The sequence below is a fragment of the Lipophrys pholis genome (assembly GCF_963383615.2).
Source record: "Lipophrys pholis genome assembly, chromosome: 22".
Lineage (NCBI taxonomy): Eukaryota > Metazoa > Chordata > Actinopteri > Blenniiformes > Blenniidae > Lipophrys > Lipophrys pholis.
The window spans coordinates 5,916,194-6,060,372 of NC_137644.1; the positions used below are offsets into that span (position 1 = coordinate 5,916,194).

The window sequence follows — 144,179 nt, forward strand, 5'->3', positions numbered from 1 at the left end:
CAATTAAAATATGATGAACCAATATTCACCAGTGTGTCTCAAGAAAAAAGGTTTAAAAAAAAAGAAGAAATAATTAAAAAAAGAAAAGTCTTGAAGGGACAGGTACGACTGCAGCTGCACTCACCGGTGCCATTTTGGTTTTAACTTTTATACATATGGTCAAATTTCTTCTTAAAAGGAACAGTGCATGTTTAATAAGCTCATGGCCATTATTTCTATCTTTAAGAGGAGATAAATCACACGGTTCTGTAAATCCTGCACAAAGCAGCACTCCTCTCAGGGTGGAGCAGAACTATTCAATCTTTTAATATCCTAAGCATCTTGCATTTGGAAGAAACGCAGCAGTTTCCAGATATATTCACTGACACGATCGCAAGACGACGGGTATTCATTAATGTTAAGAAAACCTAATACCCAGCGGCTTGGTGTGCTCACTGTCTATTTGGAGAAGTATGCAGATGATCCAAGTCCCTTTCACGTCTTTCTTTGTTGGAATTACCAAAACCTTTATTGGGCCGGGACGGTTTGTGCGGCAGCAGATGTTGGGAGAGCAAAAGATTCACGCTGGGAAACGATTCAAGACGACAACCCGTCTAATCTCATCAGTTCCCGTAATGTGTGGAAGTGTCTATCTGAGAGCTTTGATCGCTGATATAAGTCATATTTTCTGCTGTTGGAAGTGACAACCCACTACTCTTAAGGATTTTTTAAAATAAAATTTCTACTTTTTTTGAATTTTTTTCCAATTTGCTTGATGGTTTGCCTGCATTGGCGCCTCCTGCGGGACGGTTTTTGATCCATGGGCCTTTTGTTTCTAACTCCTGCCTTAACCCTTTATAGCACTCATCTTAAAGTACTTAGAAATCATAATATGTAATCCCAGTACAGCATGTATAGTGGGAGGGATTTCCTCTCTCACGGTTCCTTGAGATGACTGTGTTACAAATAGAATTGAATTGAATTTCAAGATATTAAAAATGAAAAGCGACCTTTCACTGCCATGGGCATGATAAAGCAGCATGTAGAAGAGGTGAGCTCATCGCACAGATGATGATTCCAGTTAATGATTGACCACATGCAAACATGCTGCTGTCGAATCTCTGCTGACAAACAAACTCTCTGTGCACATTGTGGTTTCATTGGTTAATGTGTCACTACAATCAACAGAGGATATCGCAAAGGCGAGGGCGAATCGAGCACAATGTTTCCTGGTGGGATCTTTAACTCCAGTATGACTGGTGATACTGTGAACGTGTTTTATCAATATTTAAAACTAGATATTTTGGAGTGAGGGTGGATTGTCTTTGCCAAATCAACAAGAATATGATCCAAAGTTTGGATGAGAAAGACAACAATAAATAAACAAGGGAAGTGTATGAGAAATAGAAGAGGAATTTGGATTTCAAAAACAAGATTTGTTTTTCAGATATTTACAAATTCGGGATTAGATTATGAAAGAGACGACAATTGATTCTAAAATTGAATTGAATGGCATCATCCAAGTTATAGTGGATGCGTATAATCAGGGTCAATCTCGGGTCATCTCAGCTTTTTATAAAGCTTTCGAGGAGAATAGAGAGAACTCAACACTTTACCTTAAAAATAAATGGGAAGCAGAGTTAAAGATCGACATTTCAGACGACGATTGGTGCAAAATGTGCCCGACACAATGTTCTACCAGCAGCTCTCAGATATGGAGGGAGTTTATAACACCCCAGATTAAGAACAGACAGTTAAAAACCAAATAACCATGCTGGGGACTGCGTGGCGTTCTGAAATAAAACCGTTTTGGAATATTGTAACTACAACTGTTAATATTACAGTATATTGTCCTACGACATACCAAACAACTGTGTGTTCATGTATCTGGGAAAACTTGACGAATCTGTGCGGAAAGAAGACAAATATCTGTTTAAAATTGTACTTATTGCCATTAAAAAGGCCATAACCAGGAACCGGCACAAAGTGGAAACACGCAACACGCAATGGAAAACATGCATACTGGAGATCCCCTATTGTAGTTTTGTTTAGCACTGTGTGTGATTGTTAAAATAATTGTAATTAAATTAAATTAAAAAAAACTAAAACAAGATATCGTTATTGATAGATGACAATGTGATGGGATTCCATAGTGGTAAACCACAAATACAATACAAATCAATACAATACTTTTTATTGTCATGATCGAGAAATTCATCAAAAATCTAAAACACTGCAAAATACCACAACAGAACTTAAACTCGAGTACATTTCAAATAGTGAACATGAAGGTTAAAGTGCAGACAAAATCAAACTAATAAAACAAAGCTACGAAGTCTATATAGAAGAACTATTGCCCACAAAATGCATCTGTCAAACACATGAAAGCTATGACACCAGAGATGGAAAGAACATCTGCTTTAAAATCATTAAACCACACATTTGAAGTGAAACAGGCTTCAGTCTTGAATCAAAACAAAGTATGCGTTTCAAGTAAACTCAGCGTTTTTAAGACATACATCCTCCATACATCAACACACACTCACAGAGACAACCACACACACACACACACACACACACACACACACAATCATTCACAGAGAGAAACAATTAACTGAGACAACAAAAGCAACTTAAATTTAAACTAATCATATTTTATTGTTTCCCTTGAGGAAATCCTTTATATCCCCACATTTACCCATGTGATCCTTGAATTGAACGATGATTAGAGTTATGTCCTCCTCATAGAAGGAGTGATCTCTGTGGTTTGACCCCTGGTTCCCCCCTCATGTCCTAGAAAGACTCCGGACCGTCCCTGGTGATGTGTCGTTCGCTTCACATCAAAACAACCGGATTTTAACAAATTGTTTTTCTTAGCAGAGGAACAGAAAGTGAAGCTGTGTGTTTAAACTCCCCCCACGCTTGGGTAAACTGCGTAGTTTCATTCATAATAGAAGTAACGTTAACTGATACCTCCCTGCAGCAGAGACACCTGACACCGCAGGTGCGCCCCTGGCCCCGCCCCCGCCCCGCTCAGGCCCCGCCCCCTTTATGTCAGGACGCCGCCACCTGGGAGACAACCTGGCGGAGGACAACAAAGCAGGACGGACTCAATCCACCACGAACCCTGTCGGGCTGGTTCAATGAGGCTGACACCTTGCCTGTGGACGCGTTTCGTGCTCGCTGACGATGGACGAGGTGTTTATCAAGTCGGCTCTACCCGCGCACGACTCGTCCGTGCTGGACGACACCAGCCTGGCTCTGCCGGCCCAGTCCGGCCCCGCAGCGTCGGCCAAGCCGTACCCGAGCGACCGGAGCCTGCGCGTCCAGCAGCAGGTCCAGCTCACCCTGGCACGCAAGGCTCGGAAAAGCGTGTCAAACGGTAACCGAGCCTCTCTGGATTAAATTAATGTGGTTATACAAACTAATCCGCCTCGCGTTCTCACCTGAAGGTTCACGGTTCACAATGTAAGGTGTCTCTGGTTTTTCCTACTGTTTAAGCAGGCATTTGAACGCAACATGAGCCCTATTTAACCTTACGAGCGTCTGATGGTGTTTTTTTATTAAACTGAAATATTCACTTATTTTAAGAAAGATCAGTGTTATTGGAGTCCTGGTTCAGCATAAAGTGCCTCAAATGGTCAAGTTTAATTTGATGTGTCCTTGTGTCCTTAGAAAATATCAATTTAGTAATTATTCTGAAGATGTTATTTTTATATAACATATAAATGTATTAAATTCTGTCATCCCTTCCAGGAAATCCACATATTGAACTGTTCCAAGCAGGTACAAATAACAGAACATTAGATGTCAGATGATAATAATAGGATTAGAAAATACCAGATCCACAGCTGCATATTAATACAAAACAGCACTAAGTTACAAGTGGAATAAAGCACAGGAAGGTTGGAAAACTATGGGTAAACTTGTCATTTTGTAGTTTATTTTCTCTGGATTATTGTGTGTTTACACATAAAGACATGCCCTTTTTATTTAAAGGGCAACTCAGCATTAACCCTTTAAAATCCTGCTCAATGTGATGGTTTTTTATTTGATTTTAAGTTTCATTTTGAAGATATTTTTGTGCAGTTTGAAGAGTATTGGCAAAACAAAGCTTACAATTGTTGGAAGTAATTCCAGGTCGGGTTTAGACCGTGTGTGATTTGTTTGAATAATCTGTTTCCACTGTCTGAAGAAACCAGCTAAAGAGTCTGAGTCAGCTCTGAAGAACACGTGTATTTAAAAGAATCAGAGTCCTGGAGAAAGAGGGAGTCGGAGTTCTGCACAAAGAAAGTCAGAGTCCCGGAGAGAGAGAGACAGAGAGAGAGAGAGAGAGAGAGTCATGGTTTGGCCCAGCTGGTTTTGAAGAGTCCTGGAGGCTTTAAAAAAAAAATCCAGGTGGAATATAAAGACTCTACAGTGAAATTTCAAGTGTGAGAGAGTTTAAAAGAGGTGGAGTTTTAATGGGTCTTAAGATGTATGTTTTAAAGAATTTCAGAAATAATTTTGCCTTTGCTGTTTGTGTTCTGAAGCCTGTTGAAGGGTTAATAAGCCGCAGTGAAGCTGTGTATTACACTACTTAATCTATTCTGTGATTTCACCATTCATGCCGTTTCTGACCAGCATTATTCTCACATATCTTATTCTAATCTGCAGTATGTGAAAACATATATGAATTAGGCAAAAACAAACTCTAAATTCACCTAAACTGGTGTATGTTTTGTCAAAGCTGCCAACGTGTGCAGCGCTTTATAAATTCCTATATAAGCTCCTATAGGGTTTAACCTGGAGAAAGTCTGTGGCCTATTAAATAAAGTAATTTTCCTGACAGGAATGCACTCCGCTGCTCTTGTCCAACAGGTTTCTGCAGTTTCACCGTCTTGCGTTTGAGAGGTGACGGCTGACACAATCTGGTTTTATATTTCTGCAGCTGATTGTTCGCGGTTTCTTTCTCTGTTGGGGAAGTGAAGAGCTCGTATCCACGCTCGTCACGAGTTCAGTGTGAGAGTCGCCATAGAATGCAGGAAAAAACAGCAGTTGACCAACACTTTGTGTTTAAAGGAGGTGAAAACAAATGAAATAAGATGATTTATTTAATTTAAAAAAAAACATTTTTTTTAATCATCCAAAACTATTTCACAAAAAAAAAACTGAATAAGCGACAGCAGAAAAAAATAGAATCAGGTTGCATGTCTGAAAAGGAGCGGGAAGAAGTACAACTTTTATAATCCCACACCTTCTCCTAATATGTATACTCTATATACTATCCACCTATTGAATTATCAATTCATATAAACACATTAGAACTATTTTACTCGTACGAATTATCTGTTGAAAAGGTATAAATAAATGTATATATTTAATTTTGTTTTTAATTCATATAATGTATAGTAAAGTATACTCATTATGCAAGGATATTATTTAAAATATGACAAATAAATAAACACAGATACATATATTCTATCACAATAAACTAGATAATTAAATTTTAGTTTTCCATCATGATATACGTAGACCTTGTTGAGTTGTTGATTTTTGGTATTTATATTGTACTATGCAAATGTTTTAAGCAGGCATGAAGATGTTTTCAAGTTAAAACAAAAGTTTGTTCACTTTGAATTTTGGTAATTGATTAAAATAACCTGATCTCGCTTGGCTGAGTGTGTGTATATATATATATCACTTTTATAGAGTAGAAGGAAGGCAGCAAAGTGAATGAGAACTGAGTGAGATCCGCTCTGATGTTTGGTTGTGTGATTTTTTTTTTTTAGGTTTTGAGTGAGTGGAGTCGATCCTCAGGGAAAACATGCAAACTCTAAAATGTTTAGGTGTGTGTGTGTGTGTGTGTGTGTGTGTGTGTGTGTGTGTGTGTGTGTGTGTGTGTGTGTGTGTGTGTGTGTGTGTGTGTGTGTGTGTGTGTGTGTGTGTGTGTGTGTGTGTGTGTGTGTGTGTGTGTGTGTGTGTGTGTGTGTGTGTGTGTGTGTGTGTGTGTGTGTGTGTGTGGTTTCAGGTGGGGTCCACTTACAGAAGAGCGCGGCGAGGAGCTTTGAGGCTGCAGATGGATTCCTACCAAACACGAAGGTATGTCGCTGTTCCTCCCTCACACGGGAACAAACTGACTGACACTGGATGTTTGATCTCGTGTGAAAGGCCTCACTTCTTCTCTTGAGCGTCACAAAACAACGAACCTCGTTCACTCCTGCAATTCAACTCTGCTGCTTTACAATTTGACTGTAGTCAAATGAGGGTTTCTGCGTTCTGCCACTGCCTCCAAACTGATTTTTATTCTCATCTTTCACTTGATGTGGCTCGGTTGGTAGAGCGGCCGTCTCCCAATCGGAAGGTTGTTGGTTCTATTCCCATCTCTGACTGTCTACATGCCGACGTGTCCTTGGGCAAGACGCTGAACCCCAGACTACTCCCATTGGAGTGCATGGCTGTGGCCTCCAATGGTGTGTGAATGGGTGAATGTGAAGCGCTCACGCAGCCGTAAGGCGCTATACAAGTGAAGTCCATTTACCATGATGTCACATATCATTTGAGACTAATTCAACAGGTTTTGCTGCCGATGCATAAAGATCTGAAACTGACAAACTAAAGAGAAGTGTTTGGACTCGACTTGCTATCATATTCAGAAATTAAGTTGTTACAACCTTCGTACAATTCAGAACTTCATGTAAATTCCAACTTTGACTGGAAAACCTGACATCAGAGTTAAATGACTGTTGTTACATTTATTTAATGCATTTATTTATTTTTTTTATCCATTCGTAAATCATTAGGATGCCTCATATTGGAGAGTAAAGTAAATGAAAAATACTCTCCATTTCTTCATATTTATATGACTTTTCACTTATTATTACATTTTATGCCTCACTTATTGACCATCGTGCTTGTTGTACAATGCAAAAGTTAAATAAGATTATATTACTTTATTACTTCATTACTTACACTGTAAACGTCACCAAGCCGGTTTCTGATCCTGGTTCTGATCCTAAATGTGATGTGGTCCCTATATTAAGACCACCTGAAACCCCTGTGAAGTCATTTTTGTGCCAAACAAACACATGAGAGGACAATGGTGAGGGCTGGACCGCGGCGCCGGTTGGCGTGTTTCCATTTTCAGGTACGACGAGCCGACACACCGAATACAGTGGAGGAGCCACCGGAGTCAAGTTGTTAGGAAACGAAACCCCAGGAGGAAATGTTTTAGAGCGGCCAGCAGTGTCTCATGTGATAATCTCAGGGAGCGGCAGAGGAAAAACAAAAGTATTAAATACTCTTCCGGAGGACTCGGGGGTGAAGGCTGCCGGAGCCTTTGAAGTAAAGAGCTTGAAGGTAACCGGTGTGAGGTTGTCAGGGCGGATGGGATGTGCTCACATCTCCTGTGCTGACTCAATCTTTGAATGTGCTTGAACTTGGTATTAATTTAACTTTATAAAAATCATCCCAGTCATTAAGACTCAAACTAAATCACCCGCTTTGAAATCGCATCTCCAGTTTGCACTGGAGCGTTTATAAAATCTGCTTTATGTTCGTCATCATCCGTGTGCTTGTTGGTGAACATTTTTAAAAGCCTTGTTTTTTTTAATGTTTTATTCTAGTCCATCGCTATTAAAGTAATCGTAATAAAATGTTAAAAACTCAAATACAGATAAATAACTAGTCCGAGCCTCAAAGCCATGCTGTCAGGGTGAGTTTGTAAAAAACCCCCATCATGTAATTACTATGTGTTTTGGACATTTCACTTTATTTTTCAACACACAGTTTCATTAAAATTGCCTTTATGTTGAGATCGTAGTCATTTTTTTTATATATAAATGTTTGGTTTTGCAAAAATATAGACATTTTCATCCTGTATACTCTGCAACGAAGAAAACATTCCATTTAAAGCTTATTGTGGCACTATTTTTCCGCTGCGGCCCACTCAAGATGACATTTGTGGCCCTATAGTTAATAGACGCTGATCACTGTAGGATTCTTGAAAATGGAGCGTTGTGGGGGTGTAGTGGTTGGCACTTCTGCCTCACATTTGCAATATTCCCTGATCCAGTCTGGACTCCAGATCCTTTCTGTGCAGAGCTGGCCTGCTCACGGCTCCTCTCCATTTACTCTGTGACGCTACATCGCCTGCAAATATGTGATTGTGTGTATGAAGGTGGAGCTGTGCTTCTTCTCTCCTCCTCAGGTTAATGGATTGAATTACGCTCATCGCTCGCTCTCCAGTAACTACATGCAAAGACCTTCCAGAAGAGTGGAGTTGTCGCCACCGCCGAGCCCGGTGTTACCTCGCAGCCGCTTTAACTACAGTACGCACCGTCAGGGGATGCACACCGTCCCCGGCCCCGGCCCCGGCCCCGCCCACACTCACGCCGTGGGAACTCTACAGTACAACCTGCCGGGGTCTGAATCGTCATTTCAGCGCTACGCCTTCTCGGAGGCTCCTCACACCGTCCGGATAAATCCGTCGACGTCGGTGCGTAGGACCGTCCGGCAGAGGTCCTTCAGACAGGCCGCCGGGTCACAGTCCGTGTTCACAAACGCGGCGTTCCAGCAGAGCGGCGAGTACGGCTCGCGGATGAGTCAGAAACAAAGTTTCGGGGCAGTCAGCGGCGACGTGAGGCTCGGCTCCGCCCAGGGCGACGACGGCTTGGCCTGGCTGGCGCAGTTCCGGCGGTCCGGGCAGAGATCCATGAGACTGAAGTCGTACCCGCCGTCCGGCAGCAGCGTGGAGGTCAAACTGGAGCCAGATGTCTCCGTCCAGCAGATTCAAACGCAGAACATCACGACGCTGTAAGACAAGACGGGCTTACACTCTCGCTGGCGTGTTGTGCTCGTGTTTGGAATCACGTGTGTGTTTCCACACAGGAAATCGGCGAACAAGCCTCCAGAGATGACACTGGAGAGGGCGGTGAGCCTTCTGAGCCAGGACAACGAGGAGACGCTGAGCAATGCTGCGAGCTACATACGAAATCAATGTTTCCTCAGGGCGGATGCGAAAAAGATGGTACGTTCAACCGTCTGCTGTGTGGGCTTGGTTTGCGTTTGCTTTTCTCAAGCAGTGGGTTACTTTTTTCTTGGCGCTGACTTTTCCAGGAGCCAATCGGTGGCCCCGATCGATTCTTTGGTTGTTGTTTTCAGATGTACTACCTCCGAGGGATCGGGAAGCTGCTCCAGCTCCTGAACAACGACAGCGAGGAGGTGCAGCGCGTCGCCTCCGGCGCGCTGCGCAACGTCGTTTTCCAGAGCAGCGAGAATAAAATGGAAGTGAAGGAAAACGACGGGGTGGAGATCATCTTGCACGCGCTGGGCAGCAGTCACGACATGGAGACCAGGCGCCAGCTGACTGGTCAGTTTTGTTCTTGATTTAGTTTAGTGACGTGTGAGGAGTTCCCTTTACCCTCTTCGAGATGAGAGACCACGTTTCTCTCGCTTCCAGGAGTGCTGTGGAACCTCTCGTCTCACGACGTCCTGAAGGAACTTCTCTCCAGACAGACCTTGTCCGTCCTCACCCGTTCAGTCCTCGTTCCCAGTTCGGGCATCTACGAGGGCGAGAATCCGAAACACGAGCTCCTGGCCGACGCGGACGCCTTCTACAACGCCACCGGCTGCCTGCGGTAAGCCTCACTGCTCAGTCGGATTTCAGTCCGCAGGCCGCTCCAGAGGACGTTAAAGATGATCCAAACGGGAAAATAGTCCTAATGACGGTGGTCACACAATGCAATTTTTTTTTTTACAATTACTTGATTTAACAGTGACTTGAATTTAGAAGAAGGTCTGTGACTGAAGTGTTGTGCACCCTGCTTGTATTTCCTCCATTCTGCCATTCAGCCACAGTTTATCTGCTGTGGTTAGAGATAGTGCATCATCGTGTTGCTTTCACCTCATCACCCCCCCACCCCCTGTTTACAAAGCAGGAGATATCAGACGCACCGCTCCCCTGGCAACTATAGCCAGATGAAAAGAGTGAAAGGCTGAATTATTCATGTGGCCCTCTTTTCTCCCCGCTCTGCCGAGCTGAAATCATTCAGTCCTGGTCTCGCTCGGTCTTATCAAGTTCTTCTTATCATGTTCTGAAGCCTTTTGAGCCCCTGCTGGATGAACAAAACTGACGTGTTCCTCCACCGCTTCTTTTTCATCACGGCACAAAGAGCTCACGCTCCCAACTTCTAAATGTTAATTGTTGCGTTTCTATTCCTGGTGAGGTCGGATCATGTGATATAAATGGATTTATTCGTCTGCTGAAAGCCGCGGGGTACAAAACGGAGCACGGCGTAGCGAAACGATCCACGTTCACGTTTGAGTTTTTCCTCACATGCGTCAAAATGCAGCTGAAATCTGCTTATCTGATTGAAACGCGTGCGCTCCTGTTTGTTTTGACTGTTTCCAGAAATCTGAGCTCGGCTGGCCCCGACGTCAGGAGAGCCATGAGAGAGTGCGAGAACCTTATTGACTCGCTGGTCTACTACACCCGGGGAACCGTCGCCAACCGTGACACCGATGACAAGGTGACGGCAAAGTCCTGCTCCAGGCCAGAATTAAGTCCCATCGTTCAGAAGTAAACACTCCTACTTTGCAGGAAAAGGGTTCAAATCTGACATGTTGACTTTAGTTTTACCCTCCTTCTGTCACTCGTTTCCTCTGCTGTTTATTTTGTGGCAGTTTTGACTCACTTTAGCTTCAGTCGGGAGGTTGCAGGTTCAATTCCCCAAAGATCAGCATCGACTGCTCATTGAGAAGCGACAGCTTTGTAGCTCGGTTATAATATTTTAACTTCCTTCTTGAGTACAAAAGTTTTTCCAAACAGATCTTCTCATGATCATCATTAAACAGAACAACTGGACTTGAGCTCTCGTTGTACTTTAGCATCAACACTCGTAATGTTTATACTATATCAAGGTTTCATACTATATTACTGTGAACTTTTTATATTATCGATTATGATTTTTTTTCTCAGTTCCTATACTCTTTATTGTCTGTGTTATTTGATATCTTTTTTTATGTTGAATCATTTCCGGATTTTGCTCTGTCTCGTGTGTAAGCATGACAATAAAATGTCGCTAAATCCTATAAAAGAAGAAAAGGTTAATGGAAAGATGACCAAATATAACAAATGAAGGTTTACATTTCCATTGCCAAAGGCTCAGACAGTGAAAAGAAAACGTAAAAAGACAACAGAAAAATGCTTTTTCTTGTTAAAACTTCGGTAAATATCATAGTTTTAGTAACTAAAACTGCTCAAATGTCAGAAAAGTTCAAATTGTAGATCTTTAAGCGCGTTGCAACTCCAAACAAGTATTACACATGAAGCAAATCTGACTGTGTTGTAGTTTGTCCACGTGTCCTAATGTATGCCCGTCTGCTGTGCAGTCCACAGAGAACTGTACCTGTATCCTGCACAACCTGTCCTATCAGATCGAGTCCGAGCTCCCGCAGCATTACACACAAGACCTCCGAGCGTCTCGGCACAACCTGGCGCCCGAGCCCAAGGCCGTGGGCTGTTTCTCGTATCGCAGTGCCCAAATCACACAGGTAAATGAACCGGAATGTATTCAGCGCTCTGCTCCGTGTGTACGTTTACATGTTAGTCTGCGTCCAACTGCCGAGTCGTAGAAATCATAAAGACACGATAACAGGAGGCCATTTGTGCTCCTTCATCTTCTCAGCGTTGATTCCAGTTACAGATTCCAACTGTACTCAAGAGTGAGCTAGAAAGTTGGCAAACCAGAGTGACGACTACAGAAAAAGCTGCAAATTTGCACATAACCTCCTTTCTGTCTATTCCACTTCTTTTTCAGCCCTTTTTTATACATAAAACCTTATTCGGCTGGTCTGTATACATGCTTCGGTCGTGTTCAGTCAAGCAGACATGTTAAAATGCACATTTAAGACCCAGTTTTAGTCCGACTGAAGCAATACTTGTTTTTCCACTAAATAAACCAAAGTTTATCAACTTAATCAGCTTCAGAGAGCCGTTCTTCTTCTCAAATCAGTGTCTTCTAGTTCCATATACATCTGTATATAAAGCATGTATGGGGATTAGTGAGTGTCTTTTCAAACCACAGACGTTAATATGCAGCTGTGACGGCCTGTAATCTCAGTTTTTGTCATCTTATGAAGCCTTATTGACATCCAGAACGTGAGTTTCATGTTCATTCTAATCCCAATGATGTTTGTTCTGGTGGATCTCGTGTTTCTGTGTCGACCTGCCAAAGTCTTACACTCAAAATATGAAAAGCGTATTCACATCACGTCGGAATCTCAATTGATGCATCTCCTCCAGCCAACGGGATTAAAAACAAGACATTCACTGCAATTTTTCAGTTTAAAGTTGATTGCAGTGAAAAATAAAAAATGACATGAGCCTCTAATGCGTACTGTGAGAATTGGTGAAAATGTTCCGGCTGCAAAAATTCTGATCGCTGAAGAAAAGTTTGGGTGCAGAAACAAGGAAAACAAAGATCCTATCTGATTTCAGTGTTTTTAAAGAAAATACAAGTTGTTTATGATGTTTTCTAAATAATGCACTAATAGTTCTTATTTTAACTTGGTGTTAGTTTTACTTTTGGGGGAATTGGGGAATATTATGCTGTGACTTTTGCTCACGATTCAACAAACCGTTAACACAAGAAATGCGTATCACTCCTGTTGTGTGTGTTTGTGTGTGTTGTCATTTTAAAAGTTAAGTGAAGTCTCTACCTTAAAGTTTGGCGAGAGTTTGTGGTGTTAAAGAGGGATGATTTATCTTTCACCAAAATCATCTTGAATGACAAATTTACTGTGGCTTTTTGCCTGGTGCTTTATTGATACTTTTTAACTATTACTGGTACTTTATTAGTACATTTGTGGTATTACTGGTGCTTTATTGATACCTTTTAACTTTTACTGTTATTACACATACATATGTGTAGTATCTAGTATCCATACTGACATACTGTTCAGCAGCACACAGAATTTAATGTGAAACGTTCCAGTTGTGATGCTGCTCAGCTGAACCCAGTGAACCTCCTGACTCTGCTCTTCTCAGCACCTGGAGAGACAGCGCCCCCTGCTGGAGGAGAAGGCGAACCCCCATGGCATCGAGTGGCTGTGGAGCCCCATCACGGTGCGCATGTACCTGTCCCTGGTGGCCTGCAGCACGCGGCACTGCACCCAGGAAGCCGCCATCGGAGCTCTGCAGAACATCACGGCCGGAAACAGATCGGTGAGGAGGGACCGAGTTCAGATCCGGTTCTGTTCTGCTGCTCACATTCACTTCAATAAACTATAAATAAAGGAAAACAATTATTTTTCTTCCTATTATTTTAATTCAATAAAGAAGTTAAATCTGTACGTTTCATGGGCTATTTCTGGAAAGGAAAGTAAAACAACATTGATTCCTAGATATCTTTGTTTATTGATAAATTAACTTATGTGCATCAATCGTTCCTGTTTTCTGCAGTTAAAGAAGATGAATCAAATCTGTTGAACGAGCTGTAAATAGCATAAAACAGGCTTGACCTGGACAGTTGGTTGTTTGTTGGACTCTGGTCGAATTTGATAACTCATTTTGTTAAATGGTCAAAAATGTCAAACTATGGTCTTTGTTTTTGTCATTTTCTTTTTAAATCTATTTGAAGTGATATCCTGATGACAAGCAGACATTTCTAACAATTGCTTGTCTTTACAGTCGTGAATAAACACTGGAGCCACTTGTTGGAGGTTTTTGATACCAATTTTGAGATTTCTTTAAATGAAAAGTGCATTTTAGATAAAATGTATTCTAATTATTATGAAATGTCCCTTTTGTGGGACAAATAAAGGATTATGTCTTGTGGTGTCTTGTGTCGGCCTTGTAACATCTATTTTAATACTGTACTGTCTGTGTGTTCTGACAGATGACTGAAGCCATCGCCTTCACCATCGTTCAGCGAGAAAATGGCCTGCAGCACATTAAGAAGGTTTTAGAGGAGGGAGAGAGCGAGGTGAAGAGATCAGCCGTGTTCCTGATACGGAATCTCTCTCGCTACCAGGAGCTCCTGCCTGACATCGGTAATCTTCCACCCAGACAACGAGCCACAGCATTAAACACGCGGCACGCAGTGAAAACACACCTGTTCTCTGGCCGCTCCCCCCCCCCAAAGCCAACCAGGTGCTGCCGGAGGTGGTGAGGATGCTGCCGAGCGACTTGAGCGAGGTCACGACCTCCCTGTGTCAGACCCTGACCAACCTGAGCCAGACCGACATGAAGCACGTCAAAGCCATCATCAACCACGGAGCGCTGCCCAAGGTCATGAACGTCGCCAACACGGACAACGGGTAAGTGAAATCGCGCGGCTCGTCGGATGAAGGTGCTGCTTCGCTGTCTGATTAACCCGTCTGCTTCCTTGAAGCCGGGCAGGTCACGCCGCGTGCGTCCTCCTGCACGCCATGTGGAAACACCGCGATCTCCACGGAGCGCTGAAGAAGGTCAGCACACATCACGCGCTCATGTTCTTCAAGGACGGTCACGTTTCCTCCGTTGGAGGGAATTTTCTGAGCGCGCAGTCGGCTTCAGAGAAGTGTTTTGATATGCTGGGAGCCGCCGTGCTTCTGAATCTCTGTGATGTTCGTCTTTTAGATGACTTGTGAGGCCTGCATTTCAAGCTTTAATCAAAACCTCTAGTTTGTGCATTAAATGATGGAAAGCTCTGATCAGATGATTTATTTAATGTAGAAAGGGTTGAATTAACTTCTTCTTTTGATTCTCGGCTCCGTTTGAAGGAGTCGGTTACTTGTTTACGCTTTTTGCACAAAGTGGACATAAAATGACGAGGGAAAAAAAAGAAAACTGAGATAAGATGGCGAGGTTTACCTCGTATGTCCCGTAAGTTCACTGATGGCGGTTCCCAATCTGTGGCCCGGGACCCCGTCAGGGTGGGTCAGAGGCTCCGTTTCCATGACGAGCGGTCGTCTGTCCACCAGCATGTCTGTGTTCTCCCATTGTTAATGTTTAAAGCATGTTGTTCACTGCTACGTGTGGTTTCATTAAAAGAAAAGAACACGACAGCACCCACTAGTGGCCCAACATGAAAACATCATTTACAGTGTTTTTGTTATTTCAGACTGTCAGAAATGTTAACATGAGTTTATAGTGAGGGAGTTCAAAGTCTGAATAAAAACGGGTTGTTTGTGAGCAGACTGCTTCTCTAATTACAATTACAAGTTATTTAATTCATTGACTTATGAGACCCTGGTGTTCGACGTTAATCGGACCCACTGGGGGGCTCCAAAGATTCAAATTAAATTCTGATAATGCATCATAAAGGCGAAGGTCAGGCTAATTAACACTGTTTTCTCTCAACAGGGTGGATTCAAGAAGTCCGATTTCATCAATACAAGGACGACAAAGGTTGTGAACTCTCGATGAGACCAAATGATCGAACCCGAGCCACGTTCTTTTTCCTTTTTCAACCGTTTTAAACCACCGATTGCACTGTTCCTCCGTACGAACTATTCTTTAGAAAGTTAAACTTTCTCAACGTGTTTCTCCTTCTGCTCTTCCTGTCGTTCGTGTTAAGTTAGGTTCCCATGCTGTGTTGATGACGTGACAGGAGTGAGACGTTGTGTTGAAGTAGAGGTAATTGTCATGTTAGAGCCGCAAACGGTCACATCTCATTAATCTGCCGCAAAGTGAGAGAAACTGACAGTTGAATGTAGAAAGGTGAGCACGTTTTAAGTATTCCCTCTTGTTTGTGTAGTTTATATCTACTGTGTAGTGGCAGCTTGACAGTTGAAGGTGCTCTGCTTGTGCTTTAACAGAGAACCACAATTAAAAAAAAAAAAAAAAAAAAAGCATATCCACAATTCAAGTCATTTTAAAGTGAGCTGGTACATACATGTAACCAAAGTATTTTAACACGTCAAACAAGCTGAGTTTACTTTTTTTCCTGCACTCGTGTTAAACAAATAAACATTTTGGAATTAACTTAATCCATTAACGTGTCCATTCGCCTCAGCTTTTCTCATTTATTCTGCTTTGAGAATCCCCGACGTCACCCGATGTGAAATTATTTCCATCGGCTGTTGGGATCCACAGAGAATGAGAATCATGCCCCATCTCTTACTAGTTCGGCAGTTTTAACTAGTAATATCCTCATATATCGTCTGTGATTGTTGTGTATATATATATAATGTGTCAGAATAATTTTTTATCGTTATCTATGACACTACCAGTAAATTCAGTTGTCATGTGTGTTCATAGAATAGTCGTAATTCAGATTTTTCTCGAATGATAATAAAATTATCCCTGAAACTTTTAGGCTTTTCTTGCCCCTCCACCGAGACGAGCCCTGATCCGGAGTAAACGAATAAACAGCTTCCTCTCTTAAATCTGCTTTTTCCTCAGTAACGATGTCTGGATTTGTTAAAAAGGTCAGTTTTGTCTTCGCTTTATAAAATGACAAATGACTACAGAGTCTAATGTGTGTACGTCCCCGCTGCTGTAAATGAATGTGTTAACCCAGAAAAGGTTGAGTCATTCATCAAAGTAATAAGTAAAAAGTGTCACAGATGGAAGTTTTATCCTAATCTGTGAACTTTCTCTTTGACGGGCCGGAGTTAGAAGCAGAGGGAAGGATTTCCAGAAATAGTTTGTAACTTCTTTAGTTTGGTTTTAATTGAGAATTAACAGTTGATGGTGATTCTGCTGAGAGAGTGGAAACATTTAGATATTCTCTCTTTTTTAATTTTTTTATTCACATGTAATGAAAGTATCCTTGTTTTTGGAGGATGGGAGGAAGAAAGACGAGAGGAAAAAAAAAACACTGAACATAGAGGACAAGGGTGTCAAACGTTCCAGAATCCGGACTGCAATGTGTTAACTTGACCACCAGAGGCGCCCTTTCGTCTGAAGTGTTGAGTCAGTTCAGATGATCATTATTAGATTTTGAACTGTGTCAAGATTAATGGTATTTTTTTTTTCATTTCACATGTTATTCTGATCATAATATGAACTACACTACTACATTAGAGTTCCAGCTACATGTAAACAAATATTTTCTGTCTTGGAAGATGTCGATAGTATAAAAACCCACTGTGATCTGAAATTTGAAAAAAACAAACAAAAAAACCCAGCAATTTCATCAATGTCATGCCTCAGTTCACCACTTACATGTTTGTCATGGGTTGTAAAAGGTTAACTTAATGGGAAATTGTTAATATATTTGCACTAAAACAAAGACCTAGATTTAGAGTTGAAGTTATTCATAGATTATAATCCTATTATTTACTGGTCTGGCCTGATTGAGATTAAATTGCGTTGAACTAAAGTGAGTCTGACACCCCTGGTAGTCTTGTCCCTGGACATGTATACATGTATCCACACAGTGCTTATATAATCCTAATTAATTAATTTCACCAGTGTCACAGAAACAAATCTTTTTGAAATGTACATGTTGCCTTCTCTATCTTTATAAGCCATTTCTTATGAGAGTCAACAAAATATTTAATATTTGCCTCTTTTTGGCCATTCTTCATTTATGAGTCCCAAAAAAAAAAGACTTTCCAGAGACTTCTGAACATTTGTTGCCGTGTGTTTTCCTCCCACAGGGTTTTAATAGCCTGACATTTCCAGAATACACACTAATGGTTTTCTTTGGTTACTTCTGGGAGGGTGTAGGAAAATATCTGACCAAGCTTTTCCAGCCAAACTCGCTGTCCACCAACACTCCGATATATTTATTCTTCGTCCCGTTTCCCCATTTCATTTCGATTTATATTCACACGGTTGAGTGATCTCATGCTTTCTTGATTCTGCTTCATCGAAGAGAAACCATGTACCACGTTCACGCTCAGATATGTTTCTTTATTTTTTTTAATTCAAACATCCGAATTCCCCCCGAGATCCTCTTCGTCTAATGAGGCTGATCTCATCGGGGAAATCTGTAAAGACCTCCGCCTGATTTCAGGCGGTGGTTAAATAATCTAAATCAAATTAACAGTGTCCCATGAAGCAATTACAGATCGGGCCCAGTGACTCTTAATGTAGACACACACACACACACACACACACACACACACACACACACACACACACACACACACACACACACACACACAGCCTCTGCATGAGACTCTAATGTAGCGTGGCAGTACAGTAAATTGCTTTTCAGAGCTCGTGTAAGTTACTTTTTCTCTGTTTACTTGCAGTAAATGCGTCTCAAAAAGCAGAAGGTTCATTTCAAACGACTGCGTTAATGTGGATTACAGCAGAGAACTGCAACGTAATTCAGGCAGCAAGCTGAATAATTCAATGAAAACACTTTTCAGATGTAAACATGCTGCTTTTTTAAATATGCACACCTCCTCGGGGTCATAAATAAGACATGTTGGTCTGTTGGATTTCCTGCAGAGGGCAGTAGTGCAGCAGAGAGCGGAAAGACAGTCTCTTCTCCAAGCAAGCTTTGTCCTCCAGGAAGAGTTTTCATAAAAATCTTCTAAGTGGTTCAGCTCTCAGATTAAACCTTGAGCCTTTCTATTTGAGGAGCTAAACTCTGTGCTGCTCTTTTTTTTTTTTTTCCCCTTAATAATCTCTGATTCGGCCACTATGTGAACTATTTTGGATCCAAATCCTTGTAACAAAGGCCGACTTGTGAATAGTTCCCGTTTCTTCGTCCTCAAGAGGAGCTTCGTCGTGTCAAGTACATAATGGGACCTGCTCACAAGACGTTCAAGCAATTGAATCCTCACTTGTGCGACGTCCTCTCAGAATTAGGACGGGTTTGTTTTCCGAGTCGGCGTGAGCAGCAAGCCAGAAGGCAGGGCGCTATTTAAAATAGCACATGGTAACAGGTGTGGAGAAACACGAGCGCGGCCGTGAACATGTCTAACACACAGAGAGGATCCGTTCACAGATCTGCAGCCTGTTTGGACTTTACACTGAGGCCATTGTCGGCGTGGGGGGGGGGCTTGAACATTCCTGTCCACTGACAGGATCACTCAGGAGCATGAGTAATCTAAACTCCAGTAATTAATCATGGAGGAACAAGAAAAAAAAAAAAAGTAATGATGGTTTCCTGGGCAGACGAGTGTCGTCAGTCAGATCTTTTAATAAAAAGTGGAATGATGGACCGCCCGCTATTGTTGCACAGACGGGGAGGACACCAGACATGACGGGTCTTTTAAGTAAAAAGTTTGAGCACGATGAGACTGGAGAGGAAAAAACAACTTTAATCATGAGATGAATTTCATCCGTGGGGTCAAATATTGACTGAGGTCTTCTACTCTTCTTTTGTTGTTGTTGTTATTAATAAAATACCAAACCAGGTAACAGCCAATATAGAAAAATGCTCTTTTGCCATCCTGTCCCTCTTCTTGCTCCCTCTAACTAACTCATCCATAAAACGCCTTTAAAACCAGATGGTCCACATTCAAATAGTGAATTCTGCATCATAAACCTTTTCTTATAATCGTTTTAGATGCAAAATGTATAAAAAGACATGACCTCTAGAGCGGCGATTCCCAACTTAAAGGGAAAGAAAAAGTCAGTGAATAACATTTACATACATTTGTAATCCCCAATTTGCTCCAAAATCAAATTTAATTCAATCTAGATTTGAGCTGTTGGATTAAAAATAAAAACGTAGGTTAAAGAGCTCGACAGCTGATCATTTTGTGCTTTTCCCATATTGGTGTTTGGTCTGGAGCCGCTTCACCTTCAAGTTTGCTTGTTTTTCAGCTGTAAAGATGCACTGAGCTCTGATCCGGTCCCTTGCTTCTATATACTCCATATATTCTCTGTAACTCTCCCGATACACTCTCATCTTTTTAAACCGATTCGTCTTTCTTTAGTCTGGCGTGTCGCCCGTTTTCTCCCACATCTACACTTTTAATACAAACCGTTTGTAGTTTTGTGACGTGAATTAATTTATGAGTCATCTGTTTTTAAAAGATTTTAAAATCTATGGTGAAAACATTGCTCCAGTTTTGGAAGAATCTTCGTTATTGTCATTGTTAAAAACAACAAACCTTTGAGCGAAGTGCGTACATCATCAAAATTTGACTATATTTAAAGCTCATATGGACACAGGAATAAGAATCGCTTCATTATGAGGAGAATACCTCATATTTAAACCCTTCTAGCTCCGTCCTGACAGGATCTGGCATGCAAACTTCCCATAACCATAAATCTTGGACAACTTATGACGGCTAGAAAGATTTGAAAACGAGCTGGAAGCAATAAAAAAACTAGAGCCGCGTGCACAAGCTTTTGGTATCGTGCAGTACACCATCCAATCACACACAAGATTGAACCGTGTTCAGTGACGGCTATCTCATATAACGAGGCAGTTATTGCACATTTTGGAACAAATCCATCGATAAATCCAAACATCCGAGTCGTTAAAGTGTTAAATCATGCTTGTTTTCAGAGAGTGTTCATATGATTTGAGGCAGAGACGATCTTGTTTCAGCAGGTTTGGAGACGGTTGAAAGTTGGATTGAGGTCAGGAGCAATGCTGGATTCATCCAGAATTCCCAAAATGCAAAAGAGGAAACCTGAGATATTAAATAAGACGAAGAAAAGTAGAAAGAAAAAGTTTCTCCTCCAGTGTCGGATTGTTGATTTTTGTTTTTCTCCAGCAGTGACAGTTGCACACATTTACCTTGTCTGAAGGAGTGACAATCAAACGAGCGCGGAAACACACACACACACACACACACACACACACACACACACACACACACACACACACACACACACACACACACACACACACACACACACACACACACACACACACACACACACACACACACACACACACACACACACACACACACACACACACACAGTGAAGACTGCCTGAGCCTGTGGGTAAAACTCCACAACAGTATTATAAATGTGACAGGAAAATACGGACTGTGACACTTTTATGTCCCCCAGATAACAAGCCAAGTGAGGAGAGGAACTGTCAGGTTTTGGTTTTCTCCAATATAAACTTCTTTTTACGGCTGACAGAAATACATTACCTCGACATCGGACTCCAGCTTTACAATAATATCTGCTCCCGAAGCAGCAGCAGTGTAATTCTTCCAAACTTAATGTCATGTACTCAATATTGAAGCAACAGGTGTGTGGAAGAAAAGGTTTTCATTTAATAGGACTTTGTTTTAACCTCTGTTGTTTTCATATTTAAATCACACGCGGGCGTCATGAGGCCTGCTTGACAAGCCGTCAGGACATCCTGAGGGCCGGGCTATTATTTTTTAGCTTTATTACATCTAAAATGGGGAACTCTTTCACGTTATTGGTCGTGTTTAGCATCTCACCAAACGGATCTCGCAACTGTTACCGCGCAATATCAGTGTTTTTTAGGCAGAAATGAAGCCAGTTGAAAAAATACAGTTTTTAATTACTAAACTCGAAATTTTGACAAATTCACTCATGATTTCCAGACAAAGACAGAGGCCCTGTTGACACTAGAACAAGTGAGAATGTAAAACCTTCGTAGCATTTTTTTTTTGGGGGGGGGGTTTACATGACAATGGTGGTGGGGAAAAAACTGAAAATGCAACATTTTGAAAACTGCTCCCGAGGTGGAACATTTTGAAATCACTCACTCTGTCGTCAGGTAAACAAGGGGAAAACACAGGTTTTTGAAACGCTTCAGTCTCTGTGTAATCCGCGAAAACACTGCCGCTGCGCGACACGGCTGTAGTAGCTCGTAGTTCTGCACATGCTCAGCAGACGAACAATCAGAACAACGTTTCCTCCGTCGTGACTCCCAGTCCGTGTTCTCCTGGGACAGTGTAGTTTTATTTTGACAGTCTCCGTAATAACAATCCAACTTGATCGTCTGTCCACTAGAATGACCTTGTCTTTGTTATTGTTTATAGCGTGTTGTTCTCTGCATGTATGCAACCAACGGCACACACTAGTGGCCTGACATGAAAAACGGCATTGTTTTCCGTGTTTCTGCCGTTGCCGTGGAAACGAACATCATTTTCAGAACACTGCAAACGTGAAACTTTTCTGAATCGAAAACGCGAAAACGATTCACTTTCGCGTGAAACGAGGCCTGAGAGCGACAGCTCGTAAAAATCACGTTAACAAAACGGCTTTTTGCAAAAGAGGAAATTCTTATTGAGCAAACCTCAAGCCGCCTCATGCGTGAGCGGCGTCAAGGCTGTGCGGCGCACACGAGGGATTCCCGCAGTCAGCCGTCGAGGAGGAGACTCGCTCCGATCCGGAGGCCCTCGGTCGGACTCACCGGCGGCTGGCTGCGCCGAACACGACGGCGAGGTGGTGAAGGACGAGGGGCGTGAAAAGAGAAGCGGCGCGTGGAGAGCTTTTGAAATTCAGCTTGCTTGACTCGTGACTGATTGGGGTCGAGGAGGTCGCGCTGCGGAGAAAAGGTGGTTTGAGGAGGAAAGCTTGGAGGCTTTGAGAAAAAGAGATGGGTTTCTTTGGAGTGTTGGAGTCCTGACAACAGAAGGTTTTGGGAGCTGGCTTCTTGACCTGATTGCAAACAAGCGAGCGGCTCCGCCGACATCAGCAGGGATAGAGGGTCGGCGGCGGCGGTGGCGGTCTGAGAGAGAGGAGGAACCACCACAATCTGCCAGCCGCACATTTCAAGAATCTACCAGGGTGGTGTGGAAGAAAAGACTGCAGCTTAAAGTTCTCGAAATTAGAAGAAATTACAGCGACGTATGAATGTTTCACGACCCGAGAGGAAGAAAACATGTAAATGTCAGAACAGATGTTGATTCTCAGTTTTAGCAGTTGGAGGCTTCTTCGGCTCAAATATGTAAACAGGAAGATGCTGCGGTATGAATACTGCAAGAAAAACAACCGACACTAAGTAGGACGAAGCCATCATTTCATCTCATCTCATCTCATTTGATTTGCGTGACCTAGTTTATGGGCGGGATCTTTGTAAGAAGGCGTCGGAGATCACACGTGGCTAAAAATAGATTCTCACATGTTCACACGACAACGTTTTCAAGTGAAAACGCAAAACTTTCGTCGTGGTTTTGGCGTCCGTTTCCTCAATAACAATCCGACTTCGTCTGTCTGTACAAATTTCCGTGTGCTCCCATTGCTCGTGTTTATATCGAACTGTTCTCTGCGCACGTCTGTGGTTTCATTTCAGAATCAAACAACAGCACCCTCTTGTGGACCAACATGAAAACTGCATCGGTGGTCACGGTTTTTACTGCGTCAACGCAAAACTTTTCTGAAACGAAAACGCAATAACGTGGCAGAACTAAAATAATAAAATAAATTTTACAAATAAACACTATACATATTAATTCTCTAATTTGATCCTGTTACAAAAATAGAGTTTCAAGCAAGAATCAGATTTTTGTGTTTTTGGAAGTGCAGCGACCACAAAAATGTAAACAATCTCACATCAGAAAGTTTTAATTCATTTAAAAGCTCAAAAATCTGTTTAACAATTCGGCTTCTAAATTGTACAGAGAAAAACAGTTGAGCCCTGATTGAAGCACGTTCTCTTTATCTCCGCCACAAAAGATAAAATTCATGTTGGTACATGCATCACCGCTCTGTTTACATCGGCACTGGAAAAGGAGAGGATTAAACAAGTTTCACTTCCTTTTCAGAGATTATATAATGTGCAGAGGGAGCATGTGTCTGAACACATGCACACTCACACACGGAGGCAAGTTGAAGAGATTTATATGTATTCCAACATAAGAATAAAAACTAAGAGGGATTAAAAACAAACACTTTATCATTTTTAAAAGTCTGTAACACTCCTCCACACGCTGTACGGTTACATTAAGAAAGTTGAAGGAGCCTAATAACACACAATATTGATAAGCTTTTGGGGTTTCCACGCCGTCTCGGGGTATTTGGCGATCTGGCGCCACTCCAGCTTGAAGATTCAAACTTTTAACTCTCCAGTTTTTCGCCTCAAAACATTTGAACTGAGTAATTTTGTGAGAAATGGCTTAAATGCAGACTGGTGTATTTGTAAGACACACAAATTAAAAGTTGTACCCTTCAAAACGGGGATGTCAAACACATTTTAGTTCAGAGGCGAATGACGGTCCAATTTCTTTTTCTAATTAATTCAGTTCAGACGTGAAAACATGAGTGCAATCACATTGATGCTCCTATAGCCATATACTCCATATATAAACCCCCTTGATGTTAATATAATTATTTAAATTGATGTCTTATGAAACTATATTTAGACAAATTACCAGGCCTGAAAAGGATCTAATTCTACACCCTTCTCCAATATTCAATGGTCATATTCTATAATTATCCTTCAACTTGATCCTATGTAATAAAAATATATAGTTTTATATATATAAATATATACAGTAAGAATGTCATCTAATATAGAAGACATACTGTATTCTTGCATTCATACCCGGATACATGGTGAATCAGACTCCCTGATATCCAAACATATTCATCTTGAGAGATAAAATGGCGCCATAATAACCTTTGAATTTAAACTTTTTCTTGGTGTGGCGCAGAGTATATGTGATGAAAATGTCTACGTTTTTGCAAAAAGCAAACATGTACTACAGAAAATGACGACAATCTCATCAAAAAGTACATTTTAATGAAACCTTCAGGAGCAAAACGCAGTGAAATGTCCAGGAAACTTCTATAGCTGTTGCATTGTGGGTGTTTTCACGCCCTGACAGCTTGGCTGTGGTTCTGATGCTGAGGTTGGGAATCACAAAACACACTGTAGCATATACATATAATCTGTAATCCATAGAAAATACTATATGCACTATTTCTATCTTTGAATATTTTTCCTGATTTAGATGTTTGAAAGACAAAAAAAAAAAAAAAGTGCTTCAAACCACCGAGAATCCACCGTCTGTGGCGTCACGCAGAACATTTGGCGATAAATCCTGACGCGTGTGTCAGATCTGTCGGCCTGTGAGAAGACATCCATCACCGCGGCCTGATCGTCGCTACGGGCTCGGCCATATGTCGAGGATCAAGCGCAGTAGTTTCGCTGTACATGAATCCACACGGCAACGCGCCAACACACGACTGCCGTTACACACCCAATCTGCAGCCACACTGCAAGTTCTCTTTCATTTCACATGCCGGCAGTGGGAATTTATAAGAGGAGCAAAGGAGGGATCAGATCTAACAAGCAGCAAACTGTTGTCTGCAAATGTTAAGACTTAATCTGGACAAGAATGTCTTGTTGTAACTGCGGCGCTGTAATATCAGTAGAGGAAGAGGAAGCTGAAGGTCATCTGCAAGTCTGCCTGATCAGCACAACATGCAGCCGTCATGATTAATGCTGTGAGACATGAAGACGACGGAGCTGACTGGAATCAGAAATGAGGAGAAACGGAGGATCTCAGAGTGAAAATGCTGCTTGAAACGGAACCGGTTGCTTCGCTTGGTACCAGTTGCAGGTTTTACACGTCCAATTAGGAGCTCCGGCATGGCTGTGCGCGAGCGCCGCATCTGAATACCACTGACGCTCCTCAGTGCGTCCGTCTCACTTCCCGGTGTGCAGAGGAGCATTACCCGAAGCCGCAGCAGTGGATTTAAATTGTAGTGGAGAGCCCAAAAGTTTCCAAAAATACCAATTATGTCAGGCTGTATTTTGGGAGCATGTGTGAGAAATGGTCGCTCCAGACATGTGGAATAATTGATGGTATAGTTCAGCAGCAGCTTTCTACTTTTAGGTAGGCCAGTCGTACATTTTCATGTGACATTACGCTCCGAAAAAGACTTCAATTCATAACATTAATCAGTCATTTCTGAGAGATCTTTCAATTCATCATAACGTCTTTTTACATTTTGGAAGATAAACAATTTCTTCTGTTTGTAAGTTAAAGTTCTGTGCAGTTTTTTTTTTTTTTTACATTTAATACAATTCAGTCAAAAATCAAAAAGTTTAAGTGGTTTAGAGAAATCATAACTAATATTGATTATCATAAAACTACGTATTTCTGATTATTTGGCTCACACACGCACTGTGGTGGAGGCAGCATCATGCTGTGAGGCTCCTCCTGCTCAGAGTTGATGGAAGATGGACGGTATTGCAATAATACTGAAAGTGTGATATATTGTGTATGTTTTTAAAATGGAACACATTACTTTTGCACATTTGAACCATTTCCATTGTGTTTTATTGAGTTTATTGTGCGTCTCTGCTCGTCTTTCCCGTTTCACTTACGTATTGATTTCAAGAATTTTTGTTGTGTATTTTGAATAACATGTGCAGTGGAGCTGTATGATACTGAGTACTGAGATGATTTGTTATCAATTTAAACGTATGCAGATGATGTTTATATTTTGAGTTTCTTTTTTTTTTTTTTTTAACAGTGCTCTTTCTCTTGCCCCTGACTGACTTGGCCCTGTGTTGTTGTTGTTTCCCCCTATTTTCCATCACATTTACATCTACAGTTGAAAACAGCAGCGTGTCAGTCGAGGAGCACTTTGATGAATTAGTTCTTTTTGCTCTAACATTTGAATGTGAAAGCACATATTATATACACATTATATATGGATTGGACAGATTATGTAGAATAACCTGCGCAGCAGCAGTTTAGATCAACTTTGAGGTGAAATCTCTGGATTAAAAGTCTCTGAGTTGTGAAACAGCGACGTTAGACTGAGACCACGTGTATCCTCTTTTTTTTTTATTCACATCCAAACATGCCAGGGTGCGTGGCCGTGGCTCGCGCTCCGCGCGCGTGCACCACGCGGTACGTTGCAGCTTTAACGGGTCCATGATGCCTTGCGGTGTCCCACTTCTTCTGCTCCGACGTTAATTTACAAGTGTGCGTGGTGCAGACCGGCAGCGGGAGCAGCAGCGGGCGGGCAGGCGGAGCAGCAGATGTTCAAACCCCTCCCGGTGGGTCGGATGTCCGGTGACCGGACCGACGCGTGTTTACATCGGTGCGCGCAGGCGGGGGCGTGCGCGCCCGTGCGTCATCTGATGCGGATCGGACCTCAGTGAGACGCAGACCGGGCCGCAGCCGATGAACTGGGAAGTACCGGATTTTATTCTGGGGAGAAATACCGAGAGCACAGACCGGCAGGAGAGTGAAACGATCCGACACACCGGAGGAAACAGGTACGTTGACATGTCGCGTGCAGGATCTGCAACTTGTGTGCGTCAGGCTAAAGATTGAACCTCTGATATCAACTGTCGTATAATTTGATATATACGTGTATAAAAACCCAACAATTTGATACGTCTGTTGTATAACTTTTAGAGGGGGATGGATGTTCTTATCATGCTCCTTTTTTAAAAAGAAAATAACATTCCAATGTGTCACGCACTGTGCGCGTTTCTCCATGAGCCAGCAGGAAGTGAGCGACTGGTCAGTGTGTGAGTGGATCTGCAATGATGGATCTCTTAATGGACTTCTAAGTGCTCAGTCAGCAGTGGTTTTAATCAGGAGTTCCTTCAACTGAGTCATATAGCTGTAGCACACACTGCTAAAAGTGTGTGTGTGTGTGTGTGTGTGTGTGTGTGTGTGTGTGTGTGTGTGTGTGTGTGTGTGTGTGTGTGTGTGTGTGTGTGTGTGTGTGTGTCTGTGTGTGTGTGTGTGTGTGTGTGTGTGTGAGTGAGAGATGGACACAAGGACAAAGCCATTAAAAGTCAGCCACTGCTGGAAAAGTTTTTTTGTGTGAAGCTCAAATTAAAACCTGCTAATAAACTCCTGCCGTTGTGATGTTGTAGAGCTGAAGGCCAACATTAGTAGACATTACACACGTCCTCCTCTCTGAGAGTTGAATTCACCTCGCACATTGTTCCAAGATTTAACATTAGAAATCCAGTCCAGTTTATCTTTCTGCCCCCCCACCCCTCCACCCCCTCCTCACACCCTGTGGTCAGCTAAGCCCCGGTCTTACAGTGTTAAAGGCTTATTGTCTCCAGCAGGCAGATTAGTTCTAACTTTTGAGACGACACGGCGGCGGTTTGGTCTCTTCAATTCCTTCTGGCTCATGTGATGAACAAAAACAACAACCGTGGACTTCGTTCAGAAAAACGGTCACCTACGCCTCGTCCACAGCCCTTCTCGAGGCTTCCCGCACTTTGATTTCCTGTAACTCCTCCTCTCAAGCTTTTCACTGGGCTTATTTAAGCTTTTGATAAACCTGCAGACAAATCGCCGTCTCCAGCTGACGGTGGAAGACGTCACAGGATAGGTGAATCTCGTGGGAGGCTGGGAAGTCGAGGCTTAGCCCTGAGGTTGCACAACGTTTTCTCACGAAATCCAACAGCATTAATAAACATTGGCGTGACAATAGGACAACGAGACTGGGATACTTGAGTCAATTCGAGGGGCTGCATGCCAAGTCCAAAGCACCAAGTCGGGACTGTATTACTATACACATGCAGGGGCCCGTAGGACTCTCCATCAAGCGTCCCAGAGGACATCTTGTCTCAGGACAAAGGTCGACATCTAATTCAATTTGCTTCTTGCATTGAAATACTTGCTGACGTTGCCATTTGAAGGGATTGTTTTAGCCACAGTAGCAGTTTGACTCATGTCAATGTCAGTCTGGCTGCAGCGCCTCACTCACACCTTTCAGGTTTTTATTGAGATTGCAGCCACTTCATTAGGTTCACCTGCACACGGGTCCAGTACGACACATTTGATGTGATCGCCGAAGGTGTTTCAGTTCCTGACGTTGGATGACGAACCTACACGAGACCAGCGTCCCTCATGCCAGTTGTGAGCGAGCGCGCGACAGGCCTTGTTTACTCAACGACTCAAGCAGAAGAGTTCTGCTTTTACACGACAACATTGGGAAAACGATGTCCGTTTCCACGAAAATGGCAGAATCACTGAAAACGATGTTTACATGTACGGCCTCTAGTGGGTGCTGTTGTTTGTTTTTGTAATTAATACACACACACACACACACACACGCAGCAGAGAACGATTCACTCTAAACATTAACAATGGGAGAACACGGACAGACGACCAGTGTTGCCACCGTTACCCAAAAAGTATTCTGATTACTAGTTACTCCTTTAAAAAGTAACTTTGTTATTTTACTGATTACTTGTTTTTAAAAGTACATTACAAGTGACTTTTGTAGTTACATTCAGCGGCTGCCGACAACACTCCCCATCGTCTCAACATGCAAATGAGAAAACTGCTGATCCCTGTCTGGCCTCCTGCACCATGTTTATACATATTTTAATCTTTGACCTTCGTTCTCTGTTGTATTACCATTACTGGTATTTATTTACCCCGTGATGTAGTTGTTGTCTGTTGTTGCACTATTTATGTATTTATTTATTCGCACTCCCTGCTCTAAGCTACTATTTAATTGCCCCCCGGGGACAAATTAAGTCTTTCATTGATTGTTTGATTGAGAAAAGGCGGGGGGCTTCCTGCCAATATATCTTTTTATTCAGGAAAATGACAAAAATAGTGTAATATCTCTGCAGTTGTGTTCTTTTTGCAATGTTAAGGTTTATTGAATATGTTTGTTAGTTCCGATTCTTTTGTGTCACCTGAACGCACCGTTAGAGCGAGCTGGCCTGTGATTGGCTGAGAGTGGAGAAGGGGGCAGGTCAGATGTGCTTGCGGTCCGGAAAGTAAGTGTGTGTGTGTGTGTGTGTGTGTGTGTGTGTGTGTGTGTGTGTGTGTGTGTGTGTGTGTGTGTGTGTGTGTGTGTGTGTGTGTGTGTGTGTGTGTGTGTGTGTGTGTGTGTGTGTGTGTGTGTGTGTGTGTGTGTGTGTGTGTGTCCGTCCGTCTCCTCGCCTTGCGTCAGCTGCGTAAGGCTCCTGGCCCCACAACCCCATCCCAGATAAGTTGGATGTAGTGAAGAGGTGGATGAAGGTAAAAAGTGAAGGAGGTTATTAAAACTGTAGGACCGCTTCACAGAGTGGCACTACAGGATACGTCTGGCAACGGGTGAAATATTTCTATATTAACAGACGTCCAGGAAAGAAAATGTAAAAGTCCAAAATAAATATTTGTGTGGATTTTTTAAAGAAACTATCCATATAGACCAGGGGTGTCAAACATAAGGTCCGTGGGTCAAAACCGGCCTGCAAGAGGCTCCAACTCGGCTAAACAACAAGAAAACAGTAAAAAAAAAAAAAAGTAAACATATTTGTTGTTGTTTTTTAAACAAATGTCTTCAGAGTAGCGACACAACACACCACTGAGACGTGAGCGGAGACGTCAGTGATGCTGCCATGAACTCGAGCAAACTGGCGTCAGCCTCAAAGCCGTCCTGTCAGGGGGAGTTTGTCAGAACGTCCATGCAACAGGCAGCAAAATGAAACAGTCTTGGATGTCTTTTGGATATTTCATTGTATTCTGCACCGTTAAAACTGCCTTTATGTTGAGATTGCGGTAATTTTTGGCACCACTTGTTCAAATGTGGAAAAACATAGACGAATTTGCATGTCGCTGAGTTTGACACCTCTGATACAGACGGAAAAAGAGTTTCAGTTTTATAGTTTATATATGATGCAGATGTTGGGAGTTTCAAAATAAACTCCGCCGTGAGACGTTCCCCAGTTGGTGAGTTTGCTGAAACCTCCCGGTTTTTCCTCTCGGCACCACATTCAGAGGAGACAAAGAGGAAGTGACAGGAAAGCACGGCTTGCTCCTTAATTGTCGCAGATTGTTTGGTCCACTTTCCCAGAAGCTGCCCTCCAATCAATCCAGTCATCTGTGTGGCGCTCGGACAAAGCCGGAGCCGCGTCGCCGTGGCGACGGATTGTTTGCGTCCAGTCATGCTGGTCGCCATGTGAGACACACACACACACACATTCGCACACACTGCGGTGTGCTCTTTTGTTTGTGTGTAGCACTTGTTTCCCCCTTCAACCTGCTCGTTACCGCGTCGCCGTGCGTTCCCCTCGTCCCCTCAGCTCCCCGGGACTGACTTTCCAAGAGTTACACTCCAACATAGCGATCGGATTTGACATCACAACAACACATTGGGAGGTTTGATTCGCCGCGCAGCCAGACGAAAGAGCAGAAGCTGCAAGTTGGGGCAGAGCTAAAGTATCTGGGTGTGTGGATTTAATCCAGTCTGTCTTTTCAAACCCGTGTGAAGGATAAATGCCAATTTGTTGAGTAAATCCCATTGAACTTCGAAATATGCAATCATTTAAATCTGGGAGGGGCTATTCTTTAATCCATGAGTCAGCAGAATTGCTCACATTCTTTACTTAATTTGGGATGTTTGTGTAAAAATAATTTAGTATTGGTCATAAAAAAAAGTAGGGACACACCGATCCCAATATCAGTATTGGCATCAGTATTACGTGACGTCATCCGACGGGCACAAGAAATGTCAGTGGAGAATTTATTTATTTATTCATTTATTAATTAGTTTGTTTCCGACCATGTACAAAAACAAAGAGACACAAACAAAAAAAAAAAAGATAAACATCCAAATGAGTAATCCAGAGTTCATGCGACCACACTTACATTTTATGATATGTGGGTTACATGTTCGAAAAATAGGTAGGAAGACGTATAACAGCATTTTCTAATATTCATGAGAATGAGAAAAGTAAGACAGACTATAAATTATGTTCTGCCCAAATATCAAAATGAGGTGAATGATAGTTCGCACGAGCAACTTAATCACCAGAGACATTTGGCGTTCGCCCGATGTCACTCAGTCATTTCACTGCTCAGCACATGACTCCGAGCGGTGCTACATGCTACATGCTAAAGAGTTTCAGGGCCTCACACACCAGTGATGCTACATGCTAAAGAGTTTCAGGGCCTCACACCCCAGCGATGCAACATGCTACATGCTAAAGAGTTTCAGGGCCTCACACACCAGTGATGCTACATGCTAAAGAGTTTCAGGGCCTCACACACCAGTGATGCTACATGCTAAAGAGTTTCAGGGCCTCACACACCAGTGATGCAACATGCTACATGCTAAAGAGTTTCAGGGCCTCACACCCCAGTGATGCTACATGCTAAAGAGTTTCAGGGCCTCACACCCCAGCGATGCTACATGCTAAAGAGTTTCAGGGCCTCACACACCAGTGATGCTACATGCTAAAGAGTTTCAGGGCCTCACACCCCAGCGATGCAACATGCTACATGCTAAAGAGTTTCAGGGCCTCACACCCCAGCGATGCAACATGCTACATGCTAAAGAGTTTCAGGGCCTCACACACCAGTGATGCTACATGCTAAAGAGTTTCAGGGCCTCACACACCAGTGATGCTACATGCTAAAGAGTTTCAGGGCCTCACACACCAGTGATGCAACATGCTACATGCTAAAGAGTTTCAGGGCCTCACACCCCAGTGATGCTACATGCTAAAGAGTTTCAGGGCCTCACACCCCAGCGATGCTACATGCTAAAGAGTTTCAGGGCCTCACACACCAGTGATGCTAAATGCTAAAGAGTTTCAGGGCCTCACACACCAGTGATGCTACATGCTAAAGAGTTTCAGGGCCTCACACACCAGTGATGCAACATGCTACATGCTAAAGAGTTTCAGGGCCTCACACACCAGTGATGCAACATGCTACATGCTAAAGAGTTTCAGGGCCTCACACCCCAGTGATGCTACATGCTAAATGCTAAAGAGTTTCAGGGCCTCACACACCAGTGATGCTACATGCTAAAGAGTTTCGGGGCCTCACAAATCAATGATGCTCCATGCTCAATGCTAAAGAGTTTCAGGGCCTCACACACCAGTGATGCTACATGCTACACGCTAAAGCACTTCGGAGCTCACACACTAGTGACACTACATGCTCAAGAGTTTCAGGGCCTCACACACCAGCGATGCTACATGCTACATGCTAAAGCATTTCAGGGCCTCACACACCAGTGATGCTACATGCTAAAGAGTTTCAGGGCCTCACACACCAGTGATGCTACATGCTAAAGAGTTTCAGGGCCTCACACACCAGTGATGCTACATGCTACATGTTAAGAGTTTCAGGGCCTCACACACCAGTGATGCTACATGCTAAATGCTAAAGAGTTTCAGGGCCTCACACACCTGTGATGCTACATGCTAAAGAGTTTCAGGGCCTCACACACCAGTGATGCTACATGCTAAATGCTAAAGAGTTTCAGGGCCTCACACACCTGTGATTAAACACGATTAAAGTCATACTGATACACTCCATTAACAGCAAGTTTAAGTACGCATAGCGCAGTGACTAGATGGACGGTATGAATTACGTATTAATTCGGCTTCATGGGATTTAATCAGTACTTGCATTGTTACTCTGTATCGGCAATTAGCTAAAGGTTATTTGTACTTGTCCTTAAAAAAAGTGGTATTAGTGTGTCCTTATAACAAAGTACACATTTTCAAATGTATTCAAGTACAAAAGGAAAAATGAATGCTGCTTATTTTTTAGAGAGGTTAGAATTTGTTATATATTTTCCATTTAAACACACTTTCACCATTTAAAGTTGATTTTCATGACATGAGAGGAGCTTTCGGTTCTATAATCGTCAGAAACCCAGATTACTTGTCCCCTCCCCAGCTCGGCCTTCCTGTGGCATCCTGGGAATGAAACTTCAGGAGAGGCGGACTGAAGTCACTACTAAGTTTAGCTCAGTGCTCCACAGCCCAGACGATGCAGTACTCCTCGTGTCAGGAACCAAATGGCTGCGGGACAGCCGCCTGACAGCCGGGAGTTGTACTGATGGCAGCAACCTTTTGTGCCCACGGCAGAGTCATTTATAGAGTCAGCAAGTTTGTCCCATTACGACCCAAAACATTTATTAATTCAAATATCTCATCTTTAGAAACAATATGGCAAGGAGAACTCCACAAGTCTTTTTTTTTTTTTTAATGTATTTATTATGTGGGAAATCATGGTAAATGTTCTCCAAATATTCTGCCAGCTGGAGGTTAGCGGCCCAGAATGAGATCCGTTTGGTTGTCCACGATGATCCAGCTCCCACTTGTATATCTGCAGCTGTGAGATGGTGTTTCACATCCACAGTATCAGATTAAAGGTCAGATCCGGACCAGTAAAACCAAAGCCCAGCTCTCCAGACCACTCACAAAATCCTCCGACTGTCACAGATTCATCTGGCTTTAGACCCCTAAGATGGTTGAGTTCAGAGCAGCCACATTCGGTCGGATCCTTGATGTGAGAATTCAAGTTAGAAATCGCTGTTATCTGATATTATTCTGAGGGAAGATGTGTTGTTTTGGTGCGTGTATACGTTTCTCCTCTTGGAAGTGGCCTCCAACAGGACATATCCTCTACCTGTAACTGGATAAAACAAAGAAATTATGAATGATGATGCTTTTTAAAGTCTATTACTGAGTTTTGGTCGTTGTCACTCATCTTCTTTAACTTCCTTGTTGAACTCGGGGGTCACAAGAAGTAGGGTCAGCACTATTCACATTGATATCAATGCAAAGACACAATCGGCCTCTTATGTGACTGATGGAGTAAACGAGAGTACCAAGGAGAACATGTAAACTCCTTCCCACTCCATCAACATGAAGGGCGGCCATTGTTCCCGTCGTGCCGTCACAAACAAATCCAGTTCAGAGACGGGAGGTGTTTGAGAACATTTTAAAATCACCGTCTGCAGGAGCTTCGAGTTAAAAAAAAACAACCCAACTCCCTACTGAAGCTGGAGTGTATTCGATTCCAGTCGTTTATCAAACTGTGACTAATAGAAAAAGAAATTCCAGCACTTTCCCCACATATTCTCAGCGAGTGTGGAGCCGCACAGGTCGCTGATTGCTTCTAAATAGGTTAGTGCACATTTACAGTGAAGCAGAACCAAAATAGAAAAGCCACACTGCACCGCACTAATTTGTGTACGCTGGCCTGTATGATTTATTTATTCGCACGCTGGCGGTGGGATCATTAAATCAGCTGTAATTTAGATTAAAGGGAAGATGCAGAGATGAACATTCAAAACACTGGATACACAGAGAAAGAGAGAGAGAGAGAGAGAGAAACCCATTCAAGTGTTGGAACTAACCAGCAGGGTGGAGAAAAATCGAAGCTCATTTCCAGAAGGAAACGGTGCTCGGTGGTGGTGTTGGTGCTGGAGCGGCCGGACAGAGAATTCAATTAGTGTCGCATTGATGGGAGTGTCGGCGCCGTGGCGCTGTGTCCTGACCTCCAGGCTTGCAGGTCACAGCTTCTTTAACCTGTACTCTTAAGCTGCAAGATTGTGATTCCCTGCAGGAAACGTCCAGGATAAGAACTGATGGAAATGCTCACTTTCGTTCAAACACGTGGTCCTGCACAGCTGCCGCTCTGACGGCGCCATCGGCCACTTTATAGAGCAAACGTCTGTTAACGTATGTTTGTGTGGAGGGAGCTTCTCGTGTCCTGTTTCCTTGTTTTGGGTCACGTTGGACACTTTGTTGGACTCCAGCTTTCATTCATATCTGCAGCCATGAAGTTTATGAATCATCTGTTAATGAAACGCAACTTATGAGCTCGGCGGAAAGGACGACTTAGGCCCCGTTTACACGACGATGATTTCAAAAGAAAACGCAAAGCTTTCGTTGCATTTCGGGCGTTCGCAGCTTTCATGAAACGTTTCAAAACATTGCTGTGTAAACGTAAAACAGTGTGTATTCGCTTGAAACGTTGTGCCTCACTCAGTCATTCATGTTGATTCATGCAGACTATTAACAGTTCTGTTAATTCTGTGCCTTCACTTCTTCATACCGGCTCCCAAGGCTGAACTTTTCCTTCGCGCCCGTGTTTATAGCCGGCGTTTTCCCTTGAAATGTTGCTGTGTAAATGCAAAGCTTTTCTGAAACTTGTTTTCACTTGAAACGCTGTCGTGTAAACGGGGCCGTACACTTCTGCACCTGCCAGGCTTCTGTCTCCACTGAACATCCATCATTTTCCACTTTTATAAAAGTGAATCCAGGTTCCCCAGGGTGGCGTCTCCTCTAAATTCACAGAAGGGAAGCTTCTCACAGTTTAATGTCCATCTTCCTCAGGTTTAGTTATTGAACATTTGCATAGAAAAGACTCTCAGGATTGATTTGGACTTGAGTTTGAGTGGCTTCACAGTCAGGAGTCAATAAATTAAGTCTGACTTTACACTTCAGTGTGCCTGCGTGTGTGTTTAGAAAAGATCGCATTGACAACGACGTGTCACCTGGCTTTGTCCTGTGAGGTAAAGCCTGAGTGCGAGTTGGATATCACTCAACGTAATAAGCGTTCAGTTAACACATTTCAACCACGGCTGTGAAAATAGAACGCGTTTCATAAAGGCTTCCAGTCGCCGACGCTGTCAGAGCCGTTATTAAAAATATGAACGCACGCGTCACAATTTCACATAACCGCTTACAAAAAAATGCAATTACTATTTTTCATTACCCCCCGTGCAAGGTGATGTGTTTTGTTGTCATTTTTCATCACTTTGCAGCGCTGCAGACGCGCCCTCAGCAGCTGGAAATAAACATGAAATATCACTCATCAACAACAATCACTCTTCTAAAGCTCGGTTCGTCTTACGTAAGACAAAGAGTTACTTCTTACAAACTTTATGAGTAATTAGAGCTGCACGGTTCGCCCTCGGTGGTACAATATGTTGAATTTGTGTAAATTTAGAAGGAACGTTAAATATTAACAAGCAGAATTGGACATAATAGTCCTGATGCTTTCTCAAACACAGTTTTTATCTAACTGATTGTTAGTGCAATACAAGTTTTCACCACATGATGGTGTATTGAGTTATTCAAAGGAGTAGCTGGAACAGTTAACGCCACGATGGCTGAAGAAGTTTCCACTGTGGTGAGCAGATATTTATCTTATCCGTTCTTTATTTCTGCAAAGACCAAACGGAAAAGCCAAAACTCTGAAAGCCAAGTAACAAACACGCTGCTCAGCACTGCCACCTAATGTGCATCGCATGCATGATGCAAATTTTACAAAGTGCACCTTTAATGACAATCAATTTTCATTTATGTGAAGATGTTCATTGAAAAATGATTTACCATGTTAGGAAATGTATATGTAGTTTATGCAACAATGTTTTCAACCACTTGGTCGTCTGTCCATAAAACCGTGTGTTCTGTTGTGACGCCCAGAGAAAAACCAGGAGTTGAGTAGAAACCGTCCGGAGTCGTTCATTTCTAAAGATTGTGTCTTTCAGCTTTAGTTCTGAGTTTTCGAGCTCTGCGCTGTGTTTCCACATCCCGGTCAGATCCGGATCTTGGCCGTCCTCCGTCTGTCACAATCCTGTGAGGAGATTCTCATGTCTCCACCCACATGTCAGCTGTAACCACTCTGCTATGTTTGGTTTGGGTTTTTTTTTGACACCAAGTCTTGAAAATGTGAGTCTGATTAACTGAGGATGTAGATATTTCACGGTACTCTCAGTTACTATTGTGATTACTGATCTCGATGAGATGTGTCTCTATTAGCTGTATTTCTGATGAGAGCACACGTCCTGATTTCTCCACGTGAATCATCAAACTAGTCAGAGAATGAGTCGCCCTCTCTGAGTTACCGTCCTCCTTTATGCCTCATTCATCTTGCAAGTGTTTGTGCTCCTTTTTTTTTTTTTTTCAACCTCTTTGCTTTGTTCTGTTCATCCATCTGTTCCTCTTTCACCTTCATTTTCGCATCATTGTCTCTTCTCTTTATTTCCCAACCCGCTGAGCTCTTTCCATGGGAATAGTCTCATTTGCTGGACTGTAACAGGCCCATGAATTCAGAAGCATCCAGCGCTATCTGTCTCCAGTAACAAATCATTGCCGCTCGCCGCCAAATGCAGGTCCTGCCCTTAACAAACGCCATCAGTGCAGAGGAGTGTGCAGCATAATGCGGTCTCGGTGGAGAAGGGCCTCGGGGGTGGGGGGGCTGGGGTTAGATTGCAGCAGGGAGGGGAGTCCCATTCCAGCTGTGATGAAGATGAAAGGTGCCTAAATTGTTCGGGGAGGCTTCAAGCGGTACGGAAGTCAAGGATCAGAGCTGAGCTGATGGTCCGGGCAGGAGAGCGGCAGCGACCGGCGGCCCGGGGAGGGTTCGGGAAGCGAGCATTAGGCACCTGCTCCGGCTCTGCTCCGGCGCTCTGGAGCGCCGCGGTGGCCTTGCCAGGTTTGTAATGACTGCCTCGCTGCCGAGGTGCTTGTGTCAGCACTTTGAAATGGCTCTCGCTCAGCGTACAAGCTCTCCTGCACTCCAATGAAAAATATATTGGAGGAGGTCTGTTGTGTGGTCACGATGGCTGCATTACGTGTGGGTTGTCGAGGCGATTTATCAGCAGAATGACACCAAACCGCTTCCGGGGAACACATGTATGTTTGTTCAGGAGTCATTTAGCAAATAACTAAATAAAACATGATAAAGTCTTGGAATTAATAAGTCAAACTTTGGTAATCCAATTAAAAATGTGTGTTTTTTGTGGGGGGCGTTTGAGACACAGGCTATGTGGAGGTAATTTTGACTGACTCTGCCTGTAATTTCCAGATGGACTTTTTCAGGAAACTGCTGCAGGAAGTTGCTGCTCTTAAATTATGAATCCATCCAGCAGCTTATTTATACATCAGAAGCAGATGTGGAGCAACATCAGTGCTAATTCTGACTCTACATGAGGGGTTCATGCGATAACTCTGGGAGATATTTGGCTTTTGAGTTGATAAACCCGCCACTAGACTCAACGCAGTGGGCGAGCTGAGGTTTATGCACTAAACAAGTCTGATTAGTATGAAAACATGGATCCTTGTCGGAGACAAAACGGAAGATTAAACTAAAACGGCCTACTAAGAAACAAACGGATACGTGTGACGCTTTTCAGTTTTCATCCTCCTATCTTCACAGACTTGTATACTAAATTGTTTTGCTGCAATGCAGAGGCTAAATAAACATAATTTAAACCGACTCTGTAAGTTCTCGGTGTATTTTTCAGGAAACTGCTGCAGGAGGAGGCTGCTGTTAAATTATGAATCTCGCCAGCTTGTTTATACATGGAGCAGATGTGGAAACATTAGTGCTAATTCTGAGTCCACCTGGGGAGTTTAGGTGGTGCCCGTTGATCTATTCTGGAGGCATGCGGCTAAAACGTAGTGGAACATGCATTCGTGGGCCTAAAACGAGGATTGTGGGAAAGACAAAGTGGACATTTAAATGTCACTGCGAATCATGTTGACGTTTACTTATGTAATATGTTTATTTTGCTTTTCAGGAATGAGTCATTTCTGTGATGTATGACTCGCTTCGTGGTGTTGACTATCGCCTTATTTTGTCCTTTTTCCAGGATGACAAATCAATAATTGGCGCCCCCTTGTGGTGTGGAGGAATGAGGGCGTTTGGATGAAGGCCATGGAGCTGAAAGTTTGGGTGGACGGAGTGCAGCGCATCGTGTGCGGCGTCACGGAGTTCACCACATGCCAGGAGGTCGTCATCGCTTTGGCACAGGCCATCGGTGAGCTCACGTGTGTGTGTGTGTGTGTGTGTGTGTGTGTGTGTGTGTGTGTGTGTGTGTGTGTGTGTGTGTGTGTGTGTGTGTGTGTGTGTGTGTGTGTGTGTGTGTGTGTGTGTGTGTGTGTGTGTGTGTGTGTGTGTGTGTGTGTGTGTGTGTGTGTGTGTGTGTGTGTGTGTGTGTGTGTGTGTGTGTGTGTGTGTGTGTGTGTTACTATACAAGCTGATTGCTTCTTGTTGTAACCCCTGAATAATTCATGTAAATGACATACCATCCTACATAAACCTGACGTAAAGGGATATCATGTGATGTTGGTTGTGTTGAATATTGGGCCAGTGGAGATGTCAGACGCTCCCAGGATGATATATGGCATGAAAATGAAAAGTGACTCGAGGCCACGAAGAGATTTTCGCCGTAAACGGACCGCACAAATCAAGATGAGTCACACTGCGGTCTCGGCTTTATTGACATGTGCCGTACATTCGAGGGGAGACAAATCCATACACTGCCTCTGTTAGTTTGAATTAAGTTCTACACGAAACGAACATTCAAAGCGTCTGCGTGTGTTTGTGTGTGTCTCACAGGAGTTATGACTCTCGCTGTCCTTTGTGTTCACTCTGCCTTTTGTCCCTGTTGGGGCACTTTGATGTGAATAGCTGCAGTCATGAATGCACCTCCTATTTTACAGGGACCCTAACTGTGCGTGAAGGCGGCCGGGGGGGGGCGATGTGTTTTGCTCTTATCTGCATGTACACAGAAGTCCCCACACACACACAGACACTCACACACACAAAGCTGTGAACCATTGAACCTGCCCCTTTTGAACGGACACAATCGCTGCTTGTTGAGTGGAACTTTCCCACTGTAAAGCTCTTTCACCAAACTCACTGCTAAAGTTCCTTGAATTTGCCGTCGGTGCACGAGCGTGGGAGCGCTGTGAAAGAATTCAATGGATTGTTTTTGTTCTTTTACTCTGCGTTTAATGTGTTTTTATCTGTGAAAGACACTGAAGTCTATTGTAGTCTTTTTTTTCAGAAGCTGCATTAGACATTTTGCTGGATTCTAAATGTAGTGGGGAAAAAAACCACAAGCTACATTAGAAAGGAATAAATCAGTATTATGTATCCAAGTGAAATCCCTCCACACACACACACACACACACACACACACACACACACACACACACACACACACACACACACACACACACACACACACACACACACACACACACACACACTCATCAACCACTAGGGTGACGTTAGAGACCCCAATTCACTGGATATCCATGACTTTGGACTGTGGATGGAAACTAGACTTCAACTGAGAGTCATACTCATACTGGTGATTTTGAGATTGTCACTTTATGACATCATGTGGGGGAAGTAACCATTCCCCGTACCAGTGGGTACTCACTTTGACCCTCCCACAGGTAGACGAATACTTACAAATGTCCTACACTTCTCCAGGCGCTTCTCCTTCTGGGTCAGAGTGTCGTTGAAACGGGTGCGGTTGCCATAGCGATATATCAACCGCGAACATTTGCGCATGGTAATGGAAAGCTGCATCTTCTCCAGGGTTGCCAGATCTGACTCACTGTTTCCAGCCCAAATCTCAACCTCTGTAAAAACTCACGTGTAATAAAAAACGGGTCACGAGCACACAACTGCACGAAATAAACACAAACCGGCTCGCCAAGTGTTGTGATTATTTATCGATTATGATGTTATTATTTACTGGTCCGGCCAACTTGAGATCAGATTGCATTGAGGTAAAATGAGTTTGACTCTTCTGAATTTCTGCTGAGACTCCAGAGTTGACGATCAACAGCATCATCCGGTTGATCAGTAGGAGACACACAAAATTTAACAACTTTAAAAACTGTTGGTTTTTTTTAGTGTCTGGAATATGATGAAACCTGTATAAAAGCAGCAGCAGGAGAACCGGTGGGGAAAAAAATGTGAATTCTTCAGAAATTGGCGGTGGTACAGAATCAAAAGGACTGAGCCGGATTTAGAGTTCCTCTTAAGTGCGCCTACAAACAGATTGTAAATGATAGTGTGCGGTAAAACGTCGAGACTCCGGATAGACGTGTGGAGCACGAGAAGTGAAGTACAGCTCTTTTGCTTTATCCCGTTAGTATTAAATATTTATGTAGAGATGAGTTAGCGCAACATGTTTTCTATTATTTATGAGGAGTTTGGGATTTGGCTAATCTGTTAGATAATGGGTCTTCGGGAATGGTTGGATCACATTTGCTTGGCATGACTGAGAAACAACCCAACATCTGTGCGTCCCCACAGTTTTACACAAATCTGATCCGTGCGTGTCAACTTTTCCCAGCTGCGATGCAGAGAGAAGTGCTCACAGTGGAAATAAAAGGCTTTTCGATCTCTATAATGTCATGTGTGTTCCCAGGACGCACCGGCAGGTACACGCTGATTGAGAAATGGCGCGAGACGGAGCGTCACCTGGCTCCGCATGAGAACCCGGTGGTGTCCCTCAACAAGTGGGGTCAGTACGCCAGCGACGTGCAGCTCATCCTCCAGCGCACCGGCCCGTCCGTCAGCGAGCGGCCGACCTCCGACGGCCTGGCTCGCGTCCCGGAGCGCGGCCTCTACCGCCAGAGTCTGCCGCCTTTGGCCAAACTCCGACCGTCAGGAGCCGACCGCTCGCTCAAACGGAGGGAGCCCAAACGCAAGTCTCTGACCTTCACTGGAGGCGCCAAAGGTTTGCGGGACATATTTGGAAAGAGCAGAGACGCAGAAGGTGGGTGTACCTCTCCAGTGTACTTCCCTGTGTCATTGGCAGTTTTTACTTGTTACGACCTCTATTTTCTTTTCCCCCCCATGCAGCCAAACAGCCCCAGCAGCGCGGCGTCAATCTGAACCTGAGCAAAGTCGGAGGATGTGGAACAGCGTCTGTAGCTGGGAGTCCGGCCAGAGAGCTGAGCCGCCTGGTGCAGCTGCAGAGAGACAAGCTCCAGGCCCTGGAGAGCCGTCTGCTGGGCTGCGAGGTGGAGCTGCAGGACTGGGAGGAAGCGACGGGCGAAGCCAGTGAAGTGAGGGAAACCACAGCTGTCACTCCTGTTGCTTGGAAGATGAAAACAAAAGAGCATACGTAGAGATCCTCAGATCATCGGCACTCTAAACCCCACCGTGCCTTTAAATCCATCAATTTGCACACCGCTTCATCATCTTTTAATCCAGTTATTTTTCACTCTGCAGGAGGCGAACTTGGAGGATGAGCTGCTGCTTTTGGAGCAGCAGGTGAGGAGGAACGAAGCGGAGATTGAGGAGGAGGAATTCTGGCATAACGAGCTGCAGATCGAGCAGGAGAGCGAGCGGCAGCTGCGGCAACAGCTCGCCGAGCTGCAGGCCCGCGTACGTGACTGCGAGGCCAAGCTTTCCGAGTATTTAACGCGCATACAGGTGAGCTTGGCAACACCGAGAACCTGATTCCACCTGATGCTAAAAGCAGTTCAAACGCTTTTGTCTGCCGGAACTTCACTCCCAAGTGGTGAAGCCCGTGAAAGCAGTGAGGCAAAGAGACGATTCTCATTATTTCATCATCAAAACTGTCGTGTGTTTTGTGTTGCACAGAGCATGGAGAGCGGCCTGGAGCAGGAGCGGAGGCAGCAGGAGGCCGAGCTCAACCAGAGGGTCAATGAGGAGGAGGTGCAACTCGCTCTCCAAAACACACACACACACACACACACACACACACACACACACACACACACACACACACACACACACACACACGCACACATACACACAGGAATGTGTTGTGTTGAACCGCTGAAGCCTCTGCAGCACAAGCATCCTCGCTGTCGAGCAAGATCTAAAGTTAAGCTTGACGTTGTTGTGCTTTATTATAGAACAAATCATGAAAATTACACTCTGCTCCAAGTCCAAAACCCAGCAGAAGATCCAGCCACCGCTCTACAACTCCTACTAGGAGCTTCTTCTTTAACAATATTGTGAAGTTATTTCAAAAACTGTGGCGCTTTCGCAGCACAATGGGGACATTTAAGATGATTAGAGCATAATTCTTCAAAGCAGAGGATTTGAAATAGACGTTTTAAACACATTAAAGCATGAGAGGATCCTCCCACTCCTTTCTTTCATTTGCCCGTCTCTGAAAGTTGTGGTGAGCCTTTTCTCTCTCTCTCTCGCTCTCTCGCTCTCTCTCTCGGCTTGCATGTGGGATTTCAGGTGCAGGCCCAGCTGGAGAAAGTGAGGGCAGAGTTGGAGATGCAGAGCCAACAAACGACGCGGCTGGAGAGCAGCTGCAGGGCGTTGGAACGAACACTCGGCCAGTCAGGGAAGAGATTACAGGTCAGCTCACAGTCGACTGTCTGCTATTGTTTTCAACAGTGGAGCCTCGGGAGTGTTTGGAATTTCAAGCAATCTCCACATTTTGCTGTATAGATGGTGCTCCCTGGACATTGGGAAGTTTGATTTCAGAAAACAGGCTATTAAAAGTGTGCATGTGTGAAAACTCCGCACACAGGTGGAACCATAGAAATCTAAGCTCATTAAGTGGTGGGCAGTGAAGCAGAGTTTTATCTCGAGCTTGCAGGGATGTGCAGTGGATCCTCGCCTGCGTGCATCCCGGTCGGAGCTGAAGCGCTCCGTGCACAGGCGAGGTCCAGCAGGGTGTGGGAAGCATGAGGTAATGAGCAGAGGGAGGGAGGGAGGGTATTAACAGCATTCTTTGCCTGATTAAAGAGAGGCCTGAGTAAGTACACAATCCCCTACTTGCGGTTGCGTAACCATCTGGGCGCTGACTCTTTCCCTTCGCTCTCTCGGCCGGGGTTGTGACTTGTCTGAGCGGCGCATGATCCCCCGCCACACTTTCTCCTTTTAAAATGAGTGTTGTGGAATAATAATGCAGCGACTGAAAGTGTTGCAACACTCAGTGCAATTACATGCAAAAGTCACATCGTAATCTTGCATAACCCTTAGTGCGGCACGCAAATTCAGTATTTCAACTTTCAAAGAGGAAATCAGCTGGGAGGTGACAAAAATCACACGTATTTCCTCATTTCGCTCTTGAAAGAAACTCATCAGATGTGTTCACTGCAGTTCCATACTATTACAATATATTGGATTATTTGCAGAAAAATACCGGATGCTGGATGCATGTATGAAAATAGAACCACACACAGTGCGTAGCCTCGAACTCAGTGGTGTCAAACATGAGGCCTGCGGACCAAAGCCGGCCTGCAAAAGGCTCCAATCTGGACCTGGAAAAGACAAAGCAGACACTTTTTTCGACTTTAACACACTTTTCTCAAGAGCAGTGCACACAACACAACACAACACTGAGACTCAGACCTCATTTGCACAACAACGTTTCAAGTGAAAAAGCGTTGTTTTCATGTTTTTGTTGCATTTAAACAGCAATGTTTAAATGCCGTCTACACTGAAATGATGTAGTTCTCATGTAGAGCCACTAGTGGGCACTGTTTTTGTAATGAAACTACACACACATGCAGCAGAGAACAATCCGCTACAAACAGTAACGATGGGAGAACACAGACATTCTAGTAGACGGACGACCAAGTTGGATTGTTATTACGGTAACTATGAAACTACAAAGTCCCAGGAGAATAATGGACTGAGAGTCATGACACGACAGAGGAAACGTTCTGATTGTCCATCTACTGAGCATGTGCAGAACCACTGTTTATACTATGGCCAAGGTGCACAAGACCAGTAGCAGTGTTTACAAAGAGATGGAGTGGAAGCATTTTGAAAAAACCTCCACCTTGGGAGCCATTTTCAAAAAGTTTTCAGTGGCTCTGAGCACCACGAAAGTATTGCGTTTTCACTTGAAGTCATGTAAACGGGGCCTCGAGCTGAGATCGCTGCCTGCTATCAAACGAGCCACAAAGCCATGCTGTCAGGGTAAGATTAAAAAACACCCATCATGCAACAGCTATAGGAGACATTTTTTGGACATTTCAATGTCTTTAGCACCAGAAGGTTTCATTTTAACTGGCTTCATGTTGAGATCGTCCTCGTTTTCCATACGAATTGCGAACATTTTGCAAAATTCACAGTTTTTTTAAAACTTACACTCGGTGCCACAACAAGGAAAAACTTTATATTCAAATTTTAAAGATTTTTATGGCACTGCTTGACCAGTCTGGCCCACTCAACATGATATTTGCTTGTTTGAACTGAAATGAGTTTAACAATCCTGCTCTAACGGCCTTTAGAAATATTGGCTTTCAGTCCGTCTTGTAATGTGAAAAACATGGGAAATCAGAGTCGGGGGATCTCGGTGATGCAATATGATTCATCCTCCCACATTTTGAGAACCCCTGGGTTTGCACAAGTATTTAATGATTCATGCTCTGGTGGCTCTCCACTGATCATTGTTGCATTTTTTTTGCCAGAAACATGGGTGTTTCCCAATATGGCCCCTCGGCCTCATGAAGGGATAAAGTCCTTGGAAAGGTTGTGAGTGTATTTCTCAGTCTATCAGGTGATCTCAGTGGCTTTTTTTTTTCTCTTTCTCTCTCTCTCTCTCTCTCTTTTCCACCAGCAGGAGAAGGAGCAGGAGCTGGAGCTGCTGACAAAAGAGCTCCGACAGGTCAACCTGCAGCAGTTCATCCAGCAGACAGGTACCAAGGTCACGGTGCTGCCCGCTCAGCCAACGGCAGAAAACTGCAACGGTACACAGCCGAGCTGAAAACTCTGCACTCACATGCACACCACACATACTGACCCATTAGTTTGGTTAAAATGCTCATTTTCAGCCATGGAACATACATACAGACGCTTGCTATATATATGTGGACACAGTGCCACCCTGTGGCCACTTTGGGAACATGTTAAATTCCAGTTTGAGTCTTTAATCTCATATATTGGGACCAAATATCGAGCAGTTCACATGAAGTCTGCTGGAAAATCACTAATTAAAAAAAAAAAAGGTCTTGAACGTTTATGGGTGTTAAAACTCTTGAAATGAATTTACTTCGAATTTAAAAGGAAAACGATCTACATCTCATGTCTAACCATGACGTTTTCCTCCTGCAGAGGCGGAGTGTGGCTCTCTGAAGCGCCTGGGCTCGGCTCGCCTCTTACCCAGCGACCTCCGCGCCCTCCAGAGCGCCGTCTCCTCCGGCCTCAACCCCGAAGGCATCTACGTCTGACAGCCAAACTGCCCAGCAGACATTATCTGTTGCGACGGAATGGATTTTGAAAGCTGGATGGCTCAAGAAATGACTCCACAAACTGCTTTAAAAAAAAAAAAAAAAAAAAAGGCGCCAGAGTGGCACCTTAATTTGGAGCGCTTCTGAGAAGAAAAACTTTGGCAACTTTCCTGCACTGCCTTCTCAACCTTCTCGCCAGGAACGGGATTAAAACTGATGTCAATAGACATTTGCATACTAATACTGACTGCGCTGTGAGAAATCGGAGCTCAGCTTTTCTGCCCGAGAGACAAAAAGTGCAGATGACCTTTATCTCCAATCATGAGGACATTTAAACACCTAGAATAAGATAATGACTGCATGAGCATGCACAAGCATCCACACCACACCTGTGCTATACCCATAGCCATATCTGATTGCCTTACTCTGGTACTAGGAGTCACTAAATGTAATGTTAAGAAGACCGAACTGAGCTAATGAACTCTCTGCGCCATATGAATTTGATGACACGCGTAGCATCATTCAGGTGACTCGTCGTCGTGGTAACTGATGTCAGAACAACTCAGTCTTTTTGTATTGATTTCAGCTAATTGTTAAGTCTTCTAGAGAGCAGAGGGGAAACCTTTAACACTAAATAAATATTATGAGAGGCAGGGGAACGAGCCCATGAAGTGCCATCTTTAGATATTTAACTTTTGTTTTTTGTGTATCGCTGATTTTGGATTCAGTATGTTTTTTTTGGTTTTTTTTCCAAGCCTTTTGAGTCTGTATTAAGACATACTGTGGCCACTGGGTGGCGCCAGAACATGTATTATTCAGTGTTTGACGCTCAATCTGTATTCATTCAGTTGTGTGTGTTTGACATGATTCACTGTGTTTGTTGAGCAGGGGCGGACACACCCGCCAAACGTTTCTCTCATCAGGTTTTCCAACATTTTCACCGACTGAAGATGTCCCATTTGAACCAAAGCTCGTGTAATAATAGTTAGACGAATGTACTTTTTTAAACGTGTGTTGCATGTCCACAGAGTCTATTTTTCTTGGTCTGTTGTCGTGATGTGCCGGAGGGGGCGAGAGTTTGACGGCCTCAGAGGGAAGGCGAATATCCGACAGTTGGTTCAGGATGGATTTAATTTCATCAGGTGTGCGTGTGTGTGCGTGTGACTTTGCACCATGATGCTGGGATTCAAACCTGCACACTCAAGGCAGAGACTGTGGAAGGGGACTAGTGAGGATAGTGAAAATATAGTGAATGAGTGTGTGACGAAAGACTCCTGAATTTGAAGCAGGGATGGGAAACTTCTGATTATCGGTGTGAAGTTCTCAGTATCTTCACAGGGCACGGTGGTGCAGTGGTTAGCTGTCTGGCCTCACAGTGAGAGCAGCCACGGTCAGATCTTGAGTTCAGAGGCCTTTCTGTGTGGAGGTTCCATGTTCTCCCTGAGTGTGCGGGGGTTTTCTCTCTGTGGTTTCCTCCCACACTATAAAAGGGCGTCTCGTGTTCAATTGGCGACTCTGAATTGTGAACGTGACGGTTGGATAGACTTTAAAGTGGCTCCAGACCCCTGGTACCCCTCGTGGATGTGGAAAATGGGTGGATTTCCAGCCAAAAGACAGATGCCAAGTTTCCCCACTTGCAGATTAAGTGTGTGTGACTTCTTTGAATCAGCATTCACAAGAAGCAGCTCTCTTGTTTCGGGGCTGATTGAATTTGTGCAACTTCAAATCCTTTCTGCTCATTCACAGGCTTGAATTTCTCAATTTTTTCCCCCCTTATTGTTTTTCCCACGTGACCCACAACTACGTGCTTCTGCAATTTGCTTCATTTCACTGAAGCTGGAAACCCGTATCGACCTACTATTGGAGCCTTTCTGAATAAGAAAGAAAAAAGCAGCGAGGGTATTTGTGCAGTTGAGTCGACGATAACAAAAGCGGTTCCTCCCTCCAGATCGAGGAGTCTGGCTGAGGTAACCAGGCAAAACTCAACTTTTCTCCTCTCAAACTCCTCTGTGACGGTTACTGAGGATTGCAGCGTTATCGCCATGGCAACAACCGAAGACTGTATCCCTGCTAACAAAGAAATCACAGCCCTGGTTGACTGGAGGGTTTGAATAATGGCATTTCTTACTGGAAAACAACCGTCACATCAGTCTGGAGGTTTTTAATTTAAAATTTATTTAATTTTTTTTTTAAATGGACTGAAGTCTGATGTAAAAACTTCAATGGGCAGCGTGCGCATGCAATGATGTGGAAGTTGTTTATTCAGACTCATCTGATTCTCCTTCTGTTCCGTTTTGTTCACTTCTCCAGTGATGAATCAGCTCAGCCATTATTTTCACATTTTTTTTTTTTTTCATGTAATCTTGGCCGAAACATTTACAAATGTAAAAGATTCATTGAAACTCGCAGTGCGTTTTTCATTTGCTGCTTCTTTTTTTCCCTCCCCTTCCTCTTGATACATGTTTAGAGCCTTGGCCAATAATTGGCTTCTGTTGTGCCATCAATGGCTTTTCAATAAAAGTGCATATACAAATGAGATAATGGAGCCATTATGGAAACAGCCATGGAGTGGTTTTTGAAAGCGACGTGGCTCAGGGATATTTCACGACATTTGGAATTACCCGGACAGAAATGGACAGAAAGTAATTTCAGATAAATGCTGTCCAGGGCGTCTCGAGCCTTTCTGACAAGATAAACCGTGTGTTTGCTCTCGAGATGGCGGCGGCGGCGGCGGAGGTGGGGCTTTAACAGCTGTTTGACAAGTCCAGCATGAAACTCGGCTGGAGTAATGACGTGGACGGAGACGGAGCTCAACACCGAGAGTTTCTGCCGGATGACGACTCACGTGGACTCTGGCCGCCATGCGGTTCACACCTCACGTGTCAGCGGATGAACACGAGAGGCCCGGACTGAAGCCACTGAAGTGTTTACATGAACTGTGCTCGCCTGGCATCACGTTATTGTATATTCCAAATGTGATTATAATTTTGTACATTGTTTTGCCTACAAAGTCACCGTATTTTTTATCCGTCCTCGTTTGGTCATCTTTCAGTTGCGACCTGTAAAAGAACTGAAGAATAATGTAAAACTATATGAAATAAAATCAATATGATGAAAACATCAATAAACCGCTATCCAGTGCTGAAAACTGTGCCTGCCTTTTGTTTAGCTTCTTTTATACTGACAGCCCATTAATGAAACTAGACCTGGTGAAAAGGTATTTCTTTACAAAATCCCCTCACAAATGACCGAAATCCTCATTTGTGTGCCAAAATAACAGCTTTTGCTTGAAGATGTTATTAATGGGGCTGCCATGAGAGGCTTAGAGTCATTATTTTAATCTGTTTTCAGGAGGAAAATGAGGTTTGATAAGATTGTTTATTGAAGAGCAGCTTTTAGTTTTCTGTTTCAACCCTTTTGATGCGTCGCTGCCGTTAAATTCATTTATAATATTCGGCACAGACATGTCACGTTTCACAACTTTGGGAATCAATGCATCGTGTTTCAAAGTCAGGTTGATGAATATATTTGAGTGTATACAGTATTTTTGTGGCTGTAGCTCTTCTTAACTAGATATTTTTTCACAATGTATGCACCATAAAATACACGTTTTAGGACAGTGGGAGGAAACCAGAAGAAAGGCTTCCACCAATGCACAGGAAGAACATGCAAACTCCATAACAGGAGTGCAGGGAACCTCTACTCTGTGCATTTAATGTGAAAATCCTGATTAAATGTGGCATCTGTCTATCATTGGAACCGCCAGTGTGATTCTTAAACATTCAGCTCAAATCCAGTTTGGTGTGGCGTAAAGAAAGATTCGTTTCATCCTTGACTAAATAACAGATTTGTTTTATTCCCAGGATTTCTCCGCAGGAGTGATGCATGCTGGGAATTCTGAAAATGTTTGTGCCTCTCGGGATGGAAACGCCGCGGATCGGTGACAGAACTTATCTTTGATTTTAGTGGATTTGCAGAGGAAACATCTGTAATGTGGACTTGTGATTGTGAGTGAGTGAATTTTTTTTTTTCGCTTTATATTTTTACTGCCATGTGACTTAAATGACGGAAAACGCGTCTGTTCAGTGCGTCTTTATCTGTACTTCTACTACTACTATAATATTAATACTGTGGCAATCTGCAAATGATTTTAAGTCTCTCTCTGTGCTGTTCGCATTAAATGCACATGTAATTGAACATGTCTCATCTCAATTTACAACGCTGGTAATTCAATGCTTCCCTGCAAACAAGTCTTATTTTGTAAGGACCTTGCAGTTGAAGTCACAATTTATTCCTTACCCACATAAGCTTACACCATACCTGGTTGTGGCAAACACTCAAAAAACACTGGTTGTGATTTTGGTTTTTGAAAGCTTAGAATAAATGAAACGGCACAGAAATCCCCCTCTGTAAATGAAGACGCAGCATGCTCCAGAGCATGTTGATAAACCCTGACAGGCCTGCGGTGCCTCTGGTCATGACTGGGGTTCAATTTAGCCTCCAGTCAATTACAGTGACACCGCCTCGCAGACCCTGCAGGCCTCATGGGGAAGCTGGCCGGAGTGGCGATCCACCGCTGGACGACTGGAGACGATGATAAGCAGGCGTCTGGCTGTGTCCTCCAGAATGGAACCAGTATTTTAAACCCTGGTTATAGTCGCCCAGAAGGAGGAAATGTTGTGAAGAACTCGCATGAAGGATTAATGAGGCTTCTTGAAAATCACAAAATGGGCTTTTTGCATGGGAAGAGGAGGAAGTTCTTCCTCTCGCGGTGCCATGTGCCAGAGCAGAACTGCCTAATTGTGGGAGGGTCAAAGGGGGAGGACCTATCTTGATTGTGATTGGCTAAACCCCTGATGACACTGTTTAGGGTTTGATTTCTGAGTCGCTCATTGGTGCAACACACAAAGTTGTTTTTTGTTGTGCAGAGTAAAAATGTCTATATTTTCCCAAACAAAACAATTTCTAGAGAAAATGACTCCAATGCGCTTGCTGGTTTGGCTGGATTAGAGCCAGTTTTGACCTACGGGTCTTATGTTGGACTGATTTAATATGTTTGTGCTTTGACATTTGCTCTTGCCCCTAATTTTGTTACATTAATCACACAATTTCTGTGAGATAACCGAGAAAAACTGCACTGCCATTTTGAATTTGCAGAGCATGAATGCGTCATGTGTGGAAACCCTAATTCACCTCTGTTCAGTCGGTGTTTTGTGAGATGTACATCACCTAGAATTGCGCTATATTTTGCCGCCGTCGGTGAAGACGCCTTAATTCTCAGCACGTTTCAGGATTGCATGTAGCAGAGCTGCAGACACCCTTTATTTCCAGCACTTCTGGAGTAACTGTCAGTCGCTCCGAGCTCTCTGACCACTCGCCTTTTCTTTTTGAGATGTCAAACTAGAATTTAAAGAAAAAAAAAGTTTCTCCACACTTTTCTGATTTATTTTCAGCTTCGCAGGAACACTTGCGGTAGTTTGAGAACTTTCGTTACCCCCCCCCCCCCCCCGGTATTTTAGGAGAAGTCATTTGTCCCCAGGTTTCTCCCCGGTGTATTCCCGCTCTAATACTGTAAATGGAGCTCAGCAGCCGGGTCAGGGGGGCTCTGATTACATCGCTGACCCTCTCACACCAACACATAGTTGGAGATTTTCCAGTCTTAAATGCTGGTAACTTCATCCAATCTTTTTTTTATTTTCACTCCAGTTATCTTCTGTTGTTTAACTCGTGTCATCATTAGATTCATGGCTTTTGTTCTGTATGATATCGTGTCTCGCATTAGGGAGTGAAACCTCTAAATGAGTGACGGCAGCTCTCTGCAGCAGGTATTTAAAATAATTTTGATTTATAACCTGGAAATTGTGGCGTGAACAGTTAAATAGCGACGCTGTAAACAATAATGTTAATCAGGTGGTGGAGGAGCAACAAACCTCCAAATAACAAAACACTAACAGGAATCTGGCGAGACACTGAGGTCAGATCATCTTTACTTTCTTTATTATTATTCATTGCTTGGTTGATTCAGACGTTTTATCCAGGAGAGGCGTCGTAATTTTATTGTTATATAACAGTTAATATAAAATCTTTTCCCTTTTTTTTCCTTATATCGATTGAGTTTTTGCATAAACAGTAAAACCTCTGATGTCGGGACATCCCCTGAAGACAGTGTCTATTCTTATATTGAATGTACCAAACACCAAATATGTTATGGAAGAAAAATACTTTTGTTTAAAAGCATATAACTGGACCATAACTGGATGAAATAAATACGAAATAAAATATGTCCATAATGAAGGTAATGAAAAATATTTAAAACTATTTAAATATTTATATACACATGAAAACAACAGAATATTATCCAACAGTAAATCTGGAAAAGAAAACACATTCAAACAGTTGTCTAATAACATAACGGTACAATATTGTGCAAATGTGAGCATGAAAAGAAACATGCAACTCAGTAACCTGTAAAAAAACCAAAGCATGTGGACTACAAAGGGAACCATCGTCATAGATAATATAACATAGGGAAATCATCACATTCAACATAATCCCAGAACTTATTTCCATTGCGATTTTTTTCTTCAGTGACAGATATGACATGGAGTTCACCTGAAACAAGCACTAATATTTATCCTGACACCATGGTGCACCAAGAAGATACGTGTGCACGCTGCCGTGGGACCGTGTTGCTGCACCGCTGAACTCCTGGCCTGCTCGAGACGGCGTCGCCACATTCAGCACGCATTCGGCGATCTTCGTCTTTCCAAGATGGCGGACATCGGGAAGACGAACATTGGAACTTGTCGTTCTTTTGCCGTTTTAGAAGCTGCTTGGTTTGATCATGTCCGTTGTCCACCTTTGGGGTGTTAAACGTTGATTCGTCCGCTCACTACAGGGTGTCCGCTCCGATGAGTTAACGACACAGTACACTAAATTAAATGGTGAGTTCGCTCGCTGTCAAGGCAGCATCTCTGATATCTCGGCTCGGGTCTCAGTGTTGTGCTGTGTCCGCTCCTCTTAAGAAATTTGTTAAAAACATACGTTGTCTTTGAAATTCTGTACAATGTGCTTGGTTTTGGGCCGCGGGCCTTATGTTTGACACTCCTGTTCTAAACCACCACAGAACTGAAAGTTAGATTTCCATGTATTTCCATGCGTGCGCTTTGAGATGTTCACCTGCCAAATAACAAACACTAGTTTCAACCCGTTTTAATTTGTTAGACTGAACCCTGCAACACCAGGCTCTCACACAGGAAGCAATGATTTCTTCTTATGTACCACGTCTGGCTGTATAAAGTGTTTGTGTGTGTGTGCGTTTAGTGGGTTTTGGAGTTTGAATGACGGCAATTTAGTCACAAGGAGCTCAGTTTTTTTTCTACCGTATATTCAGAATTTTATATCTTTCGATGACATGAATCTTGAAGTGCCCCTGCATTATTTAACATTCTGTAAAATAGTGCAACTGCAGGAGCTTATCACCGACATGAAGAATGCTTTTTAGTGGCTGTTTCACCAGTGAAATGTTTTGGAAGGGGGACATTTCATCCCAGATTCATACAACAGCCCCCCCCCCCCCCCCATATCAGCTCCTGTCTCTTTCCTGAGCTCTGCTGATTCAATCACGGAGCCGTCGCGGGGCTCGCCGCCACATCAAAGCAGTTTTGATTTTTATCACAAGGAAATCTGCACGACGTGCCGGAGCGCGGCGAGGCTTTGTGCGAGAAGCCGTCTGGACGGAGATGAGAGATTCTCTGCCAGTCGTTGGTTGTGTGAGGGTCTCCTGCAGGCGATGAGTAATAGTCGCACACTTACGAAGCCTAATTGGTTAACCTCAGTTTGTAAATTACCATGCAGATATTGCACCTCGGATGGATTAAACAATAGGATGACTTATAGTTCAGACCGGGAGATTGATGAGGCTGCGTGCGCGCGTGTGTGTGTGTGTTTGTGTGTGTGTGTGTGCGTATGTGGATATTTGCACAAGCCATGGCTGACGCTGTCATTAAATAGCCCCTTGGCCCTTCTGCTGAATTTGTTTATTCTGCACTGGGCATGCGAGTAGGTGGCAAACAGATGGGCATCCATGAATTATGGAAATTGCAGGCTTTGATTAACCACCACACACCCTGCTGGATAAAAGTAACTCCGGGGTTGCCAAGTTATGTGGTGCAGTGGGCTGCGCCGTCAGTCGGTCGGCGGCGTGATGGACCTGACGCCTGATTGATGTTGTTTATGGCTCGGTCTTTTGAAAAAGAAAAGCAGGAGTTTTGAAACGTCCTCGCTGTGAAAACGTTCCCCCGGGTTCCTCGTGGCTCCCTTTGCTTTGGTTTCCCTCGCTGGGAAAAGTGCAGCGACGCATGTTCGATGGGAAGTTTGACGGCCATTCGTCAAATTAGTCGATTTTACGATGGTTTTGACAGTGTACCCTGGGTGTCCTCTAGGGGGCGAGAGAAACGGGAACGGCAGGAAAAAGTCTCGGGGTCACGTGGACGCCTTTTCATGGCCTGACTGCCTTTTGAGTTTTTCAATAAGGAGAATTAAGTGGAAATAAAACAGGCTGTTATGGTGAGTTTGTAAAACACCCAGAATGTAGGAGACGAGGAGACGGTTTCTTGACATTTCACTGTGTTTGGCACCAGGAGGTTTCATTAAAAGGCTCCGTCTCCATGTCGACGGCAGAACCGCTGCTCCTGGTCATGCACACCACGGCCGTGTTAACTAGTTGTTCTGCACATGCTCAGTTGCTGGACAATCAGAACATTGCTTCCTCCAGATTCTCCAGGGAATTGGTAGTTTTATAGTTGACAGTCACTATAATAACAATCCAACTTGGTTGTCTGTCCACGAGAATGTCCATGGACTCGTGGCTTTGCTTGCCAACTACTATCATTTTCAGTGTTTCTGCCGTTTCCATGGAAACGAACATTGTCTTCTAACTTTTCTGAAACAAAAATGCAGTAATGATGCGTTTTCATTTGAAACGTCGTCGTGTCAATGGGACCTCACCCTCATCCATTCCTGTTGATTTATGCAGATTATTAACAGTTCTGTAAATTCTGTACTGGAAATACACAATTATTTGGCTTCCTGCGTCACTTTGACACTAAAATTCACTCTAAGACTTGAAGTCTGGGACGTGTTCACTCGGCGGCATGCTGGCGGATAATTAATCATGCAGCCTTTGTAATAATCATTTAATTCTTGAGTTATTTCCATCAAATAAAGTCAGATTTGTAGTGTTTAATCAAAGATCCCTTTAAAAACTATTTGATTTGTTTGAAACGGCGAGCAATTATTTCAGCCTTCCCTTGCACCGCTGCAACATCCCCCCAGCTTTAGCATCTGATACCCGCAGCCCCTCACCCACTGCCACACACACACACACACACACACACACGCACACGCACACTGTCCCCATCTCTCCACTTTCATTAATGAAGAGAGACAGCCTTATCCCGGAACCAACACGGAAAAGCAATTAAAAAGGAATTAAGGGTGTGCAGGGAGAAATTGGATATGATATCCAGCTCCTATTGTAAATGTCACCGTTATTACTGTGTTGTTGTTTCCCATTCCTTTGGCCGCCTCGGCCGTTTTCAGGAGTGACAGTCCGTAGTCTGGCGGGCTTAATGAAGCCGTCTCTGCAGCCAGGGTCTCGGTATGTAAGGTGAAGAGTGCTGCTTATCCCCCTCCTGCATGCGGCGCTCATTAGCATCCGCTTCCAGCGCCGAATGCAGCCGCCTTCTCCTCCTCAAGCAAATGTCTCTTAAACTTATTTAACACCGGTGAACCAGCGTTAGGTGAGTGGTTACAGCGGTGTAGGCTTATCTAATTGTGCTTTCAGTTGTCAGGGACGGGCTGATCGTCTTAGCAGTGTGAGGGAAAAAAAGAGAAAACTGCATTAGTACACCTTTTAAATAACATTTTACATGGTCAGTTTTGCACGGGCCTCAGCTCTCCTTGTATGAAACAAGGTTTTCATGTCTTCATGTTGTCTGTCACTTTGACCGACGGGCTAAAAAATTCATTGTTTTAGGGTGACGGTTTAGAGAAGCACAGAAACATTTTTCAAGCAGTAATATGTTCTCACATTCTGTCACATGATAAAAGTTTATAGTGCCATACTGTGCAAAATGTCACGTCACATGAAAAAAACACCATGACACTTGTTCACGTGGCTTTACAGAACTTTGGGGTTTTACCACTTGGGGAAAGTCCCTAATCCCAGTTTACAGCGTTCACATGACAACAAGGAGAAACATGGCCGCCTCCAGCGGTCGGGAAGGAGATGAGCTCGTCATCACACGATCTATGCATGATAAGGCCCCGTTTACAGGACAATGGCGGTCGGAGTCAGTGAAAAAGCAACTTTTTTAGTGCTTTAACACAAAAACATAAGTGTAGCAGCCGTTGCTGATTATATATTAAAAGCTACCAGATTCCGAGCAGAAGATTTATGCTTTTTATTGAGGAAAGAGGGTTTGTGAGACATGCGATATCAGGGGAGTTAAACTTATTTCACTTCAATTTGATCTCAAGTTTCTCAACATTATAATCGATAAATAACAACAACTTTGAATCTGTTTTTGTTTTAGTGCAACAAAGTATTAAGAATAAGTTTACTTTACTGAAGTATTCTTTTATAACACGTGACAAATCTGAAATTTGAACAAGAGAACTGCAGTTCTATCAATATCATGCCTGAGTTCACCATGTGCTTTCCGTCTCACAGATCTCAGTGGGGTTTTATTACAATATTTACATCTTCAAAGGCAGAACGCATTTGTTCACGTGTAGCTGGAACTCAAAAATATAACGGGTGAGTTCATATTATGATCAGAATAACTCACCTGAGCTGACTGAAGTGCGCCCCCTGGTGGTCAGATATATCCATTGTCTTTAATGTTGTAATTTCCCACACATGTAAAATGTCATCTGGCGGGCCGGTTCTGGCCTGCGGGCCGTACGTTTGACACCCTGTCCCATACGATGAGTCGGGTTGACACGTTGGAGTCAGACCAACATGAATACTTCACCTTCTTAACAGAAGGAAATGACTGAATTAAAGCTACGACCAACCTCGGAGCCCGTATGTTCTCTGTCTCTTACTTTTGATCATTTGTACATTTGGATCATCAATCTGCGCCAGTGAATCACATCAGCGCAACAACTCGCCATACAATTCTTATTTTTGTGTGTTTCCTGGTGAATAAAAATGTCATTTACTCGTAAAACGGAATCTGAAGAGATTGCAAAGCAATTTGAGTTTGCGGTCCACGTTGACTGCTGTCAGAGCTGAAAAAGTGATTGTGATTGCAGCGAGAGAGAGAAGAGAGGAATTACAGTGTGATCCTGGATATCCAAGGTGAACACAGCAGGCTGTATTACTGTAAAATGCCAATGTCCTGTTTTATCGGGCTTTAATTTCCCTGAGGGACTTTTATTTTACACCTTGTAGCCTTGGCTTGAATGAATTGCCAGTCCCCTTGGGCAATGTATAAAGTATAAAATTGAGATTTTTCTTTAAAGATTCCTGGGAGGAGGTTCTTTTTTTGTTTTTTGGGGGGGGTTTTCTGGCTGCGTTTTCATCCCCAAGCCTCAAATCCATGCAGAGTTTGACTCAGTGCAGCCACAGCCGCCTGCCGGCTACTGAGCAGCTCCACTGGAGCGATTTGGGGGTTTAAGTGGCTTCCTCAAGGGCGCCGCCGCGGCGTTTTGTTGATGGAGCCAAGAGTGTTGCTCATTCATTTTCCACACCTAGACGTCCACCAGATTATCTGTCCTGAAATCTCACAGCGCAGGTTCAGGCAAAAAGAATAATTCCTCCAACCTGACCCTGTGTGTGTGTGTGTGTGTGTGTGTGTGTGTGTGTGTGTGTGTGTGTGTGTGTGTGTGTGTGTGTGTGTGTGTGTGTGTGTGTGTGTGTGTGTGTGTGTGTGTGTGTGTGTGTGTGTGTGTGTGTGTGTGTGTGTGTGTGTGTGTGTGTGTGTGTGTGTGTGTGTGTGTGTGTGTGTGTGTGTGTGTGTGTGTGTGTGTGTGTGTGTGTGTGTGTGTGTGTGTGTGTGTGTGTGTGTGTGTGTGTGTGTGTGTGTGTGTGTGTGTGTGTGTGTGTGTGTGTGTGTGTGTGTGTGTGTGTTGGCTCCCTTTGTTCTCGCTCTCCTGTCTTCCAGTCTGTCTTGTGTGTCCCACTTCATCCTGCCGTATAATGGAAGTGGATGACAGCCACATCTGAAGTCGGGAGATGAAAGACATCATTTACAAGTTGGTGTCTGCTCTCCCTGTGCACGCACACACACACACACACACACAGACTACCACTTCAATGATATAACAAATAAGGCGCCGATGAAAGCGTTTCATTCTGTCATGTATTGAATGACGTTTTGTTATTGAGTCCTCTTTAAACTGACGGGGATATACTTCATACTAAACCTCGCCTCATTTGCTTCAGTAGACATCTGCCCATTTTATTTATTTATTTTTTCCAAACACCCACTGACCACTTTATTAGGTACACCTGTTAAACTCCTGCAGCTGACCAGCCAATCACGTGACAGTAAGTCTGTGTATTTAGCAGGCATGCTGAAGCTCAAAACAAGCTTGAGAAAGGGGAAGTCGAGGTGATTAAAGTGGTTTTGAACGTGGCATGGTTGGCGGTGAAAATATCCATTGAGCAGCAGTTTTCTGGGACAAAATGCTTCGTTGATGATTTGGTTGAATAAGGCCAGATGTTAGATTTGTTGATTTCTCTGTTTTTGCTTGCTCTTCTTCTCCATTTTTGGTGTATTTCTGTGGCAGCGTCACATCATTTTGACTAGTCGTCATGGCGTGGTGTGGACGGGAAACGAAGGGGAGGAAAAACATTGTTGTGGACGGGGCCTGAGGCCCCGCTTACGCAATGCTTTCAAGGGAAAATGCAAAACTTCCATCTCGTTTTAGTGTTTGTTTACACGACAATGGTGCTCGGAGCCTGTGAAAATGCAACTTTTTGAGAACGATTCCCAAGGTGGAACTTTTTGAAAATGCTCCGACTCCAAGGAAATGGGTGAAATGCAACTTTTTGAAAATGCGCCAACTGCATCTCTGTGTGGACGACAGAAACACTGCTACTGTGCACCATGGCTAGGGTAACTAGTAGTTGTGCACATGATCAACAGAGGGACAATAAGAACAAAGCTTCCTCCGTCGTGTCATGACTCCCAGTCCATATTCTCCTGAGACTTGGTGGTTTTAGTTTGGCAGTCACTGTAATAACAATATAATTTGGTCGTCTTTTGATACGGATGTCTGTGTTCTCCCATTGTTAATGTTTATAGCATATTGTTCTCTGAATCAACAGCAACAACTAGTGGCCCAACATGAGAACTACATTGCTTTCGCTGTTTCTGTTATTTCCTTGGTTTCAAAACATTGCTGTATAAAGGCAAAACTTTTCTGAAACGGAAACTTTTAATTGATGTGTTTTCACCTGAAACGTTATATAAACGGGGTCTGAGGATGAAGTTCACACAGGAACACCAGAACTGGATCTACAAAACTGGAAAATTGTTGCCTGGGTTGACGAGTTTCTCTTTGTGTCGCCACATTCAGATTGATTTGTCAAAATTGATCATAAACAGGATGAAAATGTGGATCCATCCCACCTAGTATGAACGATTCTGGTGTTTTTCTGCTGAGGAGGAGAGTTTCTTTGTGGATTTTCGTCCCCTTGGTCTTAATTGAGCATTATCTAAAAACCACAGCCTCCCCGAGGACTGTAGCTCCGGGATGTGGTGGAAAAAGACATGAGCACCCTCTTCTCTCATGCACTCAACATATCTGGGTGTACCTAATAACAAGGCCGGCGTGCGATCCAAGTGCCACGAGGGTGAACATTTAACACAACATAAGACAACCCATGCTCCCATTAAATCAGAGCTGCAGATATATTGAGCACAACTTTTCATTTCTAAATTTATCCCGCTCAGCTGCGACCTTTGGCCAGAGCTGGAGTTCAGTTTCGAGATGACATTTAACTTTTTAACTCCCAGCGAAAGGTCCCGGTAAATTGGAAGGCGGCGTACTATCTTATAAAACAAAGCACTACCTCCGTGCGTTATAGATTGGTAAATACTGGGTCAGCCATCTCTCTATGTTCTGTTATTTATTTCTTCTTCAAACGACCATATGTTCGGTCTCCTGGTTGTTTAATTGACTCTTAAATATTTCCGGAATTTTCAGTCACTGCGGAGCGTGACTGTCGAACCTGGCTTTATTTTTGCATCTTCAAAATCGATCTCCTCTGACCGCACACATTAAAGTGTGTTTATGGGTGTCGGGGAGCTCCAGTGCGTTTACCTAAAGCTTTTAGCAGCTCCTCAGGAGCGCCACAAAAATAATAGCTAAATAACATAACCAGCAAAACGTGAACAAAAGTGACATTGTGAGTCATTCAAGCCCCAGATGTAAAATAAATGACTAAAACCTCTAAATCTCATCCGTATTTCTGGAGACTATTGAGTTTTCTGTTTGGGAACAAAGACATTGTAATGACAAGCCAAACAAAAAGCAGATCTTTGTCAAGCTGCTGGCAAAACAACACGAGCACGAAGAATCCTCTTTAAATAACGCCGATTAATGAGGGCATTTGCTACACATTTGCCGATAAAATATTATGTCATCAACACATGAAGTATTTGATCCACTGTGTGATTATACTCCATTAAAGGTTCTACTCTCCAGCTGATGTTATGGTGGAACGGCACTGTAGCTTTGCTCACTTTCACGTCAAAGTGAAGATATTAAAAAGCAGCAATGTTACACTGCACAGAGTAAAAAACAGTCACTGAATGATTTTGCTCGTATAGAGCAGAGGTGGGACTCATCGTTCCCGAGAGGGCCTGCAGTGCTGCATGTTTCCAGCCTAAACACACTCGACTGTGATCAATGTGTCAGGAGGAAGCTCTGCAGAAGTCCTGATAACAGGCCGCACTTTACGATCAGGTGTATTGGAGCAAGGACTAGTCAATAAGTTGCAGCGCTGTTGATCACTGGTGTCAAAGACGTTTTAGTTCAGGAGTCACGTACACAACAATTTCCCCGGGAGTGAACCAGACCGGTAAAAATAGTGCCACAATATCCTGGAAATGTAACCTTTAGAGTTATTCTTCTGTTGTGAGTCGAAGTATACGTGATGTAAATGTCGATATTTCTGCAAGAACCAAACAATTACTACCTAAAATGTCTATAATCTCAACATAAAGCCAATTTTAATGAAGCCTTTTGGTGCAAGAAACCTCTCCTATAGCTGTTGCGTTATGGGTGTGTTCACACATTCACAGGACTGGATTTCTGAGTTGAGGTGCAGCAGGACTTCATTGCCAAAAACACTGTAAGAGTGTAAATGAACAGGAGCAACGTGTCTCACAGTTCATTGTCTTCGATCTCCGGCCAGTGTCCATAACGTCGACTGCAGTTGCTTTGTTTTCTGCTTCTGGTCCCTTTTGAACAGCTGAGAACATAAATCATCACTTTGTTTTGTGCTCTGGCGAAAGATTACAGCAGAAAGCAACAGAATGATGCAAGTGGAGAAGAATTCATTTAAATATTAAACAGTCACCGCTTAATATATTTTAATTATCGTAGTAGGAGAAAGTTAAAGGACGTTGAGGCATTCATCTCTTTCTAACAGGAGTTCTATTTAATATTACAAGGAAAGAAGTAGGGATTTACATGTAGAGCCTTATTGTTTCATTGAAAACACAAGATGCTCTTTGTTTCCTGGGTAATTCGACCTGTTTCCACTGGTTATTGACGCGGAACAGCTCGCGGGCTGCCGATGGGGAAGGAAGGCTGATATTTTTAAAACGTCCCCACTCTAACCAACAATGACACCAGCTTGTCATTCACCTCTTCCCTCTGCCTTTGTTTCCACAGCTTGAGAGTGAAACCTTGAAACAGTCTTTTCCTTCCAATTACAAGAGACATAACCTGCCAGGTCTCGTCGTGTTACCGTAATATCTGCCGCTCCTTCCCTCTGCATCCTACTGTACCCTCTGGCGTGCACAAGCGCCATTAGGGGTTAGAGTACAACCTGCGCCGGCGTCAACCCCCTGCACCTTGTCTTGATGCCCTTGAGCGGTAATTGGTTGAATCCCCCCAGAATCTGACTTGAGGGCACAGAAATCCACAGCTCCCCAATCAGCCGGCTGTCAATCATCCTGCCAACTAAACTAAAGCCGCGGATAACTAACAGGCTGAGATTGGAATTTAGAGTTAGAGAGACATAAATCTTTCCGACAAGTTTGTGCTTGGCCAGGTAGTGCTCTCATAGGCAGGCCCATCACCAAATTGGATGATGGGTGTGTTGCCAGCCTGGTGGTTAGAGGGAAGTCCAACATCTAATTTGTCTTTCACAGTCGGAGAGGATGTGCAATCTTCCCGTTCCAAAACTGAAACGGTGACAACGGCCAGACAGCTCTAATAAAAACACTGAATGAATGTTTAGCTCGGATTCACAGACAAATGTAAACATATTGGATTCAGACGGAAACCTCGGCATCTCATTACTGTATCTGCGCCACGCGTCGCACACAGACCCCTGCTATATTTAACCCCCCCCGCCAGCCTCTCAGCTGATATGGAGCATATTTAGAGTTGTGATATCTCAGTTGCACTTAATCTGACGGAGCCATCTGGAGCGCTCGGTTGAAGTATTTTAGGTGCAAATAAAAATCCCCAGGGTGCACGGAGGTTTCCAGAAATCCTAATGTGGCTCCTTTCCAGGACGTTAATGGCAGAAAAGACACTCTTGGCATGTGTCCTGTCAAATTTTTAAAAGCTTCTTTTTTTAGAACGACGATATGAATCAATCCAGCCCAAAAACTATCATTTATATGACGTTTAGTGCTGTAAAGATCCGGGTTCAACAGCAACAAATGGCTGCTAATATGTCAAATAATGTATTGTAAGAGTTTTATGATTCAAAGATAATACAAAGTGAAAGCAGGGGGATATTTCAAGTATTGTGGATGCATTTAAACCAACATATGGCTCACGGGCCAAAATCCAGCTTGTCAGAAGGTCCAATCCAGCCTTTCAGATGATCTGACTTAGTGTAGAAAATACAGAGAATTCCCTTATTTTCTAATTAAATTAATGTGACTACTGTTCATCTTTTTCCCACCAGGGTACGAAATAAAACAACACTCGGATCCAGAACGGCAGATGGCATCAAAAAGTAAGTTAACCGACCTTATCGCTTCCTTAATAGCATGAAAGCTGCTCTGTGAGAGTTTGTGGATGAACGTGGCGACGGATTCCTCCGTCTGTGCAAAACTTTTGTTGCGTTTTGGGTGTTTGTTTACACGACGGCGGTGCTCGTAGCCACTGAAAATGCAACTTTTTGAAAATGTTCCAACTCTGTGGAAACGGGGGAAATTGCAGCTCCGTCTTGTGCAACCACGCCTGTGGTCAATAGTTCTTCTGCACGTGCTCAGTAGATGGACAATAAGAACAATGTTTCTTCCGTCGTGTCATGACTCTCAGTCCAGATTCTCCTGGACTTGGTAGTTTTATTTTGACAGTCACTGTAATATCAATCCAACTTGGTCGTCTGTCCACTAGAATGTCCGTGTTCTCCCGTTGTTGATGTTTAGAGCGGATTGTTCCCTGTTGCACGTGTCTGTGGTTTCATTACAAAAACAGCACCCTCTAGTGGTGCAAAAAGAAATCTACGTAGTTTTCAGAGTTTTTGCCATTTTCGTGGAAACGGACATCAGTTTGAAAATACCGCCGTGCCAATGTGAAATATTTCCGAAAAGTTAAAAACTAGTCAGAAGAGAATAGTCAGATAATTTATGAAAGGAAATTGCTAAGAAAGTGGTTAAAATTTCATATCATATATAATAATAATAATATTATATGAAGTATTTAAACAAAGTCCCTGAAATCTTTTCTGTTTTCAGAGCTCTTTGAAAACTTTTACTCACAATCCTAAATGATGCTGAGATATGAGTCACTTGATGCGGTGCAGCACTCTGGAGGTCAGGACTGAGCATCCTGACATGGTGAATTCACTTTCTTTTAACATCCCGAAGCCTTTACATTCAACATGTTATTATTATGGCTTATTTATTGCATGGATCCCTTTTTTGAAAGACTGAAGCACCCATCAGATATGATTTTATGTAACACTGATGTTTCCTCTAAACTTCATATTGTCCATGTCAGGTTTTGTTAAAAAAAAAGTTGAGAAAATGTAAACGTCTCCTCAATATTGTAACTTACCATGATTTTGCTGGTCTGGCTGCTTTAAATTCAAACTGAATGTTGAGCACATTAATATTTCTTTTATGAATTTTGAAACTACTGGTCATACTCGACCAAGACAGAGTGTCGATAAGAGGATTTGGAAGCCTTTATCCTTTTTTAAAAAAAAATAAAAATCCTTGAATTCAGTAACTCCTCCAATACTGTGAGTTCAAAACAAGCGACCTTCAGTTTCACAAATAAGAGACACGAGTCAGAAAAATTCAATTAATGGAGCTTTTCCTCGTCAAGTGAGATTTAAAAAAAACCCAGCAAAAATTGTTTTTCCCCCCCTCGACTAAATGAGAAACATTAGTGAGTATACAGGACGGTCTGCACAGGAACAGCCTCACAAGTTAGTAAATACTGCGAGTACTCAAACCAAAATCTGTCAAACGCAACTCTGCTAAATTTAATCAAGCGCCACAAACGCTGCCTCCATTATAATCGGAGCAGGACTGGGTGGAGGCGTCGCGGAACGTGCCAAATTGTGCATCCTCCTCGAAATGGCTGCATGCTTGTGTTTAGATAGCAGACAAAGGCCGGTCCCCGTGCGGGGACCTCCAGCTGCAGACCTCCTCCTTTCTGGCCAACGTGTCTTTCGCTACGGCCTAATGTTTAGCAATTATTTTATGTGTACAAAATATTGTTTCTCCCCGTCACGCGGTGCTCCTCTGCATAAAAGGAGGTGTATAATTTGAAAAAAATATGCATATGATTAAGAGGAAAATTGCACTTTTGCTAAAGGCTTATAAAAATAATTTAAAAGATGAGCGGAGGGAGGGAAAAAACAAACGTATTTCCATTCACCGCTTTATTCTGGTGCAGACTATTAAAGAATATATTCTCCAAAGTGGCAGCTTAATAACCAGCTCTGCTTTTCAAAGCAGTAATAAAGAGTAATTTATTTTCTCTTGGTGTTGCAATTGTGAGTTTTCCTCGAGGGCAACAACAGCAGAGGGGCCTCGTGGTAAGAAAAGACATCCAGTAAGCCGTAAAGTCTCACACTGGATCCCCATAACCCTCAGCATCCTCCCTGCAGAAGTGTCCTTTTAATCACGACTCTAAATCTGTAGCGGGTCCACGAGCCACTGACCCCTCTCGCTGACCTCCCCCGGTGTGGGGGGGGGGGGGGGGGGGGGGGGGGGGTGGATGCAGGCGGCTCGCACACGGCGGTCCGAGGATCGATAGGGAATGAGAAGATTCACTGGCCGCAGTTCCCGCCGCTCGTTGCTCACACAGGAAGGACGGCAGCCGACGGTCGCCCCGTTCAATTGTGATTAATGCTGCGAAATGATGATGTGCACCAGCACAGTCACTCTTATCCCTCGTGGGAATGCCTCCCGCAATTTCTATTGTCAACACTTGTAAATAGAGCGCAAATCGAACTTTATCTGTTCAAATTTATTGAGATTTTATCGTTCAGGCTCATGTTCCTGCAGCAAGCTCCACCACAGGGGAGACGGTGGGTCCAGGGAGCCGTTTTACTCAAGAATTATGAGCATAGTTGGATAGTTTTGTGACTTAATAATGTGATATTTGGTGTGTATGTGGTGCTGGATGGAAATCTTGCACGATGGCTGTCACACAGTTAATGAAAAGCCATCCAACGGTTGCCCAGAAACATCAACACAGTGGCAACAAACACATTTGGCATTGCCTTTTCGGCAAACTGAACCAAAATTAGGTTGTCCAAATCTGTTCATCATCATCATCATCATGAAAACGGAAATAAATGCAATGTTGATTTTGTGTCACGTTCAGTTAGGTTAAGTGACTTTAAAAACAGTATGTGTATGTTTCTTTTCCCAGCATGTGACAGGTTCTGTAGGTTTTTGGAAAATATGACGAAAATGGTATAACAGGAGTTTAAAACTGATTTCTGTTCAATTAAAATGTAATGCAAGCATATTTTAAATTCTAAATTAGGATGTAGTGACAATTGCATTTCAACCCATTCTTGTGCATTCTTGTGATTCCTTGATGAATTCAGACAACATGACTTTTCAGAGGAAAGTGATTCGGAGTTGATTCAGGAAGCTTTGCTTTACTTGGATTTGTTGTTGTAGCTTTAATCACTGTAAGAGGGAGAAAGATTTCATGCGATGAAAATAATTGATAAGAAGTGTGGACCAGAGAGGGTCTGTGCCTTCCTGGCTAATCCCCCCCGAGGTTATTTGAAGTCTTTCACCAAACAGACGACAACGTTTACTGTGTTTTGATTGACATGACCTTCATCTCCTCTCGTTGGAACGGGGAAACCAAACAGGTTCAGGAAGACGAAATTCCTTAAATAATAAGACGTTTAAACCAACCATCCACCTATTTTTCATTCAAACTGAACTTTCAACAACATGTCCAGGAGAAAACACATTTGCGTCGGCTATTGGGGGGCCGTTGACACGACAGCTGCGCTCGAAGCCGCAGAAAACATTTTAAAAACGACTCCCGAGGTGAAACTTCTACTCCCATGTGTCCTCGTGGTTGTTAAGCAACACATTCCGTTGAGCAAGATCAAAGATCAAAGATCATAGCAATTGTTTTTCTATCTGTCCCGACGTCAAGGTGAGGTAATGTTGTAATAGGTATGTGTGTAAATATTCGGTCTTTACTCGGAAGATAAGACACTTCAGTTTCAAGTTACATTATCTTGTTTGTTCCTTTAGCATGAGCTCTTCTGCACAACACTGCCCCCCACAGGTCATCAGTGGTATTACCTCCAGTTGCTAGGTATTCCTGGACAGAAGGCTCAGCCTGCGTCGGCAAAACCCGAGTCGACCTCTGGGTCTCCTCCCAGTTGGTTGTTCCAGTTTTCACCAACTGATGAGCATCCTCGAGAATGTTTGAACCACCTCTACTGGCTTGTAATAACGACTCTGACTCCCTCCTGGACGGTTTCGCTCTTCGCTCCTTCATGTCAAGTGAGGAAACTCACTTCAGCCGCTTGCGTCGGTTTTAGTTGAGGGTGAGGATGAAGCTTCACAGCTCGGGCCTCCTCTTCATCGCCTCAGTCTTCCCTGCCAAACCTTCAGCAGATTCCTTGATTCATTCGAGTTTGGCGTGATCAGCGAGAAAAGCCACCACATTTGATGACGTCTGTGTTTCATTCAGCGGAATGAAGCTGAATGAAAATAGACCATGTTTCTAATAAGTGACATCTTGAGCAAATGAAACATTTCACGGTGGGAAAGTGGTATTTATTAGTGTGGAGTCACAGTCTTGCAGAGAAATTCTAAGGAAAATGAGTCCAATTCAGAGAATCTGCAAAATAATATAGTTTAGACAATTAAATCAGATATTTAGAGTTTTTCTCGGCTTTAGGGCAAAGGCATCCAAAAATAAGACACTTATACCACGACAGGCTCATTTCCAGGCCACAAAATAAAGAAAATATCTATTTAAAAAAAAATAAAATTACTTAACTTACAAGTCGACACTGAGGCTCGAGCTGAGGTATCGGTGATGCTGCCATGAAAGATCTCAAACTAGCATTAGCCTCAAAGTAAAAACACCTCGGTTGTTATGGTTCTATTTTACCGGTCCGGTCCACTAGAGAGATGAAATTAAACTAAAATGTGTTTGACACAAATGTCTTCAGTTATCTGTTGTTTACACTTTTGCTGCAGATCGGGCTAAAGAACCGGGCGTTAGTAACAAGGGGAGTAGTTGGTAAACCAAAGTTGATCAGATTCGTCATCACGGGAACACGGGGGATGTCTGTCTATAAAATCTGGGTTGGATATCCATCAAAAGGACTGCTGGGCTAACAGACAGACAGATCGACCCATGCTGCCTGTGTGGCGAAAGCGCGGCAGCAGAATCGCTTATAAATGCCACATTTGGTCTGAATGTTGTACATAATTTCATTCCGGCATTCGAGGAGGTTTACAGCATCGCCGCCTGGCATCGCGCAGCACAAACCCATGCTGAGCACCACTTGCATTAAAATTCAGATTGATCAACTCTCCTTCTCCCATAATTCATTTCTGCTCTGGTGGGAGCATTGTCACAAAACACAAGTGGCCGTCTAGTTGTTTGATGGGCACGATAATTATTTTAGCCATATGCCAAGGCTTTCCGGAGCGCCCCGTCTGAACCCGGTGTCAGGAGGAGACGGATGCGAGCCGGACACACCGTCTCTATTGACACTCCCTTTATTCATTATTTGCTCCTATATCTCTCACTTGTTTGCCCGCTTTTTAAAAAAGAAAAAAAAAAAATGTCATTCACATCTTGGCCATTCCTTCAGCACCCACCCTCCTCCACCCCTGGCAGTTTACGCACTCTCTCCATCGTTCTCTCTCTCTCTCTCTCTCTCACCCCCAACCCCCCACCTTCATCCTGTTCACTTGATTATGTTGAGCCAGAGTCGGGGAAAGTGTCACTATGGAAACAGGGGCAGAGGCAGAAGCTGTCTATGGGAGAGAGAAAGCGAGAAAGAGGGGTAAAGAGAGAGAGAGAGAGAGAGACACTGAGAGCTGGCCGGTGCTGAGGAATCCACCGAATGCAGATCCGATTCAGAAAAGAGCAGGAGACAAATTCATTTTATCCACCGGTGAGTGGAAACTAGAACCGCACAGCTGGGTGGTACTTTCTTATCCCGAGCGCCTCGCTGGGCTGTAACAGCCTCTGTTTTTATTCATGTGTCCACCCTCCGAGCTGTTCATTTTCAGCACTTCTGAATAAAAGAAATCCTCCCTTCACCCCTTTTTCATTTTAGAAAATGAATGCAGATTCTCCCACTCGGAGAAGAACAAGCATCTTTCGAGTTTCTGTTGAGCCGAACTAATGAACCAATGAACCAATGAGTCGACTGATTGGAAATCAATTCATAATCAGTTTTGTCTCTTGTTGAGCTATTTTAAAAACCTTGGTTTTTTTAGGACTTAAAAAAAAAAAGGCAATCGTCACCATTTTGTGGCTTTTTACCAACATACTTATTCCTGATATGACTTTTCAAAGGATAAAATAATCGAAACTTGAAGCCCTACAAGCATGAATTATTATATAATGATCATATTGTATTATATAGTTTGTGTTTTCAAAACTACAGCGTGAAGAGACATCCCCTTGAAGACGAGTTTTTGATGGATTCTTGTTGGCAGCACTGTGGAAAATGCCTAAAGTGACGTTGGAAGCCTGATGTTCCTTTGTCGCTCTCCAGCTTGAGGAGTCGGGTCGGCGTAGGAGAAAAGAAAGACGGGAGGGAGCAGGTTAGGAAAGGGGAGGAGTAGAAAGAGGAGGGGAAAAAGAAAGCGGGGAGGGAGGGAGGGGGGCGGGGAGGGAGGTATGATAGTGAGAGGGGGGCTGAGACGGTCGCAGAGCGATCCAGAGGCGGCGAGGAGGAGGATGAGGAGGAGGAGGAGGCAGCGGCGGCGGCGGAGGAGCAGCAGCTCTCCATCCTGAAGACGGAGGCAGAAGACTGAGCCGAGCCTCCGGAGCGTCTCCGGCCCGGCAACTTTAAACGATGTCCAATGTGAGGTAGGTTGACCTCTTTTATCCGTCCTCGTCTTCATGACTGTGAAGCAGCAGCAGCAGCAGTAGGCGCTAGGTGTTAAGTTGTGTGTGTGTTTCTGTGTGTCTGTGTGTCTGTGTGTGTGCAAAGATCCTGCAAAGTCCAGAGCTCTTCCTTTGCTTCCACCAGCAGGTTGCTCACTTTGTGTGTGTGCATGTGGGACAAGACGGAGCAAAATGGGGTCCGATTTATCAAAATGTCAGGAGCGATTTTGCCGCGATGTCGTTTCTTTGACATTTGAAGCCTGATAACATTTCCTGCAATCAGAGTCGCTCCCCGCTCGGTGGGACCTGACGTTACAAAGCCACCACAGTTGGTCAGTTTAGAAACTCGGCACTGCTTTGCTTTTTTTTCCTACAACTTCTCTTAGGCTTAATGGGTCTTTTGTTGGACGTTAAGATTAAAAAAAAAACCCCAAAAACAGCCAATCTGCTCATTTGTTCCACTTATCCGTCAGAAAAACAAAACCCTTTTTGGACCTTGTCCTCCTCCAGTGTGATGGAGTGTCTGCCCAGCTAACAGACTGTTTCTCCGACCTCCCAGAGTATCTGTCAGCCGCTCTCTTCATTAGTGCCATTAAGGGCGGCCTAATGTTATCAGACACGTTGGCCGTATCGATCGGCTGACCTGTTCCCAGCGGAGCCGTCCCCTCAGACGGTGTCCTGCTCTTGTTTTTTCAAACTGCAGATGGGAGAGGCTTACCTCTCCCATCAAGATATCTTGATGTAAGTGGACCGTTGTGGCTGTTCAGGAGGGAAATATGCGCCAACGGGATGGTAGAAGTGGTGATAATGTGAAGATTCCCTGTGTTGTCGGCCTCTTTGTGGGGGGAAGAAAAAAAAAAAGCGTGCACTATTGTTTGTGCGCGAGCTTTGCTATGATGTCATGTGAAATTGGCTGCTTGAACTAATTTAAAAGCAGATTTCTGCTGGTGATTCATGGCGGATTATCCTCCAAAAGCTGAATTCTCTTGTCTGTTGACAAAGTATTTCTGGTTCAAAAAACAAAACAAAACAGAAAGAAAAAAAAAAAAGCCCTAATTATCCTAATTTCCACACTGAGGCTTTCTTCAAAGCTTTCTGCCACTTTGTTGTATAATTCAGTGTCTTGACGATCGAGAAAAGCGCCTCATTATTGTTTTCCAGCGAGCATCCTGAAGTGTAGAATTAAGGGAATGAGTATCTGTTGATACCTGTTGACACGGGATTATCCGATTATATATTCTAATTTTAATTACTGGGATGATTGCGTTTTTGAGCAAAAAGGAGAAAATGAAGACGTCGTGATGAAATCTATCTCAGGCCGTCATCTCACCACCTGAACTTTAATTGTTAATCAGATTTCGGCGGTATTCCTGATTAGTTTCCTCTCTGTGCGGTGGTGCGGCAGTGTTGGGGCCAGACTGCACCGAGCGCCGTCCGACAGTAGATGCATGTATTCATGTGCCCGTGGGCAGCATCTGTGTGCGTGTGGATGGCAGAGAAAGTGTATGGAGATCAATGCGAGCAGCTGTTCCCTCTGCACTTCAAACGGCGCTCTGTTGTTGGCGCCGCAACGCTCCGACAGGCCTCGCGCGAGGGGATCAAAGGCTAATGAGACAGCCATCGCACAAACGCACCCGGCAGACCCATGAATATTGATACGGCTCAGGAGACGGAGTGAGATAGAGGCAGGGTGTCTTCGCTCGCTCAACAGCAGCCAGATGAATTAAAGAGGGGGGTTGGGCGGCGGGGGGGGGGGGAGGTGGCAGGGCTGTACATTGGAAGGACTTCGTGGTTCGAACCGTGCAGGGATGTGTGGTCAAGCTCCAAACCGGCTGATGACGGGTCTCACTTCGAGCCGCTGTAAGAGCAACATCTCCACCGGCTCACGGTGCAAAGTGCAACATTCTAATATGTTCTGACCTCCTACAGTAACTCCCACACTGCCAACAAGCAAGCCCAGGAAAAAAGATTATGCATCGCTAGAGTAATCGATATTAATTTGAATTTAGTTTCTAACTTTCTGCCCCCCCCCCCCCCCCCTAAAACAAAGAGCTATTTTTAGTCTGTGGAAAGTGATGCATTCATTCCACACAGTCCACTCCGTACAGGAAACAGCACTGCAGTGGTTCTGTAACCATTAGGTTGGAAACGATGGCCTCCCTCCTGCGACGCCACTCGGAGTGTTTCCTGTGGTGTCGGATCATCCCAGGGTGACGTGTTCCCCTCAGAACGGCGCGTCGCTTCTCGCCGCAGCCCGGTGTGGCGCCGCGCGGCACAGTTAACCTCCTGAGTGCCAGTTTCTCCTGCTGATGGATGGAAATGAGCTGCTCCTCCAAAACACGGACCGAAAAAAGTTAGAAAAATGGAAACAAGCAATAGGTGACATTTAGGATTTCACCGTCCACCAGAGAAATGTATTTCTGGGTGGTGTGTCATTTCAGCCCATTCCCGCTGTCAGCAGACAGACGGGGGGGGGGGGGGGGGGGGGGGGGGTGAGCGGCGAGGCCGGCAGGCAGGCAGGCGGGGAGCTGGAGACTGATGTTGCAGGAAGACCGTCTCCAGCATGTGGGCGACTGTGCTTCCATCTCGACTCGGGGTCGTAAATCAAGCCTCCCCTGCGGGGCCTATCTCCCATTCTCAGACCTTCACAACAGCTTGTTCTCCGGCCTGTGACGAGAGGGGCTGTTGTCACAGCGGCCATCGATCGTGTGGGATGAGTTTGTCAGACCCGAGGGGGGGGGGGGGGGATCTCGCCCATCCGAGCGTGGCCACTGAAGTGTCCCGTCTCGTCTCGGTGTGTCTGGCTCCGGGCGGCGCCGCTTCCGGCAGCCCGCCGACCACGTTTCACACGGTTTCAGTTGGAACGCGAGGCCGCTGCCATTTGGAAAACAAGTGGGCGAGTGAGCAAGTGTGGAAGATTGAGTGTTTCAAGCAGGGGTGTCAAACGTGAGGCCCGGGGGCCAAAATTGGCCGCAAAGGGCTCTGATCCGGCCGAACCACCAAGCAAATGGTCAAAATCTCAAAGAAGACATTGATTGTTTATTTTTTGAGACCGGAGCTGAAATATCAGTGATGCTGCCATGAAATCTTGCAAAGCAGCGTTTGACCCAAAGTCATGCATGATGCAACAGTTCTAGAAGATTTCTTGACATTTCACTGGATTTTGAACCAGAACGTTCCATTAAAATTGGCTTTACGTTGAGATTGTAGTCATTCTTGTTACACAAGCACACTTTCTGGTTTCAGTGGGGAGATCCTTTAGTGCTCATAACCTGCTTGTGTTTCGCATGAAGTAGCCAGAAGGTAAATATATTCTTGAAGCAACATTGTGATCAAACAAAAGTAGAAATCCTCCTCAAACACTTGTTTGTTGCGTCGTGGTGAAAAAAAACCAAGTTGAGTCTGCGACAACTGCCCCCAAAGCTGCCGGGGATATTTACAAGAAGTTTTAGAGGTACCAGTTGCAGTTTGATGTGAGAAAAGTCTGGTCTTATGCTGAACGTGTTTTCAGGAAGTAACTAACTGACAACATTTCTGGATTGGTTTTTTCAAAGTTTGATCAATTTCGGAAGTTTTTAAGGAATAAATTCTAATTGAACCGTAAATGAAGTTATGAGTTCTGAGAAAAGCCAAAAGATTCTGGAGGAACTGAATATTTTCTGCAAAACAACTCAAAACAGTAAAGGTGAACAACCTCAAGGAAATTTATTCCAATTCTCTGATGTTTAATGTATAAGTTTTTTGTCCCGTTTTTTTTTCTTTTTTTTACTTTTCCTTTTTAAAAATTTCGTCTTCCCTTTTTCTTTTTTCTGTTTCCCCTTCTTTATCAATTTTTCCTTTTTTTTTTTAACTTATTTTTCTTTTCTTTTTCAGTTTTTCTCTTTCTTTTTCATTTTTTTTTCTTTTTTCATCCATTATTTCTGGCTTTCGTAGTATTAGTGATTTTCTTTCTTTTTTTCTTTACAGTTTCTTTTTCGTTCTTTCTTTCTTTTGCTTTTTCTCTCTCCTGTCTTCTTTTCTCTTGTCAGTTATAATCAGTGATGGTAATCTTACCTTAATTAATTAGCATTTTCAGTACTTAAAAAAAAAAATGCAATTATGAAATATCAAATATCCACTGGGAAAAGTAACTAATAAGGAGTACTATTATGTTACCGACAGCTATTATGCGATGTAACTCAAGTTGTACTTACTCCTCAATACTCCTGCTTCTTCTTGTCTTTAGTTCAATTAAAAGTTCTGCTTTGTGTTTAATTTGTTCTACAAACTTCATACACGATTGAAGCATTTGTCCGTGCAATGAAAAGTTCCTGTTTCAAACACAATCCAGTGAATATTTCTCCAAATGCCAATAAAAATAAATTAAAAAAAACAACAAACTAAGAAAATGAGCGAACACTGAGCACACCTCGAATGTGATTGTGTCAGCAGACTCATGAAACAGATGAAATTATTCATTTCAAAGCTATTTGTTGTTGTTTCTCTGCGGATCTGCTGTTTGCGATGCTACGCTGCATATGCTAATGCCTTTTAGATGATGTTCAAACAACAGTGGATGTGTTTACACAGCAGGCTAAACAGAGTATATCAAAATAATCACATTGTAGAATTTACATTTTTTTTTAATTTCATCTGTTTGAAACAAGCAAACTGAGGAGAGAGAAAAAAAAGCGGATTAAACCGAGGGGACTGTTTCTCTTTGGCTTCATCGCGACGTCATCCTCCACTTTAAGAAAACCCCGGTGGAACCAGACATGACTTGACTGACAATATGTGTAAATGAGCACCGGGGCGAAAATCCGCATTTAAATCAAATCAAATGCAAATTTAATTTCTGAATAAAAAGAAAGAGAAGAAGAAAAAAAAAAGTTTAACCCTGCACGGTAATGGATTTCCAATCGCATTCTCACCAGTGTCGAACTACTTTAAAACCAAGCAGTTAATTTATTCGCCGTCACTCATTTCGCTCCTTAAAAGCCAATTAGGTGAAGGTTTCGGGGAAAATCAGGGACGGTGTTTGATCTCCCGACGTCGTTTTTGAATTCAAGAGGAAATAAATTACACACGTTTGACGGCTCCAAAATTAAAGGCCCCATCCCACCGACACTTCTGTCAGGTGAATACTTAACAAGCCGCAGTCGGCTCCTGTGGGCTTTTCGTCTCACTTATCTGCATTCTTTGAGTCACACACACACACACACACACACACACACACACACACACACACACACACACACACACTAACTAATCAATTGAGCCATCAATCAACCTCACTCCTCTGTTTCTTGGTCGCACAGGTAGAACATGCAAACTCCAAACAGGAACCTGGACTCAAACGCCGAGTGTGAGAACAATAACCTCGACACTACTGTGTGTGAATAAACTTAAGGTTTAAATATGCAACAAACAATGTTTGACAGAGCAACCTGGAGCCCCTTCACCCACAGTGACGCACTGGGAAAAAAAAAGAAAAAAAAAGAAAATGAAATTCATCTCTCCAGTCTCAGAAGTGGCATTTAAATGAAAATGTATTGAAATTGATAATAGCGGTAATATTGCGCCACCGTGTCACCAGCAGTGCCTCCACTCTCTCTTTGTCCTCCGGCAGTTTCAGAGCGTTTCTTCATCTTGTTTCCCTCGCCCTGAAAGCCTAGTTTGTGAAACTCCGCCGGCGCCGCACACAGGAGCACACCCACTCAACCTCCCAGCCTGCTGAGAGCACTTGAAAGCAATTTTCTTTTAATCAAGTTCAGTATAAAGGCCCCTCTGATGCCAACCTCAGCAACACAACCATTTCGAGTTTTGTTTCCCCCCCCCCCCCTCACTTCCATCTCTCTACATTATATTGATTTCTTTATGAGCGCGATGAAATACTGTTTACTGACAGAATGAGAATTCACCGAGTTTATTGCCGTTTCAAGACAGACGACACTCTTTAAAGATGAGGCCGTATTTTAGAAATATTGGGCTCGCAGCAAACAGGTATCGTTTAATTAATGGTCAGATGATCTGATCTCGTCTTTGTTAACGTAAAGTTTCAGTTAGTCTACAGTGAAAATAGGCAATTAGAGTCTGCATGGCGACGTTCAATCAGCTGTTTCAGCAACCTGTTAACCAGTTCAGTTAGTGTGCGGGGAATTACACTGCAAGAAAGGTTTACCCAAATAGAAGCAATTAACCCTAAATTTGAGAAGAGAATTACTTAGAACTAGTAAAATTACATCTCCATGCAGCAAGTGAACTCTACTTGATAGGAAATCTTGAAACAAGGTTTATAAATCTCAATTTAAGATTAAACTGTAAAATCAAAAATAAGTAAATAACTTTTAAAACCACCTAAATTATCTATCATGTCAGAAAATAAGATGTTAAACTCGGCAGGTGCGTAAACTGATGTGTGTTCTGAAGACCCAGGTTTGACTATAAATTCTCAAAATAGTTGCCTTGCTGCAGAGTTTTTACAGTTTGTACCAGGTTGAAATGATTTAAAAGGAAGACAGTAGTATTTATTACCGTATTTTCCAGACTGTTAAGTTTCACTTTGACAAAATGCAAATCTGTCAAAAAAAAATACACAATGAAGAAGAAAATAAAACTTATAAGTGTTGGACTTGTGTATGAGACGGATTATTTTACAAGAGTACATGAAAAAAATCTTTTTTAAATCCTCCGTGAAGACTCATGTTAAACACCAACTTAAAAAATAGAGGTTAAGCTTTTTGACTTAAAGAGGCCCCGTTGACACGATCACTAAGTGAAAACGAAAAACTTCTGGTGCTCGGAGTCACTGAAAATGCAACTTTTTGAAAACGCTCCGTCTCCATGGAAACGGGTGATGGAAAAAAACACTTTTACACTTTTCAACACATTTCAAGTGAAAATGCTATTGCGCAAGGAGTTTTATAGTACCAGTCTCCGTAAAAAGAATTTAGTTCTTTAGAGTTTGAGTATTGTTCTCTGCGCGTGTGTGTGTGTGTGTGTGTGTGTGTGTGTGTGTGTGTGTGTGTGTGTGTGTGTGTGTGTGTGTGTGTGTGTGTGTGTGTGTGTGTGTGTGTGTGTGTGTGTGTGTGTGTGTGTGTGTGTGTGTGTGTGTGTGTGTGTGTGTGTGTGTGTGTGTGTGTGTGTGTGTGTGTGTGTGTGTGTGTAGTTTCAGTTCAAAAACAACAGCACCCACTAGTGGCCGTATAGGAAAACGACACAGTTTTCAGTGTTTCTGCTCTTTTGAGGAAAAACATGTCCGTTTCAAAACATTGTGGCGTAAACATGAAACTTTTCTGAAACAAAAACGCAAAACTATGCAGTTTTCATATAAACAGGGTTTCAGTTTCATTGACCATATATGGAAATACAACACAGTCGATGCTAAAATTAAAATTCAATTAAAAATACTCACTCAGAAGCTCAAAGAAAAAGATTTGTGGTCACGTCAAAGCTCATAATTGTAAAACTCCTTGACAAATGTCTCCAGGTAAGTTTTGTCCGTCACGTCTTAAAGGGACTCGCCGTCTCTGACATTCAATTGTCTTTCTAAACATGATTTGTGTCCCCGAGGCAACGGCTCAGTACAATTATCAGAATTGTTGTGGACTAATTTTCCGTTGCTTGTGCAATCGAGAACTGATTGCAGCTTTCGCTGGAACCCAATGTGACTCTTTCACTGTAATTTCCTCCATTTCCTTTCAGCCATGCTTTATTTTTGAGACACCTATTGTCTTTGCCTGCTGCTTTTCGTCTCTCTCTCTCTCTCTCTCTCTCTCTCTCTCTCTCTCTCTCTCTCTCTCTCTCTCTCTCTCTCTCTCTGGAGATCGCCTGCTTCACCCTGATACGTTTCGCCTGCGTCTGCTTGGTTTCCCTCCCCTGGTGCATTTATTCTGCTTCTCCAGCCGTGTGTCACTTTGTCTCTTGTGTACCATCGGCACTCCCTCCCATGTTACTTCCTCTTTCATTTTCTTCCCATGATGCCACTTGCTTTTTCGATTGCAGCGCTCCCATTTTTTTTTTGACGTTGGCCTGAAAATCCTCCTGCTTCATGGTCTGTTGCTTTTGGCCATTCTGCTTTTTGTTGTCGGCTGCGTCTGCTCTCCAAATCTCCGATGAATAGTGACAATTACAGAGGATGCGACACTTTAGCAGAACAGGAAACAATACGTTGAGACCTAAAAATGTGCTCTTTTTTTCATTCTCAATACCGCTGAGATAAAAATATAGACTCCTATTCACAAAATTGTACTCGAATACAATCAATGACATGTTATAGGGAAGTCACAGGTACCTTGAGCCGTTCCTCCGCCTCCTGAATCCTCCGGGAACAAAGTTTTCACTCTATCTATTAGCAAAGAGCTTTTTTTTTTTTTTTTTAAAGCTACTTAATAGTCCGTGACCTTGGCAGTGAAGTGGTTGTGAATGATGCCCCCGGTGGATTGTTCATTCAAATGGAGCAGATTGTCTGACACAGTGCAGATGTACCCCGGTGTGCTTCGGTCAGGGAGTGAATGACAAAACAAGAGCGCGTCAGTGCAGAAAACGCCACAAAGTTTGCATTCAGCGTCATGATTTTCACTCTTTGTTAATTCACGGACCCTTGAGAGGACAAACTGAATCTGTTTGTGAAGGTTTTTAATTGCTTTGTCCTCGCAGAGTACCGCTGTAGAATATGAATGAACGTGTTCTCCATACCATGATATTGCACCGATCTCAGAAAGAGGGACAATCATTCCGTTTACGTGACGTTTTAAAGCGAGAATGGAAAACTTTTAGCACGTTTTTGGGCATCCGCTCACACACAACTGTGCTCGGAGCCACTGAAAACACAAGTTTTCGAAAACGCTCCTAGTCCGTCTCCGTGGAAACAGGGAAAACTTTCAGGGTCCGTCTCCATGTTGAAAAGCTGCTTCCGTGCATTCGCACCGCGACCCAATCAAAGGAAAACGTCAAGGTTATTTTTTTTTTTTTTTTTAAACATTCCGTATCTGGATAAAAAGGGAAAAAAACACACATTTCTAAAATGCTTCAAATCCGTCTCCATGGAAACGGGGTAAAACGTTACTTTCATGAAATGCTGCTATTGCGCATGTGCACCACATCTGTAGTAAATAGTTCTGCACATGCTCAGTAGGTCACTCCCAGTCCATATCCTCCTGGGACTTGGTAGTTTTATAGTTGACAGTCACCGTAATAACACTCGTCTGTCCACTAGAATGTCCGTGTTCTCCCATTGTTAATGTTTATAGCGGGTTGTCCTCTGCACACGAGTGTGTGGTTTCATTACAAAAATGAACAGCAGCACCCACTAGTGGCCCAACATGCTACCTTACATGTGCAGTGTTTCTGTTCTTGCTGTGTAAATGGACATCATTTTCAAATCGTTTCTGACTCGAGATTTTCTCTCTGTGAGGCGAGAGTGTGAACCACTACACCACCGTACCACCCTGATGACTCACAAACGGCACAAATTCCTTCAATCTTTAGTTGGATTCCTGTTTGTTGCACAGAGTTTGTTGCGCTGTGTCCACCGACTGTTTGTTTGGATGTTGCAAAGCAGATATAACTCCTTCATAAGCCGCAGTAGATCTGGGTACAAATAAAACCTGACGGGTTTGTTCAAACATCGAACTGAAATGTTGCACAAAAAAAAAGTAAAACCATTTGTAGAGGGAACTCCGTGTGGCTGAATCTCCTCCAAATCTGTTGCAGGTCAGCAGAACGTGATGTACCGGGAGAGTCGGCTGTCGACGGACATGAAGACACCGGCCGTCCTGAACACTCAGGTGAGTCTGTCTGTTCCTGCGGACGCGCGGAGCAACAACAGAGATCCTTGAAATGATGGATGACCGCTCCAGGTTAAGATCAGACCTCATGGAGTGTGAATAATGCCCAATACGTTAGGATGACAAGTCACGTGATCCCGCAGTCTATTTATAGCCTTCATAGCAGGATGGCGCGTGACTTCGTCTGCACTCACCTGTACATTTCTACTGGGGGAGAAACTGTAATGACGCTCTCTCCATTCGTACGGGGAGCATGAGCCCAAAGTAGTTTCAGCCAAGTGAAAAATAAGAGTCTGGAAGATCGATACTCTAAAAGTGTAATCCTCTTCCAGTCTGTTGGCTGGACTCTTCTTTCTATGAATTTTTAAGCGGTACACATGTAACGATGAGAGGAGCTGCTGCTGTTCATTCCCCTGCTGCTGCTTCTGCTGCTGCTGCTGCTGCTGCTGCGTTCATTCCCCAGAGAAAAACCTGTTTTTGGCCCTGGAGTACTAAAGCCACTCAGCCACAGTTGTAGACCGAAGAGGCTCAGCCAAGCAGGAGTAAAAATGAGACACTGGAAAAGCACAAACCTGCATTCTGGCCAATAATATATACAGCTTTTCAAATTAAAAAAAAAAAAACCAACAACATAAGAATAAGAAAGCAAAATGTTATGGAATTATTCAAATACTGCAAAATCCAAACCCAGGGGTATCAAACATAAAGCCTATGGGCCAAAACCAACTTGCAAGAGGCTTCAATCAATAAACCAAGCAAAATTGTACAAATTCCAAAGAAAACATGGACTTTGAATTAATTTTCTTCAGAGTAGAGGAAACAACACAGCATATGCTTTTTGGATGTTCCACTGTATTTTGCACCAGAGACTTTCATTAAAATAGTTTTTATGTTGAAATTGTAGCAGTTTTCAGTCCTAATCATTTGGTTTTATGAAAACATGGACTGTTTTTAAACTCGTACTCGGCACCGAGCCACTGAAAATGCAGTTCTTTGAAAACGCTCCAGCTCTGTCGTCGCAAAGACGGGCAAGAATGACACTGTCTGGAAACGCTTGAGCGGAAGTACCACGACTGCACATACGTACCACAGCTGTGGTAAATGTTCTGCACATGCTCAGTAGATAGATGATAACAACAACGTTTGCCTCCAGAGTGTCATGACTCCCAGTCCATTTTCTCCCGGATGTCTGTGTTAATGTTTGTAGTGTTTATTTGTTCTCTGCAGGCATGTGTGTGGTTTCATTACAAAAACAATCAACAGCACCCACTGGTGGCCCGACATGAAAAGGACATCATTTTCAGAACATTGTCGTGTCAAATCTGAACTTTTCTCAAACAAAACTGCAAAAAACAATTCATTTGCACTGGAAACATTGTAAACTGGGCCTTCATTTCAAGGTTAACTATTTTATCGGTCCGGTTCGCTCAAGGTGAAATTGGGCTGAATGTGGCCCCTGAACTAAAATGCGTTTGACACTTCTGAACTAAACCAACAATGAAAATTTGATTATCCACTGTGTACATTGTATTTATTGAATATATTACTAAGAAAACATGGGTCAAACTGCCTTTTGCAACCGAGACACACACAAGTAAGTAGAACTGATATCTCATAAATCAGGTATGAAAATGTCCTCCCACACAACTGCCTTAATACTTGTAATGAAACTCTTAAGAGAACCACTTATAATTGTGAAAGGCGCGCTCGCAGCTCAACCCAGGAGTGAATAAAGCCCTACATCTTCATACGGGTTATTAAAGCGCTCTGCCGGTACGGCGGAACAAAAGTTCATACGCTAATGGGCCCGTTTCCTTAACTTTTCCCTATTTTCAGCTCTTATCTTCATTTCAATTTCCCATTTTTTGCGCCCCAGTTTTTCTGAAGGGAAACTGCATCAGTGCAGAACACCCCCCACCCCCCCACCCCCCACCCCCCCACCCCGAGGGATTTACTTCCTCTTTCTGTTTGTACCTTCCAATAATGATGATGATTTTCTGAGCTTGAGCAGTGCATCGATCGTGCAAAGATTCTGCAGAGTTCACCTTCCAGTGTGTGTTAATGAGATGACTCCTGCGTCCACATGTCTAATTTATGAAAACCCGCACGTACCAAGAATTTAAATGAAACCGCCGTGTGCACGGGGGCAGTGTGATGGATATTGGCCGTGAACGTCTGGCTGTGCTCAGGCCACATCCTCCCTCAGGTAGTTATACAGAGAAGGCTGACGCGAGCGCGGCGAAATGTCTGCATCACATTACGGACGAGGACCTTAAAGCGAGCGTTTTGTCACCGTTTTAATGATGGCGCCCTCGCTCAGTCCAGGCATCGGCTCTGACCCTCGCGGGGCGAACTCCGCTGACACCTTCCAGTCCGTGTTAATGAGATGACTCCTCTCTGTCTACGGGTCGCGCTGATATTTACAGAAAGCGATGTAGCAGCAGAGATCCACGCCTCCCCGTGGCGCGGCATCGCCTCATTTGCATAGCTTTCAGACTTCCCTTCCTCGCTCTCCCCGTTCGGGCGCTCGCGCCGTGATCGACAGGCTCCTTCACACTTCTCTTCAGTTTGTGTCGCACATGTTAATTAAAGCTTCTAATTAGCTTTCCCCACTAAAAGGCCGCATTAAATCAGAGTTGGAATGGCAAATGATTCCTGGCATTAGCATAATTGTGTTTTTGAAGTGTAAAGTGCATTAGGGATGCTCGCGCGCGTTTTTGTCTCAGTGATTTGTTGTGTTTGTGGCTCGGGGCCCGTGGGGCCACTGGAGGTTGGCTGGGTTGGTTTCGGGGCCCCGGGACCCGACGGGGGCCACACGCTAATGAGCCCTGCTCCCCTCTGATGGAGCAGATACAAGAAAAACAAACCTGCAATGTGGTACCCTCAGGTGGTCCGAGAGTCCGCCGGAGCGGAACGGGACATTTCCGGGGTGTGCGTGTGCGTGTGCGTGTGCGTGTGCGTGTGTGTGTGTGTGCGTCACACAGAAAAAGGAGACAAAACCTGGTAAGTCTTTGCTTTTTTTAAATCGTTGCACCATGTTTGTGGTTCATCTGCACTTCAGTCTTCCTACCAGCTGAACTGAACAATATACGATTCAAATCAAAACCAGCCAATAAAGACCCTCTACATAAGTTGTCTCCCAATTACTCGTCAGATTTCAATAATTTTGCTTAAAACTATTGCACCAATATGAGAAATCTGGTAGATACCGATAACCGGTATTCATATTGCTGGTATGACCGATAACTGATATTTTATGATATCGATATATCTAATAGTTTTCCTAAAAACTTGTAATGCACAGATACCAATACAGATCACAGATATTCATATTAATGGAATGGCCGAGAACCAATATTTACTTATATCCGTCTTGCACTTTTAAAAAATCATCTCCCATTGTCAACTTTTCTTGACTGAAAACTAGTCACAAGTTGTGAGTTTGAACAAAGGTTCTGTTTATTTCAGTGCAAAATGTGTCTTTTGTAGAATTTACATCTATGAAATATGTAAATTGAGCTTTTTCTTGACGCCATTCATGTCTCATCCATCACCAGTGTGTTGAGCCTAAAGAAAGCACACACACACACACACACACACACACACACACACACACACACACACACACACACACACACACACACACACACACACACACACACACACACACACACACACACACACGCGTGCCACACTGACTATTCATGTTGACTCTTTTTTTATTTATCGGACAGAAACCTTTTTTCTTTTCTTTTTTTTTAAATGACTGAAGTTGGCCAATTTTGATTTGACATTGATGTCTCATGCGTCCCTATTTGGAACCATAGATTCTTTTCAGCAACATAATTAATATGTACTTTACCCAATAAATGAATTGGGAAATGCACTAGATATGCAACGTTTTCTATTTAACCCTTCATAAGTAGCTTCCCCAAATAATATGTGTGAATTGATAATGTCAAGGTTAATTCTCGAGTTCAAGACTTTAACGCCGGTAAAGAAACAATATCAGATGACAACTATACAATGGGATGTCTTGCCAAGTGGTACGCAATGAAGCAAAATCACACAAATTGCACCATAATTCTCCACTCCAAGTATTAAATATTACTTTTACAGTTACTGGTGATGTGTTTAAGAAGATCAGGGGTGTCAAACATAAGGTCCGTGGGCCAAAAGCGGCCCACAAGAGGCTCCAATCCGGCCAAACCACCAAGGAAACGGTGAAAAAAATAAAAGAAAACACTTTTTCTTAAGAGTAGCAGGCACAAAGCAGCACTGAGACGCGAGCTGGGATATTTCAAATGTAACGACCTCGTTTCTATCAAACGAGGCTCAAAGCCATGCTGTCAGGGTTTGTGCAAACATGCAACAGCTGTAGAAGATTTATGGACAGTTCACTGCATTTTTTCACCATCAAAATTGGCTTTTTGTTGAGATTGTAGTAATTTTCAGTCGTAATTGTTTTCATTACGTATACTTTGCACAACAACAAAGAAAATGTAATATTTAATATTCTGGCGCCATTTTACCGGTCCAGACCACTCAAGATGCCATATGTGGCCCCTGAACTAAAAGGTTTAGAAGAAAACAAAGGGATGCAAAATCTACCAGTTTCACACTGAGGAGTAAAGCAGATTGGAGTTCGCCCGGTGGCGTCATTATGCAGCGTTATGGCACGCTTAGAGTTTTAATTCAACTTTGCAGTTTGTTTTGAGTGGGTAAATCACAATTATGAACACTGTCACAAAGTGAACTGTCAGAAGATCAAAAGGCAAACAGCAGAACTTTGATGTCTTTTCACAGCGATGTGAATCCGGCTGTTTATCCAAGAGTATCAATCATTCCCATCTCCAACATGTTCAGCTAATTGCCGTTTATTTTCTCTGGCAGTATAAAAATAGAATTCATCAGCACTGGTCTCAGTGGAGTTGTGGTATTAAGAAGCCACATCTAATGTCTCTTTTTAGTTTGTTTTACTGCACAATAAATACTTTTCCTGGACCACAAACAATTTCCACCATCTGTAGTTAAGGTCTGTCAATTTGGGCTTTCGATTGTTCTGATGGTGTCAAAAAGTCTCCCAGCAGGCAGAACCAGACGCTTTTCCATCTCCTCCCATTGTTTATGTTTATTGCATATTGTCCTGTGTATGGTTTCATGACAAAAACAAACAGCAGCACCCACTACTGGTCCAACATGCTAACTACATCACTTTCAGCGCTTTTGTTGTTTCTGTGAAAATAGATACCGTTTTCAAAACGTTACAGTTGAAACACGGGAAAAAATGCTCCTCTCAAAAGAAGAAAAACATTTCATAAGGTACTTAAAAAAAAAAAAAATAGAACATATGACAACGGTCTAGGTAAATAAGACATGGTTTAGAAAATTGAGATCTTAAAATTAGCAGGGAAAAGCTTGTTTCTTCCAGAATACGAGTTAAAGTTTCTCGACCAGAAAAACATCTTTGAAACTTACTTTCCATAAAAGATCGTACTTCTGCACAGAGAATGAAACAAAACACGAAAACAAAACCATCACCACACATTTCCACAAATCTCTGACCCGCAGTTGCCTAAATCGATCACACCGACGTCGATATGTTTACAAGCAAACCGGAATTTGTCGCCATCAAACTTTCTGGGATATCAAAGATGGCGTCACTGCAGCTCCAGCGAAAATATCCACGCTTGACCGATTCAGCCCCCAAAAAAAGGCAGACGTTCTCAAAGAAAAGGTTTCCAAATAGTCTTTAAATGTTGTGAAACTGACCATTGGTCGTTTTTCCAGTGCAAATTCAGATCTCGCAAGATCGTGGGTACAAACGGGATCTTGTGACACAATGTCAACAAACCGGGAGATGTTCCACCAAATTTAAATGCTGAATAAACGTGTTTGTATGAGTGTGATAAGGAAGTCCTTTCAACACAAATGGGCTCCTTTATTTTTAATTTTTGTGGATTCTGGTGGAGTCATTTTGAAATAAGTGACTAACCAAGATATTTAAGACGCATCGTCCTTCTCTCTTGCTGAAATATTACTTGTTATATAAATTTATCTTAAATCAAGTGGGATGAGACGTTTCCAGATAAAGTGAAGTTTGTATGTTGTTTATACGGCAGGTGCAGGGCGGATGTCAGCTCTTGTGATTAGTGCTGGTGAACACGGAGTCCTCCAACCCGAGGTTGTGTCTTTCATTGCAGTGTCACATACCCGGATTTACCAGTGATTAGTTGTTTTTTTTCTTTTTGCACATCCTCAACTATCAGACATGACTGAAGCTGTCACCTCCCCATGAATGGAGCCTCGGGGTAGACGCCGTGTACTTTTCAGGAGTTTCCTCTGGGCGAACTCGCTCGCCTGCTTCCCGCTGTGGTGAAAATATTCATGCTGAACTTGTCTAACCACAGCAGAGCAGCGGTGGCAGTTTGGGGGTTGAGTGATAGCTGAAATTGTTGTCACATGAATTATTATTGAAGCAGCCAGATATACAATGCAGCAGATTCCCACTCCGGCCTGGAATCCGCTTCAGGCATGAAAACCCATTAAGATGCGTAGCAGGAAGCTGGGGAAAGTTGAAGACATGATGTAAGGAGGAGGAGGAATCTGCAGAGAGAATAATCATCGCTTCTCCATGAAGCCGCTTTAAAATTTTCATTAATTCCAATTAAATCATTTTTTTTGTGTCAGTAGTCAATTTCGTGTCTTTAAAAAGACGGCAGCTGATTGCGCGAGGACGTGCTTGTGTTCCCGAGGTGGCAGATTAAATTCTGTTTTAATTGCGCGAAAAGCGTCTGTGCGGTATTAAGTTTGTGAATTTGACTCGACGGGCACGAAAACTTATGAAAATGCAAAAACCAAACAGGGCAGGAGGAAGCGGTGGAAAATGCAGAGCGCAAGCTGTGCCAGACTGCAGTTGGAAGTTTGACATTCATTACGTCTGTTTCTCCGAGAGCTCAGTAGGAGATCACAGCCAGCCAGCGCAGAAACCAAGGGCACTGCCAGAGGCTTGATTTACACAACAAAAAGACTTCTCACCCCGCCTGACCCGGACAACACTTTCTCCCATGTTTCCCAAAGTTTTGCCAAGTTGGTGGAGCTGCGGCTGCCAAAAAGGAAATACTCCCATCGTGGCTGTGAATGTTGGCTGCTGTGCTCCCTGCTCGTCCTGCTCGTCCTGCTACGCCGCGCCGCTCTGCTCCCCCGGCTCGTGTCAGCAGGTATAAAGGTTGAACTCTACTGGAGACGAGTTCTCCCGTTCGGAGGAGAGGCGAGAGGCGAGACCCGGCATCTTGCAAAGCAGAAAAATCCCTTTAACGGAGTTACTGCAGTTTGGTAAGAAAGACAGAGCAGCAGCGAGCAGCAGCGAGCAGCAGCGAGCAGCAGCGAGCAGCAGCGAGCAGCAGCGAGCAGCAGCGAGCAGCAGCGAGCAGCAGCGAGCAGCAGCGAGCAGCAGCGAGCAGCAGCGAGCAGCAGCGAGCAGCAGCGAGCAGCAGCGAGCAGCAGCGAGCAGCAGCGAGCAGCAGCGAGCAGCAGCGAGCAGCAGCGAGCAGCAGCGAGCAGCAGCGAGCAGCCCGACTGCGGAAAAAAAAAAAACAACTATAATTTTATTATGTTTGGTTTGAATTGAAGCTTCCGCAGTCATTCCAACACTCCACTTAAACATATTTATTTTCCCTCAATCGATATTGGAAAACAGTTTAGCCAACAGAGTGAACGAAATGTGAAATAAAATATGTTTGAGGAAAAATAACAGCATAATATGAAATATGATTAAACATAAATTTAATTCCCAGTTATTTATTAGAATCTATTACTAAAGAGGAAACTCATCCAACAAACTAATTATAAGATATATGATTAAAATATTACCGTTATATGAATAGTACCTTTATAAAACTATCAAATATGCATGACATCTATGTTTTTTTTTAAGCTCTGAGAGGAAGATTGCATCGAAATACTGATAATCTGCCTTTTTCAAGTGAAAATATAAAATTTCTCTTGCATTGTTGATGTCCATTTACACAACAACGGTGCTCAGAACCACTGAAAGTGCAATTTCTTGACAACACTTGGACTCCATCTCCGTGTTGACGGTGGAAACGCTGCTACTGCTCATGCACACGACGGCCGTGGTAAATAGTTCTTCTGCACATGCTCAGTAGATGGACAATCAGAACCATATTTCCTCCAGAGTGTCATGACTCCCAGTCCATTTTCTCCTGGGACTTGGTAGTTTTATTTTGACAGTCACCGTAATAACAATCCAACTTGGTCGTCTGTCCACTAGAATGTTTATGTCCTCCCATTGTTAATGTTTAGAGCGTTGTGTTCTCTGCTGCGTGTGTGTGGTTTCATTACAAAATCAACCAACAGCACCCACTAGTGGCCCAGCATGAACATTGTTTTCAGTGTTTCTGTAGTTTCCTTGTGAAGGAACATCGTTTTAAAAACGTCGCTGTGCAAATGCAAAAATTTCCTGTATCGATGTGTTTTCACTTGAAACGTTGCCGTGGAAACAGGGTCAAAATTATGGCCACGGAATGTATAAGTCTGAGTCTAAAACGCACAAGACATTGACCTGAGACGTCTCGTATCCTCTGACAGACGGGTAGAGGTTAAAGCGCCGGTGTTACATCGGTCACTGTTGCGTGTTTCCACATTAGATCGTTAGATTTGAAACGAACCGTGGTGTACTTACAGGTGTGTGTTTATCAAGCGTTTTACTGCAGCTGCGACAGTGACTCTACTAACCAGAACAGACACGACGCAGTCTGTTCAGTCACTGCAGGACCAAAGAGGCTCATTCCTAACTTCGGGCAACACAGATTTGAGACATCTGGAGGAACTGCGTTTATTTATCAGAGTCTTTAAAGGAATTGTCTTGTATTTACATTTATTTTACGGTTATGTGCGTCGTTACCTTGAAATCCATCAGTCACAAGTCCATCCATCAAGATTAAAGGAGCCAAAGTAAACAAGTTTTCTTTCTTAAAAATAATCTTGTAGCGCTCCATTTAGGCTCCAAATATCAGTATAGAAGTATTGCAGGTAAACACATGCACACACACACACACACACACACACACTCTCCGCAGCCCTGATTGAGTGTAAGTGTCTGCGTCGGCGGTCAAGGTCAGCTGATAATGGGAGAGATTGAGGACAGGGTGAGGCGGCGGGGGGAGCGAGGGGGGTCGGCAGCAGTCTCAGGTAATGAGATTTACGACCCTGAGCTCTCACTGCACCCCCCCCACCCCCCCGCACCCCAATGCACCCGCCCCACCCTTCAGCTAACATGATTTATAGATCTAATAGACGTCGGCTCTCCTGCCTGAGATTGAGGCTTCACATTATCACGGAGAGAAAGTCGTTGGTTCGACGGGGCGCCGGCACAGAGACAACTCTACCGAGACGTGCACGTGTGAGCATGAGGCAGAACTACGGGGCGTGCGCACGTGATACTTCCAAAGACGAACCAAATAATGAGAATGATTTCACACAAAGTGGCGAGCCAGCTCGCCACACACCAGTTGGAGTTGTGATAACACTTTGCGTTACTCGTCCATGTTTTTGTATGAACAACATGATTACAGGTGAGCGGAGACACTCGTACATAATTATTACCCAAGTTGTCTTCATCCACTCCAGAGCATTTTAGTATCTTTCACTCTTTCTGTTGATCTTCTGGCTCTGCACTGGTTTTCTGTCCAAATAGATTTCTTCCCAAGCTAAATCCAACATATTCCAAATCATCATCAGCAAACACTTTATTGGCTCGATGTCTTCATCAGTTGTGTGGAAATATTTGCCTTTAGGATCGGTGGCAAGAGAAACAAAGAGAAAAGAAAGCAAATCTTGGGCGAAGAAGCACTGAGCTGCTAAAAAATGAGAGGGCACTGCGTTCTCGAGTGAAAATGGAAAACTTTCATTGCTTTGACAACGGCGCTCGGAGCCTGAAAACAGCTCCCAAGGTGGAACTTTTCAAAAATACAGAGTTTTGAAATGCCGTTTCTCTCTGGCTGTGGTGCAAACATAAAAGCATAATAAATTAATAAAAATTAAATCATAAAAACAGCAAACAGACAGAAAAACAGGTCCCTGACTTAATTCCCTATCCAAACAGGGAAAAAATAACATTTTTGAAAGTGCCCGAACTCCATCTCCTTGGAATCGGAGGAAAACACAACTATTCTGCTGCTGCACATGCGCACCACGGACGTAGTAAACAGTTTTTCTGCACATGCTCAGTAGCTGGACAATAAGAACAATGTTTCCTAAGTGTGTGTCATGACTCCCAGTCCCTATTCTCCTGGACTTGGTAGTTTTATAATTGACAGTCATCGTATTAACGATCTATCTTGGTCGTCTGTCCACTAGAATGTCTGTGTTCTCCCATTGTTCATGTTAATAACGTCTCTGCTGCATGTGTGTGTGGTTTCATAACAAAAACAACCAACAGCACCCACCAGTGGCTCAATATGAAAACTACAATGTTTCCGAAACACTGTGTAAACATGAAACTTGCTTTTAAAATGAAAAGCGAAAACATTGCTTGAAATGTTGTCCTGTAAAAGAGGCCGATGAATACGTGTTAAATGAGCTTTCTGTTTGCAATATGTTGAGGAAATTGTTTCAATAGAAAGATTTCTTGAAGCCCCCAGGTGTCCAGCATAGTAGCGTCAATAGAAATAATAGAAATCAAATGCAAACACATTGGAATGGATCGTTTTTTAGATATCGGCTATATTTGAGTGGTATATCTTGACATCATCATAGAATTGTGGTGTAAAGTTTCAGCGTTCAACCAGCTATGAACCTTAAGAGAGAAATTGATTCTGTGTACTTATGTAGCGTGGCGTGAGCAACAATGTGCAATGAAGTCAAGCTAAATGATATTTCTGGAAATAGCATTATATTTATATGGCACAAAAAACTCCAGATACTGATTGGTTTCCAAAACATAATGCAGACCCAAATGAAAATAGACTGCGAGAAGGAAAAAAAAAAGAAATGGAACCAGTGATGGTATTGCCCTGACGCTTCGCCCCGCACAATGACATTGGAGTGAAACGACACGCGAGCGACGCTGTTGTTCCGCGACGCTGCACAACCCAGCCGAGGACGGAAGCCATCGAACCTGCTGCTCATTACCAGTACAACCTCTCCTGGAGCAGCGAAAACAACAGCGGCAAACCACGTTCAGTGTCTGTTCAGCTCTGTTTACTGACTCTTAACAAAAAAAAAAAAAAAAAAGACCCTCAACAATATGGTGACAGCCAGATTGCCTCCCAGTAGATGCAGCGCTAATATTTGCACTAGGCCTGCTGTACGTGTTCAAAACTGTGCTGGATTGGATTTGGAGCACTCCCTTACACACATAAACACCCGCTTCAGTTGTTTGTTCTCATGCAGCCCCCCCACCCCACCCCAACTTGGTGTATTTTCAGAATTAAACCAATAAGCCCCCCTGCTAAGCCCAGCCTAGTCAGTTATTGATGTGCAGCCTTTTTATTGTCTGGAGTTTATTCTGTTCATTTTCACTGTGTCTGCCTTTGTGCCAAGAAGCAGTTACTTTCAACAGACTGACACCAGAGGCTCTGAGACACACAAGCAGCTGAATCTCCAGTCAGAAATATGTTGTGGAGATCACACTAATGTTTTGGTATCTGCTTGGCTTCAGTATCTTTTGAAAAACCTTTTTTTTTTTTTTTTTTTTTTTTTAATTCCTGCACGTAGTTTGTAAAAAAAGTTTGAAGCAAAATACAAGATTGGAGGTCATTTTTGAGTGTCTTAAACACCAACACAAAATCCGCCGTTGGCATCCCAAAAAATTTCGTGATAAATCCCTCACACTTCCATTTCCCTTCAGAATACAAATTTTTATTTAGAGTTTATTTTGGTAAAAAGATGCCAGCGCAGATAAATGATCACCAGAGCAGAGAATGTAATTTCAAACTCAATCGGCTTGCACTATGTGTAATTTACACTGTATTACTTTTAGTCTGACTCCGAGTCACATTTTAGGGATCGAAATCCAGAATATTTGTGATTAACTGTGATTCTGAGACGCCTCCTCGTTTTTTATTTTCTGCCTCAGTGTGCTACTTCATTTAACTCGGCGGCGCACAGGCAAACAATACGGGTGTTTTTACAAAAATCTTCTGAGTACCAAAGCGACACATACTTGTAGATCTGTCTACACACTACATTGCATCACATTTCAGTGCAAACTACAAGATTATTGAGTCGTATTATTGTGGATTTTCACCTGTCGGGAGGTCGTTTGTTGATTTGAAACCAGACGCAATTGATTTTGTCCAGAGACACGTCTGTTACTGGTTTTTGGGGTAGATACACACACATATATGTATATATGTATGTATCTATATATGTGTGTAACAAATGTTCACATGTGGAATAATCAGCCTTTTGATTATTGTTAAATTTTTCAGACTTTCTTCTGCAGTCATGCGAATGTCATAATATGTGAATCGCGAGGTGCCCCAAAGGAAAGCACCAAGCAATTCTGGGGAAAAAAAACAAAACAAACTTCCTTCCGAGACAAAAAAACCCCCAAACTTAGTTTTTTTTGTTGTTACTTCTAAGTCTTTGTATTGAAGCACATCCCAGAGCTGACTCACCTGCAGCTGCCCGCCCCTGCACGCCTCTGAAATCACACGGTAGCGTTTTATCTCATCACAGCGAGCGTCTCCGGGTGGGCGTACGTCGACACTCGGGGGAAGTTTGTCACTTTGATAACAGGTGGGATGAGAAGTGTAGCCGGGCAAAACAAACGGGTTTAGTTTAAACTGTAGAGAGAAAAAAGGGAAAAGTTCCAGTTCTTTGGAGATTTCAATAAAAGTGTCATTTTAAACAGGCAGAGAGCGAGAGAGAGAGAGAGAGAAAGGGCTCGGAAGCTCTTATTAATTTTGTTTATTTGTTTGTCGGCCACTCGGCTCTTTCACCTGCGGTAACGCGCTCGGCTCTGCGAGCACAATAAATAGCGCTGCTCAAGCGCCGCCGCAATTTTCAGCTCAATACAGAAAATGCACTGTTGATTTCTCAGTGGTGTCTCAGCTGCTTTATTAGTGCACAACTAAAAGCACTTTTTCTTCTTTTTTTTTTTCCTCCCCCCCCGCTTGTTTATTTCTGTTGTTGTGGATGAAAACTGCCTCCTGGGCTCCGTGCACTGAACAGACGTAATCAACATGCCACTGGAAGAATAGAAGTTTGAGGTGATGTAGAGGACAGGGTTCATGTGGTGGGCGGATAACGGAGCGTAGCAATGTTAATGTGAGTCTCTCTCGCGTTAACTCATCTCAAGATGTAGAGTTCCACATTTCGATGAAACGTGTCTGGATCGTTCAGCGCTCCTCGCCCGTGTTTCCGCCGTGGCCTTGAGACCTGCGAGTTTTATTCCAGGAAAAGCAATGAATATAAATTCACTATAGACCTTAATCCCAGAAGGGAATAAAAATCAGATTTAAGTCATAAAGCGGCAGCGTTATATAAGGGAAAGAGGCAGGCATCCTGTTTGATGAACTGGAAGTATAGAGGAGGTTAAATTTGTGCTGTTTTTGATTGTCTCTTTTATCCACATGCAATAAAGCACGATCGTTGAAAGATGGATCCAGAAATGCTCAGATCTTCCTTTTGATCAAAGCACAACGGCCACAAGCGGAGGAAAACTGAAGAGTTTATTTGAATAATGTAGGTGAAATCTGACACTGCTCATAGTCATCTAACCAGATATAATCACATCTGTAATAAGTTATAACTTTTCAATTTAAGGTGTAAAAAGAGTTACTACAACTAAAGGTCAGTCTATTCCATGCGAGCCAAAAAGTTTCCCGTCTGAAACATCTGCATGAAAACTACTCAAAACGATGTAGTACATATGCCAGGCCTATAGGTGGCACTGTGACTCTGCTAAAGAAATACATAAAATAAAAAAATGGAGAAGACACGGAGCATAAAAAAATGGACAAATCGACAAATCAAGCATCTTGCCTCACGAAACTGACGAGCATCAATAGCTTCTGTAGCTCGGTCTGGAGCAGGTAGTCCGCCATTGTTATTGTTGTTTGGTGACGTCACAGGGTTGTTGGATCGAGAGGTGGGGCGATGACATCATCGTTTTCAGCTCATGTGCGTCTTGTCTGTCAACGCTGAAATTGCTCTACTCTGGAACCCATTTTACAAATATAGCCGTTTTCTGTTTCCTAAAACGCCGCGCCGTGCGGGTGATCGGCCAGAAACGATACGGTTTCATGAAACGGCGTTAATTATTCAGGAAGAAAGAACGGCATTCACGTGAGGCGTGTGTACGACATTAACGAGGGACTAAGAAGACGCCGACTGAGGAAATAGACGAGTAGAGTTGCAACAAAAAACGTGCCCAACGCAGAAACGCCAAGTTCATATGCACCTTGATGCACGCGAGCAATCGGAATAACCAACACATACAAACCGCAGACGGCCAATTTGAGCATTCAAACAAGTACAGTAGGAAAAACGCTTTTATTCAAAAACACTCCGGCTTTGTCTTCACACGGAGGAGGGCGAGTGCTGCCAGGGAGAGAGCTTAAAATGGCTGCTGAAAGTCAGAATGCTGGAGCTGAACCAAGCCCAGCAGACGGTGGACAGGCTTGCAGTTGGATGGCTGGGTTCGAAGGCAGCAGCTTGTTAGGATGGAAATGGATTAGCGAGAGGCACAATGGGAGTCTTAGGCGTGTCTGTGGTGTTGTGTTAAAGCCCTGCCTACGTTGCCTGGGCTGCTAGACTCATTTATGCCCAGCGGTGCATGCAGCAGCCAACACACACACACACACACACACACACACACACATACACACACAGGGCTTTTCTAATTGCCGTGGTTTCTTCTGTGCTTGCAGCGACAGGCTCGATTCAGCATCCGTCAAAGCCGCGACTTAACCTGCGGCGCTGCACAATTTGTCGCATGCAGCTGGAGATGGAATTACTCCTCTAACGTTGTGGCATTACATCGCTGGAGACACCGTGAGGAGTCTTACACCGGGACGGGCAGGCTTCCCTCACTTGCAAATCCAAAATAACTGCAACACTCACTTCCCCCCGGTTGGGTGAAACTCTCATTCATGACTTCCTGCAGCTTTCGAGACACTCACCGAGCACTGCACGTTTCTTCTCATCCGTAGTTTTCCTCCTCCTTATTCTGGATGTTTGATGCACTTGTCATTTTTCACTGGGGAATATGTGTATGCTCTGTATGTTGACCTAGAAATCCTATAATTCACATAGCACATCTGAAGTGTTGCACTGCAGGATTTCTGTGATTAAATTGAGAGATTTGGATATGATGGCCTTTTAAAGTATTTTAGGATAGATAGATAGATAGATAGACATGTTTTCACTGTTTTCTTCACCAGATATTAGCCTACGTTTTCATACATTTCTCTCTTATCCTGCTGCGGCTCACAGGGTTTTGTCTGCACACTTTTCATAACCATAAGTCTCAGATGGTTTTTAAGATCATCAAAATTCAAGAACCACAAGAAAGCAGAGCAAAGAGGCTTTGCGCCCGTATAGTATGTACGATATTCTACACGGGCAAGACTCACCATCGTGTCACACATTTGTAACGTGAGCTTCTCAATACAATCAAAGACACCATTTACACGACGTTTCCAATGAAAATGCTTCATTTTCGCATTTCAGTGGCAATTTTTCTCAAAACGTTGAAACGGAAACTGCAAAAACGCTATAAATGATGTAGTTTTCATGTCGGGCCACTAGTGGGTGCGTTTTGTTTTTGTAATGAAAGCACACATGCACATAGAGAACAAATGACACTATAAACAATAGCAATGCATGCGCAGAAGCAGTGCTGCCGCAGACGATTCGGAGCGCTTCTCAAAAAGTTGTGTTTCCAGAGGCTCTGTAAACGGACACCCAGAACGCAAAGAAAGTTTCTCTTTTTCCACTTGAAAACTTTGTCGCGTAAACAGACAATAGAATTGTTCAGTAACTTAATAAAGCAGCAGCCACTCACAGGACTGTCACATGTACACAGGTTTCAGGAGACAGTTCTCACTTTCGACATTTAAACGTGTCACCGGAGGAGCAGTGCAGATGTAAATAATGAATTAGTTCTATCGCTTCAGTTTGAGGGACTTTTTATTGCACGTTCCCTCTTCCTGTCACTGCTCGCCGGGATAATTAAAATGAATGAAACCGTCCTTAATATTATTAGAAACACCTGTGTTTATCCCCCTGTTGGGCAGAAGAAAAGCCTATTCACACTCCCGGGACTTTCAAGTGTCCAATTAACCACAAACCTGCCAGTCTTTGTGCTGCGGGGAGGAAAGTGGAGCACCTGAAGGGATCCCACTTAGAAACAAGGAGGGCTGCTTACTGTCCACAGAAAAGTCCTCAAAATAACAGGGAAGTGGAGGGACCGTGTGAGTGACGGGTACGGACCGGATCCCAGCGCCGCAACAAAGAAACCCACAACATGTTGCTACGCTAACTCAGCCAGCCGTCTCCAGTTAGTGTCACAAATGATCTTTGTGATATTCTCTCCCTGGAAACCGTCCATAGACTCGTTCCTACTTCACACATTGAATTATAGGATTGTATTTCTATTACTGAGCACAGGAAAGTGTCATCTCTTCAAGTTTAGACTCATGGTGTTACTTTTTACGAGCACAAAACCAGTGGTGTCAAACATAAGGACTGTGGACCCAAAACCGGCCTGCAAGAAGCTCTAATCCGGCCAAACCACACACAAATTGTAAAAATTAAACAAAAAAATGTATATATATATATATTTTTTTTTTTTTAACGAAATTTCTTAAGAGTAGCGACAGAACACAACACTGAGACCAGGTGAGATATCGGTGATGCTGCCATGAAAGATGGCAAATCAGCATCGGCGTCAAAGCCGCGCTCTCAGGGTCAGTTTGTAAAAACACCCAGAATGCAACAGCTATAGAAGTTTTTATTGCATCAAGGTTGGCTTCATGTTGAAATTGTAGTCATTTTCAGTAGTAGTTATTTAGTTTTGTGAAACTATAGACATTTTCATCAAGTATAACCAGTAAAGAAAAAGTTTAAGGTTTAAATTTAAAGGTTATTCTGACACTATTTTACCGGTTTGACACCCCTGATCGAACATTTGGAGATGCTTTCTCTGTCATCTGCCGAAATTAGATTTAAAGAAGGGTGCGTGTAGCTGTATGAATACATGTCTTTGAACTTCAATAGTCAATGTGTTCGGTGGAATCTTTTCAAAGACTGCGTTTAACTTGCCATTATTATTATGAGACGTGGGATGACCTTGAGTTTGAGTTGGTTAATCGATCACATGACTGTGCTCGCCACACTCAACCAGTTTGATATTGTTTTTACTGAAATCCTGAAGACTGAGAAGATATCACAGCCCTTTAAAACAAACACACACCTGACAACAGCTGCTTCCTCCGGAGTTTGATGGAAGCTTCAGGAAGTTAATGGAAGATGTTAATGTTAAGTCGACGGCACATTCAAGTCGATTTTTTCTTCCCTAGAAATATTGACATCATTTTTGAAGGAAAAAAAAAAAGATAATTGAAAGTTTATTCAACAACTGTGATTATCAATGTTGAGATAATGCATGTCCGTTAATGAGGAATCCATTATAAATTATCAGTTTAGACAAAGCTTTTTTACTTGAATTTACTCAGACACAAATTGAACTTAATCAGGGTGGTTGTACTTATAAGCTTATTTTCACAGTGTTGGAGGGAAACTAATGTGTCATGAAAAAAAAATAACATGATTGGCTTTAATGGAATTAGTTGGCATTAAGAGGAACATGAAATGTCATCAGTTTCAGCCTTTCAATAAACAAGATGTGGTGGAAGAAATAACTTGATTTAAAGTATTTTTAAGGAATGTGACGTACAAGTGTGTCTCTAAGTTAAAATCGGCGATGCCAGATGTGTTTGCGGTCATGGCTCGTGGATTGTGGAAGTGCGGCCGGGGTAAATGAGGACTGACGGGCCCCTTAATGCCCTCTGCAGCGAATAAATGGATAATCGAGAATCCTGTTGTGACGCCCCCCGTCCGGCGTCTGAGATGAGACGCCGAGCCATCTGAGCACTCCAGTGACACGGCCGCAGATTGATTTCTGCTCACGTGTGTGTGTGTGTGTGTGTGTGTGTGTGTGTGTGTGTGTGTGTGTGTGTGTGTGTGTGTGTGTGTGTGTGTGTGTGTGTGTGTGTGTGTGTGTGTGTGTGTGTGTGTGTGTGTGTGTGTGTGTGTGTCAGGATCACAGAAAGATGAATTTATTCACTGAGTTTCATAGTATCAGTCACACTATTTACATATCCATTTCTCGTATTATATTGCAGTGACAGTGATGTTATTCTGCTGCTTCCTCCACGGTGTCGGCTTTGCATTTGCCCGTGGACCGCTGCAGAAAACGCCTGTGACGCATGTCATGAGGTTTGAATCCCGCTCAGAGCCTTCACCCCACTATCTCTGAGCTTCTGAGAAATAAACTGACAACACAAAAGGAGCAAGAATGAATGGACCTGCAGCTAATGGTTATTAACTGCCGTCATTGGCCTTGTGAAGGGAAAAAAAGTGGAAATTTGTGCATCTTTAGTCTAAATGTACTGTATGTGCTGACGGAGATTATGTGACGAGAGCAGCTACTTAATAGACTATATAGAGGTACAGTTGCTTTAAAACTTAATTCATTACATTACTAAAGGGAAAATGAAGAATGCAGCAAATTAGATTCTTGTACCAATCAGATATTCAGTTTAATATGCGATGCAAAAGGAGAAGTTTAAAATGTCCTGTATTTTGTCTTAAAATGGATCACAATGAATGTCTCTATTATTTTTTTACATTTTAGAATTAGTATAAGAAGAACATGCACATATAAAAGGAAGAAATGCCACCAACAGAGATCTTACCCATAAGAACTACATTACTCTTAAATAAACACAGTAAACACAATCACTTTGACCAGTTTTGCCCAAACCAATCCCGCGGTGCATCGGTCCATAAACCACCTCGAAATCCTCCCAGTCCAAAAGATTTTGTAAAATAGGAAAGCTTCAAATGGAATAAAACTTGATATATTGGGAGCAGACGTTTGTGCGGAAAAGGGCTTTTTCTGTAATCCGCAGTTTCAATATGGGCTTTCAGGTATCAGGCAACAGAATATACAATAAATCAAGGTGTGAAGTCATTGTTAATGCATAGAGCTGTTTGATTCAGAAGTTTTTTTGCAACAGATTCAGCGTGTGAAGGCACGGAAATACGGATAAAATGAAGAGTATAATATAATCAAGTAAGAATTGAGACTATCAAGTGTAATAAAGTGTGCAAGAAGTACATAGAAATTGCAGTTGACATATGCGTCTCTATGGACGTAGCGTCCATCACTTTAAGTTTTCCATCATGGAACTCCAAGAAAACTCTGACACTAGTTGAACTGCTTCCATTGTAAGAGACAAAGCTGCAATATAGAGATTTAGTGATTTGCATTCGCCGGATAACAAACTGGTTCTTGCGATCCAAAATCAAACTGTGTCAAAATCCAGAAAGGGAGCTTTCTGTGATGGAGGAGTGTAATGAAATAAAAGCCAGGCAGAGGAGAGAGACTGCTGGGCAGGTCACGTCCGTCTGCAATGCACTTATCAGGTGGGGATTTTCTGGAAGTGTCAGTCGGTATAGGAAGCCTTCAAGGGGGATGCGGCGGTAGTGACAGGGCTATCTGCCTCTGACAGCCCAAAGACCTAAAACCGGATGGCTGGGAGAGATAAGGCTCTGTCAGTACTGCACACACACACACACACACACACACACACACACACACACACACACACACACACACACACACACACACACACACACACACACACACACACACACACACACACACACACACACACACACACACACACACACACACACACACACAGGATGCAGACATACCAGCCTCCACACACAGCCTCAACGCAGCCATTCACTTTGCATGAACAAATTCCATTTTGCCTGACCACTCACTCATTCATTCACTCATGTGCATTGACACACACACACACACACACACACACACACACACACACACACACACACACATGCAGGCTCCCTGTCTGCTAGCCAGCGAGGCTTCCCATTAGCCGTGGTGCAGTGTGCCGGGTGAGGAGCGCTGGGGCGAGAGACATCAATTTGCTTCCTCTAATGCGCTCGCTGCCCCCACAAGACATATTGATTATTTCTTCCCCGCAAAGCGACAAATAGCAATTTCGGGGGCATAATGGAGATAGATGGTTGGTTTATAAGAAGCCCCCAAAGAAAAGTTGTAAGGGGGTGGAGGGCTGGGAGGGGGTGGGGGTGGGGGTGGGGGAGGCGTGAGGCTGGGAGAGGCTCTTCCTCCTCCTTTTCCTCACTCCTCTTCCTCCTTGTCCTTCCATGCGTCTCTTTCCTTTTCCTTTTTCCTTCTTTTTTGGTTTGGAAAAATGCAGTTTGAATCAAAATCAAAGGAAAGAAGAAGCGGGAAATGTTTTTGTTAATAATGTAGTCAGAGGTGTGTGTGTGTGTGTGTGTGTGTGTGCAGGAAGGTGGAGGTATGGCGGGGCTTTGGGGTGCACAGATGTCGAGGCACGCCGCTGATGCACATTCATTACGCGCCTCCTCCTCGGAGCGTCGCCTCCTCCCGTCTTAATGGCCGTACTGCAGAGAGCAGCTGCTGCCGCAGTGTTTGCCGAGCCTCACCCTCCGTCTGTTGGATCCACTTCATATCCCCCTTGTTAGCGTCCGTGCGACTGATCCATAGGTTGTTCTTATGGCCAGATAATGAATATTTCATTCCGGGCGCACCGCAGGTTGACTCTGCAAAAGTTTGAAGTTCATTCCAAGTTTTTTGGGGATGAGTTTCTGTTTCAGGCGCAGACAGCCGGACGGTTATTGACATTTATAGTTAGACGTGTTCACGAATGTCCTCGGCTCATCGCTTCGACTCCCTCATTTTTATTCTATTCAAAGCCGACAAGAAGGCAACCGCTCCGAAATCCTTCAAGAGCAATAGAGCCACCGGTAGATTACGAGTCTAATCTCACTAATCTCCAGGTTGTTATTCAATCCAGACTGGAGTTATGTTTCCATTTCAGCTCAAACTACATTTCCAGAAATGTTCCTAAACTTTATCTGATTGCTGCTCTTCAGACACCCACTGCAGCCCTGAATATTTCCTCTTCTCCAGGCAGCTAATCGCACTCACATTGTTATATAACGTGCTGATAACCGCGAGCTGTAGAAGTCGATGGCGCCGCTCTGGATGCACGTGTGCTGCAAAAACTTTTTCTCTCCCGAGCAGATGATGTCTGCTCTTGATACCCGCTGAAAGAGGCGTGAGCGTGACTGCTGAAAGCAGTTTTTTTTTTTTTTTTTTGCCTGCGTAGGCCGACGGCTGGCAGAAGCTGTCGATCTGACACGTGACTTTTGATTGTGACACAAGGAATTGACACGTCGAGCTGCTTTCAGTGTGAACAGATGGTTCTGAATTCAGCCTCAAACACAGAAGTGAGTAAATATTTCACAAATGGCACCCAGAGTGAAAATCTCAGCTTGTTTTTTTACACAGATTCATGCGTAGGTGGAATGTCGGTCAAGTAATAGTGAATTCATTTCCCGCGCAATAATGTAATCGATCATTTATATGCGTGTCCCAGGGAGCTCTGCTAAAGAAAGAATGAGCCTGGTGAACTGGTTTAAGCAGCAAAAATGCCCACAAGTGGTCAAGTTGATAAAATATTAACATGCCGGTGTTAATATCAGGGACTTATGGAGGTTCACTGACCAAAATTACAAGTGTATTAATTTACAAAAGCATTTTTATGAGTCTTTTGAGAGTAATTGCTGGTGCAAAGGCTCATTTGATAGCAACCTGCAGAAATATCCCAAAACCTGTGAGGAAATGAGCTTCGAGACACTTTTAAGTGTAGTTCTGCTCCAATAAAGACAATATTGAGAATCTAATTCAGCAAAAACTAAAATATAGTGTAAATTGCAGCTGAGAGTACTGAAAGCTTGTACCACTACTGTACAAGCAAAGTACTTCTTTTTAATGGTATTCATGTAAAAGTACTAAGTATTCGCCTTAAGAATTACTTAAAATATACAACTAGAAAACACAATGTTAGATGAATTTACAGTTGAGTCATTTGACTTCAGCCTTCTTTTGTATTGTGACGCCAAATGTTGAAGTAAATATTAAACTTTTTATATTTGTTTTTAAGTTTGAGCTCATTGCCCAATTATTTCCATATATTCTCATTTTTATCAACTACATGCAGCTAATTCAGACAAAGAAACGTCGATGGGTTATAGATCAGCTGGTGGAGAGATTAACTGCCACAATTAGATGTTGGAGACCTAAAATTGATCGACTAAAGTCCCGACATTCATCACTTACACAGAAAAATATCTTGTTGATATGATGGATGGAAGTGACAAGTGGTGTAAAAAACTAAAGCGAAGATATTAAGATGAAGTAGAACATTTTCCTGCTTTTGTAAGCCGGTTTTCCAGGGTTTTCCAGGCTTTGTCCAAAGAAACCACCATGTTTTCATGTTGAAATAGCAGAAGGGAACTTTTAAACTTCTGCTAATCGAATCAATTCTACAGCAACTTTGTTAAAAGTGCTGAAAGATAAAACGCTGATGTCGGCTCAGACTCTTCAAACGGCGAGAGAGAAGCTGAAGAGTCTTGACAGTAATTGCATAACTGAGTGTGTTAATAATCAATACTCCAGCCACATAATTATTACAAAGCAAAGGTTATTAATAATGCAAGACAGACATTTACTTTCAGGTTTGATAACATTTGCTTACATGTCACTTTTTTTTTTGTTCTTATTCATTGATTCTTTATTATGAGCAGAATAATACACCAACACAACCTTGTGTTGGTGAGCAGGGATTTTGGATTCAGACCAGAGGAATATTTTGGACCCTGAGAGTGTGAAGTATTGTAGGGGGAGGTTTCGGGGTCTTTGATCTGCGATTTTTCTCAGAGAGCTGTCCTCCTCCTCCGACAGCTCAGCCTCACTCCATCACCGCCGCCTTGAATATTTCATGCATCTTCTCTCTTTTGAACCCCCCCCCCACCCACCCGTCGTCTTTGTTTAGTCACCAGAATATCTTGCAAATCACAACTCGTGTCCTTGTTTAAAGCTTAATTATCAATTATTCAGTGTTTTGTGGGAGTAAGTGGTATGACTGACTGGGAACAGTGGCGCCGTTGCTCCCCTGCTGTGACTGAGGCGTGAGGCGAACACTTTTATGTTTTGTGTTACTTTATAATGTATATACGATACTGCTGCCGCCTTTAAAACACACTTGCTTGTGGTTTAAGTAGCATGAACGCACTTTGTGTGTATGAATTAGATGTATCTCCCCCTCAGTTTACAGATTATATTGCACCAACAGGGTGGTGGGTTCAAGTGTTTCTCCACCTCATGAATATGAATGAAGCCAGCATGACAGGCTATTTTTGTTGTTTTTTAGCAATAATGGATCACGGCTTTAATTGCATGCAACAAGCCCCGCCGAGGGTCATTAACCACAATAAATAATTTCCCAAACTAGTTTGAAGAATTGCAAAAACTTTCACCTTTCCAGATTTGTTGCCCCTCCACTGGCAGCCATTATCAATTTGCAATGTTAAATGAAAAGTAATGTTCAAAGTGTGACAGTTTTTTGTTTTTTTTTCCTCCTGCGTGTGTAAACCGCTAACGAAATGGAATTTTTAAACACCCCAGACAATCCCCAGCAGGCTAATAACACCTCCCTCCCCAGAGATGCTGCAGGACCTAAATTATAGGAAGCAGCCCAGACAGACAAAAGTGACACGGGAACGCATGCGGAATGAGCTTATTATCCGTGTTACTGTCAACGCCGCGCGGCCCGGCTGTCAGCCGTCACAACACGCAGGTTACAGACGGCGGTGGCGTTACAGGCGCCCTCGCCCGATAGGAGGAGTGATCCACAGCGGAGATGGAAATGGACAGGTTAGATGGAGAGGGAAGAGGGAGGGAATGATGCAAAGGTATCGCAGGCGAGAGAGACGAGCGAGCGGATGAAGAAAAGACGTCTGGATGGAGGGAATGAGAGGAGGAGAGATGAAGTAATGAAAGGGATGGAGGGGTGAGGGCGCTTGCTATTATCCTGCATCGATTTACCCCGGTCAGGGATGGCTGGGTGCGTAATGAAGTGTGGGATCTCGGGGTTGTCACGTGCGCTCGTCGGCGCCTCACAGCTCCTCGGACATATTGTGGGCTGATGTGTCACCTGTGTGTGTCTCATGCAGATGGCGACGTCTCATCTGCTGCGTTTAAACACCGAATAAGATCTTTGTCTCGCGTACGATCGAACGACTCGCTGGCGGATTGAAACATGATCCTCTTGTTAGGTTGATTCCATGGTTTTGTAAACCTCAGACTTTTTTTTTTTTAGATATAGTTTGAGCGATGCATATGGAGGTAAAAAAAAAAAAAGCCTGACACCTTCTTTTAAATTCAGATTGAAAACTCTGCCATGTTGCAAAAAAATAAAAAGAAATGAATCCCTCATCTGAAAGTCAGGCTCCACATTAAAAGGAATTCCTGAACATCGGTCGTTATCTGTCTGCACACAACTGCGTTACATCAGTTTTCAGGCGCATCTGTTGAGGGAAAGAGCTGAATAAGCTCAAGTTTATAGATTTGCAGCTTTGCAGTAGCTGGAATAGGTAATGAACTTATCTGCATTTGCATAGCTGTCGATCATTTTTGATCATTAAATCCCAGAACTTGACTACACGTGCAGTGAAAAACATCTTTTTGTGTTCCAGGTAATAAACTCAACAGCACTCACAGCAGCTAACAAAATAAAAAGAAGTCACTTTCACTCAGTTCACATGAATTGCAAATGTTTCTGTACCAGAAGGAAAGAGATTTAGTTCAATCAGTGGAGGTATTACATCATGTAAATGAAGCAAGTGGGACAGCAGAGGGAGAAATGGACATTGCAGCTGTAAGAGATAGAGTTGTCCTTTCCATTCGTTCTCCGGTTAATGTTTTCATCCCTCATGGTGTCCTCTATTCCTGCATCCGTCCTTTTCCTTGATTTCCCTCCTCCCTGAAGCCCGGCACTTCTTCTTCCAGCCTAATCTGCTGCTCGACATGCTCCCCCTTTGTTCTGGCGACCCTGACAAGTTGTCTGGTTCCACCGCGCTCGGAGGACAGCCCCGCTATGCTCCGGATAATGGAATGCAATGCAGGAGTGATAAACCCCCGAGGATGCTGGGAGAAAACACAGAAGTGTGTCAACCGGGGTGATAACACTTCATTCTCTGGCGCGCCTGCCGGTGCGGCGGGGATTAGGGTTTTACTGGCCGATTTGCAGGCTGGGATGTTTACACCGGCAGGTATCGCGGGTGTCACCGGGCAGCAGAGGACGACTCTCGCCGCCGTCTCGCTTAAAGGTCTTCATTAGTTTTTAGCTCTGCTTCACATTGAGCAGTCATATCGTGGTGGACAGGTAATTTCAAGTCATCCCATCAAAGCGAGCTGCGCTCCCAAGATATTATAAATCCCGGAGAAATGCATAGTTAAAGTTAGTTTTGTCCAGTTCTCTCAGGGGTGCTGCCAGGAAATGCTGCAGCTCTGATGTAAAAACTCCAGCATTATTGTTGCTGTGGCATTTAAAGCCTGGTGATATTCTGCATTTATTTTATTATTCATGAATTCTACCAAAAATAAGGAATCCAACTAATTATGAGACGCCACAATCTGATATACAAATCAATTCTCCTCATCATTTGTTACCCAAATAGTAATAAAATCACATGACTGAGCCATTTCATTCCACTAGTGGAAGTGTTGCTTAATTAGATTTATTTAACTTTGTTTAGCTTGCTTGTTTGTACAAAATCGCACAGCTTTAAGTGGAGGGTGGGATGTGTGATACCAACCGAAGAGGGCATGTTTTCAAGGACGGAGGCGCTTTAAATGAAGACAAAAGGACAATCAGTGGAGGGTAAAACCGTTAAAATGACTCTTTACAACTTAAAGTTTGAGTAAAATGTAGTTAAGTTTTGCAGATGATGAATCAGGGTGTCAAACACGAGGCATGTGGGCCAAAAAAGAGACTCCAATCAGATATCAAAAGATATATATTTTTCTTAACAAATTTCTTAAGCCTAGCAGAACAATACTGAGACCTGAGCTGAGATATCAGCATGACAGCGCCCTTCCTCATTGCTCAAAGGCACGTGAGGCACGTGAGTTTGTAAAAACATGCAGAATGCAACAGATCTAAGTATTGGGACATTTTTTTGGTGGTAGTTGTTTGGTTTTCCTCACATATTCTCTGCGCCACAACAAAGAAAACACTAAAGTTTAAATTCAAAGGTTATTATTGCACTATTCTACCACAATGAATCCTCCAGGTACATTGGTTTAAGAGACTTTCAACTAGCAATCATCAACCATTTTACACTGAATTTAGTACGAGTTTGTCAGGCAGATGGTTTGCGGCGTGAGTTTGAGGTTAGTATATCACGGACGTCACACTTTTAGTTTGTAAGAAGTGTCAATTCTTTGTCATTTTGACTTTAAAATACTTACATTTAAAATATTTTATTGCTCTGTTGAAGTAAGACTTAATTAGGCCGAAGGAGGGACACATATATGCTCCACAAGTTTGTATTAATCTGCTGCAGGAAATAGTCCTACAAAAGTCATATTGACATTATTTTTGAGATTTGCTTCCAATTTTCTGATTTTAATTCTCTTCTGACCCTCATTCTGAAATATTTTTCTGACATTTAATGTAAAAAGGTTTTATAGACACAATGTGAACCTTGTGATTGGTTTTCAGAAGCTCAGGAGTTCAGTGAAAAACATAAAAATAAAGCTGGATTTCTTTTTAATCATCAATGTAAACTTCCAGTCTAAACAGGAAATGAACTACAGGTACTGAGCCCTCTGCTTTTTGTCATGTTTGCCCATTCAAGCGCCGCACAAAGTGCTCGTACAGCCTGCGAGGCGAGCTGGGGTGAGGCGGGGAATCGTAACGACAGCATATGGATTGAAGATGACCTCCTCTGTCAGCTGAACCACAGGCCTCCTCCAGATCTATAGATGTCACTCTTTACAATCGTTGAATATTTTCATGCCTGAGCCGCCGTCTACCACCGGGGGCCGCCTGTCCGTCTCCGTGCTGATAATCCTGACAGTAATTGGCAGAGAAGAGGTGCAGAGTTTAGTGTCTCTCCAAGCCCAGATTGAAATTAAGTCTATTTCACATTTCAGGCTCCAGAATACTGAAACCTCTCTGCTCTCCGGTCCACTTGACCCGTCCTTTACCAGACATGAAATAGGATTCAGAGGATTCCCATGATGCTCGGCGCTTTGTCTGCGGGACTTTTGCCGCAGTGAGACGACGACATCAGGAATCAATAAAAACTGATTGGTGAGCCTGATGTGTGGCTGTGAAACAATTACAGGAGTTGGGGGGGGTGGGGGTGCTGGGGGGGGGGGGGGGGGGGGGGGGGTTCTTGGTGAAGTTCAGGAGATGAGACTTGCGTCTTGTGCTATTACGCCGCCGTCCACCTCCTCCTGACCGCGATGTCCCACGCAGCCACACAAGCGGAGGTGGACACGTACCTCCGCGCCGCACTTTGACTCAACCTCGGTCCGTTTGACAGTCGTACGTCGTTCAGCCCGACCTTGACCATGAAGAAAAGGCGTGAAGGAAAAAAAAAAACTGTGTAGATGGGGAACCGCGTAAGAAAACCTCCCACCCTAAAAATAGAAAAGGTGGCAATTAAATGCCAATCTCATCATCCCTCTGGTAAACGAGCCCTGAAGAGTCCGCCCTCATATCCCCAAGGCTTTTTTTTTTTCTCTCTCTCTTCACACTACTTCCTCATCATCGCCGGCTATCGGCTTAATTACGCCCCCACCATCCCCAGATAAGAGAGTGATAGCCTTATCACCACGGCTCATTTCCAAATCCATGAAATTAATAAAGTCTACCTCCCCGTCTCAGTGCTTGGGCCAAACTTATATTAGCTGTCACGTATGAGAACTCGGTGAAGTAGTACTTTGCCAGTTCATGCAGCTGGCAGAGAAAAGTTACAGGAAATCGTCCTTCAGCAGATTAAAGACGTGGATGGGGGGGGGGCGTCCTTGTGTTTTAGGCAAAATGATATCGGAGCTGCAGTTTTTTGGGTTTTTTTTTTTTTACACTGATGAGATTTGTGTCTGTGGTTTAGTTTTATGATTCCTGCGGCTTCATTTATTGTGAGCGCAGTAGTTTGATTGTCCATTTGCTTTAGTTAACTGCATAATTTTCCTTAATCTCCACCTTGGGAACGCAGCTAAATTGCACAGTTTTGTTTCCAAGTGGAGTGGACTTTGCAGTCATTACTTGTGTGTGAAATAACAATTAGTAGGACTGTGTTGGAGTGCCGCCTGCAGACGGCTTCACAGCTTGTTATAACTGATAGCTTCTTTATCAGTAGATCATCAATAAACCTCTAATCAAATAAAGAGGGGCTGGAGATGCTTTCCAGCCGGATCCACCTCCAGCCTGCGACTTCTCCGGCTCTCCGCGTTGGCTGCTGTAATCAGCGGGGAGACAGCTGGCTTCACCACGCCGTTCCACCTGCCCGCTCCCCTGAGTACCGGGCTGTGCTTCGCCGACCAAATCCACTCCAAGTCTCTCCCCGGCACACGCCGGCGTGACTGGCAGGGGTCTCACACATCGATTTCAGGGAGAAGGGAAGGTTGGGCGGACCCGTCACCGCGCTGGCAGTGGAATGAGACGGGCTCCCACCAGGTTTAGGCCTGTCATTTATTTCTAAACGACGGCAGATGGTGAGTTTGGCGCTTGCACCATCCTCTCGATCTCCCAAGGTGCACTTCTGTGATGGATGTGGCGAATGGGAGCGCCGCGGAGAAGGCTGAGGCACATCTGTGCCGGACGATAACGGGGGGGGGGGGGGCAGAGTATGTCTGGGCTCTCTAGCCGTCGACTCGCTCTCGCATATTACTCATTCCCTCACAGACCTCTGGAGGACTCACATCTTTCTGGGTTTATTTGCCTCTCACTTTTCATGGCTTTGCTTTTCGCTGCTCTTATCAGCAGGGCACCTTTCTGTTCACTGTGCAGGTGGACTTTCAAGTTTGACGTTGCTACCGGGCTGAAAAATCTACACAAAACTTTCTTTTTGGTTTGAAACGGTTATGATCGTCAGTCGCCATAAAATCACATCAAATTTAGAGATTTTGAAGACTTTCGGTTACTTTGAAGGAGGTCACTTTTCATAATTAGGCTTCAATGCTTTGGTTTCCATGTTTTCACGTGACTCTACCTCATGGAATCTCAAGGTCATCACATCCAAGATAAATGAATGGCAGCGTCTATTTAAAGCCTGAGGAAGTGACCAGTGATTATTACTGCTGTGTAACAAACACGCGTACGGTCTTTAAAGGTCACCATTGAGCCTGGGACTGTGGTAGTGAGTTGAGTGCTTCAATATCTATCACAGCTATTTAACTTCAGTATGAGATTTAAAAAAACAACAAAAGAAAACGATCAGAAATTAAGCAGCTGAGAAAAAACAAGAAAACGTACATAGTTAAACACATCAGTCAACAGGATTTCAGTGTATGAAGAAAGAAACAAAACTAAATTAGATTTTCCATGTATGTTGTTAAGGACAATAACCAGGATGGCTGGGAGAACACAGATGAGACCGGTTAGAGGCAAAAAGGAACCAAACATGATCCTTTAACCAGGGATTCCATTGGTTTGTTCAATTGACCGAAATACTTGTAAACTGTTAACTGATCGGACAGAAATAGCACTTTGGGTCTGTAACGATACCTGAGTCACACATTCTGGCTCTCCGCCTGCCCCGGTTTCTTTCAAAGATCCGGTGACTTCAGCCTCTATTGAAGCAGTTCACAAACACGCACACGCTCTGCCCACACGCCGTCTGACACAGCGGATCCAAAGACACATTAAAGTGAGCAATCACCGCCTAACAACAGCCTTGCAAAGGTCACGTCAGCTTCATCATCCTAATCATTGGAAGCCATCACTTTCCATGATTTAGGGGCTGCAGTAAAAGCATCATCGCCCGCCCAACCGCATCCCCTGCCCATAAACGTAACCATGGCAACAAGAGGCATCGGTCTGCCCTCCGCCGATGCATCTTCGGGATTCTCTGTGCGTCTCTGCAGGGTGACAAGTCAGGCGTAAAGAGTCGATTTAGCTGCGGCATTGGGGAGGCTCGCACATTAGCAGAAAGGAAATAGGAGCCAGCAAATACTTAGTGGGTGATTGGCTCCGCAATAACAGAACACCCCCTTTGGCAGCTCGTCAAGCGGTGCTATACGGATGCCATTACAAACAGGGGTCCATTAGCAGGCACCAAGGCTTTGTGAGGCATGTCGTCTGCTTCACGCCTTTAACCCCCGATCCCCCGGGGACACTTTAAAATGTGTACAATCTGCTGCGTGGTCATGTTTCTTTAGCTTTACAGATAGATCCTCGATGGATAAAGGTGCATTTTTGTGAGCAAATCATCCTTTTGCAAAAGATCAGTTCTCTTCCAACAGAAAGAAACTATACCACCTCAACAGGATTTTATGTAACAAGGTAAAACATCTTGTGCAGATCCTTCCAAAGGCCCAGTTACATCAATCCCCCTCTTTGGAAAAAATGGGTCAAATCGTGGCACATACAACGCCTCAGAGGATCAGACCTAGATCTGACTGGGAAACAAAACCTTTATTTTCACAAAAGCTGAATGTCAGACTTCTCTTATAGGTGCAAACACACTGTCGATGTTCTCATTTAAATCCATAACGGCTGCTCATCGGTGCATATTTCTGCAATAAGATAATGTTTTCAAGGAGATGCACACAGATCCTTGAAGCTTGTTTTAGCTGTAGGCAGGACTAAGAACTAAAACAGAATAAAATAAATTTTTCTCACTGTAAGAAAATGCACTTTTTTTATGCCTTCGCATGGTCTATAAGTTACTAATGTATGTAGGAGTGGATTCTTCGCACTGATGTTTCATCTCGATTTCTTTGTGTGGTGAAGAAACCAGCCACATCCCACAGTGTTTTCGTTTTAAAACTGAAAAAAGGCACAATTCCAGCATGACAGAACTTTTCCAAAACAAAAACCTGTTAATGCTGCATTTTGCACTCAAATATTTCATATGCTAATAGTTTTACTTCTCACCTTCATTGGTTTTGTATTCTATTGTAGCTGCCACAATAGTCCCGGATGGTTGAAGTAATTAGCGGCTGTTATTCATTGATAGTGTAATTTTGCACGAAAACGCTAATTCTCCAATTAGCGAGGTGATAAAGCGAAAGCAGGACTAAATGGTTTTGTTTGTTTTGTGAACGGCAGGAACAGGAGCTGTTGGCACAAATAGAATAACAACTACAGAATAGTAAGAAAATACACAGTGAAACACATTTCTGCTGCTTATCGGTTGGTCCTGCATTAACAGATATGTTTTCCCAAATTGGTTAGAATGTTGAAATAAATATCCTGTGATGATTGTTGTTTAAATAAACACATTTATTAGTAGATACTAAGATGATAGGCTGGAAGTAACATCACAACTTCAGATGGATACGCAAATACAGGTTTTGTTATTTGTGTTTATTGTTCATGTATTTAAAAATCTTTACACGCCACGGTTCGTTAACGTATTGTTCTCTGCACACGTGTGTGTGTGTGTGGTTTCATTACAAAAACAAACAACAGCGCCCACTAGTGGAACGGCACTGCTCGCTACAGTGTTTTCTGTGTTTCTGCCATTTTCGTTTCCACGGAAACGGACATTGTCTTCGAAATGCTGCCGCGTGAATGCCGAACTTTTCTGTAACGAAAACACAAAAACGAAGCGTTTTCACTTGACATATTGTCATTTCGAAAAATAGAATGTGCGAAACCTTTATTATCGTGATAGATTGGATAATGAAGTTAGACAACCACTGTTGTCACAGTGCAACAGGACAAAAGCGCAACACACAAAAATAGTGCAATAAAGGAAGTGTTCTGTCATTTTTATTGTAAGTAGGATAAACCAGCAATATAGTCCATTTTTATTACGTTTTAGCAGTACTTCGTCACCCATAAATGCACATATTCAATCGTTCAGTAAAACACTGTAGGTCACTTGAGCACGTGGACAGGTGGAGGTCGGGGACCGACAACCCGCTGCACCACCTGATCTACAGCAGATATAAGCAGTAAAATTGACCCGCGTCCGTCGCCCCTCCTGACGTAGTGAATACTTCATGGTGTCGAGGCACATTGTGAGCGAAAGCGTCCAGCGAATGTAAAACGAGTCGCCCGCCCTTCCTGTGTGCACTTCAATCGTCTCTTCCATCACCCATGAGATGGTTTGCAAACACCCCAGAAGGTTCTTTTTTTTTTTTAGATTATTTATTTTAGTCTTTTTTCTTTTTTTTTTTACTTTCACAATCCCGCAGGCGCCGTCGTCTGACTGGCATCTCATTAGGAGAGCAGAGCGCCCGCGCTCGCGTGCGCGCCACCAGACAGGCCACGCCACAGGCTGCATGCTAATTGGAGAGGCGTTAGCCAGCGTGAGACGACCTTGTGTGGCGCGGGAGGGAGGCTCGTTCAGCGTCTGGCGGGCAGGGGGCTCGCGCCTCCGCGCGCGGAGCTCCGTCGCCCTGACCTTGGGCTGCAAAGTCAGCCAAGTCTGACCGCCGATCCGCCACGAAATCATAAAGTGAACGTCTCATTAAAAAAACATGAAGCAGCGTGGTGTGTAATATGAGGTAGTAAGCACTTTGCTTATCACTCTGTGTTATATAACAGCGTGTAATGAGCGAAGCGTCCCGGTGAGTGACATTTCTCCGACATTAATTTGCTGCTTATCATAACTTTACTTCGGATTTCAAAGCAACAGACTTTGTATTTCTCGCCTGACAACTTATTAAACTGAAGGTTTCCAGTGAATTCAAAGCACAGTCTGACAGTAATTTTCCTGCAGTGATCTACAGACAAACCATGCAGCCAAAACATTATGACCACTCGCCGAATGGCGGGCACGTCTCCTTTCTGCTGGCCTGGCTCCTCCACACCTCGGATGTGCTTCTGTGTCTCTAGTCCGTTCTTTACACTTTGTTTTGCTCCTCAAATTCAAGGACAAAATGTTCTCTTGCTGCCTATAACATCAAAAATATAAGAGAAAATGAATTGTATTCACTTTAGCCATGGTCATTATTTGATCCGAATGTGTGACGGAGGTTTGGATCAGGATGACGACTCAGAGTAGAAACTACTCAATTATATGAGGAATGTTGTAATGATTTTTAGTTTGTGAGTCTGCTGATGTGGATTTCTCCTGCTTGCTGTCGGAAGCTGTAATTTCATCCAGTAACAAGCTTTTGTTGATGCAATCAATCCGGACCCCCACATCAGAGAAATATTCTCATGCAAATCCTCAGATTAAAGTCCAATCAGTGGCATAATTTATCAACAATGTTTACAAGGCGACATTTTCAAGTGAAAACTCAAAAGTTTTGCTGTGTTTTTGGGCGGCCATTTACATGACGTTGGTGCTCGGTAGCCACTGAGAACACAACTTTTTGAAAACGGCTCCCAAGATGGAACAGTTTGCAAACATCCGACTCCGTCCCCATGGAAACGGGGCTACTACTGGTACACGAGCAGCACGGCCTTAGTAGTTAGATGTTCTGCACATGCTCAGTAGATGGACAATAACAACGTTTTCCCATGACTCCCAGTCCATATTCTCCTGGATTTGGTACTTTTATTTTGACAGTCACTGTAATAACAATCCAACTTGTCTGTCTGTCCACTAGAATGTCCGTGTTCTCCTGTTGGTAATATTTAGAGTGGATTGTTCTCTGCTGCTTGTGTGTGTCGTTTCATTACCAAAACAGCCAACAGCACCCACAAGTGGCTCTTCAGGAAAACTATGTAATTTTCCATGAAAAAAACCAACATCGTTTTCAGACCGCACAAAAATTTTCTGTGTGTTTGAGAAACGGTCAAAAGCAGAATGTGTCCCCTAATAACAGGTCAAATGCGTCCATTTACAGCCTCGGCACTAAAGTAATAAGCAGCCCGCTGGCAGAAACAATGGTTTTCTATCTTTCTAATACTCAAGTCTTGGCAAAATTTAATTTGGCTGGTGGGTATAAAGAATACACAGTATGTGTTGTGAGTGAAAGAAAGACACAAAGAGACACAAAGAGAGACAAAGAGTGGGACGAGGCGGCCCGCCGCTTCCAGCGCCATTAGTTCTTCCCTGCCACTCATTGATAAAGAGGTGCTGCCATCAGCCAAACCAGCCATCTCCTTCAGTCCTCATTAAAATGTCGTCATATTAAAAAATCATTTCAGGCCTCCGCTGATGAGCGTTTTATTGCCTTCATGAAAATGTTCTCACTCCGGAGTCAACGGGTGAGAGAAAACCTCCAGTGAGTTATGAAAACACAGAAGGAGACAGAGAGGGGAGGAGAAACCACACGGCAGATAAGAATGATTTGTTGCAGACTTCGATTTTTACACCATTAATAACTTCTTCATGTAGCTGCCCCACATAGAAGACCCGTACAGTATTGTGCGTGCACCGGGGAGGAAAACTGAGACTTTATCTTTAAATGTGACCCCAACATGAGATCAAATGGAAATCGGGTTTCCTTTCAGAAAATACAATAGGAAATGATGAGAAATGTTCCACAATACAAGCACTTCCCATACAACAGAATCCAACAATAAATGCTTTTACAGTAAAAACACACAAAAAAGGGTCAAAACACAAGATAAACTTAAATAAGAACAGTAATAATTAAAAGCAGAGACTGAGGACACGCTGTCACACGTGATCATAAACACTAGACAATAATAATGGGAATAATTATAAGTGAAACAAATAATCTGAACTCAATAACTCAATGAATGCAAAATCTGAGCAAAAGAGTTAATGTCTCGTGTTTTTTCCCATCAGAAACTAGTTTTTCTTGTCTATTAGATTTTAATGACACACAGTCGTTCTTAACAACATATTTGTTTCAGCACAGTCTTTCATTACTGAACACCCAACTGTGTTTTTCTACTGTACGACCATCGTTTCTTTTCTTTCCTCGTGGGGCGCAAAAGTCACATTTTCATCAGTCGTCCTTTAGCCAGATGGTAAATTGTCCATTAAAACCACAGTGAACGAACATTTAGCTCCATTAACAGGAGGAGAGACTAAAACCAGCAACACGGTCAATAAGAAATGTTACACAAACTGCTCGCTGTTAGAATTACATCAATCTCAATGTTTCAGGGGCTTCATTTTTCACTGCTCCTTGGTGGTCTTGGGTCGTTCAGACCGTTCGTTGTATTTACACACATTATACTGTGTTAATGCTGCCGTGCAAGGTGCTCGCGCTCCTCTGGGCTTCAGTGTTTTGGGCTCAAACCAATAATCTGATTCAAGGACAAACTGTCCTACCACCTGAGCCACAATCGCACAATTTAACCCTTCTATTATCGGAATATTAGTATTTACTTCAATTTTATGGCTGTAAAATTGTCCAGAACAACTGCAATCCTGAAAATCTGGTGGTTCTTTTTTTCATAGTCGTGGTACAAATATGTGACGAATCCTGTGTTCAGCCAGGCCTGGGTTTCACTGGAATGATATAATTTCGGTGTATTTCTCTGGTAGTTTCTGAAATTTCTAGGTCTTTCTAAAGAGTTCTTGTTACGAGAAGTCCAAATCCTTGTACATGAATCCAGTGGCGGTTCCGCTTTTCCACTCGAAGCCTAAAACTTTTGGGTGTGTGTGCAGGCCTTGAGCAGCCGGCCTCATTTTTTAAGCCCCTGACAAGCAGCTGCTGGGGAACGTGTCGGTACATTATCTGTGATGGCACCCAGGTGAATTGTCCCTCAGCCTTGACAAACTGCGCTCCGCACGCCCTCCGTGTAAGTGGCTTTAATAATACAGCAGCACTGATTGTGTTGGAGCCAGAGCAGATGCAAAACTGAAGAAATTACATGGAAAATGATGAATTTTAGCACAGTTGTGAGGGAGGAAAGCTTGTAAACAAACGTCCTGCGGACCGAAACCCTCCGCCGGTCATATACTTTCACCTGTTTTTATGGAGTGGTATGTTAAAGACAAGTTTCCATATTTATGATTTTCTCAAGCACAACTCTCGATACAGCTTCTCTTTGTAAACTTCACTTGATTTTTTTATCTTATTTTATTGATTTGTTACAGATATATACAAAAAGAACTTACGCTCTCACTCTAAATTTAAGGATACACACATTATATATGTATATATATAGATACAGACAGACAGACAGACAGACAGACAGACACAAAGTTTTACGTTTACGCAACAACATTTTGAAAAGGACGTCTGTTTACATGGAAACAGCAGAAACAAGGGAAATGATGTAGAGTTCATGTTGGGCCACTAGTGGGTGCTGTTGTTTGATTTGGTAAGTTCATCGTTTTCAGTAGAAATTGCTACCAAGTAAATTTGCTCAAAAACCCATAGTGACATCGAGAAAAGTCCCCGATGTTAAAAGGTCAAGTTATCTTGAAAAGTGGGGCAGAAGTTCTGACTCACTGCGCTTTTTTTCTTAATTCTACAGCCGTAAAATCCAAACAAATCGGGGCGATCTCGTCACAAAAAGGCTATAATAAGTGTATAATAACGTATCCAACAATGCGCTAACAACACCTTTCAACTCCTCAGGTCCGACAGATGTTTCAGGGAGTTGGGAGTTAATCTCCTACTCGCTTACAAAATGCTTCCACCAGCACTTTTTATTGTGGAGACATGTGAAATGGAAAAAGCAATCTCGTAATACCCCTGCAGTGAAAAAAAAAAAAAACACACAAAAAAAAAAAAAAAAAACGAGCAGCAGCAGAAAGTTTGAGACCATTAGCTGAAGTATAAAGGTCACTAACGACGGAATTTCACACATGCACACTTTAACAATAACCTAATGAAAGTCCTGGTCTCCTAATGACATGAGGACCTGTGTTTGCTATACATTGTGCGTAAAGCTCAATAAAGCGTGCCTGTTGGAGGAGCAGGTCCTCTAATGAAAGTCCTTGTGTCTGGAACATGAAAGGCGCAGTAAAAGATTGGCTTTAAATGGACACAATCTCACGGCTATTCATCTTCATGAGCTTATTATCTGAAGTAGCACTCCTGCTCTCATTGTTTGGACTCATTTCAAGTCTTATTCTCAGCTCGTCACAATTTCCATTTTGCTGCTTTGTTGCACAGATAATGAAAAGGCACGCGGCAACAGCAGCCGGCGTTCGCATCCTGTGAAGGCTGAGCGGCGCGAGCTGATTGGTGGGGGTGCAGAAGGCTCCACGAGATGTAAATTTAATGCTGCCATATGTTGTTTTTCATGCATCCGTGTTTATTAAATGATTTGCCTTTATCTGATGAAGAAGTAAAAGTTTCTGCTCCGTTCGGTGCGTTCCCCGGTGCCATCCGTCTCCTTCCCGATAATCAAATCTCCGCTCAAAGTGGAGCAAAAATAACAGCATTATCACAGAGAAGATACTGTACCCTTCTCTGCTTCGAGACGCGTTCCAGTCATGAATAGAAACAAAGAGTGTGCCACAATTTATTAAAGCGGGAAGCCGTAAATTATGTGAGGAAATCAAACTGGATTCATAAGCAGAGAAACACTGAGCGGGTAGTGCATTAGCATCCCAGCAGAGTGTACACATAACTACTTGATTGGCCTCAAGGGATGCAATATCTATGCTTTAATTTCAGATAGCAAGTGAGCATATCCTGTTACAAGCCATTACAAGGGTTTAGTGCCAGGCGCTGTGTTGGGGATTGTAATGCTTTCATTTTATATCCTCACTCCTCTTGGATTTAGCTGCTGTTTGAGATGCAACGAAAAGATTTCTGCCATTTGGTTTTCTGCAGAAATCACTCGCCTAATTGAAAATATTCCGCCCGAAATAACGCTCTTCTGCAAGGGCTGATTCAGAAGTGAAGAAAGTTACGTGGAGTGAACGTTGCTAATTGACGAGCTCCGCAGGGTGAGCAGCATAATGCTCTATTTTTGATGATTTCTTGTTTTTCTGGGCTTTCTTTTGCCTCTGCTGGACCGAAACATGCACTTCCTCCCCGCGGCTCTGGGATTCGTGCTCTCGCCAGTCAGATTTGCTCATGGCTCCGTTTTTTTGGTTGTTGTTGTTTGTTTTGTTTTGGGGGTTTTTTTGGTCCAAGATGCCAAATCCATGTTGGGTCATTACTCATCCAACAACCTCCTGATTTCTGGGCACAGACGGCGAGAGCACGGGCTGAAATGTGCCAGTCAATAGAGACGGAGCGCGGGGCCGGAGTGCAGGTTGAGTACGATATCAAGCAGCTACTTAAACTAAGTGTATCGACATTTCTTTTTTTTTTTTCGGCGAGTACTTCTGCGAACGTATTCGCTTTGCTTCCACGACTGACAGCGCGCCGATTCCAACGTGACTCCGACCACTGGAGCGGCACACCGCTGGCAAATTAGCTGCAAAAGCACAAAAATTGCAAAAAAGCGGCCTCTTGCTTGCTAAAAGCATGTTTTTTAGGGCGTGATATAGCCTGATAAATACTCTGTTCAGCGATGGGGGGCGCGGGGGGGGTTCATTTGTGACATCCTCATTTCATATTCCTGCCAGTTGGGCATGCCTCAGTTTTGAGGTGTAATATAGGCCTGCCAAATCAGCAGTAGCCCCATTACTCATCCCCCTCTGTGCTGTCTCCTGGCTTGTGCTCCGGCGCTAATGCAGATTACAGGGATATATGAGGGCTATTTTGTTCGCTGCAGGGTGGAAACGATCACAGGCAACCCCATCCCTCTCTGATGCACGACTCTACATCTGTTCCCCCCACGAAAGCGTATCTGGAGATCCATCAGAGCCAAGCCCTTATCAGATCTGAGGCTGCTCCATCCATTGCACATCAATTATAGATGCTGTGTGTTATACAAAAAATAAAAAATACAAAATTGGGTCACTCTATCAACTCTTGCTCTCGATCCTCTGAGACATTGTTTAGATAAGTGATTAGTGGCTTGACTTTAGATACCGTTTCTGCATGTTCTGAGTGTTAAATGGTCCATTTATGATACATGAGTGTGTGTAGACACCAGGGCCTCCAGTGAAGGAGAATAATGTGCGACTAATAATGGATTTGCCATAATGATAATGTGGCTCGAACTTTTTGTGTGTGCGCACAGAAATAAGTTAAAAGTAGAAGCAATTAATCACAGATATCCACACTTTTTTTTTTTGTTCTTCCCCATCTCGGCCGTCTCTCAAACCCTTGGTGGCCTGCGCTTGTGAGATCCGTGCAGGTGGAAATCCACACAGGTGTGAAGCGTATGCCTCGCAATCAATAAACCCATCTTTCTCCCCCTGTAAGACAATCCGAGGTGATAAATGAGCCGGGCAGCATTATTCGCAGCTGAATATCACTCGCAACTTAAATTCATTTTCCAACTTGACGGAGAACACAGACGTATTATTCAAATTTCTATCTATCCCGTGACCGAGACACGTCGCGAGGAAAAAAAAAAACAACAACACACGTTTAATGTTTCTGCAAGTCTCTCCTCATCTGTTGGGTAAATAGACCATTCATCATATCATTGGGCTTTTACAGCTTGACTGTTTGAGTGATCCGTCTCTCAAACAGCCCGTCTCCCCGGCAGGCCGATCAATCATTTTTCAATGAAGATGTCACAGCTCATTGTGTGGAGTGTTACCCCGAACAATCCCAAAACCTAACTTTGTGCACGTGACGTCGGTCGGTTCCTCGCTCCACCGCGGTTACAGTATTGCTGCAAGAATCCTTTTTTTTTTTTTTTTTACCTCCTGTTTCATGGCTTTAATGTTAAAATTCACCTGCTGTCAACAATTTCCACCTCAGCGGAGACGTTAGCAGGTGCCGAAAACGTCTGAGTGTGCTCGCTATTAACTTTTCATTAGGCTCAGTAAACTGCACAAGTCATCAACAAGTAGGTGCTGCTCTGGTGGTTATTAAAGCGTCGGCTTGTGTGTGCATGTGTGTGTGTGAAGTCTCAGTTTGAGCGGTTTAACCCTTTGTTGGGCAGAGAACCAGAAAAACAATGTGCTTGATAATGGTTGTAATTGAAGCTTCGGGGTTTAAAAGTCATGTTTTATTGTGCATCTTGCACATGAGACCAGATTAAATCAGAGTGTGTTTAGGACTGTAGTGAATTAGGAACGGTGGCACTCAACAATTACAGCAGAGGTCTGCACTGCAGGAGTGCATGACACCATTTTTAATTTTTCCTCCCATTTTGTTTCCCCAAAAGCAAATGTGGCAGCATATTCTAGCAAATGGATAAGTGGAGGCAGAATATAGAAGTGATTATTTTTAATGTGTTTAGATTTTATTAGGTATTTGTGTCAAAGTTTTAGAACTTTTTCCTAAAGGTTTCAAACTCCACTGGTAAACTTCTTTGTTATTCACAACACCCATAATGGTCCCTAATTTGATAATTAAGCCGAGCGAGCGGCTTATCAAAGAGCGAAAAAGAGTTTCACTCCTCGGGTTGAGTTCACTTCAACTCACTCGGCTTTTCTTTCTCTTCTGTCTTTTCCAGAGTTGATGCTGCGACGACAACGGCCCGAACGCGGACGTCGAGGCAGAAGTGTTTTAACACGCAACACAGGGAGTCACATGATTTCTCTCACACAAACTCACACCGTGTTTTATATAGATGTTGATCCAGTAAGTAATTTCATAAGTATATTTGGCCGAAATTAACCCAATTTGAGTAATTTTATCTAAATCAGGGGAGTCAAATGGGCCAGAACTGGCCCACCAGAGTCCAGTCCCACCGGCGAGATATTATGACATTAACTGCAATACATTAATTTGACCACCAGGGGCTCACTTTATTCTGCATTATGTTGTGAATCAGTTTAGGTGATCAGGATTACTCTGGAGATGTAGAAATGTTTTGACATTAATGATAATTATTTGATTTTGACAAGTTATTCTGATCATAATGTGAACTAGCCGACTATATTTTTGAGTTCTAGCTACACGTGAACAAATGTTTTCTGCCTTTGAAGACGTAAATATTGTAATGAAAGTCCACTGTAAGTTGTAATGCACACAGTGAACTGAGGCCTAATGCTGTTGAAATTGTAGTTCTTTCATTCAAATTAAAGGTTTGTCATGTGTTGTTAAAAAGATTCGACAAACTGTGAAAGATTTGCCGATCAAATTGGATGGAGATGGAAGCACAGACACAAAAAGCACATCAAATTCAGGAATAGTGTGCTATGAGTTACTGTAACTGTTTCCACAAAAATAAAATTGGCTGGTCAAAGCAGATGGGATTTTGGTGAAAAACACAGCCAGCAGCAGTCACACACAAAAATTCATCTAAAATATTCCAGTTTATTTATTATAATGCTGTTATTTACTGGTCTGGCCCACTGGAGGTCCAAGTGCAGTGAAGTAAAGTGAGTTTGACACCCCTGATCTAAATTCTGGAAGTTAAATATTCACGAATGCACATTATTTTCTTAAACAATTGCATTTCACATGGCATCTAAAATGTGGACGTAGAAATAGAAAGCTCGTCCTGAGACGTTTTTGCTCAGTTATTTTTCATCAATTGTCCTGCGTCATTATAACCAGTCATGAGTTTGAGATTTTTCGACAGGAGCACAACAGATTGCACGTAAATAAAATCACTCCATTGGATTTCTCTTACTGTGGTGTGAACGGCACCATTACCAGCCATTAAAATCACATCTAATCACTCGCATTAAGGCCTTTATTATGAACTGCAGCCTCAGTGGAAATCCAAACTCTTCCTGCAGTCTGATTAGTGAGATTAAATGGAATCCGTTACCTCACAACTCAACGCCTCATCTCAGGAGGCCGTTCATCGGTGCATCAGCCCCCACCTTCAGCTCCACACCCTCGGTGCACCTACATTGCATTATTAAACTGGAATAAGATCATTAGCATACAAAGCAGGAAACCCACCGCGGTGGACTCATACATATTTATCTGGACGTGCCTGACTCGGGCGTGCACACACTCATACTGTAACCGCGACTTTCTTCCTGCAGCAGGAGAGCTGCCAAACACCGCGGCCGTGAAGTGGATATTAATGGGCGCATGTCTAGTTTTAAGAAGCAGATATTTATTTGCGAAACATCTGAAGAGATGCGCGCTTTCATTCAGGCTTCGACGCATTAAAGCGCGTCGCAGAGAACGCGAGCGCTTGGAATGGGAGCAGATGGAGTTTGGTTAGGTTCATCAGAGCGGTTTGCTTCCAGCATATCAAATGTAGTTTACACACACACACAGAGGAATTTCTGAATCGAGTAATGCCTGCAATACATATTCATCTGCTGCGCACAGAAGCACATAATCAAACAGAGGGAAAGACAAACAGACAGCGAGGCCTTCTGAATGCTTGTATCACCAGTGGGTTACCTCTGCTTTTTCAACTCATTCTCTCTCTCTCTCTCTCCTTCTCCCTCTTCAACTCACGGCATCCTGCCCGTTTGGGGATCAATTTCCTCTCACACTTCACTTCTTTGCCTGATCCTCCAAAGTAAGAGACCCCCCCCCACCCCCCCACCCCTTCTTCTGGCTTGGCGGAGTCCTTTTGTTAACATCCTTCCCTCCTTCCTCCTTTCCCTTCCTCCTGTGAGATTGCTGTTGTGTCTTATGGCTTTTTATTCCTACGTGATGGTTAGATGGGTTCATGTAGGAGTAGAAGCCACTAAACACACGGTGAGTGTTCAACACGCCGGCCAACACACGCAGGGAGCTTCCTGTGGATATGACAGCTGCCGCGCTCACATCAGCGCCCCGCCTATTATTCCAAACACACACACACACACATAATATAAATAGGACGTGATTGTTTTTTTTTGTCCTGGTTTATCTTTGTAAATGAAAACCTCTCCTTTAAACCTGCTTTATCCACCGAATTGAAGACTTCCTTTCTTGACAGTAAAGCCGGATTCGCAGTAAGTTTGAGCTGACACATCAATCCAACTCTATAGACCTACTTTCCCCACCTGCATGCTCGCTTGCGTGTGCCCTGGATTTCACTGCTCTGCCCCCCTCCCCTTCCACCCCACCACCCCCCCACCCCCCGAGGTCAATGCACAAAACTCAAAATAGACATCAGGAGGAGAGGATGCTCAACTGAGAAGAAGACGCGAGCAGAGGTAGGTCGTTAACGTTGTTAAAAGATGCACACCGTCTATTTTCTCGTCTTCTCTGATGCAACAATGAGGACACACTGAAAGCCTGTGTGAACAGCGCTCACAGGGATCTGGTAGGAAAGTGCACAACTTTGGTGTTTAATGGATTTGACAATCCACACTTCTTTTATATAAACCAGGGGTGTTAAACATTAGGCCCCTGGGCCGAAACATTTATTTTTTAACAAATAAGAGAAGCGACACAACACTGAGACCCGAGTTGGGATATTGGTGATGCTGCCATGAAAGATGGCAAACTAGCATTTGCCTCAAAGCCATGCTGTCAGAGTGGGCTAGTAAAAAAAACACCAATAATGCAACAGCTACAGGAGAAGTTTCTTGAAATTGGCCCCTGAATTAAAATGTTTGACACCCCTGATCTAAACTTATGCTCAGTGAAAACCTTTTATAAAACGTATTTCACTCTGCAGTCTAAAAACAACTATATCATCATGTATGTAAAGAATATTTTCCCAATAATTAGAAGTCTGTCTCATGTAATTTAATGTCTAATCGTCCACTAGGATTTATGAGAAAATCCTCATGATCCACATCAGGCCCCGTTTACATGACAAGGTTTTCAATTGAAAATGCAATACTTTTCTTTGGTGGTATTTCAAGCACCTGTTTACACGCCAATGGTGCTCGGAGTCAGTGAAAATGCAATTTTCTGAACGTGCACTGTCTGTGTAGAAATTGTGGAAATGCTGCTCCTGGTCCTAATCACCGCGGCCGTAGTAACTAGTAGTTCTGCACATGCTCAGTAGAGACAATCAGAACAATGTTTCCTCCGTCGTGTCATGACTCCCAGTCCATCTTCTCCTGGACTTGGTACTTTAATAGTCTACAGTCACTGTAGTAACAATCCAACTTGGTCGTCTGTCCACTAGAATGTCCGTGTTCTCCCATTGGTAATGTTTAGAGCAGATTGTTCTCCTGATGTTTGTGTGGTTTTCATTACAAAAACAAACAACAGCACCCACTAGTGGCCCAGCATGCGATTCTGCTGTTGCGTATAAACGGACATCCTTTTATAAAACGTGTAAACACGAAACTGTTCCCAAACAACAACGATGCGTTTTCACGGTCACTTTGTTCCTGCCATGACTTACTTTGGCCACTAGAGGTCTCCTTCCCGCCGACTGCAGGTACGTGTGGTAACGGGCTCTATCAGTAGTGATGCAACAAACATGAAGGTGGAAGAAATGTATTTCTGTTCTGTTGTCGCTGCACAGCTGTGAAGCGTCTCGTTTTATTTTCCACGTGGAAAACACTCAGTTATGTCAGGAGGTGAAATCAGCTCCTTTGTCACGTAGTTTTGTTTGTCACTGATCAAAGCTGCAGGCGTTTCGCTGTGCAAACTCCTTAAATCTTCCTCCGCTCACAGGCGAGCTCCAGATTTTTATGCGTCTGCTGGGAAAAGTCTAATAATGGCATTTATCAGCAGTAACTTTCTGGCTGGGCTGAACTCGGTGTCAACCAATTAAGGGAGAAATTCAAATGATCCTGCCGGCGGGGTCCGGCTCGGTGCCGTGGGCTCGTGGGTTTAAATGTCAACCTTCTGTTTGTGTTTGCTGTGAAATGAGGCGCTCGCCCTCGCTCCTCGCTCAAACCTGAAGGCAGCCTAAATGGGTTGTTGTCAGAAGCCAAGAGAATGAATTATGAATCCCTGGATATCACAAGAATTTGACACATGCTTGCAGTTGTATGACTCCGATATGAAGTGGATAGTTATTCACGATGAAATCGTAATAGACGAGGCCCGCTGAGGTTTAATGATTTATTTAGGGCCTTAAGTCGGTGTGATCTCATATTCAGTGGGTGGGTTAGGAAGTTTCTTTTGCTTGCATTATCAGTTTAATTTATTTTTCAGGTTCCCACTCCTACGAAAGCCTCTTTTTTCTTTTTTTTTAAGGTCTGAGAGAATAGCAGAGCAGGGGGAGACACATTAGAGGAGGATGAGAGAGGATTCGATCCTCCACCAGCAGGGGTCCATGGGAATCTAAAGGTGGGAATCAGGCATCGTGGCATCTCTGGGAAATAGTCTGCATTATTTAAAACAGCTCTGCCGTACCAAGCAGGAGGCTGCGTTTGAATAGATTGCTGTTTAGCCCGAGGGTGCGTTTCGCTTTTCGCTGTTCGTTTTGATCCGTCTCAGCCGCACACCTCACGTTTACTCCCCCCAAAATTTTTTTAAGTCGGCACAGCCTCAATTTCATTTTGAATTACGTAACGGCTTTGATGAGGTACACAAGGTCACAAAATCCTCCAGATCGGGTGAAAACATGGCAACAGTGGCAAAATGTGCTTTTCACTGACGGCTGCAGTAATGTAGTATGTTTTTGTACAGTAAAGTTGAACAGGGCGCCCCCCCACCACCACCACCACCACCCCCCACCCCCACCCCTGGCTACACTTTGATTTCCCTGTAATAAATAATGCTCTTTTGTGCTCTGTGCTTCATTTGTTCCCCTGTTGTAACCTCAATAAATTATGAATCACACCACTTCAACCTGCGCTTGTTTCATTTGTCTGTCAAACTCCGTTTCTCACTTTCTCTTCTCTGTTTTCTTTTTCCCAAAATTTCGCACACATACACACACACACACACACACACTCCAAATCAAACACACATCAGCCCTCCAGCTGCAAGTTTTACGGGGATTTATTCTTGTGAGACGCACAGTGTTTCGCAAATCCCTCACAGGATTTGATTAAAAACTCGGCGGAAAGTTGACAGAAGAGAGGAGTACTTTCTGTGCACAGATGTCGCGAAACAGCCGAAAAATACTGTCAAAATGAAAGAAATGAACATTTTCATTGCCTGCTGATGCTCTTTACAGTTTGGACAGTACCAGAGGTCTTTGGCTCCCAGGGTCTCTAGTTGAGTGCAGACTTTCTCTGAGGATTGTACCATTTCAATCCTCAGAGAAAAAAATAGATCAATATTGACATGATAGAAATCTTCTGGAAGCACCAAGTTGGTCCGTGTAACAAGTGTGCCGTCATGTCTGCCTACACATCTTCTCTGTGTGTGGGCTGAAAGTGTTTCATGTGAAGCAAAGAGATTAAACACAAATCCAGTGCAACCAAGGTTTCATCTCAGAAAACTATTGAAGAGTTTGTTCCAATTATTTCTTTAGTTTGTTCCAATTCACAGGAAGTGCCTTAAGAAGTCAGGAAATAATCAGATTTTATGAAATGTTCTAATACGTATTTTAGATTTTCATTCCAAAAGTTGAAGGATTGATTTAGATGCGATAAATGTCGCCGTAATAACAATCCAACTTGGTCTTCTGTCCACTGGAACGTCCTTGTTCTCCCATTGTTAATGTCTAGAACGTAAAGTTCTCTGCTGCAGGTGTGTGTGGCTTCATTACAAAAACAAACGGGACCAACCAGTGGCCTGGTGACGTCGTTTTTCAGGATCTCTGCTGTTTCCGTTTCCAAAATGTTGCCGCGTAAACACAAAACTTTTCTGCAAAAACAAAGCATTTTCACTCGCGGCCTAAATCCAGTAGTTCCCATCCTGGTGTCCAGGAGCTTCAGGTGTCAGGGTGAGCTGACAAAAAAAAAAGAACCATAAAAGGAGACTTTCTGGAGTCGAGAGAGAGTAACTGCCCCTGCTTTAGCATGTCGGTGGGAGTTGGTTCGACCTTTCTTTGAGGGGATCTGGAGAGTCCACTGATTGGGAGCTGCTGTTTTAGTCCATAATGTCAGAAATGTGCATCTCTGTTAAAGCTGCCAAGAAACTCACGCCAACAGCACCGCGACAGCCGAGTGATTCATTAAAAAATAAAGATGTCACCCTCGCCGCGCCGCGTTATCCCACCAAGTTGTCAAACAGCAGGCGAGCTGGAGGATTGTTTAGGGGGAACTCTTGATGCAGGGGATCAGTTGCGGAGGCACAGTGTGATTCTCTCTCTTTCTTTTCTCCGGGATTTTTTTTTTCGGGCAGCAGCGCTCTCGCCTACACACACCAGCTGGCTGTTGTCTGGGGGAATCGCCTCAGCCATCTTTTTTTCTGATGAAATCAGAGGAAATCCACAAGCAGCCCAAAGCAGACCACACATCCTTTTTTTTTTTTTTTTGCACCCTATTCAATAATTCTCAGTGATAGGCCTCTCCTTTCAGCACTGGCATCGCTCCTCATTCCAATTAGTGAAAGGCAAAGAGGCCCCGTTGTTTGTCGGCACGCAAGTGGTAATTGGATAATCCCTGAAATTTGGGAGTGTGCACAAAAGGGAATCGGTAATTAAACCAGAAAGTCTGTCAAATATTGACACAGATGAGTCCTGCAAAGTACAGATACAGAGGATGAGTCAACATTATCGGACCAAGTTTTTCATACGTTCACAGTTTGATGCACAAAAGCAAAAATATGACTCCTTTTTTTTTTCCGTTTCCAGAATGAAACAAATAAAAGAAATGAATTAACGTTTGCGTAATCCTTTTGTTTAATTACCTTTAAACCTTTGTTTGCCGGATCTGGCAGGTAAACTCAAAGGCGCAAGTTTTGCATTGTGTGTGTCGCTTATCTGGAGGTAAACAATTTCTATCTAGATGTTCCTTCGGCGGGGACATGTGACACATGCTCGCAGAAAACAACACAGCAGCTTTACAAGTGCAGAGATAAAAAAAAAAAAAAAAGCTTCCAGTCTCACTACTGGTGTTATGAGATAATTCTAATGAGATACCGCTAATATTTCCTTAATTAAATGTAAACACAATGTGGGGCTTAAGTTGATGAGACTGCCTTTAGCTGTGAGAGGATTTGGGCGTAGGCAAATTAAACTCTTCTGACCAGGACTTAAAGTATTACAGCCTCGAAGAGACGCAATAGTTCGAGATGTTTCACTAAAACCTCAATGCAACATCATGAAAATGATGTAATACATAATTTTCACACTTTTGTATTAGACAAACATGAGTGTTTTGTGTTAACCACGCACATGTGATGGTCGAAGGTCTTTTAAATATTAGATAATATTGTTCAGTGTTATGATCAATACCAGGGGTGTCAAACACATTTCAATTTGTTGGTTTTATTTTTAAATACCATTTAAAAGTTTTAAAATATTGCAAGGAAATGGGCGTTTTGAACATGAACATCCTGTCTGCAGAATACAACGGCGAAGTGTCAGACTAAAAAGAAACGAGAGTCGGTTAATAAGAAAAAGGTGAGCTACCGAGAGAGATACATAGGATATGGCTTTATGGAACAAATGGAGACAACTGGAACCGAATGCATCTTTTGTCGTGAAAAACCGACACAAGAAAGTTCAAAACAATGCAAGCTGAAGCGACACCAATCCAACAACCACCCTGAGACATAGCGTCACAGAGGCTAATGCTAGTTTGAAAAGAAAGTTGGAACTTGTGTTTAAATTCTCAACTTTGTCCCTGTCATGAATAATATGACCACTAGAGGGCGCCACGTCGGACGGTAAAGGTTAAACTGAATCGCAGCACCTGTCGTCTGCATGATCCACTGATAAGATCACATGAGGAGAGGCTCATTCGGAGGTTAACTTTGCGGTGCTAGGCAGCAAAACTGCCTCATAATTTATTTAACGTGCACATCTGACGTCTTTATTGAGTTTGTGAGGTAAGTAGAGGTCACGTTAACCAAATATATTTCCATCAATGTCCAAGGTTTTTTTTTTTAAAGTGTCATAAAATTGCAAGTCTGTCAGTCATTTTGAAAAATTAGATAACTAAGGGCCGTTCACTCAGGGTTGAATAAAGTCATCTACATTATGGTGTTGATTACATTTAGGAAAAGTCAAGGTAATAAAGCGACATATCACATGATATCTTTAATGAATGTTTTTGAGAGTATAAACCTTAATTTGACTTTGATGAAAATGGTAATTCAAGTTCATGAGTAAAATAAACTATTAGTTTGCAAATATATGAAGGAGGTCAGGAATAAGCTTCCACAATATAAAGTGATACTAGTCTAATATTACACACCATCTTCTTGGGACTATATACAGGTGGAAAACTGTGTTCTTACATTATAATATTACAGACCAACACGCGATTGTCATTATTATTGTACGAATGATTCTTTTTTCATTGGCATTTTTGGGCATCTAGTTTTTGTTCCATGTTCTTTGAATCTATGTATACGCATGTGTGCACTCTATACAGTACACCGTTTATGTAAACCCATGGTGTCAAACTCATTTTAGTTCCGGGGCCACATACAGTCCAATTTCATCTTGAGTGGCCCCGCCCAGTAAAATATTGTCATAATAACCTTTAATTAAAACCTTTCTTCATTGTGGTGCAGAGTATGTGATGAAAATGTTTATATTATCACAAAAAACAAACAATTAGTTAACAATTAGAGAAAACGACTCAATCTTAACATAAAGCTAATTTGAATTAAACCTACTCGTACAAAATATGGTGAAATGAAAAAAAAGACGTTTTCTTTAAAATGTTGATATTTGCCTGGTGGTTTGGCTGGATTAGAGCCTCTTGCCGGCAGGTTTTTGCCCGCGCGTCTTTTGTTTCACACCTCTGATCTAAGCTATAAAACACAATTTAAAAAAAACCTTGAATTTGTCTCCAAAACAACTGGTTCTGTACAAAAACACACACAGACATGGACGCACACAAACATATAGCTGCTGTTATAGTTCGCTTTCCCTACAAAGCTTTTATTTTGGAACAATTTGTATTACTATAAAAGAAAAATAAACAGGACGACTTGGCATTCAGCCATTATTGAGGTCACATGATCTCTTGGTTCTTTCAACGTTGCATTGTACTGTTGATAACTGTCACCTTAAGCTGCTCTGACCCTTTTCAATGTGACTCTGAATGTGAGGAGGAGAAAGCGCAGACATTCATGTTCAAAAGATACTCGCATCAAACTCCAAAAACTTTGAGAGCCAGAGAAGACCGACTGGACGCCACAGAAGTGACTCTCTACTGCCATCTAGGGTACAAATACAACCTTCTGCGGCCATGCTATAATCCAGAGTCGGATCCAGCTCCTGAACGTCTGGTGGGGGTCTGGTGGGAGAACGATCCGATCTCCCAGTGTGACCTGTAGACGTCTGGTCGTGACAAAAAGCCTGCTGAGTTGCCGAGATTTTTCCCAACGTCTCACTAAAGCCCATCGCGGTGAGACATCCCCTCTCCGAGTCCACTTAATGAGAGTGTAGCGTCAGCGTTCTGCCTGCAATTACAGTGCTTAGGACTCTTTAATGATATGTTAATGGCTTGGCTGTATTACCTCTCAGCTGCCCAAACAACATTAAATACCCGGCGGCTGATTAATCCTGCATCCACAAAAACACCCAATTAGAGGGAAAATGTTTGAATCGAGTTGTGCCAACAGCGTTGGACGGAACGAGACGCGCTACAAGATGTTTTCACCAGAACACATTCAAAGGAAAGCTTTTTCTATCCAACACAGATTTGTGTTTGTTCCGTTTTAGATAGGAGGAGATCCGATTCAGAGAGACTCCAGGAAAGTTAGGGTTACTTTACTCAAGGGCACAACGCCAAAACTCGCAGCTGCTGGCGGGCGCTCGGTGTGACGGGGGTCAAACCTGCGACCTCTCACTTACATGTCGAAGCAGCGAGGCCGCGCACAGCTGCTGCTGCGTCTGCAGCACAAAGTCAGAGAGACAAAGTTAAAGCGGCCGACATGACTTGCACGAATGATGTGCGCGATGCTTTCCGCTTCGAGACTGACGGAGAATCTCATTCATTTTCTTTAGGCGAAGAGAAGGTGTAGAGCAGGAATGTCAAACATAAGGTCTGTGGGCCGAAACAGGACGGCAGGAGGCTCCAATCCATCAAAACCGCCAAGCAAACGGTAAAACTTTCAAAGAAAACATTGATTGAAAAATCTTCTTAAAGGCGTCATTACCCGGAAATCACATTTTTCATTGGGTTTTTTTGTTTGGGCTCTTTGTTCAAACCAGAATCGTCCACAAGGCCGCGCACCCCAAAACGGGAGACGTTGCTCGTGCTCCCGTGACGTCGCCAACACAGGAGGCTAATATCATGAACCCACCACTGTTGAATTTAGCCTTGTTTTGAGGTCGCAACCCCGATCCGACGGGAAGGCGAATTGCTCTGAGCTGCAATCAAGGACGTCCATAGCCTCACTGTCGGTCATCAAGGGAAGCTTTTCTTCCACAAGCTAGTGGTTAGCTGCGGCTAACGGCTAACGTGACTCGTATAAACTTTGAACTCTATGTGATTTACACATGACCTTGAATTTCATTTTAAATCTCCGGGGTGCATTGCTCAGCGGCGTGGATGTTTCTAGACGGCTCCACCATCGGTTATTTTTAATTTCTTAAGCAAAAGATGCTATGCTATATGCTATCAATGATTGACAGTTCCTGCGGCCAATCAACGCGCACCGAACATCAGCATCAGTCAAAATCTCACATTTACTCTCGTGACAGGAAGCTGTGGTATGAAAACGGGTCAGAACGCGTTCAGTGTTTGCTTCTTTTTTTTTTCCCTGATAAAGTTTAAGATTTGCTTTAAAGACATTTTGAGGGAGAGGGGATACGTGAGAATACCGACTGATGACTCCTTTAAGAGTATCAGACACAACATAGCACTGAGATATTGGTAATGTTGCCATTACAGATAACCTTCATCGATCCTATCAAACTAGCCTCAAAGCCATGCTGTCAGGGGGAGATTTGTAAAAACACCCATTGTAGCAGCATTTCACTAACTTAAAGGCTGCGCAGGAGCACTGGTAACTTCTTCACTGTATTTCGCGCCAGAAAATGTCATTAAAATTGGCTTCATGTTGAGATTGTCGTCATTCTCAGTCGTAATTGTTTGGTCTTTGTGAAAATGTAGACATTTTCATTACGACTACTCACCAAATAAAAACTTTAAAGTTAAAATTTAAAGGTTATTATGGCTCTATTTTACCAGTCCGGCCCAACTCAAGGTGAAATGTGGTCTGAACTGACCTGACGTAGCCCAAGCTATACACTTTACCCCAAAATACAACAACTGCCATTTTTGATTTCACTACTAATCTTTAATGTTAAAAGCAACAGTTTTTTTTGGTTTCAAACAACAATTACAAATGTGTCATTCACTCATTTCTCATTTCATTTTACGCATTTCAAACAACTCCCAGAACAACGTCCCCTTCTTGTTTTTACGATCGCTGCCTATGTACTGCAAAGCTGATTATTAATGTGCAACATCTGAAGTCAGACTCTGGAGGGGGAATTACTATTCCAGTAGTTCCTTTTTGTAACACACACCGAGCGGTGACAAAGCACCGTCTCACTCGTCCACAGAGGACAGGAGATCCCAGCACATCCACAGAACACACACCAGAAGAGCAGGAGCAGCTCGGGAGGAGGAGGAGGAGGAACAACTGGCTGTCTTGTCGCTGACGCCGGGGTTTACAGCTACTCCGATAGTTGATATATCACTGCAGCGAACAAACATAAAGATCCTCTGTTACAGTTTGTGTGCTGAGGCCCTGTTTGCACAAGGTTTTCCTGTGAAATGTTTTGTTTTGTTTTGGACGTCTCTTTGCGCGACAGCGGTGAAAAGCATGAGCAGTAGTGAACAGCTCTTCTGCACACGCTCAGTAGCTGGAAAATCAGAACATTGTTTCCTCCGTCGTCTCATGACTCCCAGTCCATTTTCTCCTGGGACTGGGTAGTTTTATTTTGACAGTCACAGTCATAACAGTCCAACTTGGTCGTCTGTCCACCAGAATGTCCGTGTTCTGTCCGTGTCCCACGACTGGTCGGGTTGGGAATCAAAAACCAGCTCCTGTTGAGAACCGGTTCCCAGTGTTTCAATTCTTTGGAATCGTTTGGTCAAATTTTGCAAACGATTCCTTTATCAATTCCGGTGGGCGCAAATATTGTTTCACCAAATGAATGTTGTTTTCGATCGACTCCTCAGTGAATCTCAACTCAGCTTTCGTCTCCAATTGAGAATCGATAAGAGAATCAATAAAGAACCAAATTGAATTGAAAATTGAATCGGAATCGGAATCGGAAAAATGGCATTAATTCCCATCCATAGCGACGGAGTTGGAGCATTCTCATAAAGTTGTGTTTTCAATGAATCTGAGCATCGTTGTTTTGTAAACAGAAACCCAAAACACTACAAAGGTTTTGTGTATTCACACGAAGTCATTGGAGCCGAGTTGGTGTCAAAATCTGTAGATTCTGTGAGTTTAGTACTTTTTTTTTTCCTGTAATGTAACTTTTATCTTTTATAAATACTTCACCTGTTAAACAAAAACCTACAGTTAGATGTTAAATATATAAAGCTTATGGTTTCTGCGTTTCTGGAGTACTGCTCCACGGGTTCTGGCTTCTTTGTACTCGATAACTACAATGTGAAATATGTTAAGTTGACTTTACGTATTTTTTCTAAGTTAATATTTTCTTAGGTTTTGTGAACTTATCAGTATAATGATGATCGCTTGATTATTCTAAGGAAGCAGTGCTTAATTATGATTTAGTCAATAATTTGTTTGAGCTCACACAAATTGAAAGTAACTAGTCTTTTTGTTTATATACTTCCTTTTAAGTAAACTGTACTTGCATTAACTACTGGCGATAACTTGATCACATTTGACTGTGTAAAGTCATTTATTTAGTTTAAACGTCTCCCTTTCTGTTAATATGTTATGTAGAAAAGGGGTTGATCAGCACCAGTGTTTTGTGTTTTTATGGGTTTTAGAGTAGTTTAGTTTAATAATGTCAATATGGCAGCAAATAATCTTATTTGCAAAGTGTTGTTGTTTTTTCCCAATCAGAGTTATTTTACATCCACGTGTATAATCTCAAACTGAAACAGGCTATTTGTGTCAAAACCTCCATATTCTTTAAAATTGAAAAACCTATGAAGAATAGGGACAATAAAATTAATTTCATTGTTTACACATAAAACTAACAACAATGTGTGCGATTTCTACATATGCTCCATTGTGTTTGCAAATAATACATGATATTGTGAGGCAGTGTGACTCCATAATGTATAAAATGGTGCTTTGTAAAATCTGTTACAGATTTCCGGTCATTTTGATCCTTTCTCGAGATCATTATAAGGCATATATAATGCGTTTTGTTGAATTTTACACCTCCCAACGAATACCGGGCATTCAATATCTCACTGTGCAGCGTCAATGAAGAGCAATAAAAAGTTCAGTAATGAAACTAGCTGTACAAACTGTACGTATCGACTCCTCGAGGTCTATTCAGAGGCCTTTCTGGAACTTTCAATCTCTCGACCTCACGCTGAGCAACTTTTCCCAACAGGTTTTTTTTTTTTTTTTTTTAAATCAAACGTTACTGAATCAAAGAGCTGTAAGAATCTATTTCTAACGCTAAGAAGTTTTAAGCTCTATTACTGAACTCCTTCTTGCAGCTCGGCTCCATAATGAGCCGTGTCTTTAATCAAGGCTTTCTGCTCCTGGTGAAAGGTTGAAGCGAAGTTGTATTTCTGGGAGTTGCAGCGGATGCAGCAGCGCTATAATAGTCGGCTACTTTCAGATAAAAGTGGCAATTTGAGCCCAATCATGTCTTTGACTGTACTATTATAACCTGTATGACTATTAATACTCGTAGTAGTGCGAACAATCATCATTTTCTCCGGCACGAAAGCCACTTTCAGGGGTGTCAGGCAGGTCTGTGCTTTTAGCTCCATCTCGTCTGTCTCTTATCAGCCCTCATCAGCAGGGGAGGAGGAAGAGGCTGGAAGGGGGCTGCTGCTCATCCGAGGCGGAGAGGAAAGCCAAAAGAAGGCAGCGTCCTTATCAAAGGCCCCTGTGCCGAGCCTCGGTTAAAAATAGAAACCGAGGGAGATTGGCATCGATTTCTGCAGGCGTTGACGGCCCGATTGACAGCAGCACCGTGGCGTCGGGCTGTTGAGCCATCGAGGGAATCCGCCAGACTGCCTATGATGAGATGAGATGGGAAGATAACTTCTGACAAGCCCTCCACCCGCCACCCATTTCTAATCACCCCCGTCTGCACACACACACACAGAGAAAGTAATTACCACATGCATGCACACACACACACACACACACACACACACACACACACACACACACACACACACACACACACACACACACACACACACACACACACACACACACACACACACACACACACACACCTCTCGCTGCCCCCTGAGCAAGTAATGGGACTTTGGCTGGCTGAGCATCCACCTGTCCGGCGTACCCTGCCAAGTCAAAGCTCATGTGCTCACACACATACAAAATACCTCTGGAGGTCCCTTTGCAGACGCCAGCCACCATCCATAAGGGTTATCTCTCTAAATTATCTTCCATCAGTAAATACTGCCTAATATCCACGAGACATCCTGGATGGGGAAGTCGGTGACCTTTGTTTTACTGCTGTAACCGGAGCCCACTAAGTGATTAGTGTTGTTACACTCTCCGCATTTTTCATTAGCGTCTTCTGCCTGACATCTTGAGGGGGGAACGGCGGCGAGGCAGGCTCCACTGCCGATGTGGAATGTTTGTCTGACCTCGTCTAAAATAGGATCTAAGTAAAGGCTCGTTTTCACAACAACAATTTCGAGTGAAAATGCAAAATTTTTGTTGCGTTTTCGGCGTCTGTTTACACAACAATGACTTCGAAGCCACTGAAAACATAACTTGTATTAAGGCTGCTGCTGTGCATGTGCACCACTGCCGTAGTAAAAAGTTGTTCTATGCTCAGATGGACAATTAAAACAATGTTTGCTTCCAGAGTGTCACGGCTCCCAGTCCAGATTCTCATTGGACTTGGTAGTTTTATTTTGACAGTCACAGTAATAACAATCCAACTTATGTCCAGTTGAAGGTCCCTGTTCTCCCATTGTTAATGTTTATAGTGTTTTTCTTCTCTGTACATACTGTATGTGTGTGTGGTTTCATTGCAAAAGCAACCAATGGCGTTAACTCATGGCCAAACATGAAAACATTGTTTTCAGTGTTTCTGCCGTTTCCATGTAAACGGTCATCGTTTTCAAAATGTTCCCATTTAAAGGTGAAATTTTAATGAAGGAAAAACGATGCGTTTTCACTTAAAACGTTGTCGTGTAACGTTGCGGGTCTTAGTTTGGTCAACAGGTAACTTTAGTTTAAAACTTTAAGATTTTGACTCAAAACAAACTTTGAGGAGCTTTAAAGTTACAGCATGTGTTAATGGCCAGAATAAACACCAGAATCACGACCTGGTCTCACAGTTTTGTTCTGTTGTTTAATTCTGCACGGGGGTGTAGTGGTTCGTTCTCCCGCCTCAGAGTGTGAATGTCTGGTTTGAATCCTGCTTGGTTGTGAGATCTTCGCTATATGGTTTGAAAATGTTTCCTGTTTGTGCACAGGCTGGGAAAATATTGCAAAACACAACAAATATAGATGTTTTTTGTCACTTCACTGTATTTAGCATAAACAAAATAGGCATTATGTTCAGATTGCAGTCATTTTTGATGCAATTTGTTCAGGTTTGGAGAGATATAGACATTTTCATCAGGTATACTCTGCACCACTACAAAGAAAAGGTTGAAAGCTTAAATTTAATTTGTAATTATGGTACAATTTTACCAATCTGGCATATTCAACGACATGCCTGGTCTAACTAGAATAAAGTGGTATTGAAGAGGGACTGGGGCAGGTTTGGTGGATAAGGAAGGACTCAGATGGATTGATAAAGAGGCCTTATCAATGATTATTTTAAAGATTTTAATTCAAAGAACTTCACATTGAGCGTCTTCAGAAGATCTCAAACAATGGAAATATGTTTAAATGAAGATGTATTCAATCTGCCCTGTTTGTCAGGAACCATCTCCTCTTACACACTCACTTCAGTCCATCCCGTCTCTGTTGATTGTGACACGATCCGCTAAAGCCAAGATAATCATCATTAAAAGCCAAAAGTTTGACTTCTTCCTATAATTGGGTGATTTGCAGCAATCTGCCACGAGGCCTCTGTCAATCTGTCAGCGCGATCCTCCTCCTGTTGAAACCGCCTGAGAGACAATTACTCCGGGCTCCTCTTAATTAGAAAGTCATTGAAATTTATGAGTGCTTGTTATGAATTATTGAGTCCTGTTTCCTGGGAGGGATGCCATGAGGGGATGTTAAAGCAGGAGCATTTCTTTCAGGCCTCTTTTATACGTTTAGCTGTGAAATAAGAAGGTGTGTGGCTCCCTCTGCTGGTAAACTCTGGTAGTCAAGCAACGACATCTGCCCAGCGGTGTGGCATAGTAACTATTTATAAACTGTTTTACAGCAATTCAGCATTCAAAATGTTGGGCTGAATGCATGTTTGTCTTCTTTGGCTGAATGGGAGTGTTTAAGAGCCCCATATAAATTCATGATGTCACTCTTACATTTTTGTTTCTTAGCTCTTGATGTTTTTTCACCAACCTCACTCTGAATAAAGGAAAAAGCTGTGAGGGGAAATAAAAATCATTATGAATCCTTACAACCATGGTTTAAAATGAGTATCTGGATTCATGTTATTTTAACTGACATTTATGCATTTTTGAAGAAAATAATGGACCAACTGCGCTTGAAAATGCCAAGTATGATTAAATATTGATAGTTTTATAATCTTTAACTATTTGGATTTGTAAAACGCTGTTTTTTTGTCAATATTAGATCTGGTTATTGGGTTATACTGTGGTGATTAATGCTCTCTATTAGTGATAATGTAATCCTGTTGAGTTTGACTGGGTGTTTTTTCGCCAGTTTCCTCCCACAGCCTCAAAACATGAGGACAATTAGTGACCCTAAATTGCTCTTAAGTGTGAATGTGAGTGTTTGAAGGACTGTTCAGGACGCACCCCTCTTTGTTCGATATAGAAGATATATGGACGGCTCCACGTCTTCCTCGACATTACTCCTCTCAGTGGCTATACTTTATTAAACCTCCAATTTCTCTCCTCAAAAATAAAAAAAAAAATCTTCTTTTTGTAGCAGCAGTCTGTCAGAACAGAACTTTTTCTGTGGTGAAAGGAAAACCTTGAGGCCGTTTTGAGTGACGCGGCTTCATCCTGCAACTTGACTGAACTCGTGTCTCCAGCTTTGTGTACTCTTCACCTTGAGAATTGAATTTATTGGAAGTCATTGAATGATTCAGTCCTCTAAATTATTCTTAAAAAAAATTTGGGAACTCTGTTTTTCACTGTTTGTGGAAAGGTAGATTTGATAGTGAGTTTCGGGGTAAAACTTGGTCTTGTGTACTTTAGGATGACGCCCGAGGTGTTGCAATGTCTGTCAAGATGACACTCTCAGTTTGGTGTCATTGTGCAAAAGATAACTGTTCTCTGTTTTCAGTTTTTAATGATTATTTGTCTTGAAGAAGCAACAACAGTGTCCCCGTCATTAACCAGTCAAATCTGGCAGACTTTAAGCAAATAAACGTGTCTGAGCACAAACAACCTTTGAATTGTTTCATACAAAACAATGTCGTGGAAAAGTTCAGCCTTTACAGAGAAGTAATAATAAAGAAGAAACAGAATTAAGATAAAGAAAAAAAGTTGTGACAGTTTAAGTTACAAGATAACACGTTTAAAAAGAGTCTAGTTCAGACTGCCAGACTTCAGACTGTTAATTTTCACTAATATTTACCTCAAAATCATCTATATTTTGCTCCCTGCACGCCTGATGCGCGTAAAAAAAAGCTCCCATAAGGCTTTTTCAGGATGTTGTGCAACTTGTCTTACAAAGTGGTTGAGTGACTCGTGCATAGTTGAGGATTGAACAACCATTTACCATAACGATGCAAAATCTTCTAACGGACTCATTTTCCACCGTCTGACCCGAAGGGACGACTTCACCGTTCCACAACTCGACAAACACCTACAAGCACTGAGTGAGTTTTTCCCGTTCACTCCAAAGTTAATATAAAGAGTTAACTGAATGGCTGGTTTAAGCTTCCATTCATCTTCCTATCCCGCTATATTTTGTTTCCCTTCATGTGGGGCTGGAGGCAATCATGAGGACCAGTTTTCATCTTTTCTTGACTTGTTCTTGCTCTGATGAGTTGTAGAGATGTGAGCTGCTCACAGATGCTCTCTTGTGGGCTTTTCTGGTTTTAACAATTACAGGTTTTTTTTTTAAACATTAACTATGATGTGTGTTGCGCCGCATTATGTAACAATGGTGCAATATGTGATAACGTCCTGAGTTTTCACCTCATTATGTAATAACACCGCGTTTTGTAATCATCTCCTGCAATTTGTAATAAAATTCTTGAGCCCGTTTTGTAATGAACTTTGACGCATTTTGTCAACAGCACAGCATTAAACAGCATTTAATCTTATTTTATATATTTAGTTTTTGGCTCATTTGTGATCAAATCTGTTGATTTCTTAAAGGTAAAAGCACATAATAACATTTTCTTTCTTCCAAAATAAGATCAAAAGTACAATAATTGTGACAAGGTCATTACATAGTATTTGTAATAACCTGTGAATATTTTTGGATGATGACGCTTCATTTGAAAAAAAAAATAACACTTTTTTATTGCTTAAGACCCACATTTAGTCCTGACGAGCATAAATAGGTCACTTCTTAATCTTTTTTTTTATCTATTTGATGTTTTAGATAAAAAGCTGTTGGTTTCTGACGATAGCACGAAATATGCAGAAATATGAGAGGAAAAAGCTGCTGCACCTTAACACTCTTTAATTTCCCTGTTTTTCAACCTCCATGGACAAGTGTGATCTATAACATAAGCAACGCACACGCACACGCACACACACACACACACACACACACACACACACACACACACACACACACACACACACACACACACACATACACACACACACACACACACACACAGAGATTATATTTCTCAAGCTGTATACATCAAGTGTTAATTAACAGTATGTTAATCATTTCAATTTGCTACTAATTCTGCATTAATTGGTGATCAGTTGTTATGAGACGTTCACATCTTAACATCATTTCTCTTTGGAGTTCATATCAGAGTGGGTCTGATTGCTTTTGGGATGTGAACAGTTGGGAACAAGAAAATGTGATTTTGCCATTGGATAAGGTGCATAATTTGAAGTAATGTGAAAATGATTAGAGTTGAGGAACCGATTGTGCAGAATAGAAGATAATCACTGTTTACCATCAGAGGAGGTGTCAGGAACTCTTGAAGTGATTTTATTATGAGGAAGTATTTCAGGAAGCGGAACCTGCTGTTGTCTTGGGCCTCGATGAACCAAGAGGAAGATTTTGACATTTCTCCACTCAAATGATCTCAAACTGTAAAGATAGAGCAAAATATTTGAGAAATTCTACATTTTTCAATTAGATTTGATTATTTTTTACTGCTGCCTGACTGCATCTGTTCATCATTTTACAGTGTTTAAAATATAGCTTTTACTTTTATTGACCATGTATGTCATTTTAATTTAGAAAGCTGTTTAGGGAAACCGGGACTCGGTTTTGACAGACTGACCCCTCACTGAGGTCAGACTGAACCCTGGGACGGTGCCCTCGTTGTGTCTGTGACTTTCTGAAAATATCAGGAGATGTTCTCTCGCATCAGACAGTTTCACGTTCAGATCCCGTGTCTGAGGACGGCGAGATCCAGTTTTAGAAAGTCCGCCGCAATTACAGAGTATACCTGTGACAGTGGACGAGGCCTGAAATGAGATAAAACTGATAAAAATAGATCTGTCAGATCCTTGTTTTGTTTGGTTGGACTTTACAACGGATGTATTTTTTGATGTCGCTGTCGAGATTAAAAAAAAAATCTTTCCTCCTCTGTCGGTTATGTTGTGGAGTGATGAAAAGAGTCTCTCAAATGTTTGTCTGTTTGATTCTTGAGTCACTTTGGAGATTTGAGTCAAACTTCTTAGTGGCTGTGGCTCGGTTGGTAGGAGAGTTGCAGGTTCTATTCCTCATCTCCTCCTGTGCTCGTGTTGAAGTGTCCTTGAGCAAGGCACTGAACCCCAAACTACTCCCAGTGGATGGACTGGATGCCTTGCATCGCCGATGTGTGTGTGTGAATGAGTAAATGTGTGTGAAAGGGTGAATGTGACTAACAGTGTAAAACACTTTGGGGGCTGCTCAAGTGGTGGAAAAGTGCTACACAAGTGAAAATCATTTATCACAATCAAAACAACCATGATCATTTACGCTTGATGTCTCTGTACATGAATGAAAGAATGGAATCAAATGAAACATTCAGGTCGTATGAAGCAGGCTTTAAAAAAAAAAAAACATAAACCCTGAGCAATAGCTCGATGGATGGATGGATGGATGGATGGATGGATGGATGGATGGATGGATGGAGAGAAATTCTTCACAACATCGCCCGCATAGAATAGAAATCGCAAGTTAAAATATGTAATTTCATTTCTGACTTATTTGATGAGTAAATATTGATATTTACAAGGCTTATCAACCAATAAATGCATGGACGGAGGCAGGGAGAGAAAGAAAGATAGAGACAAAGAAATGGAGGGAGGGGGAGAAATAAAGACAGAAAAAGAGAGAAAAAAGAGAAAAGGAGAAATAAAGAGAGACAACGTAATGGAAAGGTAGAGAAAGAAATAGAGTGAGAGAGGAAGAGTGAGAAAGAAAGAAATGACAGAAAGGATTAAAATAATAATAATAATAATTATTATTATTATCATCATTATATCAAGTTGAGTGGTTCTGTTTGCAGAGCAGTTTGTGAATCAAACTGTTCATTGTTTTCATCATTTTTCCAATAATTGCGTTTCTTTCATTTGTGTGATTTTATCTCTGGAAAAAAAACCTCTTGTTTGCAAAAAATATAAGAAATAAATTACAATAACAAAAAGACGAATCTCGCTTTCTGTTGTTTATTGTTGTGGATTGACTGTGTTGTTGTTTTTCTTCCAACAGGAAACAGAAAAACACAAGAACCCAGAGAAACCAGCGGAGCGCGCCCCCTGGCGGCAGACGGCCTGCACTGCGCGGTTCAACCGGTCTTCGTCAACCAACCAGGGAAGAGGGCTTGACGTGATCCGGACTGAGGCGGATGAGACCAGAAACCTTTGTTCTGCCTGCTCCTCTCGGTGCGAGGCGGAGATCCGGGAGCCGTCCATGCGTCCTGCAGAGCCGCGGCCGCATTTCACGCCTCGAACGGTCGCAGGTTGTTGTTTGATTCGCGCAAAATCACCTCAGTCCATTGATTCGGGACTGGGTTTTTTTTTTTTTTTGGTGGATATTTTCGCTCCAACACGAACGGGGTGGGTGGGTGGGGGGGGGGGGGGACATCTGGCCTTTTGCTTCCCCCAGCTAGCCAGCTGCTAAATGGAAAAAAACCACGGATCTGAAAGTGGAAGCAACCGAGGTGCGTAAAATCTCCTCCCTGTGGTCTTTGTGTGGCACCACGGTGACCCGAACATGTGCATGCGTTAATCAGCTGCTTTTTCATTCCCGATCCCTGCCTTGTTTCCCTCCATCTCCTCCGTGCAGCCCGCAGCCTGGACTGAGATCCAAAGCGGAACTTGTGCTGCGAGTTTGACGGATGCAGATCTGATGAGGCTGCATCATTATTTTACGCAGCACTTTGCGCCTACAAATCTCCTTTTGCGCGTCGCGCACGAGCGTACGTGTCAAGTGGGACGGAGCGCGGCTGCTTCATGTCGCGGTCTGAGTGCTTTTCACGTGGGTAAACACTGAGAAGCAGCCTGATCGGAACTGCCAAAACAATGAGCAAGGCGCGTTTAAAGGTGCACCGTGTCAGTAAGAAGCAATGCCACTGTGGAGCGTTAGGGGGCAGCACTGAGTATTACCCGCTGTTGTTTCTTTTTAATTCACTTTTATCCATTTTCACTTTGAGATACAAGAAAGACTGTGTTGCCTAAACGCACAGGAAACAGTCAAAATTTGAAACCATTTATGTCCCATTTACACGACAACGGTTTTAAGTGGAAACTCAACTCTTTCATGCGTTTCGAGCTTCTGTTTACGTGACAACGGTGCACGAAGTCACTGCAAATGATCTACAAAAGTGTCTCCCGACATGGAAGTTCTTGACAGCGTTCCGACTGAAGCGTTTTCTGAAAAGGCTCGGACTGCTACTGCGCATGTGCACGGCGGCTGTAGTAAATAGTCGATCTGCACGTGCTCAGTCGATTGACAATGTCAACAAGGCTTCTTCCGTCATGTCATCTTGTGCACCTACTGAGCATGTGCAGAAGAGCTGTTTGCTACGGCCGAGGTGCTCATGCGCAGTAGCAGCACTCACCCAGGTTGCGTTTTGTTACGGTGTAAAACGAGACCGTCACTTGAAATCGTTTGCCGTGTAAACAGGCCGTACATATGCAGCAATAAGAACATTCTTGTCATCGGTGCAAAAGCAAAACAACAAGCACGTGTGCAAGCCAGTGGAGATCCATGTTTCATGGAGCCTCCATGAACAAAACGTAATGAAACCTGAAACGTTTCCGTTTTAACTTTGATGTTTTCTTTGTCCTCCGTCGTTCCCCCAGGCGATGATCCTCCTCTCCGCTATGTCCGGCTCCTGGCCCCGCCCCTGCAGCTCCTGTCAGCCGCAGTGTGGCAGGTGGTCCAGCAGGGACTCGTGGATCACTACGGGATGCTGGAGGAGTTTGTTACCATGGTGACGGAGCTGGTCCCCGAGCTGATGAGCTACAGTCAGAGGGCTCAGCTCATCCTGGGACTCAGGGCCAGGGTCAGTAGTATTCACACTCCACTGATCCGCGGAGCTCTGTTGTTTACTAAAGACTGCCGGCGCTTGCAGATGGCACATCCAGATCCTTCCTC

At 43.1% G+C, this 144,179-nt stretch overlaps 3 protein-coding genes across 6 annotated transcripts in view; all 3 read left to right on the plus strand.

The window, feature by feature from the left end:
- The first annotated feature begins 2,922 nt into the window (after positions 1-2,922).
- pkp2 (plakophilin 2) lies at positions 2,923-16,326 on the plus strand. Its single transcript, XM_080491713.1, has 13 exons — positions 2,923-3,361; positions 5,990-6,060; positions 8,168-8,772; positions 8,848-8,986; positions 9,121-9,328; positions 9,419-9,596; positions 10,370-10,487; positions 11,350-11,511; positions 13,007-13,183; positions 13,857-14,010; positions 14,103-14,277; positions 14,352-14,427; positions 15,305-16,326. Exons 1-13 carry the CDS (start codon positions 3,169-3,171, stop codon positions 15,365-15,367), a joined length of 2,319 nt encoding a protein of 772 aa, XP_080347839.1. The 5' UTR covers positions 2,923-3,168; the 3' UTR covers positions 15,368-16,326.
- An 8,686-nt stretch (positions 16,327-25,012) lies between these two features.
- Positions 25,013-49,610, plus strand: rassf8b (Ras association domain family member 8b). Of its 2 annotated transcripts, none has more exons than XM_080492048.1 (9): positions 25,013-27,035; positions 39,140-39,307; positions 41,723-42,073; positions 42,160-42,365; positions 42,532-42,735; positions 42,907-42,981; positions 43,522-43,644; positions 45,866-45,992; positions 46,357-49,610. In XM_080492048.1, the coding sequence occupies exons 2-9, from the start codon at positions 39,196-39,198 to the stop codon at positions 46,470-46,472; spliced, it is 1,314 nt and encodes a 437-aa protein (XP_080348174.1). In that variant the 5' UTR covers positions 25,013-27,035; positions 39,140-39,195; the 3' UTR covers positions 46,473-49,610. The 2 variants fall into 2 exon arrangements, with proteins under 2 accessions (XP_080348174.1, XP_080348175.1); XM_080492049.1 differs by lacking the exon at positions 25,013-27,035 and adding an exon at positions 37,757-37,980.
- A 93,078-nt stretch (positions 49,611-142,688) lies between these two features.
- LOC308127041 (uncharacterized protein) overlaps positions 142,689-144,179 on the plus strand; it is a 17,498-nt gene continuing 16,007 nt past the window's right edge. For all 3 annotated transcript variants that reach the window (XM_080491792.1, XM_080491794.1, XM_080491793.1), the window contains exons 1-2: positions 142,689-142,740; positions 143,885-144,087. In XM_080491792.1, the coding sequence (XP_080347918.1) occupies positions 142,701-142,740; positions 143,885-144,087 (243 nt within the window). In that variant the 5' untranslated portion in view covers positions 142,689-142,700. The remainder of the gene's footprint in view (positions 142,741-143,884; positions 144,088-144,179) is intronic.

Coding starts and splice junctions, on each gene's coding strand:
- pkp2 (XM_080491713.1), top strand. CDS start 3,169: ATGGACGAGGTGTTTATCAAGTCGGCTCTACCCGCGCACGACTCGTCC. Junction 6,061..8,167: donor GATTCCTACCAAACACGAAG/GTATGTCGCTGT, acceptor TCTCCTCCTCAG/GTTAATGGATTGAATTACGC. Junction 9,329..9,418: donor GACCAGGCGCCAGCTGACTG/GTCAGTTTTGTT, acceptor TCTCGCTTCCAG/GAGTGCTGTGGAACCTCTCG.
- rassf8b (XM_080492048.1), top strand. CDS start 39,196: ATGAAGGCCATGGAGCTGAAAGTTTGGGTGGACGGAGTGCAGCGCATC. Junction 42,982..43,521: donor AGAGGGTCAATGAGGAGGAG/GTGCAACTCGCT, acceptor GTGGGATTTCAG/GTGCAGGCCCAGCTGGAGAA. Junction 45,993..46,356: donor AACGGCAGAAAACTGCAACG/GTACACAGCCGA, acceptor TTCCTCCTGCAG/AGGCGGAGTGTGGCTCTCTG.